General features: G+C 34.4%; 1 protein-coding gene, 1 long non-coding RNA gene and 1 pseudogene across 4 annotated transcripts; 1 reads left to right on the top strand and 2 right to left on the bottom strand.

Moving 5' to 3' along the window:
- Window positions 1–13,820: 13,820 nt before the first annotated feature.
- LOC124095729 (small ribosomal subunit protein uS2-like) lies at window positions 13,821–23,326 on the bottom strand (annotated as a pseudogene).
- A 24,035-nt stretch (window positions 23,327–47,361) lies between these two features.
- On the bottom strand, window positions 47,362–48,577 carry LOC131424357 (uncharacterized). The gene is made up of 3 exons (XR_009227225.1): window positions 48,456–48,577; window positions 47,944–48,020; window positions 47,362–47,810 (listed from the first exon to the last, which is right to left on the bottom strand). It is a non-coding gene; the product is annotated as an uncharacterized LOC131424357 (long non-coding RNA).
- A 6,044-nt stretch (window positions 48,578–54,621) lies between these two features.
- Window positions 54,622–141,906, top strand: Hbs1l (HBS1 like translational GTPase). 3 transcript variants are annotated; one of them, XM_046449901.2, is made up of 18 exons: window positions 54,629–54,817; window positions 57,990–58,055; window positions 65,708–65,836; window positions 70,735–70,929; window positions 106,316–106,424; window positions 111,642–111,904; window positions 112,340–112,505; window positions 115,125–115,242; window positions 119,869–120,015; window positions 121,013–121,087; window positions 121,606–121,723; window positions 122,416–122,484; window positions 127,554–127,658; window positions 130,823–130,913; window positions 131,276–131,384; window positions 136,816–136,916; window positions 139,536–139,680; window positions 141,252–141,906. In XM_046449901.2, exons 1-18 carry the CDS (start codon window positions 54,775–54,777, stop codon window positions 141,261–141,263), a joined length of 2,061 nt encoding a protein of 686 aa, XP_046305857.1. In that variant the 5' UTR covers window positions 54,629–54,774; the 3' UTR covers window positions 141,264–141,906. The 3 variants fall into 3 exon arrangements, with proteins under 3 accessions (XP_046305864.1, XP_046305857.1, XP_046305872.1); XM_046449916.2 differs by lacking the exons at window positions 54,629–54,817; window positions 57,990–58,055; window positions 65,708–65,836; window positions 70,735–70,929 and adding an exon at window positions 72,536–72,673; XM_046449908.2 differs by lacking the exons at window positions 106,316–106,424; window positions 111,642–111,904; window positions 112,340–112,505; ... (9 more) ...; window positions 139,536–139,680; window positions 141,252–141,906 and adding an exon at window positions 72,467–74,641 and having other exon boundaries at window positions 54,622–54,817.
- Window positions 141,907–144,179: the final 2,273 nt, after the last annotated feature.

Here is a 144,179-nt window from a genome sequence, read left to right as displayed (position 1 = left end):
TGCCTTATGGAATAATATTCTTCTTATTATAAGAATATTATCTTATTATATTCTGTAGTAATGTTATAATATGCCCCATCAAAATCTTTCTTTCCCTTCCAAGTCACATTTTTTTCTAATTCTTTTTCTTCTTAAATTCTATTTGAGAATTCAGCAAAAATAATTTCTATAAAACAAAACAGCAAAATATTTAAACAGTAAAGGATGGGCTATATCTGTTTGCAGGAATATTTTGTTTTTAGACAGCTTCCAAAATATTACATACATTCAAAAGCTAGCAATTCTCCTTTAAATATGACATTAAGAATTTGTTGGAATTCCTAAACAAAAGTTTACTCTAAAAAGGTACTTTAAGTTTGCATCTTAATCAAACTCCATATGTAACAATAATTTGGGAATGGAAAAAGAACTAGGACCATTTTGCTTTGAAGTAAAATTGAGACTGACTAAAAATCAGCCAGGCATCTTGGTATAATAGTACTTATTGTTGTGAATTCTGATAATGTACACAGTTAGTTAACTGGGATCCAGCAGAAGCAAAACCTAACAAATTCTACCAAAAAAAACAAAACAAAACATACAAAATACAATCTTTAATCAATGGTAATCCCCCCGCCCAATCCTTTTGTGACCCTACTTTATTATAACCCAGAATGCCAATTCAGCAGAATGTGGCAGATATTTTATTTGTGAGAGTAAGTTATGTGAAGAAAATTATTGAAGGCTGCAGTAACTCAGAGGAGACCATTAAGTTACTTCAGTTCAGCTCCTGGGAGAATCTTCAGTTCTCCTCTGTTGTCCTCAGTGAACTTCAATGGCAGGTTGCCTATTCATATACTTATGAACTTCAGCCTTATTTGGATCTACTTTTGCAAATTTTACTGATTGAGGACTCCTGGCTGACTCACAGAATTCACAATGCACTTAAAGGAATTCCAAATGACCATGATGGGCTGTTTGATACAATCCAGTGCTCTAAGAATCACTATCAAAAAAAGAGCATATCAGTGTATAAAATGTATGGTAGTTCTCATGTTTTCTAATTTTATAGTCCAAATTCATTCGCTTTTTTTAGTTTTAATGTTTGGAAGGGAGATTCTGTGACCTCATCTTTTCCCACAATCCCCCTCTCATTCCCACAAGAAGTCTTTTAAAAATATTTCCACAGTAAAATTTCTAATATGATTTACACCAAAATGATGCAGTGTTACTCAATTACAAAAGCTAAAATATTTTAAATAAAACAAGTGTTACAATAATTAAAGACCAATGCTAGAGTACAGTGAAATTATGATTGCAATTAAATAGGGAGCACAGTCTTGGGGAAAACAAAACAAAATCATAGAGTTACAGGATTATAGATAGCCCTCAAAGGACACGTGTGAATGATATATTGTCTTTGGGGGACCCTGGGTTCATAGAGTGTTTGCAATCTGCCATAGGGAGATTGGACACACACACACACACATGCATGCACACACACACACACACACATATACCTCAACAATAAAAAGCAATATATATCAAGGGATAGTCTGCTCTCAGTTCTCATTGAAAGGATGCTGAGTTCTGGAGAAAATGGAGAAGATCTCTTTAAGTTAGAGAATGTTAATCTGCACCTTGATTTTAAAAATTATTATTTGCTGGGCTGGGGCTGTATCTCAAAGGCAGAGAGCTTCCCTAGCATGTATGAAGACTGGATTCGTTCCTCAGCACTGCATAAAATAAACAAATAAAATAAAGGCATGCTGTCTATACACAACTGCAAACAACAACAACAAAAAAACCTTTTAAAGTATTGTTTGTGCACAAACTGCACTATTTTAATATAGCATTATTTTGAAGCTGAATCACATATGTCAAAAATATTGTGGGGAAAGTCAACAAAACTTTGTGACTAATGACGGATGAGTCTAACACCAGGTTTTCATGCCCCTCTTATCTAAATGACTATATTAGAATTAAAGACATTGAGAAAGCTGGGCTGGAGATGCAACTCAGTGGTAGAGCACTTGTCTACTAAGCACAAGAGATCCCAGAGATACTATGTTCTTCAATGTTAAAACCAAAATCTTTTAAGATTGAGGTTAACTGTTAATATGTTTTATTACAGTCTTTGGGTGATACTTTCTAAGTTGGTATCAAAAGTAACAAATTGAATTCCATAAAACTACAACATTGAGGCTTTTTTTTTTGTAAAAACATCAAAAATAGAAACAAAAAGAAAAAGGACATAAAAAATACACATATATAAAATAAAGGAGTGCTACATAATAAGTCCAGAAAAAATTAATAAATGACCAATATAAAGGTGATGAAGTACATAAATAGGCAAATGACAAAAAAGATAGAAAGATAAAAACATTTAAAATTTTTGATGTCTTTGATAACCAAAGAAATGTAGTATTTTAAAAATGTGTTGTCATAACACTATTGATTGAATAATTCTTTACTCCATTGACTTGAAATTATTTAAAGAAAAAAAATAACAAATAGACAAAGATTGTTTTTAATGATACTATATGTTGTTGGGAAGTTAGTTCACTGACAGAAATACTCTGGCAAGCATAAGAATATTTGACCAAGTGATTTTACTTCCAAAGATTTTCCTAAGCTATTTAACTATATCTGTGCACAGGAAGCTTCATAGCAATGTTGCTTATAATAGTCAAAAATTTATAAAAACCATGTGTTCACCTAATTAAGTTATTGCATGTCCCTATAATAGGATTCCAAACAGGCTCTTAAGGCGATGTTATACAAGAATATTTAATGATATGAGAAATGTTTACTGTAAAAATTAAAAATTAAATTCAAATTACAAATGATGCAGATGCTTTGAGATGATTTCCTTATTTTTCCTCAGGCCTGTGCTTTTCTCAATGATGGTATTCTGGAGACTTATATTTTACTCTTTTTTTCCCTTTATATTTTCTAAATTTTCTACCATAAACTCTCAGAAGTGAAAAGTGTTAAATTTTGTGATAGTAAAATGTCATAAGTTTTTGCCAGTAAGTGTATTCTGAGGGAACCGCCCTGATAACATTTTGTGGTTTTGATACAATAACATCTGCTTTCCAGAGTGAATTTAATCCCTATGTCATGTTAGTAGAGTTCCTTAATCAGAAAGACCAAATTGCTTTGTTCTTCTGCAGCATCATAAAAATTAGTTTCACAATAAAGCTTTAAGAACAGAATATAAAAAAGGTGTACCTTGAAAATATGATGGCACCATTAGATGAATGGACAAATTATTTAATTTATCCAAATTATGATATAAAAGAATAACCATGAACATCTGAACAGACTGATTTAGAGAGCCAAAGAGCTAGGTTCTATTCCCAATTCTTCCAAAGCACCTAGAGGTGTGCTTTGGTGCTAATGAGTATCATAATAACTACTAGCATTATTATTAGCCATGTGACTCTATTATTTATTGCAGTGTTTTATTACATGATCTCCAATGCTCACAACTTCTTTCTTTTAAATATCCCTATTTTACTGATGAGGAAACCAAGGTTCAGAGAGCTTGCTGACAATCCAAGATTACCCAGCTTCTAAGTTGTAGAGCCAGGTGTGATGATATTTGCACTTTGTTTAGTTCAATAAAGTTCTGATTGCCTCCATAAACATAAATTAAAGGCAGTGGCTTTAGTTTACTTTGGAGGCAGCCGCTGACTGGTATGGCTTGCAAAAGAAGATTCACTGAAATATGCTGACCCAAATATTTCAATAGTCCTAATCCTACTCAGCAAACATTTAGTAAAGGTCTCCAAACACAATGTGTTAGGTTTGTTATGGCAAGAGTATATGATTATTGAAAACAATCCTTGCTCTTTGGAAGCTAAAAACCTAGAATGCTGAGGTCCTTCCCATACTAACTATATGGACCTTGGTTTTGACTTCTCCAGCCTCCTTATCAGTAGAATGGGAATAATGAAAATACTCATCTCAAAACTTGTTAGGAGGATTTAAAGAGTTATATGTAATATGCTTTGAACAATATTTGGTACGCTATTTCTTAAGTGCTAATATATGCTTATTAACAACACATAAATATGAATATAAGCAATCCAGTGGCTAATTACATAACAGTGATAGTGCTCACTGATAGAACTACTATTGTACCTGTTCAAATTTTGTACATATCTAATTCCTTTTAGCCATAGTACACAATGACCCTGTGTATATACTGAACTAATTTATGTCTTTTTTATTACCAGGTCCTCTTGCTTGGTTATATTACCTGAAAAGTAGGATCAGTAATGCTTCCAAACTCACCCATTCAATGGCTAAATGATAGAAGATATTTGACAACTTTTAAAAAATATATATTTTTTTTAGTTGTAGATGGACACACTATCTTTATCATTTAGTTTTATGTGGTGCTGAGGATCGAACTCAGGGCCTCACACCTGCGAATCAAGCATTCTACCACTGAGCTACAGCCCCAGCCCCCTTGACAACATTTTATATTAAAATGAATATTTTTTTAAAAAAATATTTATTTAAGTTGTAGGTGGACATAATATCTTTATTTCATTTTTATGTGGTGCTGAGCATCAAACCCAACACCTCACATGTGCTAGGCGAGCACTCTACCGCTGAGCCACAACCCCAGCCCCTGAAATGAATATTTCTCATTAATAGTAGATTACTCAACTGTTTTCTCACAAGAGTTCTTTAATAAAGATTGAATAAAAAACTAAAAGAATTGAAATAATAATTAGTCTAAAATCTGAAATGAACTCTTACAACATGATAGTGTTCTGAGTTTGAGATCCAGTGGTAGTGTGTGCCTGGCAGGTACAAGGCCCTGCATTATGATCCACAGCCCTGCAAAACACAAATGAACAAAGCTTCCAGATACATAGACAATGTGAAGGGATGTTTTCTAAAATTTTACAAAATTATGACTAATTATCATTTTAGTGCTTTTTTGGCAGGGGGAGGCAGTGTTTCTGGGGATGGAACCCAACTGCACTTAACCATGGAGCCACATCCCTAGCCCTTTTTAAAAATATATTTTATTTAGAGACAGGGTCTTATTAGATTGCTTAGAGTCTCACCAAGTTGCTGAGGCTGGCTTTTTGAATTCAACATCCTCCTGCTGCAGCATCCCAAGCTGCTGGGATTATTTTAGCACTTTATATACTCAATCATTAGCTTTTTAATGAGTTTATTACATCATACAATGTTCTGATTAAGTATCCTTTTCTATGTTGATAGGTACAAAGAAAAATAGTTATTTATAAAGAACAGATCCCTATTTCATAAATGAAAGAGTGGTTAAATACACATACACACAAACACCAGAAGTCAGTCACTTGGTTAAACAATGCCAATTAGTTAAATAATAAAATTCTTGACATAGTTCTCTCCCCACTTAAAATGCACATGTACAATCACAAATTTCTGCAAGTTTGGCAGGTACAAACTTTTGAATTGCATTGTAATTCAAAAAGAATAGAAAACTTTATGTGCCAAGTACCATGCTGATGCATAGAATTACAAAAGAGAGCAAGAAACATGCTCAGGGGACATCTGGTGTTTGGAGGACATGCTTTTGCTCATTTTTAGAGTATGTTATTTCCGTATTCAGAAATTATCAGGAATTTAGAACATACACTCAATTATTTAATGGAGAGTTCAGTTTCATCCATTACCCGTGAGATGAATTGACTCATTTAAGAACAAATGTAATAGTGAGATTAGCTTAAGTGGTTTAGTAGTTCAGGAGATTCTCAGTCCAAGTTCAGGTCATTTTCATTTAAAATATAAGCATAATCATGCACATGTCAAAACTTATTTACTGTGAAATTCATACTAGTTTTGAAATTGGTTAACACTTGTTAAATAAAGGCAGTGAAAATATCTCAAAGATTTTACCCTCCTGCCTCTTTCTTCCTTTGCTTATCTTTAGGAGCTCAGTGTTTGAAATATATTGAAATAGCATTGTCATAATATGTCTTTAAAAATTCTGTATGATAGCTAGCATGAACTTTACAAAATCTTTTTATTCTTTCAAAAAGTGACCTAGAATGGAAAATCAGAAGACATCCTGTATTACAAAAAGGTAACCAATTCTCATGTCATACATGAAAGACTCAAAGTATTTAATCTTATTTACATTAAACAATGGAATAAAAATCAAACAAAGCCTCAAGCATTTTAAAAAATTGTTTTTGGAAATAAAAAAAAGCTTAATTTAAGTAGTAAAGATAATTATCATGCTTAAAGAAAAATAGGTAGCAGTGAATCACCAAGGACCATTTTACTATGAGTCATATGCGGTCAGAGCTATACTTTTTTTTTTTAAGAATACCCTTTGGTGGCTTTCTTCTGCCTCCGTATTTTTCATAATTTGGCATTGCTTTCTGGGGCTGAGACTTTTCATCTCTAGAAGATTGACTACACTATAAATACAGTCCTTGTGGTTCACATGGCACAACAGGGCTGATCATACACATGAGTCCTGTAGTGTCACCTACTCAGCTTCTTTCCCCACCCCATCCTGTCTCACATTCAGACATAAAATGCTCAGTTGGTAAACAGGATGGCTTAATGTGAGAGGTGAGAAGGAAAAAAAGGATAATATGAAAGCTTTTGAGGGGACATGTATTGAAGTCTTTGTATCTCCCCTTGTGACTAGCATAGTTATTCTACCAGTAATAGGGGATCAGTAAATATTTATCAACAAAAGGAATGAATGATTAAACGAATGACCTTAGATAATGGGTTGTACCCTCTTTTATTTTGTTTTGGAAAGCAACTGAATTAAAATGAAGTTGTAAATGAAGACATTGGAGTAATAGCCATGCATATATTAATATTTTATAATCATATAAAACACTTTCACATGATTTATCTCATCTGAACCTCTCAAAACCCTTAAGGAGGCAGGTGCTATTGTATGTGGAAAATACAAAGCTGGAAATCAAACGATGACAATGTTTTCCTTCAGTATCTCACTAACAAGGCACCAGCTGGTGGGAGTGTCTGTCAACTGGATAATATATCATTAGTTGTGGTCATTGTGGTGAGCAACAAACCATCTCAAAGATCAGAACTGTACTAGTTTAGGGTTGAAATAATTAATGTAACGAGTAGCCTTTATGTATATATATGGATAGAGTGGCAAGGGATGGATGGGATAGAAGCTCATAAACTAGAATTATATAAATAATGAACATTTAATGAGAATTTACTATGTGCAAGGCACTTTAATTGATCCCTTCTCCTACATTTTCCTCCATTTTACAAATGAGGAAATTAAAGCTCTTTGAGATTGATTTGCCCAAGGCTACACAGCATGTATAATAAAGATCTTATTTTAAAGAACTTGAAATTTTGTTGGAAGAAAAACCATTAATTATACACAAAGACTAGATAAATACAGATATAGTACAGAACAAATACAATTGTTCACATTAAAAATTCTGACAGTGGGGGGCTGGAGTTGTGGCTTGGTGGTAGATTGCTTGCCTCGCATGTGTGAGACACTGGGCTCCATTCTAAGCACCGCATATCAATAAATGAATAAAATAAAGATCCATCAACACCTAAAAAATATTAAAAAGAAATTCTGACAGGGCATACAACATGAGCTGGAGTGGTTGTTAATTTCTTGGGTGAGGTAGAAATCTTGAGTTGACCTTTGAAAGATGAGTAGGACTTGGACAGTTTACATGGAAGGGGAGGTTATTTCAGATCAAGTGAAATGCATCAGGGAATTGCCAATACTGGGGTGAACACCACAGAGTTGAGAGATAATTCAAAGCCTTGGAAGATTTTCAGGATCATTACCAGGGGCTATCTAATATGATTCAGAGATGGGTCAGAAAATTCAGAAATTCATCAGACATGTGGCACACTGTGCCAGAGGAGAATGTCAAGTACTGCATGGTTTATAAGGGTTTTGTAGAGAAGCTGATTCTTGAAGCCAGGTGCAGTGGTACATGTCTGTAGTCCCAATGACTCAGGAGGCTGACACAGGAGGAATGCAAGCTCAAGGCCAGCCCTGCAACTTAATGAGACCATGGTTTTGAAGGCCCAGGCACACATAGCCAGTGAGCATAGTTGTAGGAAGTGCTGGGGTGCTCCACTAGGAAGCCAGTCCGTATCTTCCATTTTTCATAGAGTCTATTTGTTCACACTTTACATTTCTGAAATTGGAGTGCATTGTGTAATCCTATGTCAGTGAGATGGCAGATATAATGCAGTTATCATTGCCTGAGCATATATGAATTGATCATAAGCTGTTTGTTTTATTGCTAATTCAACTGGATTACATGCACCATAGATACTACATGTGTTGAGTTTAATTGCTATGAGATGTCTTTAAAAGAGTATGTTCTTATTTGGTATTGAAAGAAAAGGTAAGCATGTGTATGAAAGGCATGCAAGGTAACTCGGCAATAGAGCACTTGTATGTGTGTATGAGTGTATGAGGCCCTGGGTTCAGTCCTCAGTAACATACACACGCACTACATATAAACAAAGTCATGGGGAATACACTTGATACTAGTTACATTTGTTTTCCATTGCTTCCATAACAAATTTACACAAATTTCATGACTTAAAACAACACACATTTACTCTTAGTTTTATAGGTCAGAAGGTTTCACTAATCAAAATTTAGATGTTGGTAGGACTGTGATCCTTCTAGAACTCCTAGGGGAGAATCTGTTTCCTTGCCATCTCCAATTTCTAGGATCTGCTCATATTGCCTGACTCATGGCCCCTACCTCTGTCTTCAAAGCCAGAAACAGTGAGTTGGCCCCTCCAGTCATACCTGCCTGACTCTTCTGTTGTATAGGTATCTCTCTTTGATTGTGATCTTAGTTGGGAAATGTTCTCTGCTTTTAAGGACTCATGTGATTAGGCTGAGGTCAGCTAGATAATACAGACCATTCTCTTCATCTTAACATCCTTAACTTTGATCATATCTGCAAAATCTCTTTTCCCATGTAAACTAACATATTCTCAGGTTCCAGGGTTTAGGACATCTAGGGAGGTGGTTAGTTTTTTACCCCATTGGGAAAGCAAAAAGTCTTCTTATTTTCTTTCAAAGCAATGACCAATATTTTATGGAACTCAAAAAAGGAAGTTATCACAAAGTAGATGCAATCATGTTACATTTGTTTTTTCAGTAACCATTTATTACATCAAAACAACTGAAGACTCCTCCATAGCATTGGGATCACAATAAAAGATTCAGATGAGGAAAAGAAAACTTTCCCTAATCACATATAAATAGAAGGCATCCCAAAAAGTTTATTTAAAAGAAAACAGGGACTATCTACCCGTGGGGCACTGTTCAAGACATAGAGGTAACTTTCTTGAAGCACGGGGCTTCTACCCATCTCTCTCTTTTTCTCTTATCAACCTGAGTCAGAAACTAAGGACTTTGGCTTCAGGCCTCTAAATATATAATAAACTGAGTTGAATCCCTTGAGGGAACTCCTGCTAGTTTCTTCTCTAGGCCTATCCCTATCACTGACTTCCATATTGGCCACACTGTAGAGCTCAACCATGTTGACAGTCTCCCTGGACTCACTGCAAAGGGGACTGCCCTAAGTCCTCCCCACTATAAATTCCCTACAGTTACATCTCCAGATTTCCACCGGTGGATATTTATCCTGTATTTTGCAGTAATTATTACCATAGTTGATCAGAAAGATACTAATATTTAGAAAAGTACAGGAGGTTCTCCCATAATGTTACATTTGATTACTGAGATAAATGCAGATTTTATTGCAAGCCACACCATACAACTAAGTGAAGTGGAGATGGTGCAATCCCTCAGAATGGAGATGAGATATTTCAAATCCAGGTGGCTCTCCTGATAGGGATGAAACATATTAGAGGATAATAATTTTCTCGGTGATTTAAAATCAGAACAAGATATTTTCCAACTGTGCTAGTGTCTGAATTAGTTCATTTTTTGCTCAGTTAATGTAGTCAGGTATTGCAGCCCGATTTTCATAGAACTGTAAGTTGTCCTCTCTTTGCCCCTTGACCTCTTTCTATTATAAGAATAAAAGAACAAGTCAATCTTCACAAGTCAGAGTACGTGTTATTCCTGGGCAAGAGTACGTTAGTGATAATTTCCAGTGTGGGTGGATTTGAGGTTCTGAAGGATGAATGAATATTTTCCAGTTTGCTTTTCTATTGACATCAAAGACTCTCTTGTCACATCTGCCCCATTTGTTGCTTCAGTCTCATGCCTATTATATGATATGTTCTCAACCTTAAGATCTTTTACAGAGGTCTTGTTTCATATATTTAGGTTTATAGAGAATTCAAGGAAGGCTTTTTTAGTAACTGTTCATGCCAAAACGGCGCTAGAGGCTTTGATGCGTGTCAGCACACTGGATTTACTCCTCAGAGTGCGTCCAGGAGGCACATATCCCTATCCTGGGAGCTTGGCCTTGTCTTTTCCAGCAGCCAGCCCTCAGGTTCACATGTACCCACGCTGTTCAGAGTTGGCTGCGTGTGAGGTTGGCTGTCACCAGTAATATTGAATCTCCTCAAATATCAAAGATCCCTCAGCACAGAGAATGCTGAAGGCTCTAAACACCCTGTTAGAAATACCACAGAGCCTCCTCAGGCAACTGCTTTTCAGAAAATAATCATTTTGATAACTGAGTTTTGGTACTTTGCTTTAGCAAAACATCAGTAATGTTATTTTTCAGTTACATTTTTGAGAAAGCTGTGAGTAAAGCAAACCATCTTTTGTGTCTAAATCTCTAGTCCCTATAGGTTTTTTATCAATAAATATTAAATACTCCATTGATGTTAGCATAAACACATGACTCCAAAATAAAACTTTAGGCATTGTGAAAACCTAAGGAGAAGTAGCTTGATAGATTTGGCCTAAATAAAATAATATGAAACAGATAACTTATTCATGCAAATTTCTAATTCCCTGGCCAGAACTCTTGCTCTTATCTATTTGGGCCCATGAATACTATTTCTGATAATTTTTATTCTCAATTATAGTAGAAGTGTTGTGTAATAATGAATTAAAATGGCAATTATACATGGAGACTTCTCACTTTTGTAGGGACTTTGAAGCCCAAAAAGTTAAAAAAAAAAATCAAAGAATAGCACCTTATGTAGTAGAATTTCAGAATTTCAAGAAGAGAGACAAGGCAAATTTTTTTTTTTTTTTTTTTTTTTTTTTTTTACTTAAGTGCTAGGGGTGTAGGTCAGTGGTAGAGCACCTGCCTAGCATGTTTGATGTCTTGGTTGGTTCCCCAGTACTGGGGAGAAAAAATAAATTCCACTTAGGGTCCTTCAAGTCTTCATTTTGTCATTTTTGTGGCTACATATTAAACTGATATTTTTGCTAATACTGAGGCCCAGACAATATAGAGTAAATATTATTTAACTCATCAATAAAACTCTAAAAGAAGCCCAGGCATGGTGGCATACACCTGTAATCCTAGCCTCTGGGAAGGCTGAGGCAGGAGGATCACAAGTTTAAGGACAGCCTCAGCAACTTTTGAGACCCTGTCCCAAAATAAAAACTAAAAAAGGGGCTGGGGTGTAGCTCAGTGGTAAAGTTCCCCTGGATTCAATCCCCAGAATTAGAGAGAGAGAGAGAGAGAGATTCTAAAACAAAAACCCATTTTCACAGGTTGTTTTCATCCAGAGTTCAATAGTGAATTTATATTCCATCAAACAGAATTCTCATTATAATTTCAATCCCATGCAGATTTAAAAAATTGTCATTCCTTTTTTAATGATGTTGGCTTTTCCTGGTAAATCATTTGTTTAAGACTTTATTTCATGGGGTCTCTAATGACATGTTACCACAGGAAAAAGGTGTTGCAGGCTGCTCTTGTGCCTACAGTTATGCATTATAGCCAGGCAACATTTAAGAAAATCTGTGGGCATGAGGCAGTGGTGAGCTCCTGCTGGTTCAGACTGGCTTGTGAGAGTTGATTGTGTCCATTTCCTCCTAAGTCAGCCTCGGTGACTCTGTAGTTGGATGAGGTGGGAGTATTTACACTATGGAATTTTGCAAATTATACAAATAAGGATGGTGTATTTATTTACTTTGGAGTGCTGATTCACTAGTTCACAGTCGGTATGGGTAATTTACATTTCCCAAAAGTTGAAATACACACTTTATTCCTTAATTAATATTTACTCATTTGACCTCAGCTCTAAGTCAGGTCAGCTGATCTATTTCTGCACGTTAAGATTTCAGAAAACATGAAGACCTGCGTTTGTTAACAAATGTCTGACTCCCTTTCCAGGCTCTACAGATCTAATGGAGACAAGATAAGGTCCCTTACCCTCCTGGTATTTACAGCTTGGTGGGGAAGATAGATATTTTTACATAAATAATGTGAAATTCAGCCCTGGCTAAGAGTTGTGAAGGAGAGATGGTATGACAGGAATGTGTCAATGTAGGGTTTGACCCAGGGAAGAAAGGAAAAGTGTTTCGAAGTTGCCTAAGATTTGAAGGAAGAACAGGATTTAAATGAACAAAACCATGAAAGTGCACTGTCCTGGCACACAGTAGAACCTTAATAAAGGTACATAGGGGACTGTATTATGCTTGGGTACTGGAATCTCTGCTGAACTCTGATAGTAATTTCCTGGAAAACATGGGTTTCTTTCGATTTCAAAAGCATGTCACTCTGGGATGCCAGCTGGAGATATCTTTTTGACCCCCTATGATCTCTTTTAAAGGCTGGTTTTCAGGGACCGTTAACACCTGCTCACTGGAAGAACTCCAACTCTGTGTGAGATCATGTGATAGGAGAGCTGAGGCCTTCAGCTACACACCAACCACACAAGTAGCTGTGGTTTGCCAAGTTAAGGAAAAAAAAGTTATTCTACTTTAGCAGTCCAGAAACTGCCAGCCTCTGTCTACCCTTGTGTCTGGTTGTTTGTTCTGTGTGTACTATGACTCAAAGTTCCATCTTTTCTCTATGCCATGTATTTCAACAAGAAAAAAAAAAAACACAACAGAACCACACTATCATGTTTAAAGTAGCAGAACTTAGGTTCTGAATGCAATTGTATGTAGCTTGTCAATGCATTTTGCTTAAAACATTGAAACATTACCCTAATGTTTACTAAAGGGGCTCCATTGGGGAGGGTGAAGGGGGGTATGGAAAGGGAGGCAGGACAGTGTGATTTGATGACAGCTTCTGTGACAGACCAAGTGGGACCTGTTGTGGGAGACCCAGCAGCCTCAGGCAAGAAGGCCCCAAACTCACACTAGAGCTACAGGGTTTTAGGATTTTTCAGTTGGGAAGGGGCAGAGGATGGTTGTCCTCAACCATCTGCACCATGTGGTCAAGCTGTATGAAATCGGCCACCACTGCCCTCATTGCTTAGCCCTCCCCATTCCCAGATCTTGCTTTTTCATTGAGTTTCACAGAGGGATTAGAAAGTTCTATCTCTTAATTCCTATCACCATGCCAACCCATAGAAACCAAAGTCTTCATAATTTTCTATAGTTTGGATATTGAATATCCCTCAAAAGCCTGTGTTAAAGGCTTGGTCCCAAGTCTGTGGCACTATTGGGAGATGATGTAAACTGCAGGATTTAGAACCTAGTGAAAGGAAGTTAGGTCATTGGGAGTATTCCCTTGAAGGGGATGTTGCCTCCTGGCCACTTCCTGTCTCTTCTTTACTTCTTGACTGCCATGAGGTGCCAGGCTACTACAGGCCCCAAACAACAGGGCCAAATGACCATGGATTGAAACTGCCAAAACCACGAGCCAAAATAAACCCTTCCTCCTTTTAAACTGTTGGTCTCAGGCATGACCTCTCAGAGGTGCTCACAGAGAGAGTTATCTACACATCCTGGGCAGCATCCCCCACATCAAACCCACTGAGTATAACCCTGTTGTTGCTTGGGATAGCAATATCCACCTGGTGCAGAGAAGGATCTGTGCTGCACAGAGGAATGATAGGCAGGCATACGTGTGAGAGGCCAGTGGTCAGCCCTTGGGTCAGTGACAACCAGAAGACATGTTTTTCCCAAGGGCTGCCTGGATCTGGTCAGTGAAGACTCCAGGAATGAAACCACCAGCAATGGCAGTGGCTCCCGTGGCAGCAGCAAACCTGAGCACAGTCCTGCAGTCAGAGTAGGAATCCTGGTGTGACCTGCCATCAGTGGCTACAATGGCATCCATTGCCAGCAGAATCTGCCTCCAAGTCCTCTTCAGATTTATGATGTCGTTGCCAGCACCTTTCCTTTGGCAGGTGTACTGTTCCATCTGGAAATCAAGTGTGGTGTCACCCAAGTGGGTTACAACTACAAGGAATTTGAGGACATCTCTTCATTTGTAGGACATCAAGGGCTCTGGACACTGTGCAAGTTTTCCTTTAAATGGGGATGGGAAACCAGAACACCACCAAATTAACCCCTCTCTTGGTAACCCTGACAGGATTTCTGAGAGCCTGGGATAGTCAAGGAGAGTCACCTTTGCTGTGTTCCTGTAGATGGAATATTTAAACAGAGCCTCTGTTAATAACTTACTATGATTGTCTTTGAGACTTTTAAATACAGAATGTATAATCGCAACAGTGGTAACGGACACAAGGTGTGTAATATAGAAACATGAAGTACAGAGAATTTACCAAGTTCATCATAAATGCAGAAGCCTGTCATTCTGGAGGAAATTATTACATCAACAAAAATAGGAAACACATGACAGAACTACCTTGCATGAAAGCAAAGTGAAAGCAGTTGAATTTGTCATCATATGATATGCTTGTAGTGCAGAAATGCTTTAAAGCCTCAACTTAATCAGTTCATCCTTAAAGTCAACCCGTGGCAACATATTTGTATGTCTGTCCACAGCCGTGGATAACCCCAGAAAAAGATGGGTTGGGGATGTCCATCTTCCCTCCTATCCCCAAGGAAAGGTAAAGTAGATCTTCTGAATTGGGTCCCTTAGGCCTAAGCCAAGAGCTTAAGTTTTCAAGTATTTAAGACATTGAAATAATTGATATTGTTGCTATTTTTCCAATAGTTGACTATAGACAGGTATATTTACTTTTATACATTAACCATGCACCAAAAAAGAATTCCTCTAGGAGCTAAGGTTCAAGGGCAATTTGATTCAATTTTTACTTAAATTATGAGCAATTTTAAAGCCAGACTTGTCTATCAGGGGGAAGACTTTTCTATTTGGGGAGTTCCAGTTTGAGTCAAGGACACATACCAATGTGCTGCTTTTAAAAATGAGTTGTTGTGCTGGGCACAGTGGTGCACACCTGTAATCCCAGCAGCTCTGGAGGCTGAGACTGGAGGATCTCGAGTTCAAAGCCAGTCTCAGCAAGGGTGAAGTGCTAAGCAACTGAGTAAGACCCTGACTCTAAATAAAATACAGATTAGGGTTGGGGATGTGGCTCAGTGATTTAGTGCCCCTGAGTTCAATCCCAGGTATGAAAAATAAAAAAATTTAAAAAAAGAGTTGTTATACTTAGCATCCTTTACCTCTTATTTATTCTGGATAGTCTTTGTTTTGACAGCTCAAAGTCAAGCACATAGATTCTTGTCTTTTCTTAGGATTTGCCTTCTCTTTTTCAAAAACTTTGTTGTTTTTAAATTTTACCTTATATTAAATTAAAGATTATATTTTCCATTCTTTTAGGAGTTACCCTGGTTATTTTAACATGGATAGTTACAATAGTCTAAGGGTAGTCGATATTTCTATCCTCTTTCCAAATTAAAAAAAAAAAAAAAAACATATACTAGGCTGCTTCAGATCTAATTCTCTCAAATTATATGCAGCCATTGTTAATGGTTTATCTTTTTTTAGTTTAACAGAGTATATCTAATTCCTTTAAATAGTCAATTTTTATTCAGATCCACATGTGTATTTACAGAAATCTTTGCTCATCCTTCCTTTTTGCATCTGAGACTTTCCATTTGGCATTACTTTTACCCGAAGGTCATTTTTGGGATTTTGTGGGTGAAATATTTTCCAATAAGTTTAACTTTTAGAAAAAGCTACATGTAAGTCAACCTGATTTAAATATGCAGGAGGTATAATTTTCTTCTCAATAAGTTGGGTAGAGCCAGGGTTGAATTTCAGACTATTTACTTACATATTACTTATTTAACATCTTTGCCATTCTTCACTGAATTATGGCTTCCTATATATAGCTCATACCATGAATATTACTTCTAGTTAGATTGTTTTCACAGCTATTACATCATACACAAAGTATGTTGATTTTCAGGAAATATTTATTTGGGATTTTTCTTCTGAATAGATGAAGGAATGAGCAATTTTAAATAAAATCTATAACCTATTTAAGGAAATATTCACTTTTAAGCTATCATACTTATCAAAATGAGCTGGTTATGCTAATCAAATTTATGAAAGCACTCAAAATTATTATTGTGGATATCCTTCATAATAGGAATCAAGCTAATATCTTGGATGATTACAATGAAGGGTTGCCTTGTGTATTAACTGAATAGATATTTCTAAATATTTTGAGCACTTATAAGAATACCTTGTAGTCTGGGATTGCTGAAGCAGAAATTACTTACCTTTGAAGAATTCACTTAGTCTAATTTGCAGTTTATTCCTGTATGCACTTTTAAGTTCATGGCAAAAGGTGGGGAAAATGTAAGAAAATATTTCTGAGAACTGAATTCAACTGTAGAAATTCAGGACACCATAGCACAATAAGGACACTTCAGGCAAAAGCCTATTAGGTTAAACAAATAAACAAAAAGGTTTTTCACTATAATTATAGACTTTTTAAAAGTAGAAAAGGAAATAGCCAGGTTCTTCCCCCATGTTTGTAGTGTGTTTATTTCCAAACCTACAATACCAGCTTGTAGCCCTCATTGAAAACATTGTTCCTGTTCTGGCTCTCCTCTTTACCTGAAGTTTTAAATTGTTCTTCATAAGAGCATAAGCCTTATTCTCTGCAGTTAATGACTTTGCAAAACTGCCTTTTTTTTTAGTTTCTTTATGTCTTTGCATTTTGTCTCTCTGCTCTGTCCTCCAGATAGTAATTGTTCCAAGAACTTGCTATAAATCACTCTTCTCCTATGTCAAGATAACAATGATATACTGTTGGTGACCTTGCAGAAGATCTGACCAGAATACCCCTTTACTTTATAACTTTTACTTCTAAGATAAAAGTATTTGTGCTTTTATCCTATGGGTAAAGAAAATCTATAGTTCATAGCAACAAGAAGAATGTTTAGTACAATATACAGTGTTATGGTTTGCATCTGGAATGACCACCAAACACTCATGTGCTGAAAGCTTGGTTCCCAGTGCTACAAGGTTCAGAGGTAGGGATTTGGGAAATGCTTGGATCATGAGGGTTCTGACCGCATCAGTGGATCAATCCATTGTTCCATAATTTGATGGCATTGTTGGAAGGCCGTAGAAACTGTAGGAGCTGCTGCCTAGTTGGAGGAAGTGGGTCACTGGGGCATGTTCTGAGGGCATTTCTTTTCCTGACCCCTTCCTTGTCCTCTCTGCCTTCTGGTTGCTGCAAGGGTAGCAACAGCTTGTTCTACCAAAACCCTCATACCATAAAGATCTGTCTCAGTACAAGTCCTCAGCAATGGGGCTATCCAACTTTGGATGACACCTCTGAGACTGTGAGCCAAAATAAATCTTTCCTCTCTTAAGTTGATTTTCTCAAGTATTTTGTCATAGTGTCAAAAAACTGACTAATAAATACAATGACACAGTGAATATATAGGTTAAATCCAATACTAAAAGTATACATAAAAAGAATGGTACAAGGAGACATGCAAAAATCATAATTGGGGCTGATGACGTACCTCAGAGTATTTGTCTAGCATGCAAGAATCCCTGGGTTTGATTATCAGTAGAAAAAGAGAAAAAGAGAGAGAAAGAGAAAGAGAAAAATCATGAAAATCTTACCAAACTTTCCACCTCTGTCAGTACTTTACTTCTGTGCTACATCCTAAGCCTATTTATTTATGTATTTATTTGGTGTTGGGGATTAAAACTAGGGGCTATGCACGTGTTAGGTAAATGCTCTATCATTGAGGTACATCCCCAGACCACCAAACCTTTTATTTTATTTTATTTTTTAAATTTTGAGACATGATCTTGCTAAATTGCTGAAATTTGTGATCTTCCTGTCTCAACCTCCCAAGTAGCTGGGATAACAGGCATACACCCCAGCACCTGACTTGTGTATTTGTTTTTCTTATGAAGAAAATAATTATGGAGGAGAAATAGACATTATAATTTTTTAAGTGAGTAGAGATTAAATAAACATATTGCTGAGTTTGAGTGGAATCTTTTGAATAAGTTATAAAAAAACAGTTAAGTGGCTATAGCAGCATGCCCATTACACAAATTCAGAGGAACAAATGGACTATGTAGAGTGTGGGTACCTCTTTGTCTTGATGACTGTGGACTTCTCATCACCAGACAAAGTGTTCCACTAAAAAGTAGTAGCTCTTTCACTTTTTTAGTTTTCAGCAACTATATAATCAGTTCTGGGAAATTACATATTATTAATATACTATATAGTCCTTTATGAAATGGGATTTTCATATTAGTCAGAGAAATCTATCCAAGTCACTTTAAACAAAGGATAACATACCACCACTTAACCACACATCTGTAGCAGGTATAATTTCCTACTACTAATCATCTACTAGTGATCATCCACTTCATTTCTGGGTTTCCACCATTACAGATGAGGGCTGAAATCAACATCTTTGCATATATGTCCTATGCTGGCAATTAAATAGTTTCCCAGCAGTGAGCCACATCCTAGTCCTAAAATTTTAATAGATGCTTTCAAAATACTTTCCAAAAATTAGTTACTAATTTTCATTTCCAAATACAGTTTCCTTATATCCCTACTAATGGCAAGTTTTAATACTTAATAATTTTAGCCTTACCTGACAGAGTAAAAGGAATTCTATTTAAAAAAAAACTCCTGGAATTAATAAACAATTTACAAGATTGTAGGATATAAGGTGAATGTACAAAAATCAATTTTATGTCCTTTTCGGTGTGTGCATGTGTGGTGCTAGGGGTTAGATTCAGAGCCTCACACATGCTATGCAAGTGCTCTATCACTGAGTTGCACACTCCCAGTGCTCATTTCATTTTATTTTGATCCAGGCTTGCCTTGAACTTGTAATCCTCCTGCCTCAGCCTTATGTGAAGCTGGGAATAAGCCTGTGCCTCCACACCTATCTAATTTTATGTCTTTACACTGGCATTAAACAAGTCAAAATCAAATAGATTATAATGGGATAAAAACCACAAAAATACCTGGAGATAAATTGTGATAATCAGGTTTCTGTTGCTATAACAAAATACCTAGGATAATTAACTTATATAGAGAAAAGGTTTATTTTGGCTTCCAGTTTGGAGATTTCAATTCATAATTGATTGGCTCATTGTTTTGGGCCTGTGTTGAGACAGCACAGAATGGATCAAAGACTCTCATCTCAGGGTGGAAACAGACATTGAGGTGAGGATTGTGTTTCCATAATCCCATTTGAGGGCACATCCCCAATGACCTAAAGACCTTCCACTAGACTCTGGTCTTAAAGTTTCCATTACCTCCCAATAATGCCTTCCTGAGGAAAGAACCTTTAACGTGGGCCTTTGAGGGATAAACATTCAATATCCAAACTATAGCATATATTTAATAAATAAAATTTTGAGAGATCTATATAATGAAAACTGCATAATAATTCTCTTCAAAGTGATCCAGAAAAATCCCAAACAAAATATTTACACAGAAGAGGCCAGATTTAAATCATTGAAAATAATTTTTCATTATTAGATTATATCAGAATGCTAAACATAGTGCTTAAGTAGTCCTAGATCTTAGTAGTCAGATATAAAAGCCAAACTGTGTTTGGTACAATGAAAATAAGATGATTATCCAAATACCTAAACTTTTTTCTTAAAAATATGGCAACCTTACATCTGAGTTAGCTAGGGACAGTTTCAATCTGTGCCTTTTGTCTTGACCGAATTATTATTTTTATTACTGTTATTATTGCATTGGGGATCAAACTCAGGAGCAATGTTCCACTGACTTATATCTCCAGCCCTGTTCATTTTAAATTAAAAAAAGAAAATCTTGAGGCACAGTACAGTTGTCAGGCTGAGGCAGGAGATAAACAAGATCGAGGCAGGTCTCAGCAACTTAACAAGACCCTGTCTTAAAATAAAACATTAAAAAGTCTGGGTATATATCTCAGTGGTAAAACAACTCTGTTTTCAATTTTTAGTACCAAAATAGATAAATAAAATTTTCTAATATCAGTTCCCAGAGTTGTTAGGATAATAGGTATGCACCATTGCACCTTACTTAACCAAATTATTAATAAAGTCACTCTCAAAACTACTTTGATTTGGATGGTAAATTATAAGTTTACCTTATCTAATAGGAACTTAGTGGCTTACGTTCACAGCCTTATGCCAGAAAATTGAGTGAAATTTAATGATTACTTGCTTTTGTATTAAAATTATATATTCTTTTTTCAATTTTTGATTGTTGTAGGTGAACATAATACTTTTATTTATTTTATTTTTATTTGATGCTGAGGATGAAATCCAGTGCCTCACGCATGTGAGGCAAGCACTCTACAATGAGCTACAACTGCAGCCCCTAAAGTGATATATTCTTGTGTAACATTTAAATTACCTAATTACCTGGTTGTTTCTTTTACTATGTTTTGTTTTATTTTGTTTTTATTTTTTTCATTGCTAGGGATCTAACCCAGGGCCTTGAGTATGCTATGTAAATGCTTTACCATTGAGCTACATCCCGACGCCTGTTATTTTCTTAATGGTTGCCCTGAGGATTATTATTAGCATGTAAACTTAAAACAATCTATTTTTAAATGACTTGATTTAGTGTACAAAAATTTTTCTCCAATATAACTCATCTTCCATTTGTTATTATTGTTATACAAATTTCATCTTTAAAGATTATAAACACTTCAGAACATTATATAATGAATGATTTACACAGTTGTCTTTTTTTGTTGTTTGTTTTTCTTTTCAGTTATGGAGATTGAACACAGGCTCTCACACATGCTAAACAAGTCCTCTACCACTGAGTTACATTTATTTTTTATTTTGAGATAGTCTTTTTTATTTTTTATTTTGAGATAGTCTTACTAAATTGTCCAGGCTGGCTTCAAACCTGGATTCTCCTGCCTCAGCCTCCTGAGTATGAGGGATTATAAGTGAGTGCACTGCACATCATGTACAATTATCTTTTAAATCAAATCATAGAAGAAAAGAGTTATCCCAAAATTCATGTATGCTGCCTTTAATATTTATGTACATAGTTTTATTCACTGCTGCTTTTATTTCTTCAAGTGGTTTCAAATTACTGTAGATTGTTCTTTTATGTCAGTTTCAAGGTTTTACTTAAGTATTATTTTTTTGTACTGTTTATTTTATGATGTCTGATCAGGCACAATGGCAAATGCCTATAATCCTAGTAACAAAAGGCTGAGGCAGGAGATTCACAAGATCAAGGCAGGCCTCAGCAACTTAACAAGACCCTGTCTCAAAATAAAACATTAAAAAGTCTGGGTATATATCTCAGTGGTAAAACAACTCTGTTTTCAATTTTTACTACCAAAATAGATAAATGAAATTTTCTAATGTCTGAATTTTTTCTTTATTTTTGAAGAATAGTTTTGCTGGATATAGTTTTGAAGGATAGTTTTGCTGGATATAGAAATTTGGGTTGTCAGGCTTTGTGTTTTTTTTTAATAAATAAATTGATTTAAAAAATCAAATTTGAAAAAAATTATTATTATTTATTTTAATTAGGTATATATTACAGCAGAATGCATTTTGATTCATTGTACACATTGCAGCACAACTTTTCATTTCTCTGGTTGTACACAATGTAGCTTTGTACCATATGTGCAGTCATACATGTACCTAGGGTAAGGATGTCCATCTTATTCCACCATCTTTCCTACCCTTATACCCCCTCCCCACAACTCCCTCCCCTTTGCCCCAACAAAGTTTCTCCATTTTTCCCATGCTCCCCCCACCCATTATGGACCACCATCCACTTATCAGAGAGAACATTTGACCTTTGATTTTTGGGGATTGATCTTCTGCAACTCCATCCATTTACCTGCAAATGCCATAAATTTATTCCCTTTTAATGCTGACTAATAGTTCATTGTGTATATACACCTCAGTTTCTTTATCCATTCATCTATTGAAGGGAATCTAGGTTGCTTCCACAGTTTAGCTATTATGAATTGAGATGCTATAAACATTGATGTGGCTGCGTTACTAGAGTATGCTGATTTTAAGTCTTTTGGGTATAGACCAAGGAGTGGGATTGCTGGGTCCAATGGTGGTTCCACTCCAAGTTTTCTAAGGAATCTCCATAGTGCTTTCCAGTGTGGTTGCATCAATTTGCAGTCCCATCAGCCATGTAGGAGTGTGCCTTTTCCTCCACATTCTTGCAAACACTTATTATTGTCTGTATTCTTGATAACTGCCATTCTGACTGGCATGAGATAAAATCTTAGAGTAGTTTTGATTTGCTTTTCTCTAATTACTAGAGATGTTGAACATTTTTTCATATATTTGTTGATCAAATGTATATCTTCTTCTACAAAGTGTCTGTTCAGCTCCTTAGCCTACTTATTGATTGGGTTATTTGTTTTTTTGGTGTTAAGTTTTTTGAGTTCTTTATATTTCCTGGAGATTAGTGCTCTGTCTGATGTGTGCGTGACAAAACTGCTCCCAAAATGTAGGCTCTCTGTTCACCTTATTGATTGTTTCTTTTGCTAAGTACTGGGGACTAAACCCAGTGCCTTTTGCATGCTGGATAACCCTCTACCATTGAGCTCCAGCCGCAGCTGTTTCTTTTTAAAAATTTTTATTTGGATACAGATTTCTCACAAAATTGCCCAGACTGATCTTGAATTTTCAATCCTCTTGCCTCAGTTTGAGTCCATCCCATTCATTGATTCTTGATTTTATTTTGGAAAAGTTTTGATAATTATTTCTTCAAATATTTCTTTTGATTCATTCCCAGTCTTCTCTTCCTATAGGAGTTCTATTATATTTATCTTGATATGATTGATGTCCCACAGGTTGCTCGGTCTCTGTTGGTTTTCTTCATTCTTTTTTCTTTCTGTTCTTAACCTGGATAATCTCAATTGACATATTTCCAAACTCTTGATTCTTTCTACCATCAGTTCAATTCTGATGTTGAGTCCAGCTAGTAAATTCTCTTTCTTTCTTCCTTCTTTTTTTCTTGGTACTGGGGATTGGTACTGGGATTATTACTGAGTTACATCCCCAGTCGTCATCGTCGTTGTCTTCTTCTTCTTATTCTTATTCTTATTCTTCTTATTATTATTGACTGGCTTTTACTGAGTTGATGAAGGTCTTGTTAAATTGTTGAGGCTGGCCTTGAATTTGTGATCCTCCTGCCTCAGCCTTCTAAGTCACTGGGGTTATAGGTGTGTGCCTACCATGCCTGGCTATAATGAATTTTTTATTTCAGTAATATACTTTTCAAATATAGAGTATTTATTTACCTGAGCCAGGATCTCCTTATGTTTATCAGGCTGGCCTCAAACTCCTAAACTCAAGCAATTCTCCTGTCTTAGCCTCCAGAGTATCTTGAATTTACAGACAAGCATCTCTGTACTCAGGTTATTTAACTCATTTTAAAATAACTTTTACCTTTTCATTGAGACATTATTTCATTGAGATATTTCATTGAGACATTAATATGATGAGACATTATTTTTACATTTTCTCTTAAATTTTCAGCTACAATTTCTTTTATTTCTTTGTAGCTGTGATAGCTGGTTTTGGGTTAGTTTTTGTTATTGTTTATATATATATATATATATATATTTTTTTTTTTTTTTCAGTACTGGGGACTAAACCCAGTGCCTTTTGCATGCTGGATAACCCTCTACCATTGAGCTCCATCTGCAACTGTTTCTTTTTTTCTTTTTAAAATTTTTTATTTTTGACCGACAGAACAGGCCCAGCGGCCCGGGAGGGGCAGAGCCGCCCCCTCCCCCCACGCCTGCAAGGTAGGCGGAACTGTGACCACCCACAGAACAGGCCCAGCGGCCTCAACTGCGCCTGCAAGGTAGGCTGACCTGCGACCCACCGGCAGAACAGGCCCAGCGGCCTGCGGAAGGGTAGAGCCACCCCCACGCGCCTGCAAGGTAGGCGGACCTGTGACCCACCGGCAGCAAAGGCCCAGCAACCCGCGGAGGGGCAGAGCTGCCCCACGCACCTGCAAGGTAGGCGGACCTGCTACCAACCGGCAGAACAGGCCCAGTGGCCTGCCGGCGTGGTAGGCACATTGCTCCAATTGGAGGAGGGGCAGAACCGCCGCCCGCGCCTGAGAGGGAGACTTTGCAACTATACAAGAGCAATATAAATATATAGGGGGAAAATTCAATAACACAACAGTTTCACCAAGCAGAAAGAAACGCGAACAGTATGAAGAGACAAGGAAAGAAAGGACCACAAGTAATGCAGGTCAACTCAACGTTAGAAGAGGTAATATCTGCAGCAGATGGAATGTCAGATAAAGAATTCAGGATATACATGCTTCAGATGATCTGGAGTCTCAAGGAAGACATTAGACAGCAAAATCAGACAATGAAAGATCACTTCAACAATGAATTACATAAACAAATCCAAGAAGCAAAAGATCAACTATACAGGGAGATAGAGGTTATAAAAAACAAACAAACAGAAATCCTAGAAATGCAGGAAGCAATAAACCAACTTAAAAACTCAATTGAGAATACTACCAGCAGAGTAGAACACTTGGAAGATAGAACATCAGACAATGAAGACAAAGTATTTCAACTGGAAAAGAACATAGACAGCTCAGCAAGACTGTTAAGAAACCATGAGCAGAACATCCAAGAAATATGGGATAACATAAAGAGACCAAACTTAAGAGTCATTGGGATACAGGAAGGTATAGAGGTCCAAACCAAAGGAATGAGCATTCTATTCATTGAAATAATACAAGAAAACTTCCCAGACTTGAAGAATGAGACAGAATCCCAAATCCTAGAAGCCTACAGGACGCCGAATGTGCAAAATCATAAGAGATCCACACCTAGACACATTATAATGAAGATGCCCAACATACAGAATAAGGAGAGAATTTTAAAAGCTACAAGAGAAAGGAAGCAGATTACATTTAGGGGTAAGCCAATCAGGATAACAGCTGATCTTTCAACACAGACTCTGAAAGCTAGAAGATCCTGGAATAACATATTTCAAACACTGAGAGAAAATGGGTTCCAACCAAGAATTGTGTATCCAGCGAAATTAAATTCAGGATGGAAGATGAAATTAAAACCTTCCACGATAAACAAAAGTTAAAAGAATTTGCAGCTAGAAAACCATCTCTCCAAAAAATCCTTGGCAAAACATTACAGGAAGAGGAAATGGAAAATAACAATGAAAACCAACAGTGGGAGGTAGGACAGTAAAGGGGGGAAAGAATCAAAGAGGAAAACAAACCATGTTTAGTAACAGAAATAAACAAATATGGCTGGAAGAACAACCCATATCTCAATAATAACCCTAAATGTTAATGGCTTAAACTCACCAATCAAGAGACACAGGCTAGTAGAATGGATCACAAAACATGACCAACAATATGCTGCCTACAGGAGACGCATTTGATAGGAAAAGACATACATAGGCTGAAGGTGAAAGGTTGGGAAAAATCATATCACTCATATGGACTTCGGAAACAAGCAGGAGTGTCCATACTCATATCAAATAAAATAGATTTTAAGCCAAAGTTAATCAAAAGGGATAAAGAGAGACACTACATACTGCTTAAGGGAACCATACACCAACAAGACATAACAATCATAAATATATATGCCCCAAACAATGGTGCAGCTATGTTCATCAAACAAACTCTTCTCAAGTTCAAGAGTCTAATAGACCACCATACAATAATCATGGGAGACTTCAACACACCTCTCTCGCCACTGGACAGATCTTCCAAACAAAAGTTGAATAAGGAAACTATAGAACTCAATAACACAATTAATAACCTAGACTTAATTGACATATATAGAATATACCACCCAACATCAAGCAGTTACACTTTTTTCTCAGCAGCACATGGATCCTTCTCAAAAATAGATCATATATTATGTCACAGGGCAACTCTTAGACAATATAAAGGAGTAGAGATAATACCATGCATCTTATCTGATCATAATGAAATGAAACTGAAAATCAACTATAAAAGAAGGAAGGAAAAATCATGCATCACTTGGAGAATGAACAATAGGTAACTGAATGACCAATGGGTTATAGAAGACATCAAGGAGGAAATTAAAAAATTCTTAGAGATAAATGAAAACACAGACACAACATATCGGAAGCTATGGGACACATTGAAAGCAGTTCTAAGAGGAAAATTCATTGCTTGGAGTTCATTCCTTAAAAAAAGAAAAAAACCAACAAATAAATGATCTCATACTTCATCTCAAAATCCTAGAAAAAGAAGAGCAAAACAACAGCAAAAGAAGTAGAAGGCAAGAAATAATTAAAATCAGAGCTGAAATTAATGAAATCGAAACAAAAGAAACAATTGAAAAAATTGACAAAACTAAAAGTTGGTTCTTTGAAAAAATAAATAAGATCGACAGACCCTTAGCCATGCTAACGAAGAGGAGAGAGAACTCAAATTACTAGCATACAGGATGAAAAAGGCAATATCACAACAGACACTTCAGAAATACAGAAGATAATCAGAAATTATTTTGAATCCTTATACTCCAATAAAATAGAAGATAGTGAAGGCATAGATAAATTTCTTAAGTCATATGATCTGCCCAGATTGAGTCAGGAGGATATAGACAACCTAAACAGACCAATATCAATTGAGGAAATAGAAGAAACCATCAAAAGACTACCAACTAAGAAAAGCCCAGGACCGGATGGGTATACAGCAGAGTTTTACAAAACCTTTAAAGAGGAACTAATACCAATACTTTTCAAGCTACTTCAGGAAATAGAAAAAGAGGGAGAACTTCCAAATTCATTCTACGAGGCCAACATCACCCTGATTCCTAAACCAGACAAAGACACTTCAAAGAAAGTAAACTACAGACCAATATCTCTAATGAACCTAGATGCAAAAATCCTCAATAAAATTCTGGCGAATCGGATACAAAAACATATCAAAAAAATTGTGCACCATGATCAAGTAGGATTCATCCCTGGGATGCAAGGCTGGTTCAATATACGGAAATCAATAAATGTTATTCACCACATCAATAGACTTAAAAATAAGAACCATATGATCATCTCGATAGATGCGGAAAAAGCATTCGACAAAGTACAGCATCCCTTTATGTTCAAAACTCTAGAAAAACTAGGGATAACAGGAACATACCTCAATATTGTAAAAGCAATCTATGCTAAGCCTCAGGCTAGCATCATTCTGAATGGAGAAAAATTGAAGGCATTCCCTCTAAAATCTGGAACAAGACAGGGATGCCCTCTCTCTCCACTTCTGTTCAACATAGTTCTCGAAACACTGGCCAGAGCAATTAGACAGACGAAAGAAATTAAAGGCATAAAAATAGGAAAAGAAGAACTTAAATTATCACTATTTGCAGGTTACATGATTCTATACCTAGCAGACCCAAAAGGGTCTACAAAGAAACTATTAGAGCTAATAAATGAATTCAGCAAAGTGGCAGGATATAAAATCAACACGCATAAATCAAAGGCATTCCTGTATATCAGCGACAAATCCTCTGAAATGGAAATGAGGACAATCACTCCATTCACAATATCCTCAAAAAAAAAAAAAATAAAATACTTGGGACTCAACCTAACAAAAGAGGTGAAAGACTTATACAATGAAAACTACAGAACCCTAAAGAGAGAAATAGAAGAAGATCTTAGAAGATGGAAAAATATATCCTGTTCATGGATAGGCAGAACTAACATCATCAAAATGGCGATATTACCAAAAGTTCTCTATAGGTTTAATGCAATGCCAATCAAAATCCCAATGGCATTTCTTGTAGAAATAGATAAAGCAATTATGAAATTCATATGGAAAAATAAAAGACCCAGAATAGCAAAAACAACTCTAAGCAGGAAGTGTGAAACAGGCGGTATAGCGATACCAGACCTCAAACTATACTACAGAACAATAGTAACAAAAACAGCATGGTACTGGTACCAAAACAGGCGGGTGGACCAATGGTACAGAATAGAGGACACAGAAACCAATCCACAAAACTACAACTATCTTATATTTGATAAAGGGGCTAAAAGCATGCAATGGAGGAAGGATAGCATCTTCAACAAATGGTGCTGGGAAAACTGGAAATCCATATGCAACAAAATGAAACTGAATCCCTTTCTCTCGCTATGCACAAAAGTTAACTCAAAATGGATCAAGGAGCTTGATATCAAATCAGAGACACGGCGTCTGATAGAAGAAAAAGTTGGCTATGATCTACATACTGTGGGGTCAGGCTCCAAATTCCTCAATAGGACACCCATAGCACAAGAGTTAATAACTAGAATCAACAAATGGGACTTACTCAAACTAAAAAGTTTTTTCTCAGCAAAAGAAACAATAAGAGAGGTAAATAGGGAGCCTACATCCTGGAAACTAATCTTTACTCCTCACACTTCAGATAGAGCCCTAATATCCAGAGTATACAAAGAACTCAAAAAATTAAACAATAAGAAAACGAATAACCCAATCAACAAATGGGCCAAGGATCTGAACAGACACTTCTCAGAGGAGGACATACAATCAATCAATAAGTACATGAAAAATGCTCACCATCTCTAGCAGTCAGAGAAATGCAAATCAAAACCACCCTAAGATACCATCTCACTCCAGTAAGATTGGCAGCCATTATGAAGTCAAACAACAACAAGTGCTGGCGAGGATGTGGGGAAAAGGGTACACTTGTACATTGCTGGTGGGACTGCAAATTGGTGCAGCCAATTTGGAAAGCAGTATGGAGATTTCTTGGAAAGCTGGGAATGGAACCACCATTTGACCCAGCTATTCCCCTTCTCGGTCTATTCCCTAAAGACCTAAAAAGAGCATGCTACAGGGACACTGCTACATCGATGTTCATAGCAGCACAATTCACAATAGCAAGACTGTGGAACCAACCTAGATGCCCTTCAATAGACGAGTGGATAAAAAAAATGTGGCATTTATACACAATGGAGTATTACTCTGCATTAAAAAATGACAAAATCATAGAATTTGCAGGGAAATGGATGGCATTAGAACAGATTATGCTAAGTGAAGCTAGCCAATCCTTAAAAAACAAATGCCAAATGTTTTCTTTGATATAAGGAGAGTAACTAAGAACAGAGTTGGGAGGAAGAGCATGAGAAGAAGATTAACATTAAACAGGGGTGAGAGGTGGGAGGGAAAAAGAAAGAGAAGGGAAATTGCATGGAAATGGAAGGAGACCCTCATGGTTATACAAAATTACATACAAGAGGAAGTGAGGGGAAAGGGCGAAAAAAAACAAGGGGGAGAAATGAATTACAGTAGATGGGGTAGAGAGAGAAGATGGGAGGGGAGGGGAGGGGGGACAGTAGAGGATAGGAAAGGCAGCAGAACACAACAGACACTAGTATAGCAATATGTAAATCAGTGGATGTGTAACCGATGTGATGCTGCAATCTGTATCAGGGGTAAAAATGGGAGTTCATAACCCACTTGAATCAAAGTGTGAAATATGATTTGTCAAGAACTATGTAATGTTTTGAACAACCAACAATAAAAATTAAATAAATAAATAAATAAATAAAAATAAATAAATAAAAATTTTTATTTGGATACAGATTTCTCACAAAATTGCCCAGACTGATCTTGAATTTTCAATCCTCTTGCCTCAGCCTCCTGAGTGGCTGAGATTACAGCCACTGAATCTGACTGATTTAAGGTTTTGTTTAAGCTGTCCAATGTCTCTGCTTCCTCAGGGGCCATTTTAATTGACTACTTTTTCCCTGTGTACCAATTGTACTTTCCTAATTTTTGCATGCCTTATATATTATTTTTCATTAAAAATTTATATTCAAAGTACAATGTGATAACTCTGGAAATCAGATTTCCTCCATTTTCCAAGTCTTTGTTGTGCTTAATGTTTGTTTAGTGACTTTCGAAACTAATTAGGGAAAGTTTGTACTTTTAAAATAATTTGTGTGGCCACTAAGGTCTTGTGTGATTAGCTTAGTGGTCAGCTAATTTTTGCTCAGAGATTTCTTTAATGGTTTGAGCGGTATACCTTCTCCCCTTTGCTGAAGGCCTCTATGTGTGCATGTTTTGGCACACTTTCAATTTCCAGGCAGTTTTATTATGTAAAAAAGAAATTCCTTTTTATACTGCATATGTTCTGTGTCTCAAATTTAAAACAATGTGAAAATCCCTAAAATACTTTTAAACAAAAATTCAACACTACTTTTCTCTAGTGCTTGCATTGTCTTTGTTTTCCAGTTTAAAAAAAAAAAATTACTCTATGCAGGCATCCCCAAGACCATGTGGCGGTGCTTACAAACACCTTCTCTCCACAGTAAAACACTGTTGTGCACAGAAATGAATGTGTCACGCTTACATTAGACTTAAAGTGTAAATAATTGAGCAGGCAGGAATCTTGAACAGACGGTATGCTTAAATATCATTGTTAGTGTAAAAAGTGTTAGAGTGAAATCACACTTCCAACAACACACTATAATACATGCCCTCCAGCATATGGAGTGCAATACTTCTAAAAATTAAAAATATTCAGTTGCATTTGATGCCATTTTGTGTGTATTCAAAAGCATGTTTAGACATTTAGTGTTCTTTTGAATTTGTAAAACTTCTGAGGACACTATGAGAAATATTCATAAAGATGTATTTAATCTCATTTAAGATGAAAAGGCTTTAAGGGAACCTTAAACTTGGGAGCATATCATCCATGTTTTTTTTTTAAAAAAAATCATAACACATCACTTTTTATAGCAAAAGTCATATCTAAACACCAATTTCACAGTTCCCTACTTGAGAAACTATGTAGGAGAATAGTCTCCTAGAAAAATAAGGAATACTATGAATATAAGCACCCTATCAAATTAGTCTCAATATTTGTGACTTGTGTTTCCCATATTTCATATAATTAATATTGTCCAATTCAATCCATTCATTTTTTTAAATTTTAATTTGTTATATATGACAGTGGAATGCATCAAAATTCATATTACACATATAGAGCACAATTTTTCATATCTCTGGTTGTACACAAAGTAGAGTCACACCATTTGTGTCTTTATACATGTACTTAGGGTAATGATGACCATCTCATTCCACCACCTTTCCTACCCTCATGCCCCCTCCCATCCTGTCCCTTCCCTTTCCCCTTTGCCCTATCTAGAGTTCATCTAATCCTCCCATGTCCCACTCCCCACCACATTATGAATCAGCATTCTTAAATCAGAGAAAACATTTGGCATTGGATTTTTTGGAATTGGCTAACTTCACTTAGCATTATATTTTCCAACTCCATCCATTTACCTAAAATGTTATGATTTTATTCTCTTTTAATGCTGAGTCACAGTTTCTTTATCCATTCATCTACCGAAGGGCACCTAGGTTGGTTCCATAGTTTAACTATTGTGAATTGTGCTGCTATAAACATTGATATGGCTGTGTCACTTTAGTATGCTGTTTTTAAGTCCTTTGGGTAGGAGGAGACAGATAGCAGAGTCAAATGATGGTTCCATTCCCAATTTTCCAAGGACTCTCCATGTTGCTTTCCATATTATCTGCACCAATTTGCAGTCCCACCAGCAGTGTATGAGTGTGCCTTTTTCCCCACATCCTTGCCAACACTTATTGTTGTCTATATTCTTAATAGCTGTCCTTCTAACTGGAGTGAGATGCAATCTTAGAGTAGTTTTGATTTGCATTTCTCTAATTGTTAAGAGATGTTGAACATTTTTTCATATATTTGTTGATTGATTATATATCAGCTTTTAAGAAGTGTCCATTCAGTTCCTTGGCCCATTTATTGATTGGGTTATTTGTTTGTTTGTTTGGTTGGTTGTTTTTTTTTTTTTTTTGGTGTTAAGGTTTTTGAGTTCTTTATATACCCTAGAGATTAGTGCTCTATTTGATGTGCATGTGGTAAAAATTTGTTCTCAAATTGTAGGCTCTCTATTCACCTCATTGATTTTTTCTTTTGCTAAGAAGAAGCATTTTAGTTTGAATCCATCTCATTTATTGATTCTTGATTTTAATTCTTGCACTATAGGAGTCTTATTAAGGAAGCTGGGGCTGAATCCCACATGATGGAGATTAGGGCCTACTTTTTCTTCTAGTAGATACAGTGTCTCTGGTCGAATTGCTAGGTCCTTGATCTACTTTGAGTTGAATTTTGTGCATATTGAGAGATAGGGGTTTAATTTCATTTTGTTGCATATGGATTTCCAGTTTTCCCAGCACCATTTGTTGTCAAGGCTATCTTTTCTCCAATGTATGTTTTTTATGCCTTTGTCTAATATATGATAACCATAATTATGTGGATTAGTCTCTGTGTCTTCTGTTGTCTTCCTAGCGACTTAAACACTCAGGGGTCACTCCAGGGGAATTGGGCTGCGTGAAATAACCATATAAGAGACAGAAATACCTTTTTCTTTGGGGGTGCTGTGATGGTTCCTCTGACCTTAAGGGTCCACAGAAAGAGAGAGAGCACGCATGCTGACCTCTTTTATTGAGAAGAAGCCAAAATGATTCCTTACCATATTCACTATGTGGTCACCTTATTTTCCAGGTTGTACTTTGTCTTTATTATCTCTCATTCTGTGAAGTAGTCTGTTGGTGATGCTTTCTATTGAGTTTTTATTTGGCTTATTGTTTCCTTCATTTCAAGGATTTCTGATTTTTTTCTTTTTCAGAATCTCTCTTTCTTGAAGTAATCTTTTGCTGCCTGTATTTGCTCCCTTATCTCTTTGTTGGTGTCATCAATCAATGCCTATATTTGCTCCCTTATCTGTTTATTGATGTCATCAATGGTTGCCTTTACTTTTTCTCTTATCTCTTTGTTGGAGTGATCAACTTTTGCCTATATTTGCTTACTTAGGTCATCCTTTAATTCACAGATCATTTTAATTATGAGCCTTCTGAACTCCTTTTTGACATTTCATCAACTGCACTGTCCATGGGTTCTGTTATTGTAGTAACCTGATTTGTTTGGGGCACTTTCCTCCCTTGTTTTTTCATGTTGTCTATGTGATTTCCTTACTTACAGGGCTGATCTGAGGTATTATAGTTTCTAACCTATATTCTTGTAGTACCCATGCAGATTGTCTATACCTTATCTTGGTGTTGGGCTTCCAGACCCTGCTGCTGTCTCAGGATGGATGCTACAGCAACTATAGGTGGTGGCGGCAATAGCAAGAGATAACTCAAGATAGCAGTAGAGGTGCCCCAAGATGGATGCGATGTCTTTCAGAGATGGGTTGAAAGGGTGGGCCTTACACTGGCTTTGGGATGCATACTCCAGGATGTAGCTGCTTCTAGGCCCTGTCTGTTGTCCCAAGGTAGAGGCTACTGCATGGGGAAGGCTACGGCTGCAGTGTCTCAAGATGAAAGTGGGTTTGACCTGGGCTTCCAGGTGGTGGTGGTGGTGCAGAACCAAGCTTACCTGGGGCCCAAGCACCCATGCAGGTCAGCGAGGCAGGTCTGGGCCGAGCCTGACTTCGCTGGCTGTTTACCAGTGGGCAGAGGCAGTCCTGGGCCGAGCCTGAGCTCCTACCTGTGGCAGGATGAATTTGGGCCTATCCTGGGCCCAGGCTCCTGTGGAGGTCAGCGAGGCGGATCTCTCAATCAGCTCATATTTTAACTGAATCAACAATTCATTCTAGAAATATTTAATGAGCACATGCAAAGATTTCTGAATCTTATTCAAGAGTTTGTGTTTTAAAGCTGAAACTATGAACAGCTAATCAATGAACTCCTTGCTGGGAAATCAAGAAGTAAGTTCAAAATCCATTTGTATGATAAAGAATAATGAGAGAAGGATCTAGCACTTGTGGAAGAACTTATCTTCTGAGGTGTATCTTTTTTTAACTTTTAAAAAATTCTTTTTAGTTATATATAACATTAGGATACATTTTGACATAATCACAAAAGCATGGACTATAATTTGCTCCAAATCAGTCCCCAGCATTTCCCCCTTCCTCCTCCTCTCTCCCCCTCCTCCCCTTCCTCCACTCCACTGATCTTTCTGCAATCTATTTATAGTTCGTTTAAATTAGTGTCCGTGGATATATTTAATGTTGAGATTCACTGTGGTCTGTCTTTAACTCTGTTCTCTATTGGATACTTGCTTTTTTTCTGATTTTGAGTACAGCAGTAGCAGCACTGTTTGTTGAGTACCACTGTATGTGATTGTGCAAGTTAGCTTTTAGTGTGCTGGTGTGACAGCATATAGAGCTCAGGAATGGTGGAGGGCCACACATTTCTAATGTTTGTCATTCACTGTCATATGGACTTTAAGAAATATCCCTAGTGCTCAGATTTTTCTAAAGGCCTTCATGGAAATGGTCTCTTAAGCCTGTTTACAGTCTCTCTCCCTTCTTGTAAGGTTTGGAATTTGTCGGAGACCAGGCTGGGAATTAAATGTCATGTCATGTTCTTTATTCTCCAGTCTTTTTCCTTAGCCACTCGATCACCTATTTCCATCTCCTTGAGCCACTGAAACCTATTTTCTCCTCCTTAGGCCAAAAGAAAGAAAGAAAGAAACAAATAAAAATATCAAGTGACAAACACTGGCTTTTCACAGGCCAATCTGAAAGGCTCAGTAAATGTGCCTAGATATTCCTGAACTACATAGGTGGACACAGTCTAGGCTCATACTGGGATTTCCTCTGCACACCTTTTACCAGCTAGGCAGCAGGCAAGCTTGAAGGTGTCAATTCTGACTCCTTGAGCCTCTGCCTCTGAGCTCCTGGGATCCCCAGCAGCAAGTACAGTCCCTTCTCAGAGGCCTGAATCCCACCTTGTTGGGTCCTTCCTCTAGGCTCCTAGGTTATGACAAGCCTCATGTTTTCTCTTTTCCCTTTGATGATAGTTGTTTCCTGGGGTTACTTGTCTCTGTGTTACCTCAGTGATCACCTTTGGCTTTTTTAGGTCTTTAACAGCCGACCAATCAGTCATTCATTATATTAAATGATCATAATTTATATGACTGGAGAAGTTCTGTTTTCCTGACTGGCCTCTTGGTGGCATCAATGTGAAGGAACTATGAAGCTGACTCTAGGAGTTCTTGGAGATAAGAATCCTTCTCTGTCAGGCTGAGAGATCCTTTGCTGAGTCAATATTAATAAAATAGGACACAGATAGGAAAGAGCAAGTTTTCCAACTTCCTTGCTCCAGCATTTTCTATTGGCTGAGCCTGACAGGGAGCCACCATATAGCACAGGAGAAATATGCTTTGCAGAGTCAACCCCAGTATCACAAAGGGTAGGTTTGAAGTTGGGCTTTAAAAGGGCATATAGACTCTACATAGCAGGCAACAAGTTATAACACTGGAGTCATGCTATCATGTTTTCATCTTTGCTTTATAAAATATTTTCTATTTTACTCTACCCAGCACAGACCTACTGTTAACATAATGATGCTGCTTTAAAGAAAATGAGAAACAGTTTCTTTTGAGCCAAATATTAGTGACTATGGCCTGAGAACATGGATTCAAGTTACCCGAAATGAGGCATTTCACCATGGAAGAGGTTACAAAGAGTTTTATGATTACAGAACAAAAGGAAATCATAAATCAATACATTTGCCAATTATGTTGGTGAGAATATCACGTAGGCATCCCCATCAGAGAGTGGGGAAATCTCTTGTATAGGTTTCAGATATTATCACATTCTTAGCTTTAGAGTTGATGGAGGCTGTTGACCTGCTAAGCTTAGCAATAGCTTTGGAGAGACTTACCTGTTAGTTACCACAAATGTTAGGTCAGATATAAAAGTTAAGGTAAAAATGGCTAAAAAAGGTCCCACAATGACTCAAGATAATTTTGGGTTTCAACCTATAGCATTCCATCTCTCCACAATCGCTATGTTCTAGTCAGCCAAGTTCAGGCAGTCTCTAGGATCTTTAATGTATGCAGCTTATTCAGAGAACTTGAGTTCATACTGTAAATATGCAAGGGATTAGGATTCGTTAGCAAATAAAATCAAGATGCTTCCAGCTTTTAAATCCCCAGATAGGCAGTAAGCAAAATAATGTAATAAGATGGTTGGGTGTTATTATATGGAAAAATTGCCAATTTGTACCTAATGTAATTGTCCAAGTATTTGGAGTTGGAAGTGTTTTCTGGAAGAGCAAGGTTTAAGTTGCAGCCTGAAGGAGAGATAGGAGATCAGCAGGCATTGGGAACTAGAGTTAGCATGGGAAGAGAAATGTGGGACAGTTGTGAATGGCATAAAGAGGAATGGAGAAACAGTAGAGTATTTCAGGTAGAGAGCAGGTCACATAAAATGACATATTTCTCTAGGCTGAAAACTCCTTTTGTATTATTGCGGTTTTTCCTTTTTACAGCAAAGCAGGGAAAAGGCAAATTTATTTTTATATATTGTTTTCATACATTATTTTTACTTTTTCAGTTTTGTGTCTCTGATTTAAAAAAAAAGAGTCACATTTTAGCTTTACCTAAAGCATTCAAAAATAAAAAACATTAAAATGTAGTTTTATTTTATTTTTTAAATCTTTGTTTTATTTATTTATTTATTTATTTTTATGTGGTGCTAAGTATCCAACCCAGTACCTCACATGTGGGAGGCAAGTGCTCTGACACTGAGTTACACCCCAGCCCCGAAAATGTAGTTTTATAGTTGCTATAAAATATCCTTTCATAGTTCTTTAAAATGGAGCTAGAAAACATTCTATTTAATTTATTTAATATATTTTATGTTTACATTTTAAGTGGTAATAGGAATGGAAAGCTGTTTATTAGTTTATACATAAAATTTTCAAACAAATCCTTGAAGATGTGAGATATTAAATATTTTTCTACAAATATAATAACAAAATAGCATGAGTTATTTCACAAGTCTATAGTCAAATTCTTAACTGAACAAATAAGCACATAATAACTAATGAAACAAAATCATTTTTTAAAAAGTGTTTTAGCTAAATTTCTAAGCTATAAATAATGAGAAGCAAGGAAGGAGGGAAGAAAAGATTAAATAAAATGCCCATTTTATTTCATCCATTGTTTTGGACTAATCTCCTTCCCTGGGCCCCATCAGACCAGACTAAAAATCAAAATAAGTCACTTGTGCTTAAGTTTCTAATCACCAATCTGAAACTAAACTGTATATCTGACCTTCTGAGGAATTAGAATTAGAGCAATAATAGCCAAGTTTCCTAAACAGACATAACAATGAAGTTATCTCCTCTTTCATCCTTGCACAAATGAAGTAACCTGAAATAATCTGTTAACTAATAAGTTATTTCCTTATTGTTCTGTTTTCCTGCATGGTGAAGGAAACAAGCCCATGATGAGAGAGCCTACAGAATGGGAGAAAATTTTCATCAGCTTCGACAGAAGAATAATATCTTGGATATATGAAGTACTAAAAAATTTAACACCAAAAATATAAAACCCTTCTTCTTTGAGATATTCCTCAAAAGAAGAAATGCAAATAGCCAACAAATATATGAAAAAAATATTCAACATCCCTAGCAATCAGAGAAACACAAAGCAAGACTGAAGAGATTACATCTTACTCCATTTAAAATGGCAGCCTTCAAGAATACAAGTTACAATAAATGCTAGCCAGGATGTAGGGGAAAAAGTACACTCATGCAATGTTGGTGGGACTGCAAATTGGTTGGGAGGACAATCACTCTTCAAAAGAGCAGGAGTGGAACCATCATATGACCCAGCTATTCCATTCCTTAGTATTTATTTAAAAGAATTAAAATCAGCACACTATACTAATGCATGCATACCAATGTTTTTAACAGCACAATTCAAAATAGCCAAGTTATGGAACCAAACAAGGTGTCCCTCAATAACTAGTGGATGAAGAAAATGTACATATAAATAAGGAGTTTTACTCATCTATAAAGAAAGAATGAAATTATGTGATTTGCTCATCAATGAATGGAACTGGAGAACATCTTGCTAAGTGAAATACACCAGACCCAGAAAGTCAAGGGTTGAATGTTTTCTCTCATATGCATAATCTATAGAGAAATTAGAAAATTTTAAAAAATGGGGATTTCATGACAATAGAAGGGAGAAGAGTGGAGTAGAAGGAGGGGATTAAGAGGGTAGAGAGAAGGGATGAAGAAGAGGAACTGCAGAATGAAACTGACTAAATTTTGCCATGTGCATGCATGACTATTTCACAATGAATTCCACTTTTATGTATAACTGTAATGTACCAATTAAGAATAAATTAACAAAAGTAATAGTAACAGAATAGAGGAAGAGGATGAGGACGGTAGAAAGGAAGTAAGGGGGTAGTACTCATGATTGAAACCGAACAAATTATGCATTGATGAATGTCAAAACAAACCTCACAATTTTGTAAAACTATAATACACTAATGAAAAATAAAAAAGAAATAACCTAAAATAATTTGTTAACTAAGAAGTTATTTTCTTGTAGTTCTAGCTTTCTCTTCTACCTGCAAGGAAAGTAACTTTGAAATGACCACTTGGATTTTACTTTTTGTTTTGCTTTCTTCAAGTCCTTTTCTATTTATAAAACCAACCTCTTTTACTTGACTCAATGGAACACTGATTTAGGGAATGAAGTGTTGCCTGATTCCAGAATTCAAAATAAAGTCAATTAAGATCATTAAACTAAATTATTATAGTTTTGTCCTTTGACATATTGAAGGAAGGAAGGGAAAATGACTTCTATTCCTGCCACATAGTATCATGGTAAAGTCAAGCCAAGGTCAAGCACAAGTGAGAAAAGTCAGGTGAAGAGCAGTTAATTATCCATTTACAAAGTAAAAATAGAGATCCTAATTTAGTGTGATTTTAAAAAAGCAGGTCCCAGGAATAATAAAGAACACTAGCCAACATATCAGATTATCTAATTAATACTCTAGTTGGTTTCTGCATGGCTGGATCTGGTCTCTTGGGTAGGAATAGTTTGGTTGAATTAATTAGAAAAATATGGGGGATTTTTTAGGGTGGATTTCCTGATTTTTAGAAATGGTCCTACCTTGGAATTATTTAATTGGATTTCAAAGGAAGAGTTTCTTACATGAAACTAAAAATAAAGTACTTTAATAAAGTATCAAAGAATGCATAAAAACACACCTTCATTTTCAGTTATAGTCTGTTGAACTCAGCCAATGATCTCCTCAAGTAAATTACTCACATACTGTATTCACAAATAACTAAAGCTCATGGGGCAGAAAAATAAAGGGAAACTGGAAATGGTGAGGAGATGAATATAATTTCTGCAAGTATATTTAAGAGATAGCCCTCACTTCCTACTAGTGCACAAAATTTGATTCAAGGGAGAATTATATTCCCAAACTCATTTAAGAATAAGTCAGGACAATACATGCAATTGCAATTTAAAAATAATGATAATGGCCAAAGTAAAAGAGAGTGTTCTTAAGATTTATTAATTTTTTAGGCAAGATGATCATTTGTCTCTTCCTGTTCATGTCATAAAATCTAAAAAGAAAAAACTCATTAGACAAATTTTTTGGCCTACACTTTTAAAAAATGCTTATTCTTTTCATTTTGTGGCTAATGTTTTCCTATTATCAAGACTGTGCATACTTTTAACACTCACCCTCAGCATATAATTTTTTGTTGTTATTGTTGAGGTCTGAGTGACAACTACATTGATACAACTGAATCATCCTTCTGCAGGCCTGTCTTTGTTATCAGATTGGTTTTCAAGTAGATTTATACATTTAAAAAGAGTATCCGTTGAACAAGATTAGTCTTTGCATGACATGACATTCACCCAGCAATCGGTGATAGAACTTTCTAATCTGGACCTGTGAACCCAGGTAGACAGTAAGCTGACATATTGCTAAGCAGTTCTTTTCTTTCTGGTTATCAGATTAAGCCACCAGAATGGAGCTGGAAGGGTGTTGTCATGAAAGTTTATTGGATTTAGGCCAAGTTTCGACCCTCCTATGATGCCAGGATTTTCCAACAACCAAGCCAAGTTAGGTCTTGCCTTAATATAAAGAGAATTCAGAAAAACTGTCAACTGAGAGGTTCAGTAAAGAATCAAATAGAACTTGCTGTTTTCTTGGATTTATATTGTAAGCCTAAAAAGCATTCCAAAGAAAACTATAAAAAAATTAAAATGGGGCTGGGAGTGTATGAACACTTACCTAGCCAGTTTGATCCCCAATACTGAAAAAAAAAAGTAAAAGAAAAGTTGGAATAGTGCAGTCTATCAGTGTATAACTTTATAAAAAGAAGAAATATGCCATATGCTATATAAAATATCATTGAGGGGCTGGGGATGTGGCTCAAGCGGTAGCGCGCTTGCCTGGCATGCGTGCGGCCCAGGTTCGATCCTCAGCACCACATACCAACAAAGATGTTGTGCCCGCCGAAAACTGAAAAATAAATATTAAAAAAAAAATTAAAAAAAAATAAATAAAATATCATTGAAATATGTTCCCTAATTAAGATATTCATAAATACATATTAATAAAATAGTGAACATCTAAAGTCTTATCTCTGGGAAAATGAAAACAACCAACAATTTAAAGAGTCTTTTCTGAGGAAAATAAAGAGTTTTGTGGACATTTAAAAATCTAAGGATCACATTCTATGTATAATAGTACAAACAACTCTAGATATGTTTTATTAGCTTCTAAGGAATTAGAATGAACTACATCTTTCCTCAGTTAAACAGCCCAGTATTTAAGTAGGCAGAATGAAATTATTTGACTTGGAACCAGGATGGAATTAACCAGGACTTTAGATATTAGCACATCTTCTCCTTGAAGTAGTGTGCAATCTTTTTTAAATATTTTTTTTTAGTTGTTGATGAACCTTTATTATTTATTTATTTACATGTGGTGCTGAGAATCGAACCCAGTGCCTCACACATGCTAGGTGAGCGCTCTACCACTGAGCTACCACCCCGTCCCCTGCTGTGTAATCTTTAGTGATTATGAACATACAAATGTGGAAACTGACCAAATTGCACTTACTTTTCAGAAAAGAATTCCCTTTTTCTTTGTTGAGAAGTAATGCTGAAAAAAAAAGGAGGAGGAGGAGGAGGAGGAATAGGAGGAGAAGGAGAAGGTGAAAAGATTTAAAGACAGACAGACAGACAGACTGCTGTGTAAACTTTCCAGGCGTTATGGAGAGTACCCTCCCTCAGCTTTGGACCAGTCTCCCCATCCATCTTCTTTCCCTCCCATTTCGCCAAGCTACTCTATTTCCTCTTGGCCTCCTGCTATATATGCCATTGTCATAAATTACACAAAAACAATATCTGGGGATTTAGCCCCAATCCTGTCTTCTATCTCCTAGATTGCTATAATCTCAAAGTCATTGAATGCCTGACTATTCTTAAAACCGAGTATGAGTGTTTTTTATTTATTTGATTTTTGTCTTTGCAGTGCTGAAAACACATGGCCTTACACATTCTAGGCAAGTGCTCTACCATGAGTTATACTTGTGTCTGGTCATGGGTGTTGGCTATTATCTGAGATTTCACCCAGTTCAGCACTGGTTATATTTAACCATCACCTCTATTGGTTTTGGAAGAACTATTCATTAATCATTTGAGCAGTGAAAGTAGAAACTTCTCATATTTTCAGACCTAGTGAAGGAACCTAAACATGTTCTTTCTGGTTTTACATTCAAAGATCATATTTGCTATGATTCAAGAAGAATGGCAATGAATTGAATTTTTCCATTTATTTATTTATTGTTGTGGTGGAGATTGAACCCAAGGCTGTACACATGCTAAGTAAGTGCTATAACACTGAGCCACATCTCCAGTTCTCATTATTATAATTTTTATAAAAATATCATAAATGATCTACATTAATATTACTTAGAAAGGGGACATTTTATCAAAAGTTTCATTGTTGAGTTGTGGTTTTTTAGATAAGCATAAACTTTTGAGTAAAATATCTGTTCCTTAAAATTTCCAGACAATTAATGTGTTGGGTAACATGTGAAAGAATGGGGACTACAGAATTTCACAACAAGACTTTTCCAGTTAGAAAATCAAGTCCTTGTTACACTAGCTTGCCTGAGTTATTTTAGTATAAATTTTAATAAGATAGAATAAAAAGATCTTTTGTGATTATTCATGTATACCTAGGAGGCAGTTTTCAGAATTGTGGCTAGTGATAAAAGGAAATCCCACTAAAAGCCGTCTTTCTCAACTTTTATTCCTTGTCATACAAATGATCATGATCAATGTGTTTGCCATTGATTTATCTATCATTAACATTTTCATTAATTGTGAGATCTGCAAGGATGAAGCTGTTAACATGGTGGTATTTATTAATGTCTCCTGAGAAAATGTTTTGGGGATGATAATTATTCTGGTTACCTAGAGCTACACAAGGGATTACTCTAGAACTTAGTGGCTTAAAATAGGGACAACATTTATATTTGTTCATAAGCCTGCAATGTGGATAGAATCAGTGAGAACAGATTGTCTCTATTCTGCTCAGCATCAGCTGGGGTGTCTGGAAGGCTGGTGTTAGGATCATCCGAAGCCTTGTTCATACCTGTGTCTGGTCGTGGGTGCTGGCTATTGCCTGGGATTTCCCCTAAGGCACTGCTAGAACACTACATATGGCCTTTCCATGTGACTGTTTGGTTTCCTCACAATATAGTGGCTAGATTCTTAGAGTGATCATGCCAAGAGGATGGGTGGAAGCAGTATCCCCTTTTATGACTGCTATCGTCTGGATACAGAATGTGCCTCAAAGACCCATGTGTTAAAGGTTTTGTCTCCAGTTTGTGGAGCTATTGGGAGAAGGTGGAACCTTCAAGAGGTGAGGCCTAATGGCAGGAAGTTAAGTCACTGGGAGGTATAACTTTGAAGAGGATATTAGGACTCCAACTATTTATGCTTCCCGGCCACCATGAATGGAGCAGACCTTTTCTTTTACGATGTACCATGTCACCATGGGACCAAACAACAGGGCCAACCAACCATGGGCTGAAACCTCCAAAATAACCTTTCTTCTTTTTCAGTTGATTTATGTTTGGTATTTGTTTCATCAACAGAAAGCTAACTAACACAAAGACTTAACCTTGCAGGTACATAATACAGCTACCACAGTAGTCACAGATCCACCCAGTTTTAAGGAAAGGAAATATTTCTCTTTGTTGAAAAGTCTTCATTTCTTAGTGGAGAAGTGTCAGCATTACATGGCAAGAGCATGTTGGGTCGTATGTACAGATGTGGTTATCTTAGGAAAATATAATCTACTACCACGGTAAAATCCATACGGCTTGTTGTCCCTCAGGGCTAATTCTTATTCTATTTATATAAATGCAAACTTGGCTATAAATCTTTCAGTTTTATCAATGTAATTATGTGTATGAGTTGCTGGGATTACAGGCACAAGCCATCATGACTAGGAAAAGTTAATTCTTGCCTAAATAAACCATACCTTAGATTTCCATGTCAATAACACCTTTAGTTTGCATAGGACTGTACAGTTTAATAAGTGTTTGTACACAATCTATTTCATATGAGGTCTTTAGCTTCTCCCTGTCTTTTGCTTTTTACAGATTAAACAGATGAATAATAAATTAATTTCCCCCTTCCTGTTCATTATTTGGCTTTGCCCATTCTAAAAAATGCCACCTAATATGTTTGTGATAAGATACTACCACCTCTAAAAATAAAGTTAATTTCCACTTTTAGTGGAATTTGGTAAATAAAAATAACTTAGAGACAGTAATTACTAATTGTAGTCAACTTTTGAAGACTATATTATATGTGAAGTAATTTGAATAAGTCTAAGAAAATTTCACAAAGAATAGATTCATGAACATTGGTGAAATTTTTGTTATATTTATTTTTGTTCCTAGATTGTAACTAAATAGAACTTGAAATAACACAAGGGTCTGATTTATGATTTTGAAGATTCTTCTGGTCTAATTAACAAATTAAAAATTTTAATCATTAAAAAAAGATATCAAAAGAGTAGAAAGAAGTAAAAAGAAGATGACTAATCATAGTAACCCTTTCCTGAGAGACATAGAAATTAGGAGCCAAGTCATCCAAATGATCTTTGGTCAAATAACATAAAAAAGTGACCTGAATCATGTGACCTCTTTTCAGTGCAAATTTGTTTTGGGAGAACATATACTGCAAAAATCCATGGTCCAACACACAGGCAACACTGTTGTGTAACTGATCCATACCCTAATTCTCAGGGTGAGTGGCACTTCCAACCATAAAGACATATTCAGGTGAAGAGGAGATGCTTTCCTTCTACCTTCCCCATTTTCCTTCTTAAGAAAATCTAATAAAAATATTCTTCTGTGGCTTATTTTACTTTTGTTTTCTCAAGAGTTTTTCTAGAGTTAGGTTCTCAACATGCCTTGATACTATACCCCATCTTCTCCTTTTCAAAGAAACAGAGCATGACAGGACAAAGAAGGGAAATTCCTGAAACAGTTTGCTCTTCTAAATGGCTTCTAATGAGAGCCTTTTTTTTACCTTTTTAAACCCTGCCTTTTATCTTGAATCTTTTTTTTTCTGTTTTAAATTTGATTTGCAAATTTTCTTTGCTTTGACTTTTCCCTTGGAAACTAAAACTGCTTTGCCCTTTGATTTTTCATTAATATTCTGTTGATGCCTTGGAGCATTTTGTACTGTGGATACACCTCTTTCCCATGGCTAAAGAGGGTTCTGTGGGTCTCTAAGTTATACAAACACAGAGCGTGTTCAAGATGAAACTCAGAAATGAAAAATTAACCGATGATAGAAAAAGTCATGGGCATAACAAGGGATGTCCAGCAAGCCTGAATTCAGACCAGGCTGGGTCTATAAAATAAATAGTTCATGTATTCTACTAAAGCATCCTCATAACAGCTTTCTTTCTTAAAGAATACTATGTTCAGGGCTGGGGTTGTGGCTCAACAGTAGAGCACTGGTCTAGCAAATGCGAGGCACTGGGTTCAATCCTCAGTACCACATGAAAATAAATAAATAAATGTCCAACTACAACTAAAAAAAATTTAAAAAATAATACTATGTTCAGAAAGAATGGTTGGGTGGGAGCTGTTGTTTTAAAGATTTCCAGATGGGTTTGGGCACAGTGGCATGCACCTAGCATCCCAACTACTTGTCAGGGGGATCAACTGAGTCCAGGAATTTGATTCCAGCCTGGACAACATACAGCAACGAGACATCCTATCTTATAAACCAAAAATAAACAAACAGAAAAACAACCTAGGTACTGGTGATTGAACTCAGGGATGCTAAGTTGCTGAGGCTGGTCTCAAACTTGTGACCCTCCTTCCTTCTGAGCCTCTGAAGTTGCTGGGATTACAGGTGTGCACCACTGTGCCTAGCAAATTTTTAAAATTAATTTAAAAATTTTAAAAAAATTTTTGGAGTTGGGTATATCTAGGAATATTGGTAGCTTGACTCTGATTTCTTTAGCAGTGTCGACAATAGTAAATGGTTCCAGTGCCCAACGTGCCTCTTTCTCTGTTACCAAATTATAGGAATTATAGAAGCTTCTCACCACTCATACCAGTGACAGAAAGTCTCTGCCTTCAGATTGACTGAATATTTTTTTTTAAGAGAGGGAGAGGGAGAGAGAGAAAGAGAGAGAATTTTTAATATTTATTTTTTAGTTTTTGGTGGACACAACATCTTTATTTTATTTTTATATGGTGCTGAGGATCAAACCCAGCGCCCTGCACATGCCAGGAGAGCGCGCTACCGCTTGAGCCACATCCCCAGCCCATCAGATTGACTGAATGTTTATCAAGCACCACTGAAAGGGACTTTTAATGAAAGATAATAGCTTTATTAATATATAATTAACATATAATGTAAATCCCCAGTTTTATAGTTATACATAGTAGAGGTTGGGTTCATCCTGAAAAACTCATATGTGCATGGAAGTTGATTAATAGTACAGCTTTTAAAACAGTTTTTGATATATTGACGAAGTTGTGCAATTGTTACCACAATTTTGGAATAGTTCCTTACCCCCAAAGAAACCTCTGCTCATTAGCTGTCACTCAGCATTTCTTCCAACCACCCCAAACCTAGGCAGCTATTGGTGTGCTATCTCTATATATTTGCCTTTGCTGGACATTTCACATAAATGGAATCATAAAATAATGTGTTTTTTTTGTTTTTGGCTTTCTTCATTTACTATAGTATTTTCAAGGTTTATTCATATTGTAACATTATCAGTACATTACTCCTTTTCACTGCCAAATAATATTCTACTATATAGATATCCTACATTTTATTTGTCTGTTCATCTGTTAATGGACATAGAAGACCTACATTTTTTAACTATTATGGATAATGCTGCTATAAACATTCATGTACAAGTTTTGTGTGGCCACATTATTATTTCTTTGGGGTATATAGAGAAAAGACTCGTTTAATCTAGAAATGGCTCACAGTCCCTATTTCCATATTATTTGCTTTTTCATTTCTCAGTTTCTTTTTCCAGACTTCTGATCACATTGATGTTTCCAAAATCATAAACTTTTTATATTTTACAAAACATGCTTATTTTCTATGCTATAAGTATAGTTCACAGTCATTCAACAAAATTTGTTTTATGTCGTTCACTATCCTGGGTGCTGGAGAGATAAGATAAACTAAAGAGGATACCTGCCTTGAAGTAACTCAGGTCTAGTTGGGAGGTGGACAGGGATAGATGAAAACATAGACAATTTAAATATGTGTTATAGCCCAGACAGAGGGTATTCTGCCAGAATCAAGGAGTATGTTTAAGCATATGTGATGCTAGTGGGGGGCTCCCTGAGCAATAAGGAGAACAAGGGGGCAGAAGGGCTTTTGAGGCTGAAAGTGTAGCATGTGCCAATGCCCTGGAGCAGGAAGAGCATGGCTGGACTTGAGACCATGAAAGTAGGAGCTGTGGCACACAGTGCCTCCAGTGGGGTGTAGCTAAGATAGGGAACCAGGAAGCAATGAAAATCACATTGGAACTCCTTTGAAATTCTAACGGTTTGGACTTGGAATCTTTCCATTGAAAGATTTTACACTGGAGGATTAATTACTGCTAGAGCATTTAACACAACAAGAACTGTTGAAAAAGTGAAACATGTAAAGAACTTCTGAAATAGCTTTATTATTATATTTCTTGACAAGGTACTTAACAGCCAGAGAGCCTGAGATTGGGGGTTGAAAGACTCTCCCATAAAAGTTTTCGCCCAGGTGTTATTGTTTTGCTGGTATTCCCCATGTAGTAGTTTAGAGAACTCTTTTGAGTTCTGTTTTGTTCTCTCAGGGGTTCACTCTGCTTTATAAAGTTCATGACCCCACTATTAGCTTTCCAAGGTTTTGATACTTTCTGCAGTAAGCTCTCTAATACCACCCAGAGATTTTTAATCACCCATGGAATCTTCTTTGAAGATCTGTTCCAGTGTCCCTGAAAGACCTCCTCGTTTGTTTAGTTATACTCTCAGCCCTTCTGCCAAACAGGGAATCCCTGGATGGCTTCACTTCCTTGTCCGGCAGGGCTTTGCCCATATAAGGTCCCATTCACAGAATCGTGCCAATTTTTACTTAGATTTCAGACCTTAAAAAGAAAAAAAGAAAGGAGGAAAGAAATTAGGAAAAAGAAAAATGAATAATATCCAAGGAAAGTCGGGGGAAATTACATAGAGGAAGGTAAAAATACATTAGCTCTGGGCACGTGTGGTGGCACACACCTGTCTTCCCAGCTGCTCTGGAGCTTGAGGCAGGAGGATCGCAAATTTGAGGCCAGCCTGGGCAACTTAAGGAAACCCTGACTCAAAACAAAAATAAAAAAGGACTGGGGATGTAGCTCAGTGGTAAAGTGACCTTGAGTTCAATCCCCAGTGCCAAAACCAAACCAAACAAAAAAGAAAGAAAGAAAGAAAAAACTAAAATAGAAATAGAAAACAGTCTGTACTCTGTACTCTGGTAGCTATTTATGCATTTCTCAATGAATTTTAACATCAACGTATCAAAATCCTGAATTTTTACTTATAGCTTCAAAACAGGACAGTATAAGGGTATAGAGGAAATATTTGAAATATATACTTGAAATATACATGTTAGACACACAACACTACAAGCGCGCACGCGCACACACACACACATATATATTTTTTCATATCTGTGTTGGTCAGCCTTTTGTTGCTGTGATAAAATACCTGAGATAAACAACTTAAATGAGAAAAGATTTATTTTAACTTACAGTTTCAGAGGTTTCAGTCCATGGTCATGTTGCCCCATCACTTTGGGCCTTTGATGAAGTAGAACATCCTGGAAAGTGGGTGGCAGAGCAAAGCTGCTCACCTCATGGCAGGAGAGGGAGAGGAAGAGGGAGAGGAAGGGGGGGGAGGAAGAGCAGGGGAGGGGTAAAGGTTAGAGGACAAGATATACCCTTCAAAAATATGCTCCCAGTGACCTACTTTCTCCAGGGAAGCTCCGTTCCCACACTTCCTAATAGCCTGTTACATCAAATGATTAGTCCATTGATGATATTGGAGCTTTCACAATCTGATCACTGTCCAAAGGCCCCAACTCTGAACTCTGCTGCACTATGGATCAGGCTTTTCATACATGAGCTTCTGGGTAGTGTTTCAGATCAAAGTCATAGCAATCAATATCTATGATAGTCACAAAAATTCCATTAAGTATTTTTTTGCATTTTTCTTCAGTTTTCTAAAATTCAGGTATAACTCACGTAAAGTGTATAAATCTTAAATGTACAGCATAATAACATTTTATACATGTATAAAAACTTATGATTCATGCAAATCAACACACAAAAAATTTCCATATCTCATACAACTACCTTTAGGTCTCTCTCCCCCAGCCCTATTGACACTCATCTCAGAAGTAATCCACATCCTGTCTTCTATAGAATGTTTTGCCTATTCTAAAATTTTATCTAAATGGAATAAACAGCAGATACTTTAGGTCTGGCTTCCTTGTTTCTTACTATCTATGCTTGTGAGAGTCATCTATGTTGCTGTATTTATGTATCTACAATATCTGCCCAGACAGTGTCAATCCTCCAACTTGACTTTTTCTCAGATTATCTTGGCTATTCTAGGATCTTTGCACCTCTGTTGACATTACAGAATTTGACTACAATTTCCACGACAAAATACTAGTATTTTGAATGAGATAACACTGTGTATATAGACTTATTTGAAAGGAATGGACATCTCATCTACTTAACATAATAGTACTGACTTTTTGAATTCATAAACATGGTATATATTATCATTTAATGTAATTTTCTTTATTTCCAGCAATATATTCTAGTTTGGGCCATATATATATATTTCCTTGTAATTATTTGGGTATCAAAGGAATATGTGCGTGTGTGTATGTGTGTGTGTGTGTGTGTGTGTATATTTTTTTTTTCAGTCTTGGGATCAAACCCAGGGCCTTGTGCATCCTATGTAAGCAAACACTGGGCTGCATCCTTAGTCCCTGAGATTCTATTTTTATACTAATGTAGTTCTTTTTAATTTTAATTTTTCTATTGTTTGTTCATTTTATATATTAATTACATAAATTTTATATAAGATTTTATAATTTCATACTTTGTATACAAATTATACAATGTGTAAAGTATACAATTTTGTGTATTACTATTGCTAATTAACTTATTAATTTTAATGGTTTAATTGCATATCTTTATCTTAAAATTTTTTAAATTAGTATATACAGTTGCATTGAGGTTATTTAAGAAATATTTAGTATTAAATAATTAAAAGCTGTGTAAGACCAGACACTAAATTTTAGAAAGCATTAAGAGAAATTAAAGATCTCTACAAATGGAGAGACATAATGTGTATGTGTTGACTCAATGTTAAAATGTCAATTTTCCCCAAACTGATGGACAGAGGAAGCAAAATACCAGCTAAACATTCAGAAGGAACATTTGTAACAATTGATAAGCTATTTTTAAAATTCATTTGAAAATGCCAAGGGCATAAAAGAGCTAAAAGAACTTTGAAAGAGTTGGAGTAGTAATACTACCTGATTTAAAGATTTACCAAGCCATAATAATCATGAGAGTATAGTATTGGTGTTACGTTACATCAGTAGACCAGGGTATCATTGAAAGAGAATGGAGACTCCAAAAATAGATCCACTGTGGACAACTGATTTTTTTTTATGGACTAGGGATTGAACACAGAGTCTCACACATGCTAGGCAAGCATGCTTTACCACTGGGATACCCAGCCTTTTTTTATTTTTTGAGACAGGGTCTCCCTAAATTGCCCAGGCTTGAGATTCTCCTGCCTCAATCTCCAGAGTAGCTGGGATTACAAGTCTTTGTCACTGCATCACCACAACATATTTTTGATAAAAATACAAATGTTATCTGGTGGAGAAAGGATGTCTTTTTTTTATGGGTCTGGAATAATTAAACATTCATATGCAAGAAATGAACTTTGATCTAACCTTGTAGTTCAACTAGGAAAATGTATCCCAAAACTAACTGTAAACCCCCAAACTATAAACCTTTAAAAATACAGGGGAAAGTGCTTAGATCCCATAAAGATTTATTAGATTCAAATCAATAACAAAATCCATTAAATCAAAAAATGACTATTTGGACTTTATCAAAATGAAAAACTTTGTTCAAAACTGTTAAGAGAATGAAAAGATGAATCACATACTGGGAGAAATATTTCCAAATTACATATTAGATAAAGGAATTGTATTTCTAATACAAAAAAAAACTTAACATCCAAAAAACAAACAACCCAATCAATAAATGGGCTAAGGAGCTGAACAGACACTTTGCAGAAGAAGATATACATCTGATCAACAAATATATGAAAAAATGTTCAACATCTCTAGTAATTACAGAAATGCACATCAAATCTATTCTAAGATTTCATCTCATTCTAGTTAGAATGGCAGTTATCAAGAATATAGACAACGATAAGTGTTTGCAAGAATGTGGAAGAAAAGGCACACTCATACATTGCTGATGGGACGCAAATTGGTGCAACCACACTGGAAAGCAGTATGGAGATTCCTTAGAAAACTTGGAGTGGAACCACCATTGGTCCCAGCAATCCCACTCCTTGGTCTATACTCAAAAACTTAAAATCAGCATACTATAGTAACACAGCCACATCAATGTTCGTAGCAGCTCAATTCACAATAGCTAAACTGTGGAAGCAACCTAGATTCCCTTCAATAGATGAATGGATAAAGAAACTGTGGTATATATACACATGGACTATCAGCATTAAAAGGGAATAAAATTATGGCATTTGCAGGTAAATGGATGGAGTTGGAGAAGATCATGCTAAATAAAGTAAGCCAATCCCAAAAAAACAAACGCCGAATGTTCTTTCTGATAAGTGGATGCTGATCCATATTGGGGGGGGCATGGGAAAAAAGGATGAACTTTGATGGGGCAAATGGGAGGGAGGAATGAGGAGGGGGAATAGGGACAGGAAACACAGTGGAAGGAGATGGACATTATTATCTTAGCTACATGTTTGACTGCGCATATGGTGTCACGCTGCATCATGTACAACCAGAGAAATGAAAAGTGCTGCAATTGTGTACAATGAATCAAAATGCATTGTTGTCATATATACTTAATTAAAATGGATAAATTAATTAATAATGAAAAAAATCAACCAAAGACTCAAACAGATGCTTTATCAAAGATGATATAGGAATGTCAAAAAGCACAATATATTTTGATCCCATGAAATATTGGAAGGATGAGAAGGCTATGGAACTTCATCATTCCTGGAAATGTTATGTTAAATGTTAGCCATTTTCTTTAAAAAGCTAAAAATTATCTACTATATCATCCAAACATCTCTTCCTAGGTACTTACCCAAGTTTATGTCCATACAAATATTTGAACATGATATTTATAGTAGTCTTATTTGTAGTAGCTGAAATTGAAAACAACCCAAATATATATTATTAGTTAATGGAAAAACAAATGGTTGTATATCCATACAATGGACTTTTCATCTTTGATACAAAGGAATAACCTATTTATTGATTTAAGTACCTACATGGTTGAATCTCAAAACAATTATGTTGAGTGAAAAAGATAAAGAAGAAAAATATACTATATGATTTCATCCATATAATATTTTAGAAAAGGCAAACAAATCTATAGTGATAGGTGATCAGTTGTTGCCAAGGGCCATGGTGAGGAAATAGGAAGGGGAAAAAAGCCTTGAATATTTTGGAATTTTAATATTCTGGATATAAAAGTACTTGAGGAATCTCAAGTACTGGATATATTCATTATCTTGATTGGCTTGATGGTTTTACTAGTGTACATATGCTAAAAGTATATATATATATATATATATATATATATATATATTACTTAGTATACATATGCTTAAAGATACTAAATTGTATACTTCATAAATTGATACTTTCATAAAGCTGTCAAAATTTTTTTCAGTAATGTAGTTAAGCTATTTTCACATACAGTTTTTCACCAATTAATATAAAAATGAATTCTTTACTTGTATACATATGGTATTTGTGAGTTTTCTCATAGCAACAGATTCATCACTATATTTCTCTTTTTTTATTCACTCATTCATTCAGTAAACATTCAAAATTCCAGATATCAGGAGGTAGAGAAACAAAGATACAGCTTTCTAACTAGTGAGGTAGAGAAATAGCATTTATTGAGTACCCATTGTGTCACAACTACTGTTTTTACATGTATCATTTCATTTACTTTGCACAAGACAGAAAACAAAGATTTTCTTATATATCCATTTTACAGATGAAGAAATTCAGCTCAAAGATGTTAACAGACAGAAAGCAGCAAAATTAGGCCTCCAACATTATGCTACTTTCCATTAAGCCATAGTCACTCCTAAAGAGCACAGGATGCAGTGGGTCAAAAGTCTGATACTTTCTGAGGAAGTCAGTGAGGCCTTTGCTATTGGGACCCTATGGTTTGAGAAACTTTGAGGTGCTCCTGAATTTAGAATTTTGAGGGAGTGAGTGCATTCTTGATGACAGAGTCAATTTTCATACCACCTCCCAGGCAGAAGTGTTCTTTTCTTATTCATTGCTCCTGTACCACTTTATGTGGTCAACTCATAATTCATTTTCTTCAGTGAGTTAGCTCAGTAAGTTGTATCTAAATTAGTTACTGATGATTACAGTGGAAGGGAGGCTGTCATTTATATTTTAATAACAGTAGTTTTAAGCATCTTCAATGTTCTGTACTATACCCTCTTCCATGGATAAATTACTACTCACAATTCTAGAAATTAGATAGTATTACTATCCCCATTTGTCAAAGAACAGGCTGCAGAATAAAAAATTATTTAAAAATGTAAACAATAAAAAAAACTTAAAATCATACAAAATTAGCAACTATGTTTTTTCCAGAAAAAATTTTATCTCCGAGCTGTACTAAATAGCAGTGATAGTTAAAACATTTCTTAGTCAGACATATTCAAATGCAGGTATAAATTATCTTCTAAGCCACTTACAAATATGAGTTAAATTTGTATTACTCTCTTTATTTCTTTCTATTGTGGATTATTAAAAGCTGAGCAAGCTCTTAATTTGTTTCTAGAATTTGACATTTGCCTTTGATGCATAGTATCACCGTTTCAAAAACACAAGCTCAAAGGAAGTGAGCATGATAATGAGGTTGGCTTTTATATAGCATTATTAACTTTATGTTCTAAGGAATGGGGACATTTAATAGCAGGTTATAGATTTAGTATCCCCAACATTCATCATCACCACCTAAGGACAGTGCTATGTCTAAAAAGGTATATTTAATATGCTTAGCATGTTACACATGATTATGTATTCAATGAATGTTCGCTGGATACTTCATGATGTTGACGAAGATCGTTTACAGAGCTAAGGGCAGATAGTTGTTTACTAGACGTGTTAAAGGAGAATGGAGTTCCTGTATGAAGTCTTGAATTATTCAAAATCAGATTGGCCTATTGTAGCCAAATCTAAATTCAACCATATATTTTTATTTAAAACTGGTGTCCCCCTCCACCTCCCAAAAAAGAAAAAAAACCTGGCCTATTTCTTATTTTGCATTTTATACAAATTTGTGAGCTTAACCATGTCTCAAAGATGTAAGTTGGATAAACCAAGCCCTACTCTTATTGAGCACACAGCAGCTTTTTCAGGATATTATCAGAAATGAAATTTGGAAAACAACCCAGAATGCAGGCGTAGGTCAAAGATCTCTGCTGGTAACACGTAATCCGGGCTAGGAAATTGTAGGCGGCGGAATTTCCCAGCTTTGTAAATCCACGTCAGTCAATTTGTCCGTGGGCGGGGCCGCTCCAAAAACATTCGCGTCTCAGGCGGAGTGTGACCCTGAGAGGTTGCCGTCGCGCAGTGCACGAAAGACGTCGCGCGTGCGCAGGCGCTTGGCGCAGAGGCCTGCCGGAAGCCAAGATGGCGCGTAAGGGGTCTCCAGGCCGCTGTTGGCGCCTAAAGAATATCTGAGCTGGGTGTTTTCGAAGGTGCTGTGGCAAACGCCCTGCCTTGCTGCCATGGCCCGGCATCGGAATGTCCGAGGCTACAACTACGATGAAGGTAGGTGACAGGGTCACGCCGGGACATTTTTACTATTCCAGCTGGGATTCCAGCCCGTTGACATTCACTTCAATCCGAGTTCTTAAATAGTGGCGCCCGGCTGAAATTCTGGGAGGCCCAGTTGGGGAAATAACAGGACGTTTGAGAGCCAGCGAATGGTGTTAACTCGCAATTTCTGATTCTATGATTTATCTTATTTAGGGGAGGGGGAAGTGCCGCATAGCTTCATATAGGAAGGATATTTGGCGAGGTTAGGATCCGATGATATTAGGCACATAATATTATCACCAATCCCGTTTTTTTTTCCCCTGGTTGGGCACTTGCTTATCTCCATCTAACCCTGTTTCCCCCTTTAGAAATGTTCATAAAAAGTTGCTTATTGGTAAAACACTGATGGACTTAGAGCCGTGTTTAACTGATCTGTAATTATGTTAGATTTACATGGTAAATCTTTCTGTGTCTGTCCACATGTTTTTACTATACAGCTTAGCTTGAAGTAACAGAAGGATTTATTTTTCAACGAATTTCAAATAAAAAAAATGTACGAGACAGTAGAAAAGATACTTAAAAGACCCACAGAACAAGTTGATCAGATAATCTCGAGGCATGTACTCAGCTCTTCACTATCAGTACTTGATATACATATATTTTGATATGGAAGTAAAAAGTAGTGTTAGGATAAAGGGCATGGAAATGAACTTACTAACTTTAAAAACTGAAAAGAACAAATGTGTGTATGAACATTGACTAGTAGTTTAAAAGTAGTTTTCAGCGGAGGATGTTATGCAGTGCCTAATTATAGGTATTACCAAGCATCATTCAAACTGAAAAATATAAACACATGTGGACTAATGCAGAAGAGGAATAAAGACCTATTGCTTTGTAAAGTGCAAAGCATGTAGTGTTTAATATGTTGGTGGTTTTTATTGGCACCTCCAGTAGTTTGTTTTAAAATATCAGTGTGCTCTGGTAGTTTTAGGCAACTAACACTCTGTGCTACATTTGGAGACTGTGACCCACTACATTCCTCCTGGTATATGTTAGAATGGAAGTCCTTTTAAAGTAAGTGTTCTGGTGGTTGTCAATATTATCATGTGGACCACGGACTCCTGAGAAATGACTAGACTGGGAGCTTTTATTTTTTTTGTGAGACATTATTTTGCTATGTTGCTCAGGCTGGCCTTGAACTCCTTCAAGTGATCTTCCACCTCAGCATCCTGCATATCAAGAACTACAAACCTGTGTCACTGTGCCTGACTGGGAGATATTTGTACAATTATAAAATAAATGATATGAATAGGTTTTATTATTACTCATTCATTTCTTTAGTAGCCATCATTTCCTTAAACAACCAAAATTGAGTGCTTAAAGCACTAAAGCTGGGGAATGACATTAAGATATTGAGGGTAGTCTAAGTAGGAGATAATAAAAAGTAACAGATAATAATGAGAGAGACTACAAAAAGTAAGGATAGTGCTAAGGAGGCTGCAAAAAAGAGTATCTAATTCAGAAAGGGTTGGGGGTTGAGGTGAAGCAGGATTTATGTGTGAAGGAAAGTTTGCTGGAGGAGAGGTTCTTGGCTGCAGGGAGTGAGTGCTAAATATCTTCTCATCTTGGCCACCTGAGGTCAGGTTGCCATGTTTTCTTTGGAACAGTTGCTGACATCATAACCAAGCAGTTCCTGTAGCATGGGGGGTTCATCCCCCTGTTCTGCTTATGAAAGTTCATACATCTTCAGGGTCCAGTTTGTTTCTGTTCTTCCCAGTTAAGCATTCCCTTGCACTCTCAATAATAATTTAAAAAAATTCACATAAGTAATTTAACCTCATTAGCATTTGTGCTCTAAAATACTTTGATTTCCTTAATTCCTAATTTGTTTTTTCTCTGTAATTTGGATAGTACTTTACACGATTGCCTCAGATACTAGTTTAAAAGCCCTACTTTAATTTTATATTTGATCCAAATAGCATTTGTCTAATTTTTCTCTGTCAATTACATTTGGTATTAGCCTTTAAGCATGATGTTTTTAATGCATGAATACCTTAAAAAATTGGCTAACTTCATCCTTTGTTGTTTTGGATGTTATATTCCTGGAGATCTTTCCCTAGTATCCCTACTCCTAATTCTAGTTTTGTTCATATGTGTGTTTATATCATTGTGCTGTAAATCTCATGTTGAGCACTTGTGTAGTTTTGTAGTTGTCCATTTTTTTTTTTTTATATGTATTCCCTGTCAGAATTTTGGTTTGGAAAGGGCTGAAATGTGCTCATTTTTGTACTGTAAGTGCCTTCTAGGTAGTCCCTGGTCCAGTGTTAGCATCTATTAAATAAGTGAATGAATACATTTATATATTCCTTGTGGGTTTTAGTTCTTAATAGTTTGACTCATTAATTTATATTAAAACAAATAATTATTTACTGTCATATGTGTGCCAGGGACTTGGCTAAACCAGTTCTTTCCCTGATGAAGATGATATGCCCATAGATTAAAATAGGAGTGGTGCTTTGAAGACAATAAATTGAAGTTGTGTGCTAGAGGGCAAAGGTGGAAGGGAGGCTTGTTGCATTACCCAGGTCAGGGAAGACTTCTGGAAAGTGATGACATTTAAGCTGAAACCTTACCAAGGAGAAGAAACAACTTTAGGGAGATCTGGGCAAAGAGCATATTCCAGTCAGTAGGAAAAGAGGCTAGTTAGCTGTAAAGAAAGTGAGTACAAAGCTATTTAGGGGTAAGCTGATTTTGTAAAGATTACTTAATTGTACAGTGAAGAACTACTGTTCTTGGGACCTAGACATGCTAGTCAATTCTATTGAAAAGAAGGATTTGTCTATAGAGAGTACTTGGTGAAAAACATGGATGGATGGCTTAGTTTAAGATTTTGTCAACACTGGAAAGACAAGTTTATTGCTATAGGATTATTATTTTTTGATAACATGGAGTGAAAATTTGGGAAAACATTAAAAATCAACCTAAAAGCACAAGAACCGTGTATGTTTTTATATATAGAATGTCAGTAAATACCTACTTTGTAAGTGAAATTTGTAGAATTTTTTATAAGAGTTGACATTTCCAAGTTTTGACAATTTATTTTGGAGAGAATTTAGATACAGTATTAATAAGGGAGAATATAAAAAGAACTTGTAAATTAATTTATTTCTTTTTTTGATTTTAGATTTTGAAGATGATGATCTCTATGGTCAGTCTGTAGAGGATGATTATTGTATTTCGCCATCAACAGGTGAATTTTTAAAAACAATTCAATTTCCTTAATTTGAATGTTAAAAATGTCAAGTAAATACTATTGTTATTCTAGGGCCAGAGTGTTCTATATGACTATAATATGTAATGTTTAAAAAGGTACATGTATGTTGATTTTTTTACCCATGAATAGCATTTAAAGTTTTGACACCATCATTTAGTTTTAACAGTTTGAAGAAAATTCTGAAGACTATGGGTTTTCCAATATTCTTTACAACATACAATTAATCTAAATACACTAAATGGTAATTTAGTTAGTAATGAAGTTCTAAAGCCTCTGGAGGCAGACAGCAGTTAATTTTATATCTTTAAGGATATTTTGAATATTAGAGAGAGATGTTGTGCATCCACTTTTTTTTGTAGTACTTTAGTGTTTTTTTTAAAAATTGACACAATAATTGTGCGCATTTATGGGGTACAGTATGATATTTAGTACCTTAGATTATCTACTGTTAAGCAGTATGGTAAATACACCAACTACCTATAGTTCAGACATTTTTTTAGTGGAACCAGGAATGGCTGCAGGGGATTTCTACCCCAGCCCTTTTTATTTATTTATTTTCTTGAGACAAGGTCTTACTGAGTTGCTGAGCCTGGCCTTTAACTTGAGATCCTCCTGCCTCAGCCTCCCGAGTCACTGAGATTGCAGGTGTGCACCACTCTGCCTGGCTATTTCAGACAGTTAATAGAGCCATAGAGAGATTTAGAGTTCAGATTCCTATATGATTCCACATCAGAGCTGCATCTTCTATTCATCTGTTCAAAGATTTCTTTGCTACCATATAAACAAAATACTCCTTTCTAGTAAAGACTGAGTTTTTTTTTAACCTTTCTTTTATACATTTTTCTTCAAATCTTAGCTATTATAGACAATGGTTGAAAATTCCTGTTAAATTTTAATGTAGCATTAAAAGGGGGTATGATTTAACTATTACTAGGTGTTACAAAAGTATAATTCATTAAACTCACTTTCCATTTAGTTTAAATGTTTATTATAATTAACATTACCTTTAGAGCCCTTTGCTATGGCCTGAATGATTGTCTTCTCCAAATTCATATGTAAATCTTATTCTCAAATTGATGATATTAGGAGATGATAGGTCCTTTGGGAGGTGATTAGGTTATGAGGGCAGAGTGCTCATGAATGGGATTAGTGCCTTTCTAAAAAAGGTCCTAGATAGATTCCTTTGCCTTTCTACCTTGTGAGGACACAGCAAGTAAGTGCTATTTGTGAGCCAGAATGCCTTGATCTTGGGCTTCCCAGCTCTAGGACTTTCAAAAATAAATTTCTGTTTATAGGCTGTCCAGTTTATATGATATTTTGTTACAGCAGCTTGAATGGTCTAAGACATTCTCCTCATCATAATTATTCTATCGTCTACTGAGATGCCCTATAGACTATACCTACTTCAGTCCATTTTTAGACTTTCAAGACCAAATATACCCCTTTTGAGGCATAGGTATGCTCTAGAACTTGTCTTTAATACTTCTATTCTTCCTGTCATCTCTTTCCTGTTACTTGTTATTCTGAAATGCATCTGGTTTTATTTGTAGGGCTGCTCTTAAGATCAAGTACTTTACTTATTTAACCTAATCATGACCTTTTCTCTCTCCCTTTAGTGTTTCACTTTTGTCATTCAGGATTCTGATAATAGAAGAAAATTTTACCAGTTATTTTATCAGAGGGAATTTAATACAAAAAGAAGTTGTTATCCAGGAATTACAAAACAAATGTTGCAGAAAGGACAACCCAGATATCAAGAATGTAGTAACTATAGGAAGAATTTACCATCCGTAGTTCTGTATAGAACAAACAAATGAGGTTGAAACTGATCTTTTGAAGCTTGTGGGATCTCCTTGGAGATAGGACTCAGACAACAAGGAGGGGTTCTGCTTTGCCTCTGAGGTTCACCTGAGGTACTAGGGAGCCTGGCTGATGCTGGTGCCTCTGAAGTGACTTTTTGAAGCTGGGTTTCAGCCTTTTGAAGAAATAATTTCAATTTACTCTCTGCTGTGGTGTTTAGGGAGTGAAGGGGCAAGTTGATGTTGATTCAAGGGGCAAGTTGATGTTGATTCTGGGAATTTTGAAAAAACTGAAAAACTTAAGTTAGTTACTGTTTACTGGAATAAACTGCTTTTGCAATGTAAAGTATTGCCAGGGCGATGCTGACCAGAACAAAAAGCAAAAGGGAAGGCCTTGTAGTCTTCTTTTAGCATCTTACTGGATACTAAAAAGGAGCCAGTTGTCAAAGAATAAATGTGCTTTGTAATACTTGAACATCAGCATCGCAAAGCTGAGTAAATGTGGGTTGGAAGCTGAGAGATAAGTTAATAACCAACATTCCTTTAGAGCTCCTAATTGAGGGATTCAAAAGAAGACATTTTATAGGGATATAGGCATAAAAGAAATTTCCCTTTTTCCAAGGATCCCCCTAGGCACTTGCCCTTTGGGGCTCATACAATTCAGTGTCAAAGTTGACTAGGCACTTTAAACTTTGGAGGTAACAAAGTGATGCCTGGTATCTCTGTCCTCATTACTCACATTCTAAGTGCAGTAGAAAGCAAGGCACATTTGTGTAACTGAGAAGATGATGTGGATATAGTATTAGAATTGACTTTTAAAAAGATCTCTTCTGCAGTGTAGACAGTGGATTGAAAGAGGTACATGAGCTAATATAGGCAGATTAGTTAGAAGACTACTATACTAAAGTATATAAAGGATATTAGGACAGTGTTCTCAAAGTGTGGTCCCTGTACCATCATCATGACTTGAGAGTTTGTTAGAAATGTAGTTCAGAGGTGATGGTGGAGGGAACCAAGAGTCAGAATCCTAGGGTGAGGTGAGACACAGCAATGGTATAAAAAACCCACTAGATTGTGTTTGTGGCTTGCATGGGGAACCATATGTTTAGGATAAGAGTGGATTTGGATAAGAGATTTACAAGATTTACAAGAGTTGAGATCTTCAGTACTTGAAACTTGGTAAATATGGCTTGTATAAGGGTTGAACCATTCATAAAGTGATTCCTAAAAGACACCTTACTATTGCAGGCTAACTCTCATTTAGGTAGGCTTTTCTGGATAAGTAACATTATTGAGTAATGAACTAATAGTGCAAAGGTCAGGCCTTCCAAAGTTGTTTTTTTTGAGATTTGCATTTGTGGCCTAGCTTTCTTGAGGACAGAATCATAGTTTATCCATGTGTCTCAAAGCTCTTGATGAGCATACGTTGATCTTGCATATGTTTGTATTCTGGATAGTCTGGCTATGAGAGTCACATTTTTTACACATCAGCAAGTCCAATATCATTATCAAAGAAGGAGATAGTTAATTCGAATTTCTTTGACAAACTTGTATTTTGAGCAAAAACATGTGAATTTGGATGTTTTATTAAAAAATTTACAGAGTAGCAGTAATATCAGATTAAAAAATTTAACTTCCTCTTCAGTGGTAGGTTTTCAAGTAACTGCCAATAAAAAATGAGTAGTTTAAGAATACCTTGTTCTTAAAGAAGCAGCTTGCTATGGCAACATCAGTAGGATTTACTGTAGTGGGAGTCATGGGCTTTGAATTTGATCCATATCTCTATTAATAATATCCTAGTTGGTAACTGAATACTTTTTGGAATAGTGTTTGGGGATTGATGGACAAGTGAAGGTTTGAGAAGCTCATCAAGTAAAAATTAACCCACATATTGAGTCTCCCTTCCATATGTGTTCTACTTCTAAATTAAAATAATTGAAATAAAAACACACAATTGTCTCATTGAGGTGATCTTACTAATAGTCTATTGAAGTCTGTTAATTGAGTTACTTTGCCAGTTAATAGGAATTTCTCTCTAAAATGTATCAACCTATATATATTGTTTTGAATTCAACAAAGTGCAGTTTTCCTTATGGAAAGGTGATTTCTAAATGTAACAGCTTTTTTTTTGTTTCCTTTAGAAAGATTGGTGTTGATACTGAGTATTGAATATAAGTTGAGGAGTAGGGTAGACACTCAAGATAGTTTTACAGCTCTGTAAAACTACAAGTGTCTGTTTTTGTATCAACTAGTATGATTAGAAGTAATCTATATTTGCTCTATCCTGTTTAAAATCTTTATTGGATATCAATTTATGTGTAAAAAATCTCTCTTCTAATAAAATTTCCCATTAATTTGATATAAAGCAGATTATAAAGGCCTGTTCACAGCTGACTGCAACAATTTGGTGGGTGGGTGAACATGAACCTGACTGGAATCCCCTGGGAAGGCTTCTGGCAGATGGGAACTGGGCTGGCAAATTTAGAGAATGGCATGTTAGGTAGAGCAAACAATATTGCTTAAGTAGTGGCCTCTTAGTGAGGTTTGTTTCTGGAGACTCACAGGATTCACAGAATTTGCAGCATTAAAAAGAACTAGGCAGGGAGAAGTAGGAACCAGATTGTGAAAGATGTTTTCAATTTTGGGTTTGTGGTGTCAACTTTATTGGAGCTTTTTAAGTCAGGGGGATGGTATTTTAGGCAGGTAACTGATGACAGTTTACAGAATGGAGTATAGGTAGGGTAGATGAGAGGGGAGATTTACAGGTCAGAGTTTCCTAACCTTCCCAGTGGTCTGAATCAGTGCGAGTAATTGTTAAAAACATAAATTTCTTGCTCCATTCCAGCACCACTGCATCAGAAGCACCAGGGGATGAGAGAGCTGTACCTCTGCATGCTCACATGATTTTGACCTTAAGGTGTTTGGCGAACAATTTTAGGTAGTTTCAGGAGTTAGGTTTTGAATTCTCTAAACTTTTATGTTTGTTAAAATGCCTTACATTTGAAAAATTATTTTGTGTATCTGTTTTTTCAGAAAGCACTTCCATCGCAGTGCTTTAAAATTTAGAGTTTAGAGAAGAACAACATTTTATATCTATTACCATGCTTTTCTCTGATTTAACTTTTATTTTATTTGTTGTCTTTGGGCTGTCATTTCAACTTCAAAGGTTTGGAATGCTTCCCTTCTCTCCCCCAGTATCTATTTTTCCTACAAAAGTTTTCTCGACCTGTTTTCCTCCCTAGCAAATCTAACCATTTCTACTTCCAAAATAGTGGCAATAGCACAAGTTTGTGAGTTGGATTCATGTGTGAGGGAAGGTGCAGTGGTATTAGGGACCCTCCTCTGTCAAGAATAGCTCCTGTGAGGTAGAGTAGAAGCCTGAACATCGAGAACTGTCTCTTCCCTGTCAGTATTTTCTAAGTAAAACTTGTTGAGGGAAACATCATGATTTTTTTGCCTCAATGTTTGGATCTTAGATTTCTTCCTTATAGCTAGAGGTATGAGGGAAGATGAAGGAAGTACATTTGTTAAATTTAGGCTAAACTTAATACAATTTAAAGGGCAGAATAGCAGTTTGTAAATCACAAACTCAGAATGGCCCTTTTTACATTTTTTAGTATATTACACTATGTTAAATCTAAGATGTCTTGGATTTTAAGGCATCTCATTACTTAAAAGAAGGGAGAAACATACACATACACAATTTAATATGTGTATTCCTGAAATTCTTTGTGGTTTTAAAAATTAAATACTAAAAATAGCTCATGGGAAGTAGGAGGATCAGAACAGGCCGCTCAACCTACAATGTATGAACAAAATCTAGTTATCTTAATAAAAAATGCTTGCACATTTGAAAAGATGCATTGACTTCTCAGTGAAGAAATACTCCAGTAAATGTAAACCTGGTATACTTAAGATAAATTGTAAAAGCTTGATAGAAAATGAAGAAAGGGTTGAAACTAATGAATAATGTTGCAGAGGCAAAATACAGATCTTGGAGACGCAAGCAGTAAGCACTGTCAAACTGGGTACTTGGCCAATCTGAGCCAAGAGAAGAATGTGAGGCTATGTGGCACTATAATACAACTAGAGTTGCAGTATTATATTTGTTTTTGTTTGGTTTTATTGGGTTTCAACCTTATGCTATTACATGGTGATGCAGAACATTGAAGTGTTAGGGGAAAAGTTTCAAAAATTAAAGCATCTTTAATGTTACATCCTCATCATTCCTCTGTGTACCTATTAGTATGAGCTAATTTATGATAAGGAAACATGCATTATAGAATAGGTTGAATTCTCTCAACTTCTCTGTATGTCTCTTACTCAGTTCTCCTTCTCCAAGATCTCTTCTACCTCTTCAGCTTTTCCTGTTTTCTTGCCTCCTTTATTAAAACTGCTTTAGAGCTGGGCACAGTGGCACACGCTTGTAATCCCAAGGGCTCTGGAGACTGAGATAGGATTTCAAAATAGGATTTCTGGAGACTGAGATCATGATTTCAAAGCCAGCCTCAGCAATGGTGAGATGCTAAGCAACTCACTGAGTCCCTGTCTCTAAATAAATAAAATACAAAATAGGGCTGGGGGTGTGGTTAGTGGTTGAGTGCCCCTGAATTCAAACCCCTGTACCAAAACCAGAAAACAAACAAAAACCAAAGCAAAACAAAAAACCCAACTACTTCATTCTTCACTTACTAATCCTCTGCAATACTTTCCTATCTATATTATTCTTTTAGCTTTTAAAATATGTTATTACATTTTTCTTCTTTGCCTTTCCTGTTATAAAAAAGCCATCAGTTTATACTCTGAATTGAGAGCATCTATGCAATGACCTTCTCAGTATAGGTGTTACACATAAGCCATCTTTTTTTTTTGTACTGGGAATTGAACCCAGTGGTGCTTTACTGCTGATCTACATTGCCAGCCATTTTTATTTTTTATTTTGAGACAGTGTCTTTCTAAGTTGATGAGGCTGGCCTTCTAACTTGTGATCCTCCTGCCTCAGCCTCCTGAGTTACTGGGATTACAGGTGTTTATCATAATATTCAGGTTGGGCCATAGGTTTATGTTCTGTGTATTATTTGTAAATTTTACATATAATTTCCCTTTTATAAGTAATGCCTTTCTGAAAACATGTACAAAAGTCAAATGTAGGCATTTTATGTGAGGGACTTAATATGTTACATGTTATTAAAGAAAGCTTAGTAATGCAAAACTCTAATAATACCTTGCCTTTTGGATATTGTATTTATATTTTTGTCCTTCATAACATTGGTTAATTTTATTCTCTTGTAATTGAATAATCTTTGAGACTGATTTCAATGGACCATCTAGTTAAGGTAATAGAAGTGTTAGTATTTTGGGAGTGTGGGGTAATGATTTTTCCTTTTGCTATTAGTTCAGTAATAGCATTCAAGGATATATTGGCACTGTGATAGAGTGTCTTTCCTCCTTTTAATGCAATATGTAATACCTCATAATATCACTCACTAGTGATGACACTGCTTGTATTGTAGAAGAGCACAGCCTGATGTCTGAAAGTTGAAGGTTTTTTACCTTGTAAGTGAATGATTGAATGAATATTTACAGTGTGAGTGAGTGATTGAAAGTATACATTGTTCAAAAAATTAGGACATATTTTTGGTCGTGTTTGTATTTGGACAAATTAGTAATTCTTGGGAATTGAAAACTATTGCTAATTTTCTTAATTATACAATAAGTCTTTAGTATTTTATAACTGAGCAAATAAGTTTTTTTTAGAACTTTTGTTAAAATAAAGAGTTAATGAAAAATGTCAATACCACAGCATTCTTCAATTACTTTACATTCTAGCTGCTCAATTTATTTACTCACGACGTGACAAGCCTTCAGTTGTTGAGCCTGTAGAAGAGTATGATAATGAAGACCTGAAAGATTCTCCCAATTCTCTTTTGAACCATCAGCTAAGTGAAATTGATCAAGGTATAGTAAAAAAAAAATAGTGTTATCTATATTTATTGCCTAAAAATAATTAATAATTAAATATATTAGAATTTTAATTTTACTGTGATTATTCATAATAGTGACAGGACAGTAATGATACAAGAATATCTCATATCTTCAAGGAAAATTTACATTAAGCATATTTTGAGTAGAATATTTAACTATGTGATTGAAAATTTGATTGTATTGCTACTGTTCAGTAGTGGGAATTTTTTATCTAATTTTCTCATTCTTTCATCTTTCTTTTCCTTAAGAAAAAGCTCCGGGGGCTGGGGTTGTGGCTCAGTGGCAGAGCGCTTGCCTCGCACGTGTGAGGCACTGGATTCAATCCTCAGCACCACATAAAAATGAATAAACAACAACAAAAAAAGATATTGCAAAAAACAACAACAAAAAAAAAAAAAAGAGAGAAAAAGCTCCTGATTTGTTATAAGAACATTTTTAAGAATATGTATTGTTTCATAAGCTTTATGGGGAGTTTATGATTAGAGGATAGAAACTTTCTTATTTGCAAAGATTTTTTAAGTACCAAAAGGCTTTAAAAAAACAAGCTAAAGGCCAAAATAACAGCTATGCAAGTGTCCTGATGGTTCACATCTGTTTAAATTACACTTCAGTGACTGTTGTATTGGGAGTTCATAACCCACTTGAATCAAGTGTATGAAAGATGATATGTCATGAGCTTTGTAATGTTTTGAACAACCAATAAAAAAAAAAATTACACTTCAGGATGGAACTTGTAAGTTCAATGGAAGTAACATTGGTTGAGCTTTCTTATTTTCAACTCCTTTAAACATTTTAACAAAAGTACTTATATTTTATCTTGTAAATTTGAAACATGATGTTGCTTCAAACATTATTTAAGCAAAGATTGATAGTAGAACTGAAATGGCCAGATATATCACTATGTATCTGTTAACAGTAAGCAGGGATAAGCTGATTTGCTCTTTTTCTGCAGTATGACTTTTTACTGTAAATATTTATAATGAATGAGAAATCTGTGAGCTGATCTTTAAATAAGTCAACAAAATTATACCAGCTGCTAAACAAATCAAGAAAAATGGAAAGAATACATAAATACATATAAAAAATAGAAAGCAGAAAGACAAATGAGACAGAAGAAATAAAAAAACAATTTCTTTATCAACTCTGGAAATACATTTGAGGGTTAGTCTCTGTGTCCTCTATTCTGTACCATTGGTCTACCAGTCTGTTTTGGTGCCAATACTATGCTGTCTTTGTTACTATTATTCTGTAGTATAGTTTGAGGTCTGGTATAGTGATGCCACCTGCTTCACTCTGCCTGCTAAGATTGCTCTAGCTATTCTGGGTCTCTTATTTTTCCAGATGAATTTCATGATTGCTTTTTCTGTTTCTATGAGGAATATCATTTTGGGATTGCATTAAATCTGTATAGTGCTTTTGGAAGTATGACCATTTTGATAATATTAATTCTGCCTATCCAAGAGCAAGGTAGATCTTTCCATCTTCTAAGGTCTTCTTTGATTTTTTTTCTTTAGGGTTCTGTAATTATCATTATCATTATATAGATCTTTCACCTCTTTCATTAAGTTGATTCTCAAGCATTTTATTTTTTTAAATATTTATTTTTTAGTTGTAGTTGGACACAATATCTTTATTTTATTTATGTGGTGCTGAGGATTGAACCCAGGGCCTTGCATGTGCCAGGTGAGCGCTCTACCACTGAGCCACAACCCAGCACCCCCCAAGTATTTTATTTTTTATTGAGGCTATTGAAAATGGGGTGGTTTTCCTTGTTTCCCTTTCTGTGGATTTGTCACTGAAATACAGAAATGCCTTTGATTTATGGGTGTTGATTTTATATCCTGCTACTTTGCTGAATTCATTTACTAGTTCTAGAATTTTTCTGGTGGAACTTTTAGGGTCTTTTAGGTATAGAATCATATCCTCAGCAAATAGTGCCAGTTTGAGTTCTTCTTTTCCTATATGTATCCCTTTAATTTCTGTTCGTCTGTCTAATTACTCTGGCCAGTGTTTCAAGAACTATGTTAAATAGAAGTGGTGAAAGAGGACATCCCTGTCTTGTTCAGTTTTTAGAGGGATTCCTTCAATTTTTCTCCGTTAGAATGATGTTGGCCTGGAGTTTAGCATAGATAGCCTTTATGATGTTGAGGTATGTTCCTATCTGAATAAAAGTTGGTAGAGAAGCTATTATGTGAACACTTCAGTAGTGTTTTTATTTATTTGTTTTTGCATTACTGGGGATTGAACCTAGGGGTCTTTTACCAATGGGCTACATTCCCAGCCCTCTCCACCCGCCTTTTAAAATTTTGAAATAGAGTCTTTCTAGTTTGCCAAGGCAGGCTTTGAGCTTTTGATCCCTCTGTCCCATCCTTCCTAGTATTATGGATGTGTGCCACCACCCTTGGCTTCTATAGTATTTTTGAAAAAAGGTGTTACAGTTCCCATTGTGGGATGAGAAGACAGAAGAAGACAGGAATAGAGTATAAGTCTCATCCTTTCATCTGCTACATATGTCTCTGTGAACAAAGATTAAGGAGTAGTGAAATTCAGAATCATGTTTTAGAAGGAAAGTTAAACTTCCAACTTTATATATAAGTAATTGCATGATAACAGTAATAATGATTATGGCTCACTTTTACTAAATGCTCTCCAGGACTGTTCTAAGTGTTGCTCAGTTATTAACATATTTAATCATCACAGAAACATTGTAGGAAAGCTACAAAGCTTCTTTTTACAGGGGAGAAAAATGATACTCAGGAAAGAACTTGTCTGAGGTTGCACCAGCTAAGCCAACTAATTCTTTAACCTCAACTTTTTTTTTTTTTTAAAAGAGAGAGTGAGAGACAGAGAGAGAGAGAGGGAGAGAGAGAATTTTTAATATTTATTTTTTTTTATTTTTCGGCAGACACAACATCTTTGTATGTGGTGCTGAGGATCGAACCCGGGCCACACGCATGCCAGGCAAGCGTGCTACCACTTGAGCCACATCCCCAGCTCCTTTAACCTCAACTTTTAACTGTCTCTTTTGTGTAGAAAATAGTTCTAAAGTGAGAAGAGGTTCTGATGTTTACTATGCCATGTATTCTGTTCCAGTTTCAATAAGTCATATATTTATCAAATTGGTGTTATTTTCCCAACATTGCTCACTTGCCCTTTAAAATAAATCTTGGACTAAGCAAGTCAGAATTGTCCAGTTACGTGAGGAATTTACTTTCAATAATTGAGACATGGAGCAAAGTACCAAATACCTTTTTTTTTTTTTCTTGAAACAAGTACAGTATTGCTAGCAGATTCTTTGTTTAGCATGTAAGCATATAAAATGAAACATAATTGAATTCTGTGAAATGATTTGGTGGAGTAGGAAGTCTGTCTTAGTGAACTTTTCAAGGCTATGACCCAAACAACTTGATAGTAGCAATATAAAGGAAGAAATATATATTTTAGCTCATGGTTTCAGAGTTTTCAGTTCATGGTCTGCTTGCTCTAAGGTAGAGATGTTGTGGCAGAAAGGCATGGTGGTGGAAAGTGCCCAGCTCATGACAGCCAGGAAACGGGGTGGTAGGGAGGCAGCCAGAGGCCAGAAGCAAAGGACAAAATACTGTCCCAAGAGCAAGCCCCCATCCCCTACTCCTGCCACTGTGCCCCACCTGCTACTTTCTACCATCTCTTAGTAGTCAGTCAGATATTAGTGGATGATTTGATTAATCCACTGATGAAGTCAGAACCCTCATGATAAAATCACTTCCCGAAAGCTCCACTTCTCTGGACATAGCTACATTGGGGACCAAGTCATTAACACATGTGGGTACATTCCACATCCAAACCATAACAAAATCCAAAAGCCTCAGTTCTTTTCGATTATTGCTAACTTCATAATGCTGTGATTTTCAGTCTTCATAATTTTTGTAATTTAGAATTTGCCCCATACGACTAACTCATAAAGTTATTGTATTACAGAAGGTGTGCATGGGTCTGAATTGTGAAAATTGCCAAGTAGAATAAAAATATAAATGAGTATATTCATTCATTTTTATTCACTGGCCCTTAGGTAGCAGGTCCTATTTTACTTCATGAATATTGTTAATAATTACTTTTTATAATGACATAATCATAAGAAAATAAAATCCTTAAATAGTTTGGACAACTCCAGGTATGAATTTTTTTGTGTGTGTGGTGCTAGGGACCAAACTAGGGCCTCATTCATGCTAGGAAAGCATCCTACCACCAATTGACATTCCCAGTTCTTAAATTTTTTATTTTAGAATTAAATATTTATGTTTCTCTTATTCTATTAGACTTCCTTGTTATGCATTTTGCTTGTTTTTTAAGAGTCATTTAAGGATGACTTGAGTTGGCTGGGGAAAACTGAATTAGCTTAAAAGAAAACTTAAAAGTAGTAATTTATAAAATGTAAGAAATATATCTAGTTATCAGTGCAGTTAGGAATAGTGTACATTGGCCCTCTATTTCCACACATTTGAAAAATGGTTAGTATAGATACCATCATTGCTTTCTGAAAATAGATATCAGTGTGTACCAGTTACATTTTTTTCAAGCATTAGTCAGTATTATGGGAGAGACATTTTATCATCATCATGAGATGAAAATAGATATTATTGTATACAATTTATATGTTTTTCAAATAGTATTATTCAGGAACATTTAATATAATGACTTAATAAAATTGTTCCTCTGGTAATAAGGGAAGAAAGGTATATTGTAGAAAAATATGATCATTATAAATAATTTTTGCTAAAGAAAAAGGAGAGGTGAATATCCTAGTATAGTCTCAAGTCCTTTTTATCAGTTTTGAAGATTGGGGTTCTTTGGCGCTGTTTAGTATAGCTTTTAATCTTTGTTGTCTGTCCCAGCTCGTCTTTATTCGTGCCTTGATCACATGAGAGAGGTACTTGGAGATGCTGTGCCGGATGAAGTACTGATTGAAGCAATTCTGAAGAACAAGTTTGATGTGCAGAAGGCTTTGTCAGTGGTTCTGGAACAAGATAACATGCAGAATTTGAAGGGAAAGAGCGAGAGAGCAATATCTACAGGAAAGACAGTAAAAGGTATGCCTTTTTATATGTTCCCTTTTTGTCGTTTTATGTAGTTAATGGTTTTAGAGGGTCTTTAATTTGCTCAAGTTGTTAAAATATTGCATGTTACAGTTAACTCTTGATTATTATCAATTGATTTTCTGTCTTGAATTTTCCAACTATGTTCCCTTCTCTGTTACAGCCTGTTTTTTATTTGTTTGGTACCAGGGATTGAACCCAGCGGTGGGTAACCACTGGTCCACACATCCAGCCCATTTTTTTGTTTTTTATTTTGAGGCAGGATCTTGCCCAGGGCCTCTGTAAATTGCCGACTTTGAACTTTTGATCCTCCTGCCTCAGCCTCCTAAGTTGCTGAGATTATAGGCTTATGCCACCATGATGGCTCCCCCCCACCCCTTAATTCACTACTTGTTTGCATAACAGAGCATCTAAGAAATAAAATCAGATAAGCCTTTTTTTTCTTCTTGGGTTTAAGAGAACTTTTTAATTTTCTTTAAATCTAGTGAGATAGAAAATAAAAATTAATACCTAGCCATTTAATGTTTAAAAAACCCTTGATGCTTATAGCATGTTATAGCATATATAATTTCATTTTATTTAAATATTAAATACTATAACCACTAGAGCTATACTACTGTTCCATTTCATGCCAAGATTTTTAATTTTAAATTTGTAGGATTTGAGTTTAAATTGGAATTTAATGGATATAAGAAGGGAACTGAGGTACCATTATATTAATCAATATGATATCTGCTAGGTGATTTACTAACTGATTTGATATTTCTTATAATCTGTGGGCTAGAATTTTACTACAACATAGTGGCGTGTAATCTGTTACCATGAAATAAGAAGTGTTTTTTGTAGGGAAGGGATGTGGATATATACTTTTAGCTGACCAGTGTGGGAATGAATCAGTAATACATTATCTGTATTTATAGTGTAGCCCAGATCACAGTAGATATTATAGGGAATTACTTGTTTGCCTGTTTTATGTGTATGTTTGGTGTGTGTGTTGCTGGGATGAAACTCAGGGCCTTATTCATGCTAGGCAACTGCTGTACCAGGGAGCTATGTTTTTAGCTGTGTGTGTGTTTTAATTAATTAACTAATTAATTATATTTTTAAGGTTTTTTAAAATTGATTTTTAAATTTTTTAAAAATTTAAGCTGTGTTGTTTTTAATGCATTAAAATACCACTATTTAAAAAAGTTTTGACTTTGAGACAATTATAACTATTTAGTTATGGTAAAACCTCACTTTATTAAATTTATGACAATTGGAACATTGACTTGGTACTTACATTTGTAAATACCATGAACTAAGTATGAAGGTTACTTTAGATTATTAAAAGCAGGTAATATTCTTTATTATTTTTTTAGTGTGTTCACTTACTGTTAAATAATGATCAACTATTGCTTTATTCATGTTATAATCAAAAGAAACATTTAGTAATTAAATGCCTCATTTCATATTTCCTTTTGGTTGCTGTGGCTGTCTTCTGCATATGTCAACCTATTCATCTGAAAATTAATGGCTCTTGTAAGGTAAGGAGTCTTATTTTCTTCTTCTGAAGTTTCAACTGATAATGTTCAAAGTTCTTATTCTCAGTCACAAAATCATTTGGATTGCAGTAACAAACCCTTTGATTCAGTAGCAAAACATGGATCACATAATTCTTTGGTTGTACCAAATCACTATTTACTTCATAGGAAAAAGAAACTTGACAGACCTAAAAGTGAAAAGAAGCTAGAATCATGTAAGTTAACAAAAGAGGTTTCATTAGCTGACCTAATTCATGATATGCCAAGAGATTCTTATCAATGTCAGCCAGAAGGCAGATCATCATCCTCAGATGATTTGAAAAGGCTGCTTTCAGAGAATCTAGATGCTGATTTGTTAAGACCTCATGCATCTGAATGTGTTTCCAAAGATGATTTTGCTTTCAAAGGAATACCAGACTTAAAGACCTTGATGATAGAGAGCACAACAGATAATAATTCTTTATTTATTCAAAACAGTTCATTATCTGATTTCCAAAACATTCCAGTACAAAACAGCGTGGGAAGTTTAAATAATCCTTTGCACTTAAGTAGCTCATTGGAAAATATGACTGGTGATAATCTAAATCCTAGTAAAAAGACTGAAGTTGGAAATGTTTCTTTAGTTGAACAGAGTGCCAAGAATTGCATTTTAAAAAATGACAGTTTGCAGTTTTCCCAATGTAAAAATCCATCCCTAGCTGAACTGTTTCAGGAACACAAAGAAAACCATCCAAGCCAGTGCTTTACTTTATCTAATCTTTGTAACCAGTCATCTGCCAGTTTTGCAGATCTAAGTTTGGGATCCTTTCCCCTGTCACAGCTAGCAAATCACTGTCAGTCTTCTGGAATATCAGAATTAACAGGATCTCTGTCATCTTTGGCATTTCGTAAAGCTTCTCCCACAAGAGACCTTGAGAATTTGTCACTTTCTGATTTGATTGCAGAAACAATTGAGGTAGACAGTTCTCAGATTAAGAAAAATTCTTTTGAGCTCAGTTTATCCGAAACGAGGTCTCCTGGAATAGATTCAAATATTGATCTTAGTGTCCTGATAAAAGCTCCAGATTTTGTTTCAAAGCCTATAGTTGATCAATCAATTGCTCCAACACCAGGAACTGAAGTTCTTAGTTCAAAATTAGGGAAGAATTCCAATTCTGCTAAAGATAATAAGAAAAACAATAAAGGCTCTCTGACTAGGAAACCACCTTTTTCTCTCTCTTGGACCAAGGCCCTTGCTGCTAGACCTTCAGCTTTTGCTTCAACACTGTGTCTTCGTTATCCACTGAAAAGATGCAAGCAGCGCACCCTTGACCTCTATAAGACTTTTCTTTATAGTAGACAAGTTCAAGATGTAAAGGACAAAGAAATAAGCCCTCTTGTAGCAATAACACCATTTGACTTCAAATCAGCATCTCCTGATGACATTGTAAAAGCTAATCAAAAGAAAGCATTTACTAGAGAATAGTAGCAAAAGGAAAACTTGGGTTACTGCTGTAGAACTTTTTATTTGAAATTAATTTAATGTCTTTGTAGGATCAACTTACATTATGGGATTCAGATTGTGACTTTTATTAAAATTATCTTATGTCAGTTGATAACAACTTAAGTTGATATGTATTTTTGCACTGAAAATTTTTTTTTACTCTATCTTCTTGTAGTGATAACTGGCTTTATTTGAGTTGATAACGATTATATGTTTACAAAATGGATATGGAAACTTGATATTGTGAAATTGAGCCTCAGATATTTTTATTTGGTGTTTAACTTTATAAGTTTTTACGATGAGATATTTTCTTCTATAAACTATTTTTGTGCTTTTTTCTTAAACAAAAATGCCACCATTTGGTATTATTACAGTGTGAAGATTATTCTTATGATATATGGCATAGAGTAGCTGAGACATAATTACAATTTAAAATATTATTGGTATCATTCCCAGTTTCATTATTTTACTGAATGTGAATATTAGAAACATTTCTATTAGAAAATCTTAAAATTCCTGACTTTTGAGAGTACTATAGATGCAGTTGAAATACATTTTCGATGATAATAAAATGAAAATCTTTTAAGGGACCATGTAAATATTGAAGATGAATTAATGCATAAATTATTTTTATACATTTTCAAGACCATTTGTTCTAATGTATACTTTAAAATAAATACATAGAAAGTGTTTTCAAGAATGGTTGCATATTCTTTGAATAGATGGTTTTACCAGATCTCCTAAACTTTTGCTTTGTAATAAAAAAATGAAACATGGAGTTACTGACACTTGTATACACTGCAGTGAAAGTTTCATAATGGCAGATCAAATAAGAGCTCTTTTAGTTAGAAAAATAAGTTTGCAATTCATCCCTTACCAGCAGTCGTCCTCAACTAGTAGTCAGAATCAACAGGGGAATTTTTTTTGAGACAGATATTGTGGTTTCCCTCTAGACCTACTGAATCAATCTTTGAGGGATGGCACTTGGGAATGTATGTTTCCAAGATGATTCCCCAGGTGATTCTGAATATCTGCTTATATTCAAGAACCACACCTTAGAGAAATAAATCAGTAGAATGGAATCACTAATGACAAAATATCTCAGCTACTTAACATCAGGAATACCAAGGAGAATAGCTTATTTAGGAATTATGGTCTTTTGTATAAAATGATGAAGATATTTTTAGTGTTTCTTGAAAAACATTTCAGTAATATCTCAGTGTTTTAATATTAAACCCCCACTCCCCAGGACTGGGAATTGAACATCCTTAGCATTTTTATTTTATATTTTGAATCAGGGTCTCTAGTTGCTGAGACTTTGAAATTGTGATCCTCCTGCCTTAACCTTCCTGATTGCAGGGATTATTGGCATGTACCACTGCATCTAGCTAAAATGTTATTTCTTTTTTCTTTTCTTTCTTTTTTTGGATATTAGGGATTTAACTCAGGGGCACTCGACCACAGAGCCACATCCCCAGCCCTATTTTATATTTTATTTAGAGACAAGGTCTCATTGAGTTGCTTAGTGCCTTGCCATTGCTGAGGCTGGCTTTGAACTCAGCGATCATCCTGTCTTGGCCTCCTGAGTTGTTGGGATTACAGGCATGTGTCACCGTGCCTGGCAAAATATTATTTCTTAATGAAAACAAAATAGCTGTCCTTTTTCCAGTAAAGAAAGATGCTCCTCTGGCGACTATTTGACAGCGCATCTGATAACATTTTATATTCTTGTTTATTTTCAGAATGACTTTCCAGTATTTTTCCTTTCTTAAGCTTTTTTTCTACCTTTTTCTTCTCATAGAAATAGTAGTATTTGCAGTGTTTTATATTTAAATTTTAGCACTCAGTGAAAGGTCATGAAACTAATTGTCATACCAAGGATAAAACTAACAAGATGCTTTTCTTTGAATGTAAAAGGAAACAGTTAAGATAAACACAGTTAAGAGAAAAATAATGAATTCTTATATGATTATTTACTTTTAAACTAACCTTAAGTAAATATTGAGATTATTATATATTGAGAATATATATAATAATCTCAATATTTTTATCAGCAAGCTTTATGTTTCATGTACTCAAAAATATATATTTGGTTATAAAATCAATTTTATGGTATCTTAGAAATTGTTTTCTATTATCTAAATAATGGAATGTATATAAACAATGTTGACTAGACAGGGAGGGATTAATATGAATTTTTACACTAGTTTTCTTCTATCTATATACATATATTTACTATTTAAGGCTCAATTTATGTAGAATTTTAATTTTAAGATTGTAAAGGATTTGTCACATTTTAAGCATATATATACAGTTTTAGAAGAGCTACTTTGAAAGAAAAATAATGAATTGAAAGAAACTATAATCTGAGGTTTTCTTAAATCAAATGTGAAAGCATAACAATTTATCTTTTAGAATTTTCTATATAAATTTGATTTCAGAATGATATTTTGATACTTTATGCAGAAGGTATTGCTTTATGTTTCTGTAAAACAAATTTTTAAAAAAATTCATTGGATTGTGAGGAATTTCTTCTAAGATATGTGTTTATAATTTTGCTTTCCATGGGGTAAATTGTTTTGTGCCTGTGTGTGTGTGTGTGTGTGTGTGTATAAAATATATATGTATGTGCTCGGAAATATTGTTAATTACTGTATAGGTTATGGCAAATATTGATCATGTTATTGCAGAAGTGATAGTGGAAGGTAAAAGAAATGATAAGAGTATATTTCTGATGCTGTCATGCCTGATTTGCATTGCATGACTTAAAAGAGACCATTTTAGATGTAGGAGATATACCATTATTAACAGATTCTTATTCTGAATGGGAGGTTGAGTATTGACATGTAAACACAAATTACATTTAGCATGGTGTGGCTTATCATACTCATCAAAGCAGACATCAATTTAGTACGGTGTTGCTTATTATACTCATCAAAGCAGACATCTGTATTAGTCAGCCTTTTTGCTGCTGTGACTAAAGGACCTAACCAGAACAACTGTAAGGAGGAAAAGTTTGTTTGAGGGCTCATGGTTTCAGAGGTCTTATTCTATAGAATGAAGGCTGCTGGTTCCATTCCTCCAGGCTGGAGGTGAGGCTGAACATCATGGCCGAGTGTGTAGCAGAGAGAGGCAGCTCACATCATCAGGAAGCAGAGAGAGCGCCTCCACTCATGACATAAAAAATATATACCCTGTAGTTATGCCCCCAATGAACCAATCCTCCAGCCACACTCACCTCCCTCTAGCTAACACTCACTCAATCCCATCAGGGATTAATTCACTGATTGGTTAAGGCTATAACCCGATCATTTCTCCTCCAAACCTTGCATTGTCTCACACGTGAGCTTTTGGGGCACGCCATATCTAAACCATACATCTTTGTCTTCCTCATCCAAACTGCCATCTCTTCCTTTTTTTCCTATCTTTGTTATAAGTGACACTATCATCTTAGTAGTTGCCCAAACCAAAAGTATAGCATTATTCTCAATTCCTCTTACTTTGCCTACTACTCAAAATCAATTACCATTCTTTTTATTTCTGTCTTAGAAAGAAGTAAATATTTGTGTGTGCACATATATATGCCTAAGTGTTGATTCTTGTTATTTGGGGTAGTCACTGCATCTGCAGAATTAAGAAATACAACACTGCTCCTCTAGGAAATACAGGGTTAGGTTCCTGTGAGCTTCTGATCATATTTCTGTGAATCACTCACTATATAACCTTGTTTTCTATGTGTATCTATTTAAATACACCTTATATATTATTACATATCACTGGTTCATTAACTTGGAAATCCTGGTGTATAGCACATAATTTCGGCCTAATCTAACACATTCTTTATGCATAAGGCACATTATAGCCTTCTTGTACCTAGACACACTAGACTGCACTTAAGCACTACACTTGCAAACCATTTGAAATAGCAAAATTACCAACAACAAAAAAACTCCACAAAAGTAGAAAAACACAGTAATAAATAGACCATAGAAAGTATACTTGTTTACTTTATGAGAGCTAAAACAAAAAGACATAATGTTATCTGTTTTTTCACTTGAGAACTTGCATGTTGGTGACTCAAATTCTTCATTGCTCTGCACATGTATGCAAGTGACTGCCAAAATGTTATAAATAGTAATTTTGGGGTTTCAAATACATTCTAGTGAGTAGGAAAATTCACAAATTTAGAATCTCTGAGAATGAGAATGCAGAATTGCTGAACTACCTAGCTGGTTTTATAATTTTTCAGTTTATTTTCTTTTAAAATACTTACAAATAAAATGGTACAGTTCAAGTAATTTTTCTAAAAGTAGATATAATTTTCTGTTTCCCTGTCCAAATCCTTTTATTTCTGGAACCCTTTTGTTAGCTGGTTTCTTTCTGTGTACGCTGCCCCCCGCCCCTCCGGCCCCTGTACCCAAACCTACCCTAGCCCACCTTCCTGATGTTCCCTTGCTTCTACAGTGTTTCCCTTCTCCCTCTCCCATACCCCTGGCTCCTTTTATCATCACCCTGTATGGAATTGTAACCCCACCCTCATACATTTACTCTGTTTCTCTTGTAACCCTGTTTAATTGTTCCTCACACCATTTATATCATCTGATGTATATGTGTGTGTGTGTGTGTGTGTGTGTATTTTGCATAAATTCTTATACACAGTATTCTTCTAGGAACTTTACTTATATATTATACATATGTGAGTGAACATCTGCACTTTTACACAAGCAGGAAACTGTAACACATTTGTACCACTTAAAGCATTTTGCAAATCTTTCTATACCAGCATTTATAGATCAGTCTCATTTGTTTTAAAAAGTTGTATAGAATTCTGATATGGTTGTAACATCATTTTTATAAACAGAGTTGATGAACATTTTAAGTGTTTCCAGTTGCTATCACTAATGATACCAAAATGAACATTGTACATTTCTAGAAATTGAATTTCTAAGATTCTCACAGATGGGGTAGGTATTATTACTTTGGGTATTATGCTAAACTGATAATTGAGAAACTTTTTTTTCATTTTTTAAAATATTTCTTTACTTGAGTGAGGCTCACTGCATTATCATGTATTTAAAGCTATTTGTTTTTTTTCTCAGAACTGTCGCTCTTAAATTTTGTTCGTTTTTTTGTTTTTCCTGGATTATCATTTGTCAGTTTTAGGGGTATGTGTTATGTGTATTTGTAAACATAATCTCATTAACATTTTTTTAATATTTAATTTTTAGTTGTAACTGGACACAAAATCTTTATTGTATTTTTTTATTTTTATGTGGTGCTGAGGATCGAACCCAGGACCTCACACGTGCTAGACGAGCGATCTATCGCTGAGCCACAATCCCAGTCCTCATGTACATATTTTTATACTAAGGAAATTAGTTTTTATAATTATTATGCATGGAAAATATTTTTATAAGACAGATTTTCAATCTTTATACATTTATATTTATCAATCTCTTTTTCTTACGGTTTTTTTTTTTTTTTGAGAATTCTTTTTTACCATCTTTAGGAAATGGAGAAATAAGACAAGTTGCAAAGTCATATTCAAGAGGGAAAAAAGTTGGACTGAAAGTTCTTTGCTACAAGTTAATTTAAAAATAAAATCATTATTTCTTCTTATACCTTTGATGTTAATTTTTTAATATTTGTATCTTTGATCCAGTATTAAGAGCAAACCTAGAAGTCCATTTTCCTCCCACCCACATCTTTTCCTCTTTTTTTTTTTTTTTTTTTAAATTCAGAGGTAGACAGAGATTTATTTAGGAAAGCAGAGGCACATTGAGAGGAGAATGCAGGCTGTCTTGTGAGTGAGAAGCAGCAACCTCTTGGTGTGGGATGTAAATATTTCTTAAAGAATGATTGCTAGGGGCTAGACTAGAGGTGCAGTCAGGGCAGAGTTACACAATTTTGCACCAATTTTCTCTATTGCACATTGTCCTCACATTACTTTTTGCAGACAAGGATGGGTCAAGGGTGTGGGCAAGGGTAAGGGCTGGGTTGCTTAAGAGTTGCAACTGTAATGGGTACTTTCTGTATTTCAGTAATTAATGGGCATTTATCTTGCATTTCAGTGGTTTGTAGGCACTTCCTTTGAGATTCAGTATCTATCCCCGCCTTTTTTTAAAATCCTCAAATTCCTAAGTCATCCCTCTCTTCCAGACATTGATACCTTTGATCTTAAGGGGTTGCGAGGGAGATCTTTCTTCTGTGACTGTTTCAGGCTTGCAAGGGGCAGTGATCCTGCCTAGCCAGGATTCAGAAGTCTTATCCTGACTGATCTAAAGGAGATAAGACATTGTTCTCCGTTGCCAGGATGGGTTGGAATTCTTGTCTTGCCATCCACTTAATATGGAATTGTTGTAACCAAGTCAGTACCTCCAAAGATCCTGGTAAGGGCTATCAAGAGGTTTCACAGGGAAGAGATTTCTCTGAAGAAGAGTCTGAAGGGGAAGAGGGAACTCCATTCAGAACCAGCAGGGTTCTTGGCATATGTGAAGGGAAAGAACTTTAGCACATGCCAGTCAGAAGTATAGATAGAGGTTTATTTAGGAAAACAAAGGCACATTCAAGATTAAATGTGGGTTGTCTGGAGAGTGAGAAGCAGCCAATGTTTTTCTTATTCATGAAAAGGTGGATTTGTCATCCTACTTTGTCAAGTTACTGAAAAAAAAATCAAGCTACAATTTTTATTGGGGTGTATGATGATGTCAAGGCATTTTTGGAATAAAAGAATATTGTCTCTATAAAGACTAAAGGCATTTATGTTTAAATGTTAAATTAAATGTTATATTATTATTTTAAATTTTCTACTATTTATCTAGCCTTGTAACATTCAAACATCTCGAGTTTGTCATGGTGGATTACTCTTTTCGTGGATTCATTTTATTTCTATTATTTTATTTAAGATGATTTCATTTATTAATAAAATTAGTTTACAATTGTGTATGTACATCTTCTGTTGGATTTTGATGTTTCCTTTGATATTTTTATAGATTATTTAGAAAAAGTTTTCTTAATACTTGATTTAAATAACATTAAAATTATGTATCGTAGTAGGATTCAGCTTGGTGAATTGGGAGTTTTTAAAGCTTTAGTGTTCTTAGAAAACCATCCATTTCATTCAGGTTGACAAGTGTGTGAGTTTAGCATTGTACCAAACATTGTCTTTTATTCTTTTAGATTTCTTCTTTACCTGTGGTTAATTCTCTGTTCTTATTTTGTATATTGTTTTCTCTTTTCTATTTTTCCCTTCCCCTCTGCTCAACGTTTTTCCCTCTTGAATATTACCTTGCAATTTGTCTTGGCTTCCCTTCACCCCCAAAATTAGCTTTCCTAAATCAATAATTAGTTCTGTGGTTTTAATTCATTACTTGTAAGTTTATTTTTCTAAGCAGAATATTTAACTTTAAGCATCTTTAATTTTCTCCTAGAACTTAATTTTCGTGTATAAAATTTTAAAAAGAAAAATACAGAAAATAATTTAAAATAACAGTATGCATAGCTTCAACAGAAGCAGACATTTTGCCACATACATTTCAGATCTGTATTTTAAGAAATTACTTATAGATTGGAATTCTAATTCATCTTTTTCTTGTTCCTACTTGATGGTTGAATGTACATTATTTCAAAAATGCTTCTATTTACTTATGTTCCTAGAATCAGTATTTTCCTATGAATAGTGCATTTGCTCTGGCTTCTGTGTTCTTGTTAAGCCACTGGGTAATTATTTTCTGGGTAATCCACAATTTTTCTCTCCTTTTTAAGCCAAGGGTTTGTCTGAATTTTAAAATTTCCAGTTTGTTTTGGGAGTTTTGTTGTTTTTGTTATGATTACTAGTTTCATTATATTGTTAGCAGAAATGCCATCCATATTTTACTTTGTGAAGTTTGGTGAGATTTCTGTGTCTTGTATGTGTGCATGTGCTCATGCTTGTGTGTCCCCATTGTAATTTTAAATGCCTTTATTGGCACTTGTCAACATTACTATTCTATTTTCAGAACAAAATATTTCTGTTATTACTTTTTAAAAAAACTTGACATAGAGTTTGGTATTATTTAAAATGTTTCCTTGATTGGCTATTGGCTGAGAGAGATGAACTAAAATATAACATCCTTGCATTTTTATTTCATCTTATTTGCTACAGATTTTACCATGTAAATTTCAATCATGTATGAAATGATAACTGATCTTTCTGTGGTTTTGTTGTTTCATTCATATCAAGTCCCCCTTTTGCTAGTTTTATGCTTTTTGCCTTACATTGTTTCTTTAATATCACTATTATCATTTTTTGTCAGTTTTATTTGTTCATTTTTCTGCTTTCATTGTTCTAAGTCACTTTGGTTTGGTTGTGTCTCCTAAACTTACATATACTTGGTGTTGTCAGAGACTTTTTGTTTTAATAATGAGTTTTTTTTTTTTTACCATTTATGGGATTAATATAATAGACATAATACTGCCATTTTTAAGAAAGTTGTGGTCTTCTATATTTACATATTTTGATGTGACTTGTGTTTGTTTTGATCACCACATGTACTCTGGCATTTTGAACATTTTATAGTTTATAATGTAATAACATACTTCAACTTTTATTTAAGAGTCTGCCAATTTTAAGTAATGTATATTGATGTCTCATTATGAAAAACGAAGAAACTCATATATATATATATTTTCACCCTGTTTTATAATTTTCATTAATATTCTAAGTTCTTAGGTAAGGTTTTCATGTTTTATAATATTTATTTAAAATGAGTCCCAGTTTTAAAAATTGAGCTTATCAGAGTTAGACTTTCTCTTAACTTATTCTCCGTTAATTACCTGAGTTTTCTAGTTATATTATTGTTAGGATGTATAATATTTTCATTTTATTCTGTACTTAAAATTTTTTTTTAGTTTTAAAATGTAGTTATTTTTAAATTAATTGATTTTTCTCAATTAGACCTCTGTTTGTTTGACTTGGTTCAATCCTCACCCCTTTCTCCCTTAAAATGTACATATGTAAGATATTTTCTAAGTTACTAAGTATTTGAAAGTGATTTTGTGGCCTATATTTGTAAGACATATTGATGCATATATGTAAGGTATTTTCTAAGTTACTAAGTATTTGAAAGTGATTTTGTGGCCTATATTTGTAAGACATATTGATGAATAATAGAGTTCCCTCTCTTTCCTGCAGGGCACTACAGTTGTTGCTCCACTGTTTTCTAATATTGTCTCCTATGAACTAGCCCAATTCTGCTGCCCAGGGTATGGCAGTCTGGCAGTTTCTCTGCCTCTATTGCTCTGAGCTCTCCTTAGGCTTACTTAATTTTCTAGTCTTTCTTCTCTTGTTTGTATGCTTTTCTTTCATCCTTTGTGTCTTTCTTTTAAGCTTCTCTCTCAGAGATAGTTTCCTTGCTGTAGTTGATATAATAGAATTTAAAAACAAAATTTTCTCATTGACATATAGTATATTCTTTATCTGCTTTTATTTTCCTTTCATTATTTGTCCTTAGAATATCTTTTTATAGCTTCTGTGTCCTTTCCAGTTTCCCTATTTCTCAGTTTGAAAGGGAAGGAGTTCTTTTTTGACATCATTGTGTGAAGAAGAATAATGTAGGGAAGAGTGTAGTGATTGAGCTTAGTCTAACTTGCTGCACACTCTGTCCTTGGGTCCTGTTTCAGCAGTTTTATCAACATTCCATTTTCTCTCTTTGAAGCAAAACTGAACCTCTAAAAGTCTAACAGTGAAATTTTCTTCTGTTTTTTTTTTTTTTTTTTTAATAGTTTCCTTTTGGTTGGTGTAGATGACTTTCAAGATTTTTCTTCAGCCTTTACACATTTTCAGATCTTCATTTTTTCATGATGGCACTTTTGTTGAGTCCTGAGAGGAATGCCTCCAACTGTGGAGAACTGTGCCATCTGGACAAAATCTGCAGTCATATGTAACCCTGCCTCTCAGGGTATCAAATGTATCAAATATTTGTCTGGTGTATGCTCTTCATAATTTGTGCTTTTGTATTAGGACTTTTCTACTTTCATTTTGGAAGAAAAATAGGATAGAAATAACTTTGCTATGATTTTTTATCTGGATTTTTCCCCCCAAGAGTATTTTCCAGCTGACACTAGAGGCTTGTGAATAATTTTTTTCTATGCATGTGATTTGGCGACACTTGTTCCAAAGGTTTAGTAACTTAGGTGTAATGATGCCATGATCCATATCAATCTTGTACCATTAAACAATCTAGAAGGACATTTAGTTCTCAATAAGAGAATTTTAAAATATTTTTGTCTTTTAAGAATTTTGGAATTTGAATTTTTTAGTAGTTAAAAGGTTAGCCTTTTGTAGTAATAACTTAGAACTATCTGATTATTAATGTGTCTTCTTAATTCAGGCAACATTTTATTTCATTTTGTTAACGTTGATTAAAATCACCAGTAGCAAATACATAAGAATGAATTGCTAAAAAAACATGTATTTGAGGAGTAAAATCATGGGATAACCTTTTAGCCTTTTTTTTTTTTTCCTGATATTATTTTTCTTGTCACCTTAAACCTACCAAGGGAGGAGAAAACATTCCTCAGACTATAAAATGGAGTAACACATATTCTTAATTATTTTTCCATAGAAAAATCAGGAAATGAAAATACATATAGCATTATTATTGTAAAGAAAAATCATTGAAAATTAAAATTTTATAATTAGACTTCTAACTGGAAAATCAATAGGATAGTTATAGTGTTATTGTGTGAAGTGAGATTTCTCTCTTATGATTGCTCATTCTTTTTTTTTTATATTTATTTTAAATTGTAGTTTGATACAATATCTTTAATTAATTTGTTTATTTTTATGTGGTGCTGAGGATGGAACCCAGGGCCTCTCCCATGGTAGGTGAGCTCTCCACCACGGAGCCACAATCCCAGCCCCTGATTGCTCATTCTTAACTGTGGGTTTATTTTGATTCTTTTAGAAAGTAGTTGATGTTAAGAACAAGGAACATGGAGGAAAAAATGGTTCTATAAATGTAAAAATAATTGTGTAATTTAAATTTAATATTTTTATAGTTCTCAAAATTTTTATTGCCTCAGAAAAATAAGTAGTTGATAAATGTTTATATGAGTTAGATTATTAAGAGAATTGGTTTTTAGAAATGATGCCAGCTTTGCAGAAGTACACATCAGTATTGTGCTTTATAATAGAGCTACTATTTTTGATAAAGTTTACTTTAATAAAACTGGTTGGAAATATATTATGCATTATTTTCCTTTACCTTTGAATTTCATCTAGTTTTCTGTTCAAGTATAAATTTTATTTAGAAAATAAAGTGTAATTTTATATAATGAGGATATAGTTATTTTCTAGTAGTGTTATTTTTTTGTAGTGTTAGTCTGTTAAACAGATGTTTTACAGTGTATTTGTATACTGGGATTTGAATATATGTACAGTATTATTTATAACTGTATTCAGGTCTTGATTATCATATTTTTGAGTCTTAATGGCAGACTATTCCCTAGAGAAGAGCCAAGAAATTTTTAAAAGGCCAAATGTATCATGAGATTTTTATGCTATGACTAATTTGAAAAGTGTATATTATGAATAAAAATTATTAATATGAGAGTCTATATAATTCTAAATCAATATGAACTTTGGAATAATGACATACAAAATTGGAATAATGGACTTGAAATGTTTCATTTTACTTTAATTCTTAAGGTTGTTAAAATAGGCATATTTAACTGTAACTCCCCTTTAAATATATTTTCTCTGAAAATCATTTTAACTAATTCATCTCAGAGTATTTTTATTCAAGTAATTAGAGGAATTTTATACTCTTTTGTACCCATAAGTTTAGAATTAATTGGCCTTCTGCTTAAAATTATGCGGGTTTTTTTTTTTTTTTTAAAGGAAGTGGTTAATTTCAGTGAAAAAACTTAAGTAGTTCAGAATGTTCTCAGATATGTTCTAAGATTCTCTTTGTATATATACACCTACACTGGAAAAATTGAAACACTAATTGCCTAATTTAAAAATAATTTGCTTTAGACTCTTAAAACAGCTTTTTATCAATATCTAGTATGAAATATGAATCATGAATCTTACATACAGTTTTCTTTTAATTCTTATTTCTTTGCTTTTTAAAATTTTGCACATTTTAATTAGATTATATGTATATTTACACACTTACTCCATTCTAAGACAACTGTAACTATTTTTAATAAAATTTTTATTTTTTTGCTTCCTGTATGCTGAGTATCAATGAATGGTTTAGCAATTGATAGAATGGAAAGAGAGAGGATAGATCAGATTCAGTTTAGCCAGCATTTGTTGCATGCTTCTTTATTTTAATCAAAAGTACTAGCTATTGGGGACATAAAATTTATTTCCAGCTTTTTCCAAGGAAAAAGGGCTAGATTTCTGATTTAATGGAAATACCAAATATAGTACTGTGAACATGTTATTTACTTGTTTAAAAATTTCATTTGTATGTAAAGTTTTCTATTCTGGGAGTTACTGCCTTTCAAGGGAAGGTAGAGATGTGAATTTATATATTAAAGAGCAGTCATATGTCACATTTTGTATATGTTTTATTTGTTTATTACAAGAACCTGTGAGGTTGGTGGAGGAAGTTGAGGCCTTATTTCAGTTGGTTATTTAGAGCTAAAGTTTAATTTGAGCACAGTTCTTTGGATCTCCAATCCCTTTTCATTGTTACATATTATTTTCTTGCCACAAATTTTTAAAAATATATTTTTCTTAGTTGTTGATGGGCCTTTATTTTATTTATTTATATGTGGTGCTGAGAATTGAACTCAGTGCCTCACACATGCTAAGCAAGCACTCTACCACTGAGTTACAACTTCAGCCTCGACAAAATTTTATTCTGTAACAATGTAATCTGGTTTTAGTGATAAGTATCCTAAGGATGAAATTGAATTCCTTGTCAGAGGAACTAGCTTTTCATCATTAAGCTATATTTTATCTTTTTAGATTCTTTTTGCTTGTATTATATCAGTTTCTAAGTTCTCACAAATTAACAAATTAATCCTAAAAAATGAAGCTGTTTTCTTATTAAATTTGAAATAACTTTATAGTCTTTGATTCCTTATGTAAAGCAGCAATTCTGTTTGATTTAAAGTACTATAAAGTTTAGTTTTTTAATAACTGCTAGCTTGTTATTCTTTAAGCACAAATTTATAAATTAGATAGTTAAGAAAAACTAAGGGTTGAGGATGTAATTAAGTGTTAAGAGTGTTTGCCTGGCATGCTCAGGGCCCAGGGTTCAGTCCCCTCAACCACCAGATAAAAAAGTAAAACTAGAAAATTTAAATGAACCAATACTTATTTTTTAAAAACCCCAATTCCATTATTGAGAATTTATAATTGTTTAGCAAAACTAGGAAATTCAAATGAATCAATATATGTTTTTTTAAAAACCCAATCCAATTATCGAGAATTTAGAACTATTTAGCATTTTGATATATCTAAATTATACTAGGTAATATTAATGGGTACTAACTATATACTAAATATTGTACTAAACTCTTTATCTGCTCATCTCAGTAATATAATAGTTACGTAGTGTAGAGATTACTTTTATCTTAGTTTTACACATATACAATCTAAAGCTTAAAAATGGCTAGTCAAACTAGTAAGTGGCATAACTGACATTCAGAGCAACATTAATACCAAAGTCTTTTTGTATTTTGTGTAAGTTTATATAGAGAGAGTGTATTAATACTTCTACTTTATATATACATATATATATAATCAGCAAATTAGAAGGATTTTATATTCATACTGAGGTTTTCACTTGTTAACTAGTGAACCAGAGTCAAAGATAAATTATGCAGGTTTTTTGGGGCCTGCTGTGATGCCATTACTTATGTGTCCCTCAAAATTGTGTCCATGATGCATTTAGCTTAGTGTTATGGGTTAAATAACATTGTTAAAAGTACTAATAACCTATGGGAAAATAGTATGTATGTTGTGTTTATATCCCACCCTTCTGCCCTATCTAGAGTTTATCTGTTTCTCCCTTGTTTTCCTCCTCCCTACCCCACTATGAGTCAGCCTCTTTATATCAGAGAGAACATTTCTGCATTTGGTTTTTTGGGATTGGCTGACTTCATTTAGCATGATATTCTCCAACTACATCCATTTACCTGCAGATGCCATGATTTTATTCTCTTTTATTTGCTGAATAATATTCCATCGTGTGTATATGCCACATTTTTTTAAATCCATCTATTGAAAGGCATCTATGTTGATTTCACAGTTTAGCTATTGTGACTTGTGCTACTGTAAACATTCATGTGGCTGTGACCCTGTAGCATGCTGTTTTTTAAGTCCTTTGGGTTTAGACTGAGGAGAGAGATAGCATGGTCAAATGGTGGTTTCATTCCCAGTTTTCCAAGGAATCTCCATACTGCTTTCCATATTGGCTACACCAATTTGCAGTCCCACCAGCAATGTATGAGTGTACCTTTTCCCCCACATCCTCTCTAACACTTATTGTTGTTTGTCTTCATAATAGCTGCCATTCTGACTGGAGTGAGATGAAATCTTAAGAGTAGTTTTGATTTGCATTTCTCTAATTGCTAGCAATGATAAGCATTTTTTCATGTATTTGTTGATAGATTGTATATCATCTTCTGAGGGGTGTCTATGCAGATCCTTGGCCCATTTATTGATTGGGTTATTTGTTTTTTTTTTTTTTTTTTTTTTGGTGTTTAGCTTTTCGAGTTCTTTATATATCCTAGAGATTGTGCTCTATCTGATGTGTGAAGGGTAAAAATTTGCTCCCAAGAAGTAGGGTCTGTATTCACCTCACAGATTGTTTCTTTTGCTGAGAAGATACTTTTTAGTTTGAATCCATCCCTTTTATTGATTATTCCCTAGTTTTTGAAGTAGTAAGAAGTCTTATTGCTATAAAATGGTCACAATATGGTAATTCTATTATTAGATTATAATTTTATGTCAAGGCTTTAATCCAATGTAATAGAATATGAAATCTATTTATAGTTTTTAAAAAATTGTTGGTTCAGTGATATTTACATTAAATTGAAATCTAGTCACAAGAAATTTTTTGGATTTTTTCTTTGTGATAGGAGATGGGTGCTGCATGATGGATTTCATGAGGAATTTATAAAGTTATATTATGAAGTGAATAATTCATATCTAACAAATCACAGTTGGTGCAGATGTAGTATTGCAGGAAGTGGTTTATTCTCTAGCTTTGTTGGTGTAATTTCTCAATATGTGTGGTAACTAGAATTTTAATGTTTTTTTACATTTGGTGAGATGATTGAGATGATTTCTTATTTGAGGTAGGTTTTCTAATGAAAATTTTAATACTGATTTCTTTGAAATTTTGAAAATTTATTTTTTTGTGTCGCTATATGTACTAGTATATTGAAATCCATTTATAGGAAAAATGATTGTTGGCAAATATACTACCTGGAAAACCCCTGTTTTTAAATTTTTTTTTATCTTTAAGTGTTTTTTAAACTTGAGGTTTTTTGATCTCAATGACTTTAAATGGTGAATTAGTCTCTTTAAAGGAGTTTATTGTGAATTAATCTGAATGTTTCTAAACCATATAAATGTAGTAAAAAATTTCCTTCTTTTGAAAACTTTCAAGTCACTCTTCTGCAATGTCAAGGTAAAATCTATTGTATAGGGAATTGCATCCAATGGCACTCTTATCAATGAACAATACCCCATTCCTTTTTATTTTTTGTTTTGAGTCAAGAGTTACTGAGGCTGGCCTTGAATTTGTAATCATCTTGCCTCAGCCTCCCAAGTCACTGCTTACCTCAGAGTGATATATTCTTGTCAAAAAAGAGAAAAAAATTCATCATAATTTTGTTACCCTAAGAAAACAGAGTTTTAAACATTTTTTTAGTTTTGTTTATTCTTAGGCCATATTTTCTTTCAGGTTTTTATTCCTATTCATTTTTATTCTTTATGTTACAGTATACTTACATTTTAGATCCCGTACTTTCCTTCTTTTAATTATACATAATGTGTGTGCGTGTGTGTCTGTGTGTGTGTGTGTGTGTGTGTGTGTGTAGGGATGTATATATGCATATATTTGTGGGTATTGTCTGTGTACACACATTTTAAAATATGCAATCAATTTTTAGATTCCTGTTTGATGTAGAGAATACTGTCAAAACATTGACTAAAAATTATAAAGGCATTTGTAGCTTAACACAAAAATTAGTGTTGTAATTTTTTTCTATCCCTAATAGCTTTATTGGTAAACTAGTAAACATTTAAGTAAGAAATATAACCACTGAACACATTTTCTTTCATAAAATAGAAAAGGTGAGAAGACTTCCCAGTTTTCACCTTTATGCTGGTATTGCCACGTTACCCAAAAGTAAAAACTAGTGTTTTATATTAGTATTTTCACATCCATATGTATTATTCAAATTTTATTTACTTATTTATTTATGGTGGTACTGGGGACCATACCCAGGGTTTTATGCATGCAAGGCAAGTGAGTGCTCCACCACTGATTTATACCCACAAGTCCCTACTCAAATTTGAGATTATTTAGTGCCATAAGTTTACTGTTTAAAATTGTCTCTTATAATATTACTCACATTTAGTTGTATATTTTTGTGAAAAAAAAAAACACCTTGATTATTTTGATTGGGGTTGAGAACATTAGTCCCTAGACAACAATTTTCATTTTGTAGTACTCTGTTATGTTGATGATAGTATTATGATGTTCAAACATTTTGTATTTGTCATTTAGAGAGTAATTATCTATGTGTGGGAGTGAGATTCTCACAGAATAGACTAAAAATTTACTTTAAAAAAGAGACAATAAGGGCTACATCTTAAAAGGTCTTCTGAAGTGTTCAGTTATATTTTAGTTATGAATCTGAAACCAGTCTACAAGAGGTAGGTGGTTATAAGTTGCAAAAATGTTAAAGTGGCATGGCAAATTGTTTAATTTACTTAAGCCTCACTTATGCATTATTAAAATTAGTTTTATACCAGATAAGTATTCTTAACTTTTTTTTTGTTCCTGTCTCATGACACCTGAGAGAAAGAAGTGCTTGTCAACATCATTGTCTTCCAGTGACAGTGATTTTTAAGGGGGAAGGAGTAAAGATGTCTCTGTTCTTTTCATCTTCCTGTTCCTCCCAAGCTGAGATTAGAGAATATGTAACCGTTTTTCAAGTGTAAAATTATACAACTTTATTATTTATTTGGATGTCTAGTATGTACCAAACACTGGATGGTATGTTGTAGAAGTAACTTCTGGAGCTCAGGTTTAGCTGGAGAGGTAAGGCACATACTGTATTTTAATATTTTATAATATATAGAGAATACAATATACTCTACCCAAAACTCTACAACAGAGGCCTTTGATATTCAAGTCATATAGCAATTTGGGATTATTACATGTGACCTAAAATTAATCATATAGTGCTGTGATGTGTGCCTTAAAATCTAAATATCATTTTCTTACTTCTTAAAAATCACCATAAGTAGCTGGGGTTGTGGCTCAGTGGTAGAGTGCTTGCCTAACATGCATGAGGCACTGGGTTCAATCGTTAGCACCACATAAAAGTATAATGTCCACCTAAAAACTAAAAAATAAATATTTAAAAAAATCACCATGAGAAGAATAAGAACACAATTTCCAGTGTTTATTATTGAAGGAAGTATAGTTTAGCCTTCTAGTTTCCTACTGGAAATTAAAATTTAATAGAAATTTTCCTTTGTTAAGCAGAGAATAATCTAACTGCTAAGTTGTAACTATATACAGTATATTCTTAGATTTGAAATACAAACATTAAACTTAATCAGCATAATTGAGTTTAACATTAACTCATTCACAAGTATCTGAGTAGATATTAATAATGATTAGCTTCACTAATAATGATTAGCTTCACTAAACTCACATAATCATGATTTGGGCAAAATGTTTTTATTTTCTAGAGGTTCTTGATTAGCACCTTTTTGCACATAGTTCACTTCAAAATGATCATGATTCAGTCATCTTGGGAATACTACTTCTGTATATCCTGAGGAGGTGCAGCCAGAATACATGGAGTACAAAGGAGAGGATGCTTTGGAAGAAGACTGAACAGAACAGCAGCAAAACTTCTATGTAGTCTTGGAGATAGATGTATTTAAGTATTCATCTGTAAATTGGTTGGCTAGATTAAATAACCTCTAAAATATGGCCTCCAGATTGTATGAATCTTGATTTTATATAAGGACTCTACAGAATGCTTATTTTCTGATTCCCTCTTTATTATTAGTTTCTTCCTTGGCTGCCTTTTCATCATTCACTTTCTGTAAGCTGTCTAGGTGTTGAGTTGCTTCAGGTGTTTTAATGGTGCTCACATTACTTTTATAAACCTGATTATCTATTTTCTGTGGATTTCTGTCTATATTTCCTAAAGGAATCTCAGACCTAGTATGTCTGTTTCATTAACAGCATCTAGACTACTCTAGAGTCTTAGTAGTCACTTAAGGTTCCTTTTTTTTTTCTTTTTGTCTGCCTAACTTTAAATCATCAATATGTTCAACTAACGTACTGTCTCTTATGCATTCTCTTATTCATTTCCTATGCTGTAGTACTTGTTCAACTGTAGTCATACTGCTTGTGGTCTGCAGAACTCTCTTGATTTCCCTGTCTTTATTTCCATCTGTGTATCTTGATGTTGGTCACATCTGTTAGAATGAAAACTACCTAAAAACTGAGTTATTCATTTTCATCTTCCCAATGCCAAGAACATATTATTTTTTAAATTTACTTATTTTAATTAGGTATATATGACACCAGAATCCATTTTGATTCATTGTACACAATTGTACCCCAACTTTTCATTTTTCTGATTGTACACGATGTAGCGTTGTACCATATGTGCAGTCATACATGTACCTAGGGTAATATGTTACCTAGGGTAATATGTCCATCACATTCCACCATCTTTCCTGACCCCATACCACTTCCCTTCCCTTCCCCTTTGCCCAAAGTTCCTCCATTTTTCCCATGCCCTCCCCCATTATGGATCAGCATGCACTTATCAGAGACAACATTCAGCCTTTGGTTTTTGGGGATTAGCTTACTTTACTTAGCATGATCTTCTCCAACTCCATCCATTTACCTGCAAATGCCATAATTTTATTCCCTTTTAATGCTGAGTAATATTCCATTGTGTATATATACTACAGTTTCTTTATCCATTCATCTATTGAAGGGAGTCTAGGTTGCTTCCCACAGTTAAGCTATGGTGGATTGAGCTGCTATGAACATTGATGTGCCTGCATTACTATAATACGTTGATTTTAAGTCCTTTGGATATAGACTGAGGAGTGGAATAACTGGGTCAAATGGTGGTTCCATTTAAAGTTTTCTAAGGAATCTCCATACTGCTTTCCAGAGTGATTGCACCAGTTTGCAGTCCCACCAGCAATGTATGCATGTGCCTTTTCTCCCACATCCTCACTAACATTTATTATTGTCTGTATTCTTGATAACTGCCATTCTGATAGGTGTGAGATAAAATCTTACATTAGTTTTGATCAGCATTTCTCTAATTACTAGAGATGTTTAGCATTTTTTCATGTATTTGTTGATCAAATATCTCTTCTATGCAGTGTCTATGCAGCTCCTTAGCCCATTTATTGATTGGGTTATTTGTTTTTTTGGTGTTGAGTTTTTTGAGTTCTTTATATATCCTAGAGATTAGTGCTCTATCTGATATGCATGTGGTAAAAGTTTGCTCCCAAAGTATAGGCTCTCTGTTCACCTCATTGTTTCTTTTTCTGAGAAGCTTTTTAGTTTGAATCCATCCATTTATTAATTCTTTTTTTTTATTGGTTGTTCAAAACATTATAAAGCTCTTGACATCTCATATTTCATACATTAGATTCAAGTTGGTTATGAACTCCCAATTTTACCCCAAATACAGTTTGCAGAATCACATCGGTTACGCATCCACATTTTTACATAATGCCCTATTAGTAACTGTTGTATTCTGCTACCTTTCCTATCCTCTACCATCCCCCCTCCCTCCCCTCCCATCTTCTGTCTCTACCCCATCCACTGTAATTCATATCTTTCCTTGTTTATTTTCCCATTCCCCTCACAACCTCTTATATGTAATTTTGTATAACAATGAGGGTCTCCCTCCATTACCGTGCAATTTCCCTTTTCTCTCCCTTTCCATCCCACCTCATGTATCTGTTTAATGTTAATCTTATCTTCCTGCTCTTCCTCCCTGCTCTGTTCTTAGTTGCTCTCATTATATCAAAGAAGACATTTGGTATTTGTTTTTTAGGGATTGGCTAGCTTCACTAAGCATAATTCTTGATTTTATTTCTTGCACTTTAGGATTCTTGTTAAGGAAGTCAGGACCTAATCCGATGTGATGAAGATTTGGGCCTACTCTTTCCTCTATTAGTTGCAGGGTCTCGGGACTAATTTCTAGGTCCTTGATCCACTTTGAGTTGAGTTTTGTGCATGGTAAGAGAGAGGGGTTTATTTTCATTTTGTTGCATATGGATTTCCAGTTCTCCCAACACTATTTTTTGAAGAGGCTATTGTTTCACCAATGTGTGTTTTTGGCTCCTTTGCTAGTATGAGATAACTGTATTTATGTGGGTTTGTTGCTGTGTCTTCTATTTCTAAGAAGATATTATAATGTAACCTGAAAAACTCTATCACAGAGATCCAAGATAATATCCACGCAATGTTTAATAAAATACATTTTTTTTGTGGTAGTCCCATTTATTTAGGAGTTAAACAGATTTCTTGTATGAACTGCTGAATTTTGCACTGAATGACAGAACTAAGAGGTCATGACCAAAAGACTTCTAGTTCTCTTGAAGGTGTTTAATATTTGTTAATGGTACAACCATCCATCCTTTCTTCCTTGGCAAAAAAAGTCTGGGGATTGTTGTTTTTTTACCTTCTATATCCATTCTGGTGTCAAGGGTACCTGATTTTACTTTGTAATATCTTTTTGTTATTCCCATCTTTGTCCCATTATTCTTATTTTAGGTTGAGCCATAGAATTTCTTACATATATTTGTGTAACAGTTTTCTAACTGCTTTCTCTTCAATCTTGCTTCCACAGTTAATTTTTCCATTCTGTAGTTACAGTAAGTTCTAAGTGCCCAATATGATAAGTCACTTGGTACTTCCATTCGTATACACACCCTTATATTTAAAAATCAAGTGATCTATATGATACACATGGCCCTAAATAACCGACCTGCTTTTTTAACCGTTTGTCTTACCACTGACTTTCCCATGTTGCACCCCCAATGATCTACTGGAAGTTGTATGCTTTCTGTCATTTCCTTTCTTTTATGTAGATTTTGTCTTCTCCAAGATTTACTAGCAATCTTGAAGGACACTTGCCTGGTTTGTCAAGAATAGGTTGCTTAGTACCTTAACCATGCACTCTCATTGTGCCTGCATTATTGCAGTTCACTTGTTTATGTGCTAGCTCTTTTTAGACTTGAGTTTCTTTAGGATTGGAGTCATATTTTATTTTTTATTTCTTTATCCCAGTACCTATCACAGTGTTGCCCAGTTGGCATTTTCTCCCTTCCCATCATTAACAAATGTGATTTTCACAGAATAATTGTGTCTATAAGTTCTCCATTATCAAATGAGGAAAAGGAGAAGGAAGTTGTTATTTTGGTGATATCAGAGACCCACAGATTGTGTGCTTTCTCTTGATGTGAACATTAACTATAAGCTTGACAATTCTCTAAGCATTTATTAACTCATCTATTTGTTCAAACATTCCTATTATGGATACTATTGTTATTCTACAGATGAGGAAATTGGGAACAGAAAAAAATTAGATTGATTTGAGGCCATGTAGATAAGGACTGTCTTCAAACTCTAGGAGTATGGCAGCAAAGTTTATATCTTTCCTACTAATCTCAAGAGGCTGGTGAATTGGCTTTTTACATGGTATGGTTATTGAGGTCTCCTTGGGAGCATGAAAATATGCATATAAACTTAATACATACTATATTTTGTTGCTTTTTACACAGAGGAAACAATTCTGTGGTCTTTACCTCATAGGCTCAATAAATCTATGCTGAAGTTGGCCTCTGTGGCTCATGCATTATCAAGCCTTGGCTTTCTTTTATTAGTTACCAAAAATCTTTCTGTAATTTAAATTAAAGCATATTTTTCTTGAGAGGTAGTAGCATTCACTTAGAATACAGAAATTGCATGAGTTATAGTCATGTATATGAAAAAATGATTGTTTATGTCAGAAAACCCCAGTCTGCATATGGGAGTACCAAGGAAGAGGAACAGATGGAAGCAAGTTGGGGGTCATTCTGTCAAGAACTGTATATGGTATTAAGAAATGTCTGTGAAGTCAAAAGTAATATTAATTGATAAATTAAGACTGTGAGGAAAGGAATTAGAAATAAATGACTAAAGTCAGGCTCAGCTAGATAGGAAAAGGATATTAGGATTGCTTGTTTTGTGGGCAAGAGGATGAGTTTAGGAGATGGTATTCATTTTTATGTAATATGGGTAGTACGCTTTTAATTTTATTGCTACTCTTAAGAACAGTAGTTCTCAACTTCAAGCAAGTTTGCTCCATAAGGGACATTTTGCAATGTCTGGAGACACTTTCTGGATGTCTATAATGCCAAGGTTGAAAAATCTTGCTTTAGAGATGATTTAGAGATGATTTGATGATTGCAGGATAATTTATCATGAAAGTTTTGTATGGTAAGAGGATATATGTTCAAAAAGTCACACTTAAAATTCCTTTTACTTTCACTTTTATTTCATTCCTTTAGAAATTTATCAGAATATTGAAAGAGCTGTCAAGAAATTATTTTATTTGTTCATATATTCAGCATTCAGTGAATATGTGTGGATGTTATACAGTATGTAAAATACTTAGGTTGTTGAAATAGAGCAATATAAACCACAGTTCTTGCTGTCCAGAGCATGAAAGTCTAGAACAGGTAGTTACTTAACACATAAAACACTACTGTTAAAACTTGCAGCTTTACTAGAGAGCATTCTGAATATAAAGTAGTCTTTGAGTAATTGATTGGATAAACTTTGTACCTTTGTTTCAAAGCAGGAGATTTTCATTGGTGCTTTTAGTAGTATGTTCTATTCAGAATCATTGATGGAAAGATCCAGGTTTGTGGTAAACTAAGTGTTATTGCTAAGTACAGTTTTATCTTATAGCTTTTAAGAAAAATCAAGTGTCTGAATATTAGTATAGATATAAGTGTTTAGCAGTTTAAATTGTTTTAGTATATATGCTTTTTGCTTAAAATAATTTTTAATTTAGAATATGTAGTCATTACTGCATTGAAATATATAGTTTGAAATGAAAGTCACATTTTCCCTTTTGTACCATAAGTATCATGTTTAGAAATAATCATGTTTAAAAGTTCACTGACATGCTTGTAGACTGTTTAATGCCAATAATACAGTGTTGTGGATTATTGCTATATAATATGGTTATTGTTTTTTTGACTTTGGGTGCCATAGTTTTCTTTTATCCACCTATGTCTACTTGAATATTTTGTAATCTATTTAACCATTCCCTTATGGTGTGCTTCCATAGTTTTTTATCATTACAGATATCACAACAGTAAACAATCTTATTTATATATTGTTTCACAGTAGTGTTATTGTGTCTGCAGGCTACATTCTCAGATTTGTAATATACATAATACATTTTTTATTTTATCAAATTTTTGATACACTTGTCAGGAGTAGCCAAGCTACACTTGCCAACAATGTCAACATCCTCCTCCCTGTCTCCTTGGCAACACTAAGATGTTCATAAAATAGAAATATTTCTACTATTCCTACACTTCCCTCTCTTCTTATGTCCTCACTCTTATATTTTCTTTTGTCATTTCTTCTCTTTCTCCTCCTCCTTGTCCTCTTCCTTTTTCTCCCTCTTTCTTTCCTTTGACATACTTTCTTTGACTTGTGTTTCTTTGACCTGGTCTATTGCTCGCATTCTTTTTGAAAATTTTTGTTTTAGCGTATAGGAACTATATTTTATATAGTTGCATTTATTTCTGGAATATTCTTTGTTTGCTTGTGGTATCTTTAATCAGAGAGAAATTTTAAAATTTTTATATCAAATTTGTCAGTCTTCTGTACCTGTTTTCTTTTTACTTTTATGTTCTTATCTTTAATCAGTAAGGAATTTGTATATGGTAAATCAACCATGCTAAAGTCTTTTCTTCAGATAAATTGTCAGTATTTCCAGTACAATATGTTGAGTAACCCATCCTTTTCCCACTGATTTGAAACACTCTGCATATACCAAATTTCTGTTCATAAATAAATAAATATATTTCTATTCCTGTATGATTTCCCATATCCTCAATTCCTTTTAGTTCCTATATATAAAAGACATATAAACATATTCCTACTTATTGATATATTTGCAGATGTACTGTTCTTATTTATAGAGCTATTCTTGTCCTATTACCAGACTTTAATTTTCACCAGCTATATAGGAGGTCTTGATATCTGGTAGTTCAGACCCCCATCATTATTCTTAATTTAAAAATGAAATTGTTTTGGTCATTGTCTCACATTTACTCTTCCAGATGAACTTCAATATCAACTTTGCATGTTTTCCCCCAAAATAGTCTCATTGGATTTGTACTACATCATTCTTTTTTGTTATGTACTCTTGAAATTTATTTGCATGACAGTTAAGCAAATAAAAAATACTGGGTTCAAGCCAAGGTAAGGTGCTTTGTATTACTATCTCTTTGTGACAGTAAATGTTTATTCTAGCACTTCTTGACCCTCTAATCACCTAATTACTTAAAAACCCAAGACTAAATGGATACATAAATATTCAGACTAAAAATACTGTAAGCATGCTCTGACTAACCACAGACTTCAGCAGTTATTTTTGATTTAGAGTTTTCTTCCAAGGATTTATGTAAACAACAGTTAGATAATTCTGTAGGGCAAAGGTCTGATTTTTTTTTTTTTTTAGTTTTGTTTGATGATATTTTTTAATGCTTTCACAATATAATATATATTACAACTTCATTGTGAGGTAGGTGGTACATTTTGTAGAAGGGAAAAACTTAAAAGTCTTTGAAATATTTAATAACTAGTTCAAGGTTCATGTTCTGTGAATTTCCATGGCAGAGCCTTGGATTTCTAGCCATACCAGTCTAATTAAAACTGATTACTCCTGGCTGGGAGAGATCTGTAGGATATAAATGGAATCTTAGGGCGAAGCTTAGGAAATACCTTTTTAATTGCTTGGAGAAAGTGAAGGAATTATGGAACGATGAAATACAGCAAAATATCTTATGGAGAAATTGTCATTACCACATGTAAGTACATATGGATTTTTCTCATTTAATCTTCCCTATCTAAAGAGTTTCAGTAATTATCCTTCCTAAGAATATTTGATACTCTTTCTGTTTTACTTTCACCTAATTAAATGAAGAGTCCTTGAACATAAATCTGTAAAAGATCTTTTAAAAAATGGCTTTCCTTCAAAACCTCAATCATATAGTCTTTAAGTTTATTCAGGCTCAATTCCAGTTTTGATGAAATACCTCCTAATGGAATGGTTGCCAGAACAGTTTTGAAAGGGCCAACTAGGGTTAAACCTGATTGGTAAAGAGTGTAGAACGCAGACTCCAGTTCTGGCAAATATCAAACAGTAATAAATTTAGAAGTAGCATTAGGTTTCTTTTATCATTCTTTGCTCACGCTCGCGTTCTCTCTCTCTCTCTCTCTCTCTCTCTCTCTCTCTCTCTCTCTCTCTCTCTCTCTCTCGTGCTTTTTGAGTCTTACTTTTGTTTATAGTAAAATTCTCTTGCCAGCCCCCGCAACAGTTTATTGACTATTGCCTAGTGTTTTTCAGAAGTACTGACCTTTGATTCCTAAAATTTGACATTTCCCATGTTATTTCTATCTTTTTAAAAGTTTTTAATCAGATTAAATCTCATTTTTCTTTTTTTCATTTTTTTCTTTTTTGGTATTGGTGCTGGAGATCAAACCCAGGGCCTTGCACATGCTTGGCAAACATTCTACTGCTGAGCTGCATCCCTAGCCCCTCAAATCTCATTTTGCTTGTTAAGCTTTCCATAATTACTCAGGTACATACTTTGACTTTTCTTATTTATTATAGTTCACGTCTCAGAATAGTTCATAAGCTCTTGGAGAATAGCAGAATTGCCACTGTGTGACCCTGCCCCCCTGATCCTTAATCTGGCTGTCACAGGCCTCAAGGTTAATGTCCTCTGGCAAATTAACCCCTCTGAACATCAGTTTCTACAAAGTAATGTAGAATAATTATACCTGTTTTACACAGTTATTGTGAAGGTTAAAAGACAATGTAAAAGCACCTGGCAGATGACAATAGAGAATGCCTATAGCAAGTACCAGGTTGTCTTTCTAGAACTCATATCTCCAACATTAGGAGGTGTTTGGTATTTATTAATTGTAAGAAATAGATAAAGAGATTATATTGAGGAGGTTTTTGCCTGAAGAAGAGATCTAAGATAATTTATAAAGATGATAGAGGTCAACTTTTGGTTATAGAATTTAAATCCATGGGAGTTAATCATTAAACTGTTTCTTGAATGTTTTATAGGTAGAGCACTGTGACATATTCAGTGGACTGTGTAAACATATGTATCAGGTACTTCCTGTCCTCAGAGAGCTAGTAGTCTCATATTGAATGTGCTTAAAGACCATAGGAGTGAGTCAAAATAAATCATGTGGATGTGCAAGTAGAGGGTTTCATTAAATTCAAGTGTCAGTAACAATTGTGTGATGCTTTAGATATCTAACTTTGCATCCTTTACAAAGGAATAGTCATTGAAAAAGAACCTTCAGGACAAGAAACCTAGATCATTTCATGATCACGAGAAAACCTAGATCTTCTAACTAGATTTTAGCCCCAGAAAGGAAGCATGGGAGCCCTGGAGGAAGCAGCTCATCAAGGGGACAAGGTGGCAGTTTCTAATTATGCTTTGCTACAGAGATAACTGGATTATGAGAAAGGTGAACTGGCAGGGCAGGTGGGTAATTTGGTGTTGGATAGACCCTGCCAGGAAGGTGAAGTAATTTGACTTTTTGTCCCTTGTTTCTTTGTCAATAAAACTAGCAGACTAAATTGACTGAGTAGCTGTTATTTCTTTTGGAATGAAAAATTGAACAAATGAACAACTTTCTATTCAACTAGGGACTAAATACTCACTGTTAATATATCAATCTTCAGGATGTATTTTTTTGCGGGCGGGGGGTGATCATAATTTGATGGAGGTAGTTTTCATGGCTTTAAGGAGAACATTGGTAGTCTTCCTTTGGAAATAGAGTACTTTACTTTTACCTCATAGTGGCCTGTTTGACTTAAAGGATATCTTAGTGGTTTAGGAGTGAGATACAAATGTCCACAGAGGTAGAGATCTTAATTGACTTTATTATATAAAGTGGAAACTTCATATACTTTATATAAAACTTAAGAGGAAGGCTGATGACATAGTGTATATGTGAGAGTGTATATGTGAGGCCTTAAGTTTCATCCCCAGCCCTGCAAAACAACAACAAAATCTTCAGAGGAAACTGAACTTAGTGAAATGAACTGCCATAAGGTAACTGCTGATTAATGGCAGGGCAGGGAGCAGAATCCATGCTATTTCCCATCCAGTACTCATTTCTCATTGTCATATTTGAGACTTACTGAAAATTCGATGATTGATTTCTTGAGATTGTTATACAGTGAATGAATTTTCATTTGATTGGGGAAGATGAGAAGACACTAAACATTTCAGTTTTTTTTTTCTTGTAACATGATAGATTGAATCTTACAGTGTATCTCTTAATGATTCATGACTGGTTATTTTAATTATTAGTTCATTTCTGAGCTGTGCCAGTAGATCTACCTCCTATCCAGTACAGTGCACATCATAAGGAGGACTTTTTAAAGTATATAACATTGCCTTTTACAGCTCAGTGAATAATTTAATGAACATATTTTTATTTTTGATGGTAGATATTAATTTGAATTAATATGCTTTCAAAATAGCCAGAGCCAAGGTTATCTGGTAAAGGGAGGTACTGGGGTTGGACTTACTGAACTCCTTGAAAAAACTTGCAAAATACTGTGTGTATGTGCATTTTTCTGTTGTTAGCCTTTTAAAGGGTACCTGACTTAAAAAAAAAAAAAAAAAGTTTAGAAATCACTGCTTTAATAGATGTTATTCAGATCTATAATGTTGGCTGCTTTCTTTCTACTTTCATCCAAATTTTTGAAATATTGTGTCCTAAGTTTGATGTCCTATTTAGATAAAACAAAACAAAAAAGCCCTGTTTATTGCATCACCAGAAATATTGGTAGATCATGGTGATTTTCTCTATGCTTAGAGACTTTTTATATCATTGTGTGACCCACCCACTTTTTAAAAGTCACACATCTAAAATACTAAATGTTTAAGTGGGTCAAGAAAGTTTTCATATAAACATAGTTGGAAGAAATAAAAAATGAACCTTAATGGGAAGTTGGATTTAGTCCTGTGGAGCCTTGGTTGAGTCTCTTATTTTTTCCTGTTCTTGTAACAGGCCAAAATCCACCATGCCTCCTTCCCTTGTTTTACTCAATTGGGAATTTCCTTTCTCCTTGTCTGCACACCAACACACTCACCCATACACCACACACATACCTCACACCACCATACCATTGTTATCATGTCCTAAGTATCCTCCTTCCTTATCCATTTACTCCTTCACCTTATTTTAACTCTGGGAACTGCCTTTTCTTGAAAGGCCAACTGCTTTATAATTCTCAATCTTTTTTCCTAGTGTTTACTACTTGTTTTATTTCATTTGTATCTTCTCAAACCCCCGGGAGATCAACTTAATTCTTTTTCCTGCCCTTCCAACATCATTATTCATCTGTTTTTCTTCCCTTAATCCCTGCTCCGTTGAGGTTCAGGTCTTTTGCCTGAATCAGTGTTTTTTTAGTTCTCCTGCAGTCATCTACTGAATAACCTCACGACTCCTTTTCCTTATCCTTCAGACTTTAGCTGCTGGCGGTGTACAAGTTTTCTTCTCCACCCTCAGCTCTTCATGGTCATAGCTTACTTGAGAGCATCTAAATGGAAAGCACCAAGTCCATCTGAAACAAATGCTTGTTCCTTGACAGCTCCATTTCCAGTGACCTTCACTTCTCATCAGCAATTCACTGTAATTTCTTGTGCTTCAAAACTGTACTTCTCATACCATGACCTTTTCTTCATTGTTGACCTTTCTACTTTATCTACTATATCAGTAGTTTCCCTTTATCATTTAATTTACCTGTCTTAGATTTCATGGTCTTTAATAATTTTAATATCATTCTATTTGGGTGTTGGTATCTTCAGTGACTTTGTTGCTTTCTCCTGGCTGGCACCTATCGGTTAGAACCTTAACCCTATATGCAACAGTTAATGCCTTTTCCTGAATGGCTGACCGTTGCTAGAGAAAGTCATGCAGAAAGGTGGGTTATTCTACCCTAAATTCATTATTTTAGTAGTTTAATGGGCTTTAGTACTATTGAACACTTGCCCTAAATTTTATGTTCAACCTATTCTTTGAGCAACAGTTATTGAAAATCTTATTCACTTTCCAGATTGTTCTATTTTTCTCATCCAGCCTCAGTCCCTGCAGGTAACTAGCTGCTATGTTAAAGAGAAAATAGAAGCACTCCATTGGGAATTTTCTTCTCCCGGTTCCTAAACAAACAAATCTACCTTCTTTTGCAATAAAAAGGGCCTTTTTCCAATCTTAGTTCAGTTTCTACCTGCGCCTTAGACTCTATCCTCTCAAAAATTAAAATATTGTTGTACAACCAGAGATATGAAAAATTGTGCTCTACATGTGTAATATGAATTGTAGTGCATTCTGTTGTCATATATAACAATCAAAATTTTAAAAAAATAAATATTGGCAATCTCTTCTTCATGTATTCATCTGATCCCTTTCAGTTTTATCTTTTTCATGAACTGATTCCACATCTCTCTTCTATCATTCTCCTCCATTTCTCCCTTTCCAACCAAACATCTTTGAAAGAATCATTTTTACACATATACAGTCCCTTGCCCAAATCTCTTTGGGCCAGATTTAATTCGGATTTACGAATTTTTTTGGATTTAGAAAAGCATTATACCATGTATGTACCATGTGTGGTGTTAATAGCTCCAGTGGGTTGTAAAGCAGCACCCTGGAATCAAACACTTGCTATTTCTTCTCTGGAATGTTGGGCTTTTCACTTTAAGTGGGATAAATAAGGATTGTGGATAAATAGTCTCATTTTAGTTATTAAAAGTAATTAAAAAACAATTTTTCATTGCTTGTGGATTTTGGTGTTAGCAATGAGAGGTAGTGGGTATGTACTTCTGCTTTTGTTTTCTCACCTTCCTTCTTTTTTTTTAACCCATTCTGGTGTTTACTTTCCCTTACTTGCTTCAAATGATTCTTGCTAATTCAACCAGTGACCTTTATCTAAAGTGATCATTTCACCAGTAAATGTTTTCCGTTCTCAGTTGACTAACTGGCCAGCACCGTCAGATCCTGGTGATGCCAACTCCATCAAACACTCTCTTTCCTTAGCTTCACTGGTATCACCCTTTGCTGGTTCTCCTTTACCTTGCTGTAGCTATCATCCTCCTAGGACCACTTTTTTTTTTTTTTTAACTGCTCTCTCCTTTGGTGATTGTCTGTGTTGTCAACTACCAATTAGGTGTTAATGAATCACCAGTATACACTCTAGTTCAGACCTCTTCTTTGAGTGTGATCAATATGTTGAACTGCCTACTTGATATTCCCTTTTTTTTAAATCTCAGAACATCCTAATCTTATGATTTTCCTCTGCCCAAACTGGTTGTCCTTCCACTTTGTCTTCTTTCTCTTTCCCCTTCCAACAAATGCTTATCTCATTTTGGTAATATTCATTTCTATAGAACAAAGATTAGGATCTTTGGTGTGGCCTAAAAGGCCTGCGTGGCTTGCCCACCTCTTCAGCTTCACTTAGCTCCCCTTCTGCTTTCACTCACTCTGAAGTACCTTTCTCCTATAACAGGGCCATTGTAATACAAAAGCTACTCTATTTGATATGGTCTTCCTTTGTATGCCAGTTAATTTCTTTTTTACAACTTACCTTTCTCACTTTCCAAGAGAAGCTCATTAATTCATGTGCCCTATCATCAAATCTTAGGGCACTATATATGAATTATTATTATTTTTTTTGATAGCAAGGAATGAACTCACTTAACCATTGAGTCACATTCCCGCACTTTTTAAAAAACAGTTTAATTTAGAGACAGGGTCTTGCTGAGTTGCTTAGGGCCTCACTAAGTTGCTGATGTTGGCTTTAAACTTGCGATTCTCCTGCTCTCTTCCTGAGCTGCTGGGATTTCAGGTATATGCCACTGTGCCCGGCACTATATATGAATTCTTTATGAAACTAGTAACAATTTTAATTTTGCTTTTTTTGAACTACCTAATATTTTTCCTCACTATACTGTAAGTTCTCTGAGCACAAGCATTGTATCTGCTCTTGTTTACCATTGTATTTCCAGCATAGTGCTTAGCATGTAGGAGGCAAACAGTAAACATTTTGAGTGAATTCTGGACATTATCTTTGTGAATTAAGTAGTTTCTGTATATTTAGTGATGTAGCAATGTATTCTTCACAGGTTTATGTGTATTCAGTCCTGATAGTACTCTTTTTGGAAATTATGAATATATGTTTTTTAAAAAAATTCAATGTATTATATAAGGAGCAGATATATATATTTGATCTAGCTCATTTGATCTAGCTCATTTCTTTCATGTTGATTCAGTTTTTTAAGATCAATCTCTTCCTCATATTTGTAGTTTCCAGATATCTTACTAAATCTAGTGTATATAAGAAAATACATGTAGTGTTCTAACAAAATTCAGCAGACTCTCAGCTTGTTCATCAGTTTGTAAATCTCACAGTATTAAAAATAATTGAGCCATCTGCTAACTGAGGAAACAATTTTAGTGTTTTGAAAGTGTGTAGTAGAAGAAGGAGTTAGATGGTCTAGGTATAATGTCAGAATAAGGCTCAGTGCAGAAACCACGTTGTGACCTGTTAATACTGAAACTTAATAGTCAGTTCAAAATTAGGAAGAGATTTGGTAGAGGTTAAGCAAAGGAGAGTCCTGACAATGGGGAATTTCCCAGAATGGGGTGACAGAATTTTCTCACCAAAAATTTATTTTTTTTAAAGAAAAGCTAAGTATTTATAAAGACACAAATTTCTGTGAAAATTATCGTAGTCTATAATTTATATAACATAATATGTTTCTAGAAATTAACTTTAATTAGCCTTTTATATTTTACTGTTTAATTAGGAAAATCAATAGGATCTCAGTCATCTCGAAGTGAATCTGAAATTGTGCCAAAAGTTACTAAAATGACTGTATCTGGAAAGAAGCAAACTATGGGATTTGAAGTACCTGGGTAAGATTTTAAGTCTTTCTCCCTGTTTTTTGAAATCAATATTGTGTCCTATTAGTCTATTAGAAAGAGAATGTCTTTCAATTTTATATAACATTGGCATTGAAGTATCCCATTGTCCTCATTATAACATAGTTCAAAGAGATGGGGATGAAAGATTAGACTTGAATTCTATAGCCTTGCTTGGGTGTATTACTGCATCTCACTGTTAATTTCCTCACATAAATAATTTATAATGATTTTGTGAAAGCTAGCATGTTGAGGTAGGGAATTTTTTATACCATTAGGTGGCGTAGGTAATCAGGGCTTAGGAGTTACATGAGTCAGTCAATCATAGAATCACTAATTAAAATTCTAATAAATATTATCTTTGAGCTCTTTTAGATTCTCTTATTGAATAAAATGTATCATTGTAGAAAGTACATAAAATGAAACATACCTAGAATTTTAAATATCTATTGAAAAGTGATATGAAATCATAAATTAATAGCAGCTGTTCTTTTTTAAAAAATCATCTTTCTAGAATTCTTCCAGAAGTCTTTATAGACAATGAAAGTAATTGCTTGAGTCTCAGATGCACTGTTTATAAACAGTAACGTTGAACCTCTTAAATTTTTTGAATTTTTCAATCATTCCAAAAGGTATACTTTTACTTACAAATTTATGTATTTTGCTTCTCAAAAAAAGAAAACTCAGTGTTACCAAATATAAATAACTGAGTTTTTTTTTTTTTTTTGGTAATTTCAAGAAAAAGAAGCTCAGTAGCCTGGTCTTTTCTCTATTATAATGTTCTCTTGTATAAATTAATAAGAGTGTCATGTGTTGTGCAGAATCTTAATGATCACCTATTTCAAATTTTGTACTTTATTATAAAAGGAAGATTTTATTCATTTGGTTTAAACTTCAGGGTGGGAAAGGTCTCAGGATCTACAATATAGTAAGCATTCACTATATATTAGTTCAATGATTGTATGAAAGCAAAGTTGATTTTTATTTTGAGTAAGCTTAACCAGTTAAAATAATTTTGAGTTGTGGTTCAATTGCAAAAGCTTAAGGAGTATCTTTCTTCTCTCTTAATTAGGGTTAAGTTCACATAAATACTCTTTATGTACTAAATGTTTTAAGTGCCATTTAATCCTATTGTGTATTTCCATTGACAAAAGAGAAATAAAGGAAAACAATTATACAGTACCTTTCCTAAGGATTTTATAGTCTTAATGTAGGTTTCAGAAGTCTTAAAAGCAATATGAAGTAAATGTTGTTATAGAATTATATTAAAAGTAAATGCATAGTTCTCTGAATAAGGATAAAAATAATGGGTAATAAATAATAAATGATCAAGAATATAGATATTTTGATGCAAAGAAATAGTTTACACATTTGAACTTTATATATATGATTATAAAAGTAAGTTTGGAAGTACTGTAAAGGTAAAAAAAAAAAAAAAATACCAGCCCATGAGGTAACTTTGATGTGGCCTATGAGAGAAGTCATCAGAATGTGACTTATTACAGATTGAAGTACTCAGAAATGCTTAATAATACTTAAGGCCAACCAAATTATACTTTCATAGAAATTTTTGAGATTTATAATAGGAATGAGTACTTAAGATTGTCTGATTTAGTCTAAGAAAGCACATTAGAAGCATAACAAAACAGTTTTAGTTGAGGTTTCAACATTATAGTTTGATTCCCAATGGTGTTTTTAAAAAGTATTGGATAGTTAATATTTTGAGAACTAAAAAGCCTTTCAAATGTTTTTGTTTTAATAATTTTGTCAGACCAAGCACTTTTGTATCTATACAAATCAATAGCTTAAAAAGTCAGTCTTTTCCTCAATATAACAGCAGATATTCAAGTTTCGTAGGCTTAGTATTGTGTCTGGATATGGTAATCAAAGCCTTTGAAAGTGCCTGTACAAATGATTGCTAAATGTTTAAATTAGTTGAAATGATAATTTAATATGCAGTTTACTGTAAATACGTACATAGTTTTAAGGTTAAAATATCCATTGTAAAACTATGAGTTTGATTCTTATTTAAGCTTTTGGGCTAATAATGCATGTCACACAGTGTGTATTATTGACGAGATCAATTCTGAGAGAAAGTTGACTAAAATATACTTTAAAAATAGAGATAATTTATTGAAGTTATTTTGACAGTCTGACTTATTAGATAGCAAGTAATGTATAGTACAGAATAGTATTTCTTTACTCAGAAATGGAATGTGAAAAATGTAGAACATGTATGTTACTTAACTTGAGTTCAGCCTTTTTGTCACTTTTTTGAAATTGCAAATAAATCTTTGGATTAAATAAGGTATACAATATGCATAATTTCTCAAATTTAGGTTTGTGTTTTTGTTTTCCTTTTTTGTTACTGGGGTTTGAACTTGCGGTGCTTAATCAATGAGCCACACCTCCAATTTTTTTTTTTTTTAATAATTTTTGATTTTGAGACAGGGGCTTGCTAAAGTTGCCTAGAGCCTCACTAGGTTGCAGATGGTAGCCTTGAACAGTGATCCTCCTGTCTTAGCCTCCCTAGTTACGGGGAGTATAGACATGTGCCACCATACCTGGCTCAAATTTAGTTTTAAAATCTAAAAAATAAGTCTATCAAAAAATCACATTCATAGATAATATGTTAAGTTTGCTTGGAAACCAAAACTTTCTAAAATAAAACAAAGAACACTTAAGAGAATGTAGAATTTGTATTAACAAAATATATGTAAGTAAATATATGCAAGTAAAAATGGTTAGAACGTTGTGTAGAACAAATACTCTACACTTAACCTCTTAAATTTAAATTATTAGCCTCTAAATTCATGTTATTAATAATCCCATTTTTGGAAAGATAGTGTTGGAGAAAAAAATTAGTCATTTTATGATATTAGATAAGGTTACAAAATTATATCAGAAAGCACCTGAAAAAAATTTGACCAACTTATTCTTTCATTCACATCAGTTAGTAATTATAGGACTGAATCTAGAATAGTCATTTTTAGACCTACCTTGGAGGTTTTTCAAATCTTAAAACATTGATTTTTGTTGTAATATGTGGAAGTTTTTATTAAGTGCAGACTTACCTGAGGATGCTTTTCAATTGCTTTGGTTACTTTCTTCTAATACTATATAATTTTAATGAATTAATTTGCAACTTGAGAAAGGGAATATTATTGAAAGTGAGAGAAAAGTAACCCTTTCCTGTTACTGAATTGTAAATGAAAGAGTCTTGTCAGCCCTGCGTTTTGTGAATATCTTCCTACTCAAGTAGCCCCTCTAAGGGTTTCCTAGAACTTGGTGGGTATGTTAAACTTCAGGGACCTGCCCACTCTGTCAGCCATAGCTGTCTACAGTTATCTGTTTTTTCATATGGATTTATCATAAGCTTTCTTCTCAAGAAAAGATTCTGAAGCTAAGAACAGAAAGATTTGAAGCCAGAGATTGAGATTTCTCCCTATTCTGGTCTATTCAGAACCAGAGCCTATGACTAGTCATTGCAGTAGAATACTTTTATTGTATTTTGTGTATATATTTTCTTATTTGTTCTAATTACCTGTACATGACAGTAGAATGCATTTTGACACATTATACATAAATGGAATACAACTTCTCATTCTTCTGGTTGTACACGATGTACAGTCATATCAGTCATGTAATCATAAATGTACATAGGGGAATAATGTCTGATTCATTCTATCTTCTTTATCACCATACCCCCTTTCCTCCCTTCACCCCCCTCTGCCTAATGCAAAGTACCTCTACTTTTCCCTAGCCCCCCAACATTGTAAATTATTTTTTATTACCTTTAAGTTTGATTTAAAAGTGTTGGAGACAGCTTTCACATACTAATTTTTTCCTTATAGTTCAAGATGGAACTCATCTGTCCGAGTAGTGCTAAAAAAATGAACACTTAACTATTAGAAGAAATTTGAAAAACAAAGTGAGAATGGATATGAGGTTTTTGTTTGTTTGTTTGTTTGTAGTACTGGAAATCGAAGCCAGTACTACCTGCCCCATTTTTTTTTTTTTTTTTCCTGATGAGGCAGGGTCTACGTAAGTTACTCAGGTCTTAGCTTCTCCAGGAGCTGGGATTACAACAAGGTTTTTTTTGTGTGTGAAGTTGCAAATTTAATTAATATGTCTCTTTTCCTGAGGAATAAGATGAAGGGTTAATATTGAGCCTATTAAAACTGTCCTGAGAAGGTAAAAGTCATCTGTTTGTTAACAGTGGGCAAGAAGGAAATAGATTTACTTTTACACATTTCCATTTTACTGCAGTTTTGGTCAGCTCCATTTGAGTTGGATATATACTTTGCTTCATTTTTATTAACTTGCAATTTAACCTGCTCTTAGACCTCATTCTATTTATCCTAGTTGTTAAAGGAAGCTCAAGGCATAGTGTAATCTGATTAATGAGGTTGTATTCTTTATGGGCATGCATGGGATGAAGTGCTAGTGTTAACTTTTGCAGGGAATAGTCAGAATCACAGAGTGAATGAAGCAGTGAGGGCAGTGTTTACTTTTGGAGGCATTGTCATTGTAAAGGAGAGGATAAATTAAGTTAGGGATCTTGTTTCTACTTTATATATTTGAGTCCCTTATTAGAGTGTAAGCTTTTTTGAACCATGAATAATTATTTCATTTCTGTATCATTTTTTCTTCACAATGTCAGTACGTATTCTATGTTGTAGATCTTAATAAATCTAGTGCTTGTTGAACAAATGAATTTAAGCTCTTCTGACAAATTTTAAGAAACAGTAGGACTTTTATCAATATCTCTTAAGCTTAGTGTTTGAGCAGAAAAGATCATAGTCCTATTGAAAGGATGAGTTAGTCTAAAAATGATTTTTTAATACTAGATTATCTCCATTATCATATTTGGTGCTATTTTTTATAAAATATCTCCTTTTTATCATCTGTTTTGACAGGCTTTATTATATGGCAAAAGCTATGGGTTTGGACTTTGAATTTCAGTTACTTTATAGTATACATTTTTCTTATCTAATTTTTGGTAGCCCTTTTCTCCTGGGAGTCTATATTTATGTGGTTTGGGTCTGACTACTTTTCCTTTCCACCTTAACAGACAGTAGCCACTTAAAAGGGATCATTTTTGGTCTGGAATATAAAGAATTTTGAAGAGGCATCTTTGCTCTCCTTATGACACTATAGGACATCAGTCAGATTGGTTTCAAACACTTCTTTCCTGTCTGCTTTCTGTAGAGTAACATCTGAAGAAAATGGTCATAGTTTCCAGACACCTCAAAAAGTACCTCCTGGTGAAGATACCAGCATTGCTTCTTCTGACATTCTTGACACCATTTGTAAATCATCTCTTCCACCTCACAACATTCAAGCCTCGGAAGAACAGAGTTTGACACCAACACCAATGAAAAAGGCTGGCAAGCTGAGACAGCAAATAGATGTGAAAGCTGAACTGGAGAAACGGCAAGGCGGGAAGCAGCTCCTCAACCTGGTGGTCATTGGTATGCCCTCTGTTCCTCTGGATTGTCAGTCAGCTCTGTCTTAGCCTGACTGTGGTCTAGAGACAGCAGGGAAACTCTGAATGTCTCTCTGGGTATAATGGACATGATGTAAAGGGGCATTGCATCATAATGCTTTCTGGTTACCCTGGGTGAAATAATGCCAAGTTACCAATCATTAGATTTGGTTTGTGGCATTTTCATTTTGTGAATATTTTGAAAATGGCATGTATTTCCCAAAATCAGGGAAATTCTACCCACCTCTCTGAACAGATGTGCCCCCCTCTCTTTAGATGTTTTAACTGTCATTTGATAAAAATTGGTATTTATAACTCTAAACACTGACCTGAACTGTTGAATCACACATCCATACAATGCCTCAATGTGAACAACATCTGGAAATGTATGAAGTATTAATCCTGAATCAATTTCCCTTAGGTCATGTTGATGCTGGGAAAAGTACCCTGATGGGCCATATGCTTTATCTTCTGGGTAATGTAAACAAAAGAACTATGCATAAATATGAACAAGAATCTAAAAAGGCTGGCAAGGCTTCCTTTGCATATGCATGGGTCTTGGATGAGACTGGTGAAGAAAGGGAAAGGTAGTCATTTTAAAATTTACAGTTTGAAATGATAATCTTTTAAGTGTGTTATATGTTTTAAATATATTAAATATACCATGAAATTGTTTTAATGATCAGGGTAATATTTTTATAATTCACCATAATTACTTTTTTCCCTTTTTGAATTCTACAAGAACAGATTAAAAGAATGTTTATCAAAAACAAATTAAGATAGAAAGAAGAGACAGATAATCGAAGCTAATTTTTCTATAGGAGAGGTTTCAATTGTCATTTCTCCAAGTATATATCAAATTGAATTAAAGTTATGAATGAGAATTGTAATCTTACATCAGGTTAAAAAGGAAGGATTAACTGCAGTAAATTCTCTGTCTAGATTCAGAATGACCAATGAATTGAAAATACCAGACTAAATTAATTTTATACTTTGTATACTGCGTTTTTATGAAACAGTGAAGAATGACACAATTAAACCATATCATACCATACAGATACAATCTAGCCAGCTGTTCCTTATGTCTTTGTTTTGGTGCTTAATGCTAATTTTGGAGGGATTCTAGAAGGATATTATGGACACATACTTCCGGCAAAAGAACTGTATTTTTTTTAATATATGTATTTTTTAATTTTTATGTGGTGCTGAGGATCGAACTCAGTACCTCACATTTGTGAGGCAAATGCTCTACTGCTGAGCCACAACCCCAGCCCCAGGATTGTATTTCTTCTGAAGTCTTTTTAGAGTGGCCATATAAATCATATTAGGGCTATTAGGGATGGGGACCCAAAGGACACATTAATAGTTAAACGAAATAGCACATATACCAACTATGTTAAGATAATGACTAATAACCTGTGAAGTCCTGTGAAAGTCCTAAATTAGCATAGGGATTGAATTATGTTCCCCAATGTGAATATGATTAGAGAACATATCTAAGTTTTCATACTTCTTTTATGTGTATGTTTATTTTTTTGAGGTCTTAGTCTACATTGTAGTAGGCAGTTCTCAATAAAGTAGCCCACAGTATTTCTTAGCTCTCTGATAAATAGAAACTTATATCATAGTGATCTTTTTTTCCATATAGGTATCTTTTAAACTTAGTATAGTATCACAAACCTGTTTTTCACCCTAGAAAGAAAAGTAGTATACTATGCAGTTGCCAATTTTAGGAAGATACTAGAAGCCTAAATAATTTCTTCCTGTTTAATAAGGAGATTATTAAAGCATGAGCCTTTTAGTTTCCTTCATGCCATCTAGTTAAATAGCAAGAGAAATTGAGAACACTATAACTGAAATTAGAATGACTTGTTAAATTTACTTAATATGTAAGTTGAGCTGGCAGTGAGCTAATAATCTACTCTCTGCCTATAGTGATTAATAATTTTAGTTTTTTTGAATACTATGTTTTCTACTCAGCTGTCATAGTTTTGCTACTGCTAGTTCTCTATTGCTCAGCATGGTATAATTTTTAGAATATTTTTTCGTTCTGGAAGCAGAAGCTTTCAGGTACATGTTAGAAGTTTTAACTCACTCCCTATCTGTTCTTAATAGCATTTTAAAAACATACTATGTTGCTTACCCAATCATGTTAAATATTTGTATCTTCTGTTCTCAGATGTGGAAGAACAGAAATTATTGAGCTGAGTGACATTTTCATATTCTCAAGGTTACAAATTCAGACCAGAGCCGGGCCAGAAGAGTACACTTAGGTCAAATAGTCTAGGGAGGAAGTCGGATAGTTGGTGATGGTTCATGACTTATTCTGAAGGTGCCTATGGTTCCTAGATGATTTGAAGATATTGAAGAGAATTATGTATCACTTTGGCAAACTCAAATGGCTTTTGGTTTCAAATTAAACCAAAGGGCTTGACCACGGAGACCCACAGTTACCTTACTGCCAGGATGAACCTGTTGTTTATTATAATTATTTGGATTCTTTTGTTAGTAAAAAGGAATGCTATTGTTTGGTATTTTCAGTGATCCTGGGGCAGACCTTACTTATTGTATACATGATTTCCCTTTCTAAATCCTGGAGCTTTAGAATGACTTAGTGCCCTTGTAGATTTTCCATATGCTTTTTAATCTGAATTCTCATTTTTGTGGCTGAAAAGGCCACTGTATTGGTCTCCAAGAAGCATGAAATGAGAAATGAAGCCAATTTCTGTTTATCTCTCTAAATTCTCAAAAAGTTGGTCATATCCTTTAACATTTCCCATTTTCTAAATATGTAACATATTGATCAACTTTTCAAATGAAAGTTTTATAAATTTTTGTTTATAATTAGTGAAGTATAACAGAACACAAGGAACACTACCTCTTGATAATGGCTTTTCATTTTATCTTCTCTCATGCTTAGTATATATATTTCTCCCATCTAGAAATGACCTAGTGTAGTTTTCTTTGTTCATAATTTATACTGTTTGTCATAAAAAAATTAAGGAAATGGGGAAAACCTATCATTTTGATTGAACTCTTGCTGCATTCACCACCTTATTTTAAAGCCATATGGGTATAATTCTGTGGTCTGTTTAATAAACTTTCTTTCATTAAACATTTAGATTATTTAGCCTATTGATAAATAATTTAACCCATATCACTGATTATTTATAATAGTACATTCTAATCTTTTTGTTTTGTTTAAGGGGAGTAACAATGGATGTTGGTATGACAAAATTTGAAACTACAACCAAAGTTATTACATTAATGGATGCTCCAGGCCATAAGGATTTCATTCCAAATATGATTACAGGAGCAGCCCAGGTACCAGATATTTTGTTAATTCTATATAGTATACTGATTAAACTTAATTTTTTTTTGGTTGGGGAGCGGGTACAGGGGATTGAACCAAGGGGCATTTAACCACCGAGCCATATCCTCAGCCCTTGGAAAATATTTTATGTAGAAACCGGGTCTTACTAAATTGCTTAGGACTTCACTACATTGCTGAGGTTGGCTTTCAACTCCTGATCCTTCTGCCTCACTTCCCAAGTTGCTGGGATTACTGGCACATGCCACCATACCCTGCTTATACATAACTTTCTTGATGCTCGGTTTACGATTCTAGGATTTTAACTTTTAAAGTATTTTAAAATAAAAATTTTAACTTTGGGGGCTGGGGTTTTGGCTCAGCGGTGGAGCGTTCGCCTAGCACGTGCAAGGCCCTGGGTTTGATCCTCAGCACCACATAAAAATAAATAAAATAAAGGTATTGTATCCAACTACAACTAAAAAAAAAAAAATTAACTTTGAAAAAATTGAGGAATGGTTTTTTCAAAATCTCTTTATGTGAACTTTATAAAACCATTTCATTTATTGATACGATAGAATGACTATTTTAAGATCTGCTTTATTACTCTGTATTCAAGTCCTGTATCTTTAAGGAGCTAATTTATGCAGAAATAATGAAGCTTGGGGTTTACGACTCAGTGGTTTATTTACCTTATTTGTAGAAAATTTATATTATTTATTTTTAAAGAGTGTATTCATTCATAAATGTGAAAGTGCAAATTAGAAATCTACAAAGCACCATTTCCCACCAGACTGGCAAACATCAGAAACGTCCCAAATACATGGATAGCTGTCATACAGGTGTGTGACAGTTGTGACCACTGGAACTATTTATCTCCTGTACTGAGTGCAATTCAGATTTTATTTACTTTCTATAAGGATTGGAAACCAATTGTAATTATTACACTTATTCTTAATAAGTATACTGAAAAAAATGTCAAAGATATATTATTTTAAGTAATTTAAACAATAGGGCATTAATTTCTTTTATAATGGATTATTATCAGAAAATATGAAGAGTTCAGAATTTGTGTAACATTGAAAGAAGTATGAATTCAAGCAGTCGACTCAAGATTCCATTTATAGAAAGGAAATGCTTATAAGCATTACCAACCTAAAAACGGTATTATATGAATAAATTAAAATATACATGGCTATAATCTCAGAACTTGGGAGACCAAGGCAGGAGGATCACAAATTTTGATATATATATAGATATATATATATATATATATATATATATAGATATATATAGATATATATAGATATTTAAAAATAAATGAGAAATTATTTGATTCTTTTTAAGAAAGTTAATATAGAATTTTAGAATATTAATTTGAGATTTATGGACTGAATGTTATAAAAGATTGAAATGATTTAGTACCTAATATGGGTAGACAATGTGCTATGTGTTCAGATGCATTCAGTATAATATAATGCTTACAAGGACTCTATGAGGGATGTGTTTTCCCCATTTTAATACCCCTTAATATACTTGTGAGTTTTATCTTTACCAAGGGATACAATATAATTTTAATTTCTTTTATTTTCTTTTACGTATTTGTGTGTGTGAATGTGTGTGCACGCATACACACACACATATATTTTTCAATACTTATTGAATACTTTCTATGTGCTAAACCCTGTGGAAAGCAGTGTGGGGATATGATGATGGCAAAGCACATTTTGATACTTTCATGGGAGAGGTAAACCCCAGAAAAAGCAGCAATGTGTTGAAATTCTAGAACTTGAGTATCCAGAATTATAAAGTTCATTATTCTAAACTCCTTATGGAATAAGGGTGGGACAGTATTTTAGAGACAGTAATTGAATTTCATTACATTCTTTTATATTCCAAATACTTTATATTCCAAAGGCTTTGAGCTCCCAAAAGACAAGAGCACTGACAATATATTAATAGAGAATTTTGCCCAGCATTTTTTAGGAATTAGATAAAGCACTTATAGTATCAGGTGTATTATTAATAGCAATTCAGTGAATTTCAGATTTGAACCTAAGAAGGTAAAATTTACAGTTATTAACAAAACCTGATGAGAAAGAAATTTATAATTATCAGTCGTAGGATTTATAAGCTTGGAGATGGAGTCTATGTTTACTCCTTGTTTTCTGTGACTAGACAACTTTCCTGAGACGTGAGACATGTTAGTGACTTAAAGTATGAGTTAAAATAGCCTGTTTTAAATTGATTGCTCCAATTCCTTTTCTTTCTTTCTTCCTTTCTTTCTTTCTTTCTTTCTTTCTTTCTTTCTTTCTTTCTTTCTTTCTTTCTTTCTTTCTTTTCTCTCTCTCTTTCTCTTTCTTTCTTTCTTTCTCTCTCTCTTTCTTTCTCTCTCTCTCTTTCTTTCTTTCTCTCTCTCTTTCTTTCTCTCTCTTTCTTTCTTTCTTTCTTTCTCGCTTTCTTTCTTTCTCTCTCTTTCTCGCTTTCTTTCTTTCTTTCTTTCTTTCTCTCTCTTTCTTTCTTTCTCTCTTTCTTTCTCTCCCTCTCTTTTCTTTCTCTCTCTTTCTCTCTTTCTCTCTCTCTCTTTCTCTCTTTCTTTCTCTCTCTCTTTCTCTCTCTCTCTTTCTCTCTTTTTCTTCTTCCTTTCTTCCTTTTTTCCTTTCTTTCTTGATTAAATCTATGGGCCCTTAACACCTGAGCATACCCACGGCCCTTTTTTTATTTTTGTTTTGAGAGAGGATCTCACTAAGCTGCTGAGGCTAACTTTGAACTTGCAATCCTCCTGCCTCTGCCTCTCAAGGGATGACAGGTATGCACTACTATCCCCAGCCTAATTTGTACTCTTAACTAAGAATCTTTGATCAGAAGAACTGGATCTCATTGAATAAGATAGAGTTCAGCATTAGAAGTCATGTGGATGTGGATGATACTTTTTATTTTTTTATTTATATATGACAGTGGAATGCATTACAATTCTTATTACACATACAGAGCACAATTTTTCATATCTCTGGTTGTATACAAAGTATATTCACACAAATTCGTGTCTTCATAGATGTACTTTGGATAATAATAATAATAACCATCACATTCCACCATCATTTCTGATACTTTTAATTTAAATCATAAAGTTCTGTTTAAGAGCATAGTATTTGATAGTATTTATGTCCATTTCATTTCCCATTATGGTGAGAATTGGATGTAAATATATCTGAAATTCCTTATGAACTGGACAGCACAAACATACTTTCATTGAGGAAGCAACAAAAAGAAACACTATTTCTGACCCAAAGCAACACTCAATGACATGGGTGTAATGTCAGAGAACCCTTGCAAGAAAATGATGATCAATCTGAGATAACTAGCCAAAGGAATATGGTGACATTTAACATTGTATGCTGGATTATCGAGAAGCAGGTAGATTTCATGAGAACCGGCGGGCACTGAAAGCAAAACTGTGAAAGGGAAAGTGAATGTTCTTTAAAAAAAGTCCGAATAGTACATTGACAAATAAATGATAAGAATGAAAATCTTAGAGGGGCATCTATGGTTATATAAACAGTTTCCTGTAAATTTTTTCTGTCTGTATCCACCACATGCAATAAAGAACCATCAACACAAAATAAAGGTAGTTTCAGTAAGACTAACAAAGAAAATCAGCTACCCTAATGTTAGCTTTTTTCTTTCTTTCTTTTTTTTTTTTTGTGTGTGTGTGTAATTTGAGTATGAAAGGAGAACTGTCTTTCTGATTCACAAAATGATCCACAAAGGTTATAAAATTTTGTTACATTAAATTCTTTTTCAGCAGTCATTGGGGATTAATGTTATTTTCCTTCATTGATAATGTTTCATCATTGTAAACAATACTCTGATGAATATCTTTGTAGATCCATAGTTATTTATCTAGGATAAATTCATGGACATGAAATATATATAATTTTTACTTGCTGTGGAAATGTTCTCCAGAAAGGTAGACACAGCAGCATGTGAGCATGTGGAAATGCTCTCCAGAAAAGTGTAAGAGAGTCCACAGCAGCATGTGAGCATGCCCATTTTGCAGCACCTTAACCTAATGTGAATAATTTAGTCTTAAATCTTTAACGTCGAGACTTGTAAAAACAGAATTTATCCGTGTACTTTAAATTTCTTTTTGTTTTCTCTCTCTTTTTTAGTTCTAGTGATTTTTGAATTTTTTGTTTGTTGGCTATTTGTATTTCTTTAACAGATTGATTACTTGTATTTTCACTAGTTTTCTAAGGTGGTGTGTCTTTTTTTTTTTTTGATGAAGATTCTACATTAGGATTATGGTTTTTACTTTAAATGTTGGGAATATCTGTCCCTGTTTACTATATTTTCATTTTGTTTATGTTTTTTCCCTTCTGCCTAAAGGTGAGGTAATCAATTATGGAATTTCTTGTTCTTTATATCACTACTTCTTGTATCATGTGGGTATATGCTAGTACTTTTTAAAATATTTTAATCCATTTGTGGAATTCTTTATTTCATTTGTTGTGCTGTTTGGTGTCAGGTTGGGGTCCAGTTAGGGTCTTTCTTTAAAATCTGACCAGTTAATTGGATATTTTGACTTTTGAATTAAGGTAGTATGGAATTATTTTTATTGATTGTTTTCTGTTCTTTAGGCAGATGTAGCGGTATTGGTTGTAGATGCTAGTAGAGGAGAGTTTGAAGCTGGATTTGAGACTGGAGGACAAACACGAGAGCATGGCCTTTTGGTTCGATCTCTCGGAGTAACACAGCTTGCAGTTGCTGTCAATAAAATGGATCAGGTACCTGTAGCCTTTGTGAGAATTTGTTTAGATGCTAGATAAGATAATATTCTGCCCATATAGGTGATTTCAGGTGTGACTAGTGCACATTTCACTAACCAAGTTTCTATATTTTTCAAGATAAAAACATTTTTCTGAGATGAAATAAATGAGATGTTAATAATGTTTAAGGAAGAATGTCTTCATATTTTCAAAATATATTTTTGAAACCTAAAAACTATTTTTAATTATAAAATAATATGCATTTATTGTAGTAGAAAGTATGAAATCATTTTGTATATTCATCCATTTTTTTTAGGTAAGACTCTTATATTGGGTTATAGTATATTACTCTTTGTTTTTTAAAAATTGACAATGTTCTTAATTAATAACCATTAGATAAAAGGTTATTTTTTATAGCTTTATTCTAGTCTGTTTTCATGAAGTGATTTATCTAAATAGGCCTGTAGTTTTGAAGATTTCCAATAATGTAATAAATTGTTCACTTTTTCCCTGTAAATTTGAAATACATTTAGTCTATGTAAAAAATTCTATGGCTAATACTTGCCAAAATATATTGTTATATTTTGTGCATGTATGAATATATGACAACAAATGCCACCATATGTACAACTATAATGCACCAATAAAAAATATGGAAAAATAAGTAAAGTTGCAGCCTTCCTGGACTGATCCATTAAAAAAAAAGTCTAGCACTGAAGATATAGCTCTGTGGTAGTGTGCTTGCCTAGCCTGCACAAGGTCCTGGGTTCAATGCTTGGTACTGGGAAAAAAAAAAGAAATCTAGAAATATTGTTTATAGATTTTTTATTTCTGGAAAAATTAATTTTAGGTTATGTTAGTGGTAATACTTATATTTTGAGTTTTAATAGATTTCATACTTAGTAGATTTTATATTTATGTTTTATATAGTCTTGATTATATTTTATTGCAGAAATTTAAATTTTCTTTATCATGTTCTGAAGGATAATTCTAAAAATAAATCGATCTTTATCAGGTTAATTGGCAACAAGAAAGGTTTCAAGAGATAACTGGAAAACTCGGACACTTTCTTAAGCAAGCAGGTTTTAAGGTATGATAATTTTAGATTCATTTGGCTATTAATTTCTAGAAATCATGAGAACAAACCTAAAACTTTCATATTCTTGGTTTTTTAATAATTTTTTTTTGTATTTTATTTCCTCCTGCTACCATATATGTAATATATTCTTTGGGTTACTTCACCTTAGAAAATTGCATATGTTGAATAATTGACTTGGATTTTATATAAGTAAAAGAATTTCTCCCCACCTATTATGATAGTATAAGGTTTAAGGAGGTCACAGAACAATGTTGGTATAGAACAATTTCTCTAGCCTGCTTGACCAGGTGAAAATGCTTGATAGTTATGGAATAAATTTGTGTTTTGCACAAAATCAAAAAAGTTGAGAACTATTGGATCAGATAACCTCAAGTTCTATGGTTTCTATTACCTTTAAAAAAATACATTGTTGCTTTTACAAACTTGGTGCAGTTATGGTAATGGTGAATCTTAATTTTTTTAAACATACTGTTACATATTAAACTTCATACATTTAATCTTTTTAATAGGAGAGTGATGTAGCCTTTATCCCTACAAGTGGTCTCAGTGGTGAAAATCTAATTACAAGATCTCAGTCAAGTGAACTCACCAAATGGTATAAAGGACTGTGCTTGTTAGAGCAAATTGGTAAGTAAACTGCCATTCTACTTTCAATGAATTTTAAACTTGACATTAATTATTATTTAGAGTTCTTATGGGAGACAGTAATATGTATGAAAAAGCATAGAATTTGTGGTCAGAGGAATGAGGTGACTAGTTTTGAGATTGTACGTTACTGTTGAACTCTAATACAGTTTTCCTCAACTTGCTTAATGAGGCTAGTGCCTGCTCTGCCTGTCACAACTATTCTTATAATTAAATGTGATAACACATGTGAATACATTTTATAAAAGTGTTATATGAGTGATAATCATTTGCTATTACTATTTGTGAATTATAATTATTTTCTAGTAGAAGTGGACTATAATGGATTCATTGGAGTAAAAAAAAATCAGAGTCAGACATAATTACCCTATATACATGTATGATTACACTAGTGGAGTAACTCTGAACAATGTACAACCAGAGGAATGAGAAGCTGTGCTCCATTTGTGTACTATATGTCAAAATGCATTCTACTGTTAAATTAATTAGTTAGTTAATATATACAAAATTGTTCAGTTTAAAACAACAACAAAAAAATTGCTTTTCTTTTAAAAAACCGTGGTGCTGGGGATCAAACTGAGAGCTTTGTGTATGCTGAGCATGAACTCTACCGTTGAGCAACATCCACAGTCCCACATTTTAAATTAAACTTTGTTTTTTGTCATTTCTCTCAGATTCCTTCAAGCCTCCTCAGCGATCTGTTGACAAGCCTTTTAGATTGTGTGTGTCAGATGTTTTCAAAGGTAAGTGCTACCTCTGCAGGGCTGCTTCTTTGTGGCCCCTTCCTTTCCATTCTCTTTTGTCCTCTTTCCCTGGACTAAGTCATTGTACTTTCTCCAGGTTCTTCCTTCCCCATTCCAATATAAGGATCAGTGTAAAATTAATCTTAAATGCACGGTTCTAGTTACTGAGCTCCTCTGCCTAGAAAGACCTTCAGTTTACTCACCATTTCCCATATTATTCTTATGTACCTGTTAGACTTAAGAAAACCTTATTCTTTATTTTTCTAACCTTGTAACCTTCTATAGTTAGATCCTTTTAGTTTCTGTGTCTTTCAACCAAACTGGATTTTTCACTATTTCTTGACAACCTGGGATCTTTATTGCCACTTCCTCTACCAGTGTTTTCCATATTTTGGTGTTTTTTTACTTGCCCATTTTCTTCCCATCTGTAACAGCCTAGGAACAGCTAGGAGATAGATACTACACATATATTAAGGGAGACTTACCATAGAGAATTACTAATTATGATAAAAGAATAACCATAAGATATAAAGAAACCCTAAATAGCATCCTAGGGAGAGGAAAGTCAGACTTAGAAGAGATTCATACTTTGCTGGGAGAAGGTATTGTATTGAATGCCTAAGAATATATCTATATCATATGTATATGTATATATATATGTATATGTATATGTATATGTATACACACACACACACACACACACAATCTTGTCTAGAAAAGTATAAAGTGGTAATAAACACCTCACACACACACACATGCACACACATAAGAATAATCAATACTGAAAAGATGTCATTTGCCCCCAGATTTCCATGATCACAGATCAGACAGTTAAGAATGGATTTGGAACTGAGCAGCAAGATTGATAACTGGCATGCTCACCCACACACTTACCCAAGGCATCTCTTATTTTCTCTGTACCCTCTAACACTGATTTTTTTTTTTTAAGATAAGCCATAGATTAGAGAAGATGTTTGCAAAATACCATATAAGGGATTGTTATCCAAAGCATACATAGAATTTTTAAAAATTCAATGATAAGAACACAAACAGCTCAATTATGAAATGGACCAAAAACTTTTGATACAGACACATCAAAAAAATGTGCGCGCGCACACACACATACACACACAATCAGTTGGTTCTTCAATACATTTTATGCTAACAGAATGCCACTGACTTAATAAATCATAAACTATGCAAGTTTGCTTGTTTGCTTGGTTTTGGTTCTGGAAGTTGAGGTTATTGAGGAGGTGCCTCTGGTGAGGTCTTTTTGAATCTGTGAAAGGCTGAAAGGTATCAAAGAGCACATGAAAGAGAGAGAAAATGAGAGTAGAAAAAGCTGAACTCATCAGAATTGATTACTAACTTACTCCAGTGCTGACTCCCAGAAAAACAGCCTCAATCCATTTACAAGGATGGTATTCCCCAGATGTTAATCATTTCTTTAAAGGTCCCACCTTTTTTTTCTTTTCATTTTTTACTTTGTTCTAATTAGTTACACATGACAGCAGAATGCATTTTGGCACATTGTACACAAATGGAGCACAACTTCTCATTCCTCTGGCTGTACATGGTGCAGAGTCACACCGGTGGTGTAATCATTTATGTATATAGGGTATTAATGTATGTCTCATTCTACCGTCCTTCCCATCCCCACAGCCCCACCCTTCCCCTGATTCTCCTTTGCACAGTCCAGAGTTCCTTCATTCTTTCCTACTCCCCACCACTCCCACTGTGGATCAGCATCTGCTTATCAGAGAAAAAAATAAGTGGCTGTCATTTAGCATGATATTCTGTAGTTGCATCTATTCACCTGCAAATGCCATAATTTCATTCTTCTTTAAGGCTGAGTAATATTTCATTGTAAAACTGCAGTTTTTAAATATATTTTTTTAGTTGTAGTTGAACACAATATCTTTATTTTATTTATTCAGTTTTTATATCATTTTTTAATTTTTATTTTAATTTGTTATATATGACAACAGAATGCATTACAATTCATATTATACAGACAGAGCACTATTTTTCATATCTCTGGTTGTACGCAAAGTAGAGTCACATTCTTCGTGTCTTCATACGTGTACTTAGGGTAATGATGATCCATCGCATTCCACTGTCTTTCCTACCCCCATCCCCCTTCCCTTTATATCCCTCTCCCTTTCCCCTTTGTCCTATCTAGAGTTCATCTAATTCTCCCATCCGTCCCCACCCCACCCCGCTGTCCCCCGCAGCATATTATGGATCAGCATCCTTAAATCAGATAAATCATTTGGCATTTGTTTTTTTGAGATTGGCTAATTTCACTTAGCATTATATTCTTTAGCTCCATCCATTTACCTGCACATGCCATGATTTTATTCTCTTTTAATGCTGAATAATATCCCAATGTGTATATATACCAGATTTTCTTTATCCATTCATCTACTGAAGGGCATCTAGGTTGTTTCCACAGTTTAGCTATTGTGAATGGTGCTGCTATAAACATTGTTGTGGCTGTGTCCCTGTAGTAGGCTGTTTTTAAGTCCATTGAGTATAGACCAAGGAGTGGGATAGCTGGGTCAAATGGTGGTTTCATTCCCAGTTTTCCTCTGAAAGAGAAACAAGGAAAACTACCCCATTTACAATAGCATCAAAAAAAAAAAAAAAAAACACCCAAAAAACAAAAAACAAAACAAAAACCTTGGGAATCAACTTAATGAAAGAGGTGAAAGACCTCTACAGTGAAAACCACAGAATGCTAAAGAAAGAAATTAAAGAAGACCTTAGAAGATGGAAAGATCTCCCTTGTTCTTGGATAGGCAGAATTAATGTTGTCAAAATGACTACCACCAAAAGCACTATACAGATATAATGCAATTCCAATCAAAATCCCACGACATTCCTTATTTATTCATTTTTATGTGGTGCTGAGAATCGAACCCAGCGCCTTGCACATACTAGGTGAGCATTCTACTGCTGAGCCACAACCCCAGCCCATAACCCTGCATTTAAAAAACAATATTACAGTTGTTTCTGTGCTGCTTATTTCACATAGACTATGAACTCCTTTAGGGCAAGGAGCATTTGTATCTGCATGACCCAGCCCAGTACCTCACGTACCATACATGTTTAATAAGTGAATAAAAGAGTGAAAAAAAAAATCAATGAAATTGAAATATATCATTATCAGCTTCTAGTGCCATAGTAGTAGACGAAATAAGGCAATGGTTTCCAAAATGCCCACTGTCTCTTAACAATACAACAGGTAGTTAATCTTTGCTGACTCTACATTCTTTTCTTTCTTTCTTTCTTTTTTTTTTTTTTTTTGGTGTTGGGGATTGAACTCAGGGGCACTTGACCACTGAGCCATCTCCCCAGCCTATTTTGGATTTTATTTAGAGAGAGGGTCTCACTGAATTGCTCAGCACCTTGCCATTGCTGAGGCTGGCTTTCAACTTGCAATCTTCCTGCCTCAGCCTCCCAAGCCACTGGGATTACAGCATGCACCACCATGCTGATTTATCTTCAGGTTGCTTACTGGCTTTTGCCTGCACTGCTCCCCTCAGGGTATTTTGGCTGAGGTCACCAGGTGACCTCTTGGTTGCCAAAGTCAGTACACACTTTCGTTACTATCTTATTTGAATGTGGCATTACTTCTAATGCTGCTAACCATATCTACCTTGAAACTTTTCTTCATTGGTGTCTGTGACGTGCTTTCTTCTGCTAACCTGTATATTCTCTGACCCCTCTTTAGCCTCTGTGTGTGCTACTCATTCTCTGACTCTGAAATGGTGTCCTGTTGCCTCAGTCCTCTTCTTTTACTCTGCCCAGGTATTCCAAGAACTGATGATTATAAGTTCCTCTCTTGCCTGCATCTTGAAGCTTTCTCAGTTGTCCAATCCAAACCTGTTCTTTTATCTGCACACACTTGTGGCTCACCACAGCTGGACATCTCCCGAGGAGTGTGCAGTTGGAATTATCATTCTTACGGATCATTGTGTAATTAGTGCTCCTTGGAATGCAACTTTGCCACCCATATCCCATAGACACTTCAAATTTGCCAAAGCTAAAATATATCTTGTGCCTTAATTTCCTGCATCCTAGGTAATACGTCATATCCTCACATTTCTCCATTATTCTTTACTTTCTTTATCACTCTAAACTTGTTATTCTTTATTCTCAAATTCTTGGATGTATTCCCTTTCTATATCAGTGTGTACATTTCCATCAGCCTCCTTTCTGACCCCAAAATACCATTATGTGACTTTTCTGTTCACAATTCCTTATTGGATTTACATTACTTAACTGCAGGAATGAAATTCAAACCCTAAATGTCACTTATGAGGCTCCTTTATGATTTCTCCCTTGTCTCATGTCTTGCCTCTTCTTCATTATTTCATATTACCCCTTATAAACAATACATGTGGCTTTTAGCAAATCCCGTGTTTGGTTTTGGCTTTGCACATTCAGTTTCCTGGGTCAGCAAGTGTTTTCATTTTTCCCTCAATTCATACACACAAGGTGCCTGGTAAACTCTATTCCTGCTTCTTCAAAACGCACAGGTAAAGTGTATGTTCTCCCCATCATGAATTTGTGTGTGTTGTCTGTGTGTGATACTGGGGATTGAATTATGGGCTAATGCATGCTAGGCAAGCACACTCTACCACTGAGCTACACTTGCGGTATGCTATCATGGATTGTTTGTGATGTACCTTTTTATTTTAAATAGCATTTGTGTCTTAGTTCAATGTACTTGTTTTTGTCTTTCTTTTCACTAGTGTAAATTTCTTACAGGTAGGGTCTTATGTTTTCATTCATTTGTTTGTCCCAAGCTTGGCATAATGCCTGGTACCACTCAAATATTTGAGAAAGAAACGCACCTCTACTTTTTTGTATTGTGAATATTTTTATTTGCAAGAAGAAATGTAGAATGTGTATACCCGTATTTAGTAGAGATGTTTAAAATTCTGAAGGGACCATTAATTAATTAGCCATTGAACTACTAGTTTTATGAAACTATGTGGGACTAAATATTATAATACTAATTATTAGAAACCTGCTATGTAAGATTTTTGCATATTTTGCAGATCAAGGATCTGGATTTTGTGTTACTGGTAAAATTGAAGCTGGTTATATTCAGACTGGTGACCGACTACTAGCAATGCCTCCTAATGAAACTTGTACTGCAAAAGGTATTCATCTGCAGGCTGCTTTTGCTAATCAAGCCTTGAGATAGCAAATGTTTTTAAAAGTAGTTTAGGTTTAACCTCTTACTGAAATTGTAACTGACTGTCAAAATGATACTAACTGTTGAAGATTTAGATGTGAAAACATTAAACGATTTTTTTCTGTTGTGACTGTGTGTATATGTGTACATATAGCATTCTAAATGTGGTAGCATTCTGTTTTTGACAGTGATTCAAGAAGTTTGGTTAGGATTGAACCAGATGTGTAGACACCTGACTGATAAATTTGTAAGATCATACTCTGTAGAAAAAATTAAATCTAAGTGTAACTTGACACTAATTTGTCAGTGGCAAAGCAAATAGTCTGTCATTTTGAAATGTTTATTACATAACAAGTTACATAATAACTTATATCAATAAGTTATATAATACATACATATGCAAGACCTAAGTAAGATACAAATGTAGAAAATCCTAATGCTGAAAAAAATTAATAAAGCTAGTTTAAATTGCCACAGGAATCTGTTTTTCCATGATGGTTTATAACTGTTTCTGTCTTCTTATTCTTTAGCTTTACATGCATACATGTTATTCTTTTCCTAATTTGGTTTAATAGTTTATAGTTCTAGATTTATCTTAACATGACTTCAGTTAAATCTGAAGAAGTATCTTATGCTGTGAAATAATATTATTAGTAACAATTTGAAGCTGAAGTAAAACCTGTTTGGCATGTTAAAATTTTCCTTCATTATTCTTAATTTATAGTATACATCCAGTGTTGCAACTGACTAGTTTATAAATTTGTATATATATGTATTTTGCTTAATTTGCTCACTTTAAAAGCAGATATCTTGCTTATTAGAAGAAATTAATGAGTGTGTTTAGGTAGCATGTTTAACCTATATTTAAAGATGAATAAGGGAATGAAAGCAAATGTTATTTCTACGTAACCTTTTTTTTTTATGCCTACTAGGGATCATGAAATTTCTATTTAGATTAAAAGTAATATGCACTTTAGAAAGTGTCACTTCCCATAGATGTGTTAATTTTATTTAATAACTTTATTTTATTTATTTATATGTGGTGCTGGGGATTGAACCTAGGACCTTGCATGTGTGAGGCAAGCGTTCTACCACTGAGCCATTATCCCAAACCAGATCTATTAATTTTAAGTGCAGCTCATTTCTTTCTTTTTTTAAAAAAGTGATCAAGAACTGCAATATTTCTGAAATACTAATTTCTACCTGTGTTAATGAGCTGTTGTGAGAATAATATGTATAAATATACATACGTATATGTATTTTAATAATCAGCAGTCATGAATTAAGACCATGATTCCAAAATTATCACAGACCTTGGGATGGACCCTCTTGTCACTGCTAAAATCTTTATTTGGTGACCAGTGAAAGTCCTACAGTCTTTACTTTTCTTCTCTGTCCCTTTCCCACAGAAAAACTCCAAGCATTACCTAGAATCAGTGATTCTTAAAGAGAAACCCCATCAGAAGTACGGGGTAGAAACGCCTACTCCTTGGGAGCCTCTCTTGTAACAAGTGGGAGGTTCTCAGCCCTCATTTCTGACAGGGCTGCTTTTGCTTGTTTTGCTTGACTGTTTAACACACCTTTTTGTTGAATACTTGAGTGCTACTGTGGCTTTCTAATTGGTAGTGTCCCAAAAAGGAGACTTGACTAAAAAAGCAACCCCATATCACTTTTTTATTTCATTAAAATATCAAGTGCATGGAGTGTTATAAAAGAATTTCTCTTTGTAATATCTGGCCAATGAGAAAAGTCCTTGGAAGACAAATATGGAGTAGTCTAGCATGATTGGGGGAAGGGAAAACAGATGATATGATTCACTTTGGAAATTTTTATAGTGTTCATTGAACTTGTAACATGAAAGCTTTTCAAAATCTTAAGCCAAAGGCAGTCCCTGGATAAAGGACATCAAAACACACTTATATACATAGCTATTGTATGTAAATAGCTAGCTTCTAGTTTTAATCTTAAATTTCATAGCAAATGTCAGACATGATCATTTTAAATTTACATTTTATAAATTGAACTTAATTACTTGATATCTAACAAATATTCCTTAATACCATAATTGCTAACATATTTGGAGTCAAGAATCCCTCTTTTCAGATTAAGGCTGATGCATGTATGAAATTCTGCACCAAAACTGTAGGTTGTCTCCCCCCAAATCAGAAATTGTTCCTTAGAAATATGCTGCATGGGAAATAATATATATTTCAGAAGGAAATATGAAAATTGTAGTTCATTAAAATTATGTCAGTCCAAAATTATCGCACAGTCATTGTCCTGTACATTCTCTTCATCAGAAGACTCAGGTTCCAGTGGAAAGGAACTTTACTAATAAACTTAACCCATAAAGGCAGAAAGAAAGTATGGGATATCTTTAAAAGCGTTTGACTAAGGTTGCTGAGTATTGTCCTCTGGAACTGCTCTCCAGGGCAGGATTGTGTCTAGATAAATAGGTGTCTATTTCTAGGTATAGAGCAACACTAGGGATCTTTTTTAAATTAAATTTTCTTAACACTATTTCCTTAATATCTTTCTCTTCATATAACCAGTGATCAATATGCAGATTCTGGGAAGAAGTTCTCCTTGAGCCAGATGTAGTTAAGGGACCTCTGAGAGGACCATTTGAAGTTCTGACTGAGCACTTTGCCCCATGAATTATTTAGAGAACACATGTTATGTTTGGGTGGTTATCTAATTATAAGCTAAGCTCAAGAGATTAAAATACTACTAGGCATCTCCACCAGTCCTATCTTTTTTATGTCGTTAGGAATAATTTGAACTTTTTATTATACCTTCCTCTATTAATATAACAAAAATAATGGAATGGGACCTGTTTAATGACTTCATTGTGTAAATTAATTTAAAAATCTTGGTTAAATAAGCAGAAGTCAGCCTTTTATGGGCAAATACAAGTCACTTTATGGTTAGGGTGGTGTTATAGAAAAGTCAAGTCTAGAGGAAGTGTGTTTTCCTCAATGCTCACAGTTATATTTCTCACTCTCAGTCCATTCATATTGAAAATGATGAGTAGTGACTGATGAAGCACAAACCAGCCAAACTCTTTTGGTTGTTATGGTTCAGTGTTGAGGTGTTTCACTGTATACTTTGGTTCTTACTCATTTCCAGGAATCACACTGCATGATGAACCTGTTGATTGGGCAGCAGCAGGCGATCATGTTAGTCTGACTTTGGTGGGGATGGATATCATCAAAATCAAGTGAGTAAGAAAATAAGTTTAAGTAACCATCGCTTTGGAATAAAGGACATCAAAACACATAGATTTTGCAATCTACCAGCTCAATTTTGAATTTTGAATTTTGGCCAAAAATAGACATTTACAGTATTAGCAAATGTTACTTAAAATTGGAATCAGTACCTGTCCCCGTACAAACTCTGCATGTTGATGGAAAAACTGTAATGCATAAAGTCATGCTTTAACCTTGAAGAGAGTATTTTGGAAAAGTTCCTACTTAATTTTTCTAGTTTTTTTAATAAATGTTTTTAGAAGTACTCCTGTTGGATGTAAATTTATTTGTCCTCCAACTATCCTCCCTCATTTACTTATTTTTGTTGTTACAGTGTTGGCTGCATATTTTGTGGCCCCAAAGAACCCATTAAAGCTTGTACTCGTTTCAGAGCCCGAATTCTCATCTTTAATATAGAAATTCCTATCACTAAAGGATTTCCTGTAAGTTTCAAATATTTTATTGTTCTTTTAAAAAATTCAAAGTAGTTTACCCAAAAAGTAGTAACATTTTATGAGTCTATCTTTATTTTCAATTAATATCTTGTTATTTTCATCTAGAAAAACAAGTTAGAATTTGAAAGTCATTTTTATTTTGATCTTTGAGACAGAACTTTTTAAGAGAGGCATTGAAAAGATATTTCATAATCAATAGGATGCAAACTGATGATAATAACTAAATTTGGAGATAACAATTGATCAGTTCTTACTGTAAAGTTTGTCTAATATTTTTGGACTGGAACTTTCTGGCTTTTTGTTTTATTTAATATGCTTATTTCTGGTGCTTCTGATTATGAAAGAAATGGATTGTTTTAGAAAATTTTGGAAACCACAAAAAAATGCAAGAAATAAGAATGTTCTATATTTGCATAAAAAGTAGATAACTGCTCTTTACATTTCATTATATTTTCATGTGTACATATTATCCACTCAGTATGTATACATTTGATATTTATGGGTGTATCCTGATGATCCCTTGACATATGGTAAATTTTAATTGTGCTAAAGCAGCATCACATTCAGACCATGCATGCTGTGATGTTGGTTTAAAGTATTCATTGATCAGCAGCATTTGAACAATAAGAAGGGGATTTTAATACCATAATATTACTTATCCAGGAAACATACTACTTGTGACTAGTCTGAATTTCTTGTTTTATATGGAAATTATTTTTTCATAAGTTTAAGGCCATACGCCATAGGTTAGTACCTTGTTTTGTAAATTAACAGGTAAACATTTTTTCATTCGACTTATTTTTTCTGATAGTACAGATTTTGTATGACAAGGAAAAGTGGTTCTCGGTGAAATTATATACCTTGCCTTTTAAAATATAAAGTGACTATTTTTATTTGATGCATCTTTCAAATAAAATTGAGATAGTTAAGTAATTGTCCCTTCAACTTTTTAAAATTATTGTTTTAGAAGTTGGTAATAAATTTATTTAGATAATTCAGATTCATCTTAGAATAATACTACTACATTTGATATAATCATGTACTTTACTTGTCATTCTTTAATTATTTCTGTGTAATTTTGATGATATAAAATTATAAGATACTGTTTAAGTACCTTATATATTACATTTCTTATATATACTAAAAAAGGAATAAAAGCATGTCACAAAATTGTTACAGTTGAAAATATTAAAATTTTAATTATATAATATTTATATAACAATGGGGAAGTAACTGCAAATTAATTGCTTTTGGGTGGATGGAACTCATTCATAGAAAGCAGTGTGTCCTATGGTGGAGATGGTAGTTGCTGCATGTTTTTACTCAGCAATAATAATATTTGCCAATGGAGATGTGGAGAGGTCAAGAGGTCAGTAGTCACTTTGAATACTAATGCTTTCTTCCTGTTTACAGTAGTTTCTTAAAAGTTGGCATGAATTGAAAGTTTTTTGGCATAGCTTTATGAGATTCTACTTGTGTATATTGATTGACAAATGCCAGGATGAAATTTAATTTAGAAAAAAATGGTTGTATTTGATCAGCTCACTCCCAAGGGAAAAAAAAAAAACTTCCAGAGAACTTTTTTTATTATTATTATTATTTTTAAGCATCAGAAATTTATTGGTTGCTCAAAACATTACATTGATCTTGACATATCATATATCATACATTTGTTTCAAATGGGGTATGAATTCTTATCATTTCCCCGTGTACAGATTGCAGAATCATGTTGATTATACATACTGCCAAACAAGTGTCTGTTGTATTCTGCTGCCTTTCCTATCCCCTTCCTATCCCCTCTCCCCTCCCCTCCCCCAAGAAAAGGGATCTGTTTTCTCTACTTTCTTGTTTCTCATCAATGTGTATTTTCCATTTGGTGGAATGGAGGCAAAGATTAATTTTTTTTTTATAATAGCTGAACTAGTGAGTGAAAATGGTATCTCATGGTGGTTTTTATTGCATTTCTGTAATGATTAATGTTGTTGAGCATCTTTTCAGTGCTCATTGGCTATTTGTGTATTTTTGGAGAAATATCTGTTCAAGTCCTTTTCACATTTTTGAATGGGATTATTTTGTTATTGTTGAATTACAGGAATTCTTGATTTGTTCCATATGTTAATCATTTTATCAGATATATGATTTAAAAATATTTTCTCCTCCTCTGTGAGTTATCTTTTCATTCCCTTCAGTGATAATAGTGTCCTCTGATGGGCTAAAGTTTTTAATTTTGAAGAAGTCCAGTTCTTTTTTATAGTCGTTGTTGCCTATGGTTTGGTGTCATGAACTTTTGCCCTGTTTTCTTCTAAGAGTTTTATGATCATTAATCTGTTTTGAGTTAATTGTTGGATATGCCATTGGGTAAAGCTTCACCTTTTTTTTGCATGTGGATATCCAGTTTCCCAGCACCATTTGTTGAAAAGACTTTCCTTTCACTAATGAGTGGATCTTGGCAACCCTTGTTGAAAATCTAATGTCTATATATCCATAAGTTTTTTTAAAATATAGTTTAACTAGAGGTTTAAGGAAAATAATAGCTTATTTTGCCACCTAACATTATTTAGCTTACTATAATTTATAAAACACTAATTTGATTCTTATAACTCCACATGAAGCAGAGTTCCTCCATGAAGCCCTTTAAGCCAGTGTATCTCAGAATTTAGAAATGTTCGGATATTGGAAAGGTAAATGCTATGTACATATTATATAAAACACTTAACAAAAAGTGAGACAGCACCCAATATTTTATAATGAAACACATTGATATTCCTGCACCAAAACTTATTAACACTATATGAGATATACAGGACTCTAAATTGCCTCACTTCAAGTCCAATTTTGCTGCTTAAATATATTTATAACAGACTTTGGAAAAAGAAACTTTTAGGTTTTCAGTCTTTTGGAATTACAGGTAAGAGATTGTGGAGCTGTCAGTATTGTCTTTATTAACACATAAGGAAATGGAGACTCTGAGAGATTGTAACTATATGACTAGAAGTGGTTCAGCCAGGGCACATTATTCATCACTTTCATTATGAAATCCAGTACTTTTTCCCCCTGTTACATTGTGTTGCACAATGGTTTGAATTATAAATGACCTTGTTTATATATAACATGAATGAAAATGTCAAGGTAGTATAAAACCACTTCTTTCTTATTTTAAGCATGTAGATTCTTTTCACTTGTATTTTGTTTGAACTACTTTTGGTGAGATGCTGTGGAGATAGAAAAATAAAACCTAAATACATACTGCCACAACCATTCTTTATCCACCCTAATTTTACCCCCAAATCCACACATAGCTCAGCTGAAGGTAGAAGGAACTTAATTAGGTTCATATGCCTCTTTTTTTTTAATTTGGCAAACCATGAGGACCAGTTTCTCTTAGTTGCATCTGAGCTGAGTGAAGGGAATTCTGCTTACTTATCTAAGTTATTATGAAAGAGATGTTTCTTAGATATTTAAAGTTAATAGAGTAGTATATGAGACCTGAATGCACAAAAGTATTTCTCATCATGTTAGCCTGTGTTTTGGCATTTTTTTCCCCCAGAGTCAGTTGTTAATTTTTTGTAATATTTGCAGTTCACTATCATCAATTGTCATTGAAAATGAAAGCCAGTTTGCATTTTTGGAGTAATGGTGCTTCAATTGTGCCTGTATTTATTTATTTTATCACTTGATTTTTCAGAAAAGTTTCCAAAGACTAGGACTGTGCATTCACAGTCCCCCTTGCATTAGTCTTCTTTTTTTCTTTTGTATTCTTTTTTTGTCTTCTATTTATGTCTTCTTTCTTTCGGCCTTTGCTTTCTGGGGATGGAACTCAGGGCTTAGGCAAGTGTTCTATCACTGAGTAATACCCCCAGCTCTCATTTCTGATTTCTGAATGTACAATCTATTTTGACCAGGAAATTCCAGATTTGAGATGGTTGTGTTTCTACAATCAAATAGCCTAAATTGATGTTTATGAGTCAATTAAACTTTGATTGATTTATTACTTCCTAGGAATTTGGTCTTCGTACTATACTCGAACTATAGACGTATTGCACACTTAAAGCCTATTATTTGAATGAGGATATTTGGCCTATGTTCTGGTGTCTAAGCCTTAGCTTTCTTTTTATAAAACAAAAGGTTCCATATATGCAATTTTTATAGGCCCTTAGTAAGCTGAAGTGGGGGAAAGCTAGGGACTTGTAGCTCCAAAACTTATGAAAGGGTAAAATTCAGCTCTTACATATAGTACCATGGCCCCATTGAATTACATTGCTTTTTGATATTAGTTTTCCCTACATGTAAAACATGGACACTTATAGCTAATATATTGTCTAATGTATGGTCATCAATTAACTGAATGTTTACCAAGTGGTGGGAACCACTTGAAAATGGATTATCTGAATTTTCTCATTTTAGTGAGAAATGAAAAACCTGCGGCTGGGACTTTGCAGGTAGAGAACTGTTAAAGAACTTGCCCCAAAAGGAAGTGATTTGAAACCAGATCTGTAAGACTTTCAAAGCCTAATTAAACTTCCATATACATAAGATTTAGTAGTGTATATGAATCACATCACACAGTGCTTGGCACTCAGGGGAGCTTAAAAATGTTATTTTCCTTCCTTCTTCTGTATTTATAATAGTTTATTCTCATTACCTAGTAATGAATATGTATTATTAATTGCTGCTAAGGCTTGGACAGATCCTAATCCAAACCAAAACTATCTTTGGATAATAGACTTTAAGTATATAATATGTATGTAATTTGGATATAGCTGAAAAAACAAATTCCCAGGAAATAGTAAAGTTATCAAAGTTTAATTGATTTGTAAACACCATATCCCCATTCCCTCATTTTTAAAATGAAACAGTTAACAGTTGGTGAACATCTACTATTATAGGTACTATGTCTCATCATATTTAATTCTTGTCACAATGCCCTAAAAGGCTTCTGCTGTTACCAAGGGAAAATTGAGGCATGGGCAGATTACAGGGGGAGAGTAGGGGTTCAATCCCAAGTTCTTTCTATACTACTCCTTAATAATAATGACTGTACATCAACAATAATAATTGTTCTAAATGATAAAGTCTCCATCTTTACAGGAACCCTAAGATGCTGTCATCCTCTACTTTTACAGAGGAGAATCTGACAGGAGGGTTATGCAGTTTAGAAGTAACAGGGGAGTAGATATTTAAACTGCCTCTCGTGACAGTTTCTCCCTTAGAAAGTTAAGTGCTACCTGCTTATAGTAGGGGGATTCAGGCAACTGAGGACATGGATTGACCTTAAGTAGCAGCACAGAATTGAGCATAGTTAAATGTAAGTACCAAAGAGAAAGCCAGAACTGCTGTGGTAAATGCTTTTTCAGGTTTTCAGTTTTTATTTTTATATATATATATATATATATATATATATATTTTTTTTTTTTTTAAGGTGCTGTTACACTACCAAACTGTCAGTGAACCTGCAGTTATCAAACGATTGATTAGTGTCTTAAACAAAAGTACTGGCGAAGTCACAAAGAAAAAGCCTAAGTGAGTATTTTAATGCAGAAATCATAAATACTAACAACTTAAGCAAGTTCCTTACAGATAAAGTGATTTGTATAATATTTGAAGTAAGTGAAATCCATTTTTACTTGTTCTAGAAAAAATTTTAATGACTAGATTAAAACAAGCATAGCAACAAATATTTAATTTCCTGTTTGTGTGTGAATGTTAGATATAATTATTGTCATGCATGATGATTGGGATGTGATTTGTAAGTAAAAAATATAAATTTATGTATCAAGCCCTAGACACTGATGATGTAAAGATAAGGGCATTGTAAAAACTCATCTTACATTTTAAGAGATGAATTTGAATTATGTCTAGCCACTGGTTCCACATTTCAACTTTGCACTTTCCCGAACTGTCTCCTCACCCACATACTCAGCTCATGCCCAATACTAAGAAGAAAGTCATTCATCTATATAATTTGCAGTGCCTCATTTTCCCATCTGGAAAGTCTTTTCTGCTTAAAACTCCAGATGGAGCCTTCAGCTATGGTGATCACCACCATTTGATCCTCTGATTACCATTGAATATCCAGGCCTATGTGTGAATGGTTTCCCTTTGGCTGAGACAAATTTGAAATTTTTCAAAGGAAGTACTTCTTAAGAAACTAAGTATTGTAAATAAAAACAAAATACAAAAGGTTAAAGATGAATGCTACAAAATACAGATTTCTTATACTAATTGAGCAAAAAATCTAATCACAGTTTGTCTTGGTGCCTCAGCTTTGGTGTTTTCTTTAACCTCAACCCTAGGGGGAATCCCACCTAAAATCCCCTATTTTGTCCTTGATTGTTCCTCACCTTCTGCACCTGCTTAAGTTGCCCACAGTGGTTAGTGGTTTAATGGGTTGGCTGCAAGTGGAAGAGAATCTTCACGTTGCAGCTCTAAATGGGCAGATTTTGCTTCTAGCATTAGTATTTGCCATCATGGTATGAGAAATGTGATTTATCTAAGATTTTTGTTCTTTTTCTTCTTTTTCCAATGTTAGGGATCAAACCCAGGGCCTGTACATGCCAGACAAAGTACTCTAGTACTGAAATGTTTCCCCAGCCCTAAGACTAACATTCCTTGAGGACAACTTTTTTATAGGCTCTACCATGAATGCTTTCACATGTTTTATATTCTCAACAATCATGTGAAGCAGCGATCAAAGTAACAGAGTTTACAAATGGCATTGTCAGGGTTCTGATCAACTCAGTTGTTTTATCATTTTTTTTGTGCTGGAGTCAAGGTATTTGACCCAGAAAATTGACTTGGAGAATCTTCAAACTGAAATTGGCTTGTCAACTCTAATCCTGAGTTTTCCCTTGCCTCCTCCTGCTACACTGTCTTAGCTGAGTAATGCTGGGGTTTAACATATTCTCATGTTGGTTTTCCTTGTCATCTACATGTAGCTTTGTCCTTTTATTTTACACAAAAACCATTTGACCTTTCCCCTTCATTCCATTTCAGACACATCATAAACACAGTTGCTTTATGCAGAATGGAACAGAATTGTATTTAGGAACTGAATTAAGCATAAGTCATGAATATTAGATTTTTTCCTTACTAAAGAATTAGACTTTGGACTGAAATTAGCCAAAGCCAATAATTGGAAATTTGGGGGGTTGTGTGTTTGTGTGTGTAATTGTGTGTGTTTTTAAGGAACTTGTTTGGCTTATTCAGTCTGTCCCTGAACTAATCTTTCAGAAGGAGAATTTATGATTTCTATCCTTGATCCTTCTACAGTACATCAATATTAAATTAGAGGACATTTCCAAAGTGTTCCTTTTTTGGGTTGCACCTTTTTCAGTAAGTCTGGATGGGGCCCATGCCAGGGATTTTGTTTACTTATTTGTATATTATCATTTATAATGTGGCCTTTCATTTTCCTACAAATAACATTCCATATATGATCTTGTCCTGAACCCCTGCTAAGGAACCATTATTCCTAACATGGGAAAGAGGTGGGGAAGAGATTGTCCTCTTTAAAGATAACTTCTGGACTGGGGAGTATAGCTCATTGGTAGAGTGTGTGCTTAGCATGAGCAAGTCCCTGCACCTAAAGACAAAACAATAAAGGTAACTTCTTAACACACATTCTGCAAATTATAATTACTGGGAAAGACACAAGGCCTTGCAGTTCTCTTAAAATGTAGACACCTCCTTGTAGAATTAGCATTACTTTATTAGATAATTAAACTTCTCAGTTTTTTCTTCAGGGAATGAAAAGGAAAGCATTGATTAGGAAGGGCCTTGAGCATTTTATGTTATAGTAGTTCTTCAAGGGATAGAGCTTTATTTGGATGATAGGTTCCCAATACTTACATGAACTAACTAATGTATGAATTACCTGATATATAGGAACTACCTAATGTTTCTTAAATCTAGAACCTCTCCTCATTTCTTTTAAGTAATCCAGAAATATTCAAAGGTATATATTTTCCTTTAAAAATGCACACACAGAGACACTTAAACTTTCAAAAACCAACTTTCTTTTGGTTTTTGAAAGTTTAAGTTGATTCATTGATTGTGAAACATTCGTTTTTCAGGTTGTTATTACACTTACTCATATGTGTTGTATGTCCATTTGTTCCTTTATTCTTCTTTTCTTAAAAGGTTGTTGACTAAAGGGCAAAATGCATTGGTAGAGCTACAAACACAAAGACCAGTAGCCCTGGAGCTCTACAAAGACTTCAAGGAGCTAGGGCGGTTTATGCTGCGCTACAGTGGTTCTACGATAGCTGCTGGCGTCGTCACTGAGGTAATTTCAAGTGGCTACAGGGTTATGTTGTCTTTTCTTTTTTACCTTTTAAGGATAGTTACTGTGATTTTATGGTTTAAGAGAACCACAAGTAAGGAATTAGAACAAGAAAATGAAATTTATATTTTAAAAAAATTAAAAGAACGATGGGTAGAAAATGTTTGATCTTAGACTTTCTCATACTGAGGCTTCCAAACTTTGTTGTTCATTGGTGAATTGTTCAGAGTTAAAGGGAATCTGTTGAAAATAGGTGTTAAAAATGCAGTACAAATTAGAATATAGAGACTTGGAATTAAGTGACTTGGGAATAGTGATTTTTGTTTAATAGAAGAGCCCTCATTAATTTTTTTTTCAAAAATTTTTTAGTTGTAGATGGATAGAATATTATATATATTTTTTTTCTTTTTTTTTTTTAAATGTGGTGCTGAGAATCGAACCCAGTGCCTCACATGTGCTAGGCAAGGTCTCTACCACTGGGCCACAACCCCAGTCCCCCAATTTGTTTTCTTTAACTAACTATCAGTGCATTTGAAATGATTTATTCAAAAAGTTTAACTAATGTAGTAGTGGTGTTTCTGGAATGTGTCTATTATATAATGCAATGTACAAATAAATTTTGGAGAAAATGGAAGACATGAACAAGGAAACTTTAGTAATTTGAATTTTCTTCCACATTATCATTATTAATATGAATCATAGTTATTATATTTTAAAGGAGACTTTATTACTTCATATAATTTATTATCTTCTGCATAAAACTATTTCATTAATTTAATTGAATATATACTTTGAATATAGAGCTTTTAAGTTGCATCAGAATTTAGTGACACAATTACCCTATATACATGGATTACACTAACTTTGTGACTCTGCACCATGTTCAGCCAAAGGAAAGAGAAGTTGTGCTCCTTGTGTACAATGTGTCAAAATGCATTCTACTGTGATGTATTACTAATTAGAACAAATTAAAAAATAAAATGAAATAAAAAGAATCTACTGACACATCTTTTACATGAAATATATGTGGTGGAAGGCTGAGGGATATGACTCAGTGGTTATGTGCCCCTGAGTCCAATCCCTAGTACATATATATATATATATATATATATATATATATATATATATATATCTTTGGAGTTAAACCACCCATTTGTGTTCTTGCTCCACTGACTTCTAGTATACATTTCTCCTTCAGTTTGTCCATGCATAAAATTGGAGTAATTGTTTTAAAATGAAATGATCCATTTAAAGTACTTGCCACAGTATTTGTCACTGCTTTCAATAATATTAGCTAATGTCACCATTGTCATCAATTGCATGTTTAATCTATAAATGCATTCTTGATAAAAGAACATTCTAAAAGTGTGACTTTCTTGTGGAAAATAATGGAGAGATTAGAGTAAACCTTATAAATTGCCTGATGATGGAAGGTAGAAAAATGTTTTAGAAAAAAGATAAAAATTTCCTCTTGATACAATAATTATCTCACTGTCATTTTCTCTTTTTTATTGTTAATTTTCATTAATATGATTCACTAAATTATAGCAAATATCTTTTTTTCCTCTTTACAGATAAAGGAATGATGTTTCTGAATTTCTACCATGATCCCAAATGGAATGAAATATCTGACCACTGATTTTAAAGAATCATCCAGTTATGAAGTTAAAGAAACAATGTGCAATTGATATTTTTTTAATGAGAGAGAAAAATTAAAGCTAAAATTAGCTACAAAGAAGTATTAATAATCACTCCTGCAAAATTTCAAACTGCCAACAGGCAAAGAAAGGCTAATATTGCACTTTCATTTAAGAACCCATCTTTCCCTCTGAAATGTTAGCAAATGGATTTACTTTGCTAAGATTTATGGAAAGTATCAGAAATAGTATTAGAAGATATTGAAATTATCATGAAATACACTCTACTTCCAGCCAAACCACAAAATATTTGCAGTTTTCTCTTTTCATTCAATTGTACTGCACATGTTTTAGGGAAAAGAACAAAATTGGGCTTTTGAGGTAGTAGATATTTAAGTTAACTTATTTTAACTCCAAGATTTGCTGAAGATTATAATAAAGGTATTTTGTTTTGAGTATAAAAATGTTCCCCTTCTAACAAGTCAACTCTTGAAAGTATAGTTTGGAATTAGTGGAAGCTGTGTTCCTTTGGTGACTAAGATTTTATTTAAGTTGTAAAGCTACCTAATAAAATGCCTTAGTTGAAGCATAATGCAACGTGTGTTTTGTTCCTTAGACATTTATGAGAGCTCTATGATTTTCACTAAATATGACTTGGGAGTTTTGTGGGATCTTTTTCACTTAAGAGTTTCCTGGATCTTTCTGAATTCTTGCTTGTAATCCTAACAGCAAATCAAATTTAGTCTCACCCATTTGTAACCACAACTTCATTTTCCCATTCTTTCTGTTAGACTTACATATATAATGACTATATCTGTATCTTACTTACCTTAGAGATTATGGGTCTTCTATGAGTTAGAGTCATGTTTTTCTTTAAACAGCAGACCCTAGGGTTTGCTTATTTGACAAGTATTTGTTGGGTTGCCTCTAAGGAATGTTCAAGTAGATTTTGTCTTCCACTAAGCCTAGGACTCTGATCTGAGGGACTATTTATGGTAAGCCTTTTTTTTTTTTGCGGGGGTGGGGTAAAAAAATGGTGTGATTTTGTACATTGATGGTGTACCATATGCAACACTGTTTCTTCTTAATTGAAGAATAACATCCATGTAGTAAAGTGCACAGATCATAGGAGTGCTGCTTGATGGATGATTGCCAAATGGACACACCCACACAATGTATTTCTTTACTAAAAAGTGTGGCATCACTTCAGAGTAATTGTGCTGAGCCAAGAAGATGTTCTATTTATGTATTATATAAATTAGGAATTTAACAGATGGATATGGCAGAAACCTAACAAAGTAACTTAAGCAACAAAGGAAATTTTTTGACTGACTTAAAAAATTTAGAGGTAGCCCTAGCTTGGATCAGTCTAGATTGATACAACTCACAGTGTCTCCAGGGTTTTATCTCTCCCAGCTTCAGTGCTGGTTTTGCTTCCAGGCTCTGTATAGAATCCCCTTCCAATGCCAGGTTCTAGACAGGATATGAGAATTCCAATTGTGACCTTAGACCCTCCATCCTAGGCAAGGACAGGCCCCAAAGAGCATATCTTTTCCGGAAGTCCTAGAACTGTTCTCATCATTGACTATGATTGGTTTTTATTTCCCTCTGTGGGGTATTTTCATAGGGGGTTGTGAAATGAACATAACTCAAAGCAAAGAGCTGGACTGTTGAAATTTAGGGTGCTATTAAGGGGAGCAGACTGGGGAACTTAGCAAGAATAAGACAAATTGTGTATCTTATAGAAGATCATGGTAGATTGAAAAATTTTAATTAAGAATTTAGCATTAACTAGTGGTAATAGTAGTAGATGAAATGGATGCATTTATTCATTTCTTCCCCCTTAAATTGTGGTGAAGTATGATCTTTTTATTTGTACCATGTTTATAATGGATTGTTGTTTAAGGGAGTGATGAAGTCATTAAAAGGAACCACTGTGAGAGAAGAGACTGCCAGTGGATGGTTGGTGTTAGTTAGTGATAACAAGGTACAACAAGCATGCCCAAGCATGGTTGTGATCTGGTTTCCTTGTTCTGGCATTTCCATCCAGGTGAAATAGTATTCTATTTTATCATTTTGCTTCAGGTATTTCTTGACTTCCTTTTCATGGTTTGACTGTTATATCTTACCTTCACTTTGTCCTATGACCTTGACTTACAGATTTAATGCAATTCCTATTAAAATTCCCATGATATTCTTCTTAGAAATAGAACAAGCAGTCATGAAATTCATTTGGAAAAATAAGAGGTCCAGAATAGTCAAAGCAGTCCTCGGTGAGAAAAATGAATAAAGAGGCATCACAATATCAGATCTGAAGTTATACTGCAGAGCTATTGTAGCAAAAATGGCATGGTATTGGCACCAAAATAGACATGTAGACCAATGGTACAGAATAGAAGACATAGAGACAAGCCCACCTAAATACAGATATCTCAGACAAAGGCACCATAAACATACATTGGAGAAAAGATAGCCTCTTCAACAAGTGGTGCTGGGGAAACTGGAAATCTATATGTAATAAAATGAAATTAGACCCCTATCTCTCGCTGCTCAGGTTTGTAGTGGGAAATACGTTTTCTTTAAATAGCTATTACTTAGTATTTAAGATGTAAGAGAAAGCTAGTGTGTTGAGAAAAGTATTGGGATAGGTTAGAAGAGACTAGGGATCCTAAATCCTAGATTCAGATACTCAGTGAAGACTGGAATAGATTGAAAAGGTAGAATTGATAGAGAAACTGACCTGCTAGAATGCAGAAACCATCGCTGCAATGCATACAGATGAAATTATAGACAGCTGAATTTTGCATGTGAGAGCGCATTGCATTTTATATAAGTCACAAAGGGATTACAACTGCATTTTTTCCA

This window comes from Marmota monax, unplaced genomic scaffold (genome assembly GCF_021218885.2).
Source record: "Marmota monax isolate L192 unplaced genomic scaffold, Marmota_monax_Labrador192_F-V1.1 WCK01_AAM20220418_F8-fsc00030, whole genome shotgun sequence".
NCBI classification, from domain to species: Eukaryota; Metazoa; Chordata; class Mammalia; order Rodentia; family Sciuridae; genus Marmota; species Marmota monax.
This window is presented reverse-complemented; position numbering and strand designations above follow the sequence as displayed.

Bases quoted from the DNA above. Each gene is read 5' to 3' on its own strand.
- Hbs1l (XM_046449901.2), top strand. From the start codon at position 54,775: ATGGCCCGGCATCGGAATGTCCGAGGCTACAACTACGATGAAG. The intron at 112,506-115,124 runs GTAGTCATTTTA...GTTTTGTTTAAG, and splicing joins ACTGGTGAAGAAAGGGAAAG to GGGAGTAACAATGGATGTTG. The intron at 115,243-119,868 runs GTACCAGATATT...TCTGTTCTTTAG, and splicing joins TGATTACAGGAGCAGCCCAG to GCAGATGTAGCGGTATTGGT.